Here is a 105,897-nt window from a genome sequence, read left to right on the forward strand (position 1 = left end):
GCAACTAACCCCGCTTCCCCTCCCAACAAACGGCTCCACGTGGTCGATAGGTATTTAACATTTACTCACCTGTATGTTATCCTTCAGGAAACATATAAAAGCCTCACAAACATCTGGTACAAAGAGAGATATCGTGCTTTTTGAAACTTTAAACAACTGATGCTTGTATAAGAGTCGCCAGTTGCCAAAAAATCGCAAAGTTATAGCTAACCTTTCACGCACTGGAATTGCTTTCCTGTAGTTAGTATCCTTTTTGCTAATTATGTGTCCAATACCAACAATTAAACATTCAAAATCGTTGCTTGACATTGTTAAAAAGTTTTCTATACTGCCATCGCATCTCAATTCTCCCGTTAAAGGATCTGTATCATCTCTATTTAAGTCATTCAATAGATCGCTGCCACTATACCTTGGTCTTGCCTGCAATGAAGGTCGAACCCAGAATCTTCTCCGTCTTCTCAATTTACCTAGAACAACACACGCTGCCACAGCAAGTACAACCTCTTCCGCACTCGACATTCTATATACTTTCTAATTTTTTGGTTGCAAGTTGCAGTACAAATTAAGCAAACTGTGTTCATGGTTGCAAATATAAATTGCAAACTTCCATCGGCAACTAGCATCGGCAATCGGAGTTGGCAATTTTTGGGTGCCAATTCCGGTGTAAACGCGGCTTTAGCATGGACGTTCCTCTTGGTCTAAAGAAGAACTATATTGTTCAAAATTAAAGGTAAAAAATTCCAAGGTTTTACATTGTTGATTGGTAATTCTCGTTGGTCAACCATGATTTCGACGAGGATAAATCAATTTGTAAACAAGCTGATAACATTCGTATGACATTTTATTATGTTGAAATTAATTTGTAGGATTGGTTGGTAAGGATATCATTACTTTCTAGGGTCCTTCGATACTCAGTTGTGTCGGTTTGTTGTTTTATTATTGTTTTCAATGTTCTGCCCCTCCCTATCTGCGTAGATGACCCTCCAACCCATAATAATTGAGTTTTAATATTCGAATTACCTTGATAGAAAATATTTTATCAAGTTATGTCCTTGTGTATAAGGTTTATATAACAAAGTTTAAGTCAGAATTATTTTTATTCTAAGTTGTGTTGAAATTTAGAGGAAATATGAAACTTTTGATCAAGAGGAATTTTATGTCACAGCTAAACATTCTATCTCCGGAGATGCAATGGATTCCCCAAAAGATGTAAGGATTCAGCCAGACTTATCGGTTTTTTTTAATTACTCAGTTTTTAATTAATAATACGCAACAAACCGGTACATAATCATATCTAACAAAACTACTTCTATAAATCTGAAGGTTAACGTGTAGTCATTTAATGCTTTATTTTTTATCATACACTGTTATCATTCAAAAGCAACTTTGTAATATTAAATTATTATTCCATTCTGGCAACACAACAATAAATTACAAAGATGTCAAAAAAATAAGTTACTAAAAGATGTTTAAATTACACAGCAATGTAAGTTTGAAAACCTCTTACATTAAGGCGTAGATTTTAAACTTAAAATGAGACAACCAATTTCAGTTTTTGAAAGAAATCTGAGTTTACAGTATATTAATAAATTTAAGAGTACTAAAATAAACTTTCCCTCTGTTTGAAACTTTTATTTAGCAATAAAGTAATCTTGAAATTAAAATTAACTTCTAAAATAATTTAAAAAAACTCTCTATAAACACTAAACAAATCAAACGCCACATTACAAATGTAAAAACAATCCAAATAATAAATAAGCAGGGATCACAATTGATTCACAATATGATTCTTTTAAAATTCAATATGTAATTAGCCTATAAATCAATTTAAATTGCTATAGTAGTTTTATACTAAATTAAAATTTATACTGATATCCTGAAACAAAATAAAGATCTTAGACTAAAATAGATCGTAGCGTTATGAATGTTGTAAACAAATCTTCCTCATTTATAATTTTTACTTATATTTGAGCAAATGAGCTTTCAATCCTGGTTTAATGTAACCACTTTGCACAAAATACTTCTGAAATTAAACTGAATCTTTAGCTGTTATGTCAAATTTTTGAGAACCCACAACCCTTTCTAATGCCAATCACCTATCTAATATAAGTGGTTCTTAAAAAATAGTTCTGAGTGCACAGACTTAGGACATGTTGTTTTTTACTTGTATTTACTGTTTTTCGCTGGCATTGCAGATTCTGGTACTATGATTATGTTTAACTGGAAACTATAATTTACAATTCTTAAATAACAAAGCGAATGTTTAATAATTAAAATTCTTTTTCATTATGAAGTGTTACAACATTTTAATAATTACATCATTATGAGTAGTATAGTTGACAAAATACATGTAGAAACAGTTTTTAATTTACATTTTATGTTTCTTTATACTGTATCTACTTTTTTATTATTTCCAATTTAAAAATTTCCAACTACGAGTATGTTATTGTCATTGCTTGGTTGGCTTACATGGCTTATATTTTCTTAGAATACTTATTCAACTTATAGGGGGTTTTTGTACATAGTTTTTTTTGTTCAATTTGGATGTAATACAGAAACATATATACTTGTGTTATCTGTCTTCATGAATTATGTATGCCTGTCAATTTTTGTAACAGCATAGTTTACAACTGGTCAAATAAAAGCGAAATAACATTTAAAAACATAACAATTATTTTTAACGCTTTTGCTTGACTTACTTGCAATAACCCTAAAAACTCTTGCTTTTCATTTTGAACTCGGGAGTAATTCATTAACAATCTTTCTTCCTGAAAGCCCTTTTAGGAAATAAAGTATTACTAAACTGAAAAATAAACCAAACTAAATGTAGCTTCAGCGTGTAATTCCATGTGCAAAACACACTTAACTAAGTTTAACTTTAAATTTATGTTGGTGTGCGGTTTGTGTTTAAATTGTTTGAAACAAACTCTGATAAAAAAACTTGCATAACACATTTTTAATGGAGTATCCATTTTAAAATATCCAAGTGAAGTCAGTTCACATGATTTTAAAATTCAGTGTTCTTGTAAATAAAAACTAATTTTACAAAAGAGGTTGGCTATCAGACGACCCCGGGAACAATGCTGGGTCTCGGGTTTCGCCAGACACGGAGCCCAAGGGTCGAGCGAGCATGACGCGACTCGCCAGGTCGAGTTACCAGCTGATATAAGCTCTCAGCCGGCAGGTAGCGACACTCCACCATGGCCATGTTCAGTGCTCAGACAGTCAAGCGACAGAAGACATCCGCCTCCACTCTAAGAGATGCCTCCGCCCGAACCAATGTCACGGAGACCAACGAGTTCTTTCCAGGTTTGTGATAATAAATATTTACGCTTCTATTATATCTGTAATGTATCAGCAATTACATAAAGTTGACGCAACTACATGTAGTTCAATCTATAAGAGGGTCGGTCCCGAGACTATGAGATGTGTCTGGACCGTCTTGTTAAATTCCAAGAACTAAATGGAATTAATGGAAACTACAAGACATAGGACGTCATAACATAAACAAGAAGGAATTCTAGTATTGGAACTAGTGTCCATAACACTAATCCCTGTTTATGTCATCCGACTTTCAAGTGTGGGAGAAAGGAACGAGTTACCCTGACTCCGCGCAGCTCCTGAAGCTCTGTTTGTTATTTTATTACATTTATTCAAGTAATAGGTAGATGTCTTGCATCTCTAGTTGTAATTTCTCTAGAAGCCAATGAGTTAGGTGTAGACATACTACTCGTTAACTTCGCGCTCTTGACTAGATACCAAAGTTACGACAAGAACGTGACGTTATCCTCAACTGTGTACTACTGACACAAATTTAAGTTTCGCCGATGTACAAACATTGGAACCACTTACCAGTCAATGGCGCAGACAGACATACGCGGCGTCCTTCAATGTCAATCCTCAATCTAAGATTCCTCCAAGTCGTCAAAATCAGCGGGCTTAGTTTTGAAACTATATACTCTTGACTATTTTCTTTTTGGTATCGGATCATTAATTTATACCACCTTCCACAGGATCTGGCACTAAAAATGCATAGCATTTAACTTAATAAGCTATAATTTGTGCCGGTACAAATTTATTTTTTATCAAAGTTAATTATTTAGCCTCATACGCCTTTAATGTAAAATTACTCACCTCTTGAACATAAGGATGTCTTAGCTATATGTCTTATTTATTAGTATTATTGTTTGTTTTTTACGTAGGGGGAGTGCATTTACGCACAGAGTGTGGGACTCGCCCCGTCCAAACAACTGCCCATTTCCTTAGTAATTCGTAATGTCGGAAAAAGGGAAGAGACCCAGCCAAATAAATTTGTTTGGGTTCATCTAATTCACAGATCATTGATTAATTTGCATTTTATTGTTGTAATGTACTCCTACTCCTTATTATCACGTTTGTGATAAAAGCTAAGTTTGGACGATTATGACAAGATAGAAGCTAGTTTCTTAAAAAAAATAACATTCTTTGCTCAACGGATATTAAAACACTAAGAGCTAATAATGTGTCTCATGAGAGGCTCCTGGAATGGGATGACTCTTATAACTAACAATTTTAGAAAATAGTAAATAAGCTGGGTGCAAATATTGTCATACAGTTATAATTCACAGGTCTTTTTCAAGAGGTGTCAAAGACGTAATAAAAAAGATCTTAATAACTCACCAGGTTTTCAATGTACGAGTAATAACCGTTTCTATACTTCAAAATACGGACGATCGAACGGGCTTCCCATTAGTACGGGTCCAGGCGGAGGGGCTATCACTCTTGTATTGTATTCATACAAAAATTAACTTAAATGTATCAACTACACGTTAAGTATGAGTAAATTTCTTTTCAAGGAATTAATTTTTGTTGTATCTGAATTCAACATTTCCTGTCAGTAATAATAATGGTAAACTATAGGTAAACCGCTAACAAAAAAACCTTGGTTGATTTGAGTTCATGCAGGGTGGGGTAAATATCCCTCCGCCGCCCCTCCAACCATCCCCACCACTGCTCGGCCCTCACTCTATATTTCAATCTAATAAAATCAGCTGACTAATCCAGCTCAGTCGGTATCGACGAGCTTCCTCCAGTTTGTTTTCAATGGGGTGATCGTGACAGGCGGAGAGAAAGAGTGGGGGCAGAGCCGAGCAGTACCGATAAATCCCGAACATTCCTGACAAACCCTGTACATGCGGCTGATAGCGACCCTCAGTTTCGGAACGGTTCTGATTTCTATTATCTTACGAATTAATGAGTCGTTTTATATCCGAAATTAATGAGTCGTTTTATATCCGAATTAATGAGTCGTTTTATATCCGAATTAATGAGTCGTTTTATATCCCGAACATATCTGCAAAACATAGAAATTATATCGAATTAAATTATATTAATATTGAACTTTCTTATAACTCCAAAGATACTTTACAAAATGTGAGATGGTGCACAACGAATAAAATGTCATAATCTAGAATAGAATAGAAAAATTATTTATTTTCTTGAAAATATGTAACAATAGTAAAAATTATATAAACATCATTATACCTTTAAGCACAAACACAAACATTGCTCCTTAGTTGTAGACACAATTTACATGAGAATAAAAATAAAACAATGTTACTTTTTTATTAAAGAAATATGAACATGTCTTTTTTTATTTTAATACAGCTAGGGTACATCAATAAACAAAATTCAAGAAAACAAAATAGGACCTCAAAAGGCAAGGAACTGCCTGTGTAGAGGCTCCAACTTTCTTAGAAAAACAAAAGAAAACAACACTCAAGCAAATGAAATTAACAAATAAATTCAAATACGATAAATCTACCCATTTAAACTAAGCTTTAAATAAAACAAATTTGAATAAAAAACACATTATATAATTTTTCAAAGTCTAAAGCTAATTCAGTATACATAAAATGCCATAAATATAAATTATAACCATATCCAGTTATCTTTTTGTGATATTGGAATATATTCAAATTAATAGGACAAAAGCAACATATTATAATGTGGAGTCCTTAATTTGTAGTAAATAAATTAATAATTACTTAACCAAAAACATAATTATAGAAATATGACAAAATCAATGACAACTACCTGACTTAAATACCTAACATAGGCACGTGACATAATTAATAAATACAAATTATCCTAATTATATTATATTACTGTACAGATTTATGATACAATTATACAAATTTATACAATTTATTGAAGTCTGCCATTGTTACTCAGAAGGCTTAAAGTCCAGGCAAATCTCCAACTTTTTCTCCTCTGTGAGGCTTCTCTGCGAGGATTTTTTTTTCTTCTTCGTGGAAACATAACTCCTTTGTTTGGTAATATTGCTATTACCTGGTTGCCTGTTACACTCTTCTTCCTAAAACATAAATTCGAATAAATTTGACAGAATTTTCCGTGGCATAGTTTTGAGCTACTATTACTTGTTTTAAATTTAATTCAATTTAAATTTTACTACTAAACAATAAATAGTGGGTTTAATTAAAACTGGTCATAAAGTGATTGGACCTTACCCTTAACTGGTATCTGCGCAGTAGTGGCCATTGCCTCTAGTGTAGTTAACATTTGTGTAAAATGTTTATCAATATATTCTTTTTGGTCTGAAGTAGTTGTTTTTCTTGTCATATATTGCATCAGGATGTCATTTTTGTCGTATATTCTCTTTGTGCGGGCCTCGTCATTAGGAGTGTTTTGATTTTGTCACATGAAATTTCCTTTAATACTTTCCTCTTTTAAATTTGTATTATCATCGATGTCTATTTTCAATTCCCCAGTCTCATACATTTCCAAAGGTGAGTCAATCGGTTTTGCTACAGAGTGAGCGAGCCACCAAATGGATATGCTTGCACATGTTTGTTTTTTATACTATTGTCCATACACGAGCATATGTATTCATGAAAACAGGAATTACAATGTAGGTCACAAAAGTACACAACAGTTTGCATTCTTTAACTTTTTTTCACTGAATAAAATTCTTGTGCTTTAGAAGATAACACTTGCCAATTCATTTTCCAATGCAATGATGTTAAAGTCGGCAATCCCATAACTTTCTTTATGCGTCTACGTAGAATTTTTAGTTTTGTAACTACTTACCTTTTTCAATTTTATTAGGCTGTCAAAAAGTTTGTCCCTAATCAGGTTTAGTAAAGCAAATAAGGTTTTATCCAGTCTTTGCACTTTTTTTTTCCTTCCAAATAAAAATATTTCAACACTTTATTGAAGCTCTCTATAGACATATTTGTGTTTATGCCAGCATTCATGCGGTAACAATACGCCCAAAGCTTAAAACGGTGGGTTTTTTTACGTAATAATCTTTGAAATAGTTGCCGAAGACAGAAGTATCTTGTTCACTATCAAACTTTTTTAAGGCTCCTTCCAGTAGGTATGAAAAGTATTTATGTCCCTTTCTTGTAGCAAAGTTTGCAAAATTTTAAAAGTAGCATCTTTCTTTTCTTTTAACTGTATTTTGTTTAAATTCTTTTTCCACGCTCTTAGTACATGCCATGTACAAAATAATCTTACTTGCGCTGGACCCATGACCTTTTCCCAGGCATTTGTAAAAGGTTTCTTCCATGTCAGACATAAAAAACATTTGTCTGTACAACACCTACAACATCTTTTATTTTTAAAAAAAATAAAGACATTATGTTGTCATCCTCCCCCTATTACTAAACATAAAAGCAGTTGGGAACCCTTCTCGGCTGACATCCAACGTTAAAATAGTATAGAGCTGAAAATTCAGCTTATTGATACCGTGTGTACCGTCTATACATATGGGTCCTCTTTCCCATATTTATTAAGCAATACCTTTTGGCCTTCTGACATATAAATCAGAACAAAATCGTCTTTTTTTTTAATTCGGGATAGTCATTCAATGTTTCTCCTTGTGGTTTATAAAATACACAAGCTGTATCTTTTGAGTCCTTCAGTTGACGATACCAGCATTCAACACTTACTGGGTCAAAGGGGTGTTTCTGCGCCTCAGACGTTAGATTAAATTCCCTTTCAATATTGGCGATGTCCTTTCTTGTTATTAGATGCAATCTTTGCATTTACATTTAATGAGAAACACTTCAAATTATTTAGTTTAAATATATATATATATATATATATATAAATATATATATATATATATATATATATATATGATAAACTAGTGATAAGTCAAGCCAGCGTTTTCTACGCCAGGTGCAGGGTTGCAGTATTGGTTGACTCATATCTCCTTTCTGTGGCATGTCCTTTGATATCTTATCGTATTTTCTTTTGAGAACTTTAGTATTTGAAACACTTTGTTAAGTATTCATATTTTAATAACCTCAAATTATTACGATCAAGTTTTAACTTATAGCAATAGCAATATATTTCTCTGTCTGTTTGTTGGATATATAGAGAATGAGAAATAAGCTATAGACTTGAAAATTGTGCATGCAACTTCGACCAAGCCTGATAAGTGTCATTTTGTGTTGTCTGGCGTACGCGATTATAATGCTGATCTGATCTATAGTACATGGAAATTATCGAATAATTTCTAACTAATAGTAATGTAACCTACAAATTATATTTATTTGATTAAGGCAGTTGGAAAATGCAATGAACCAAATATAATGTTACGAAACAATTTTATTGGTTTACATTTTAATACGAAAGATGCAATTAAAAAACTCAACATAATTGTTGATTTTGTGTTTGGAGACCCTGAAGATAAATTCTTTAACTACTATGCTAAGTAGGGCTCTTTTTAATCCTCCTGGATGTTTAATCCACCCTCGAATGTTTTATAGCTACGCCACTGAATGTAACGAAGTTACTTTGTTACATTAGACTTCCTTACGTCTTTTTTGGTATTTCGATACTCCGTTGTATTGGTTTATTTGTATGTAGACAAGAGTAATTGCCTGCCATTAATTACGTTGTAAAAATCACGGTTCAATGAAATAAATTTAATTGCGCTGCATCCTGAAGCATCCAGCTTTGAAAATGTAATATATATATTACATTTAATACATATACATACATATACATATTACACCACCAGGCTCTATTAAATTCAGAGGAGTACAGAGCGAGAACGCGCGGACTGCTTATTCCACTATTCTAATACGCGGGCTATCTCTAGTTGGCAGGAGGGGCCCCTCCATCCCCACTTTTTCTCTCCGCCTGTCACGATCACCCTATTGAAAACAAACTGGAGGAGCTCGTGTCGGTATCGTTCACTGCTGCGACCCCGTTCAGTTTGAACCGGTCAGTACAGAGTTACTAAGCCTTCCCGCTAGAGCGTGTTTTAAACCGGTCATCGTGTTGACTGAACGAATGAACGACTGGATGTAATGACCAAGTGAACGAGAGGATCTGCTTGCAAAAATGTGTTCGGATAGAGGATGGAACAACATATTTTACAGTGAATGAATAGATATATAACAATAAAAAGTATTGTTTCATGAATCTAGTAAATGTAAATATATATTATTAATAGAAATGATTAACAAAAATTAACTGTATGTTACTATATGCATTACTAAATCATTTTAAAACGTTAATACTTAAGAACAATGGACTTGGTTGATTAATATGCCTTTATTTATCATAAGATTATTTCACTACAAATGTTTCAATAAATTACTAAACATCAAACAGAACATCAGCATTGTTTGAAAATAATTATTTTTTATAAATAATAACACATTTCAAACATTTAATCGATTAAGTTACCACCACTTTTCATAATACCCAGGCTGAGTCATTAAAATAATATTACGCACCTACTACACAGAACGCCTCCTCTCAGATCGACCCTGCACATCGCACCTATATCGACCACCATGTGTTACCACATGATACCTTTTAAATGCTAATTGGCAATCAATTTTTAACAGCACTAATGTTAAATGTTTTTTACATTACAACTTCAGAATATTATTACAATTTCAACAGACAATCGAATAAATTAAAACGAGGTCAAAAAAAGCTAAAAACCATGGATTACTTCAGATTTAGTCCATGCTTTAAGACAAAGAGATAAATTACGTAAATTAGTGAAAAAGCAACCATTTAATGTGGAGCTTATAACCCGCTATGTCAATTGCAGGAACATTTTAAGCAGAAATTTAAAGCAACTAAAAAATATTATTTTTGTGATAAAATTCGACCAAGCTAACGGGAATTTAAATATGTTTTAGGGGTTTTAACTAAATTGTGTGGTAGAGGGGTTTAACAAAGTTTCTTCCTTAAATAAATATTTGCCAAATACCAGATTATTCAATGACAAAATTAAGCTTGAAGTAGCTAACGAATTTTAATAAATTCTTTACTAATGTGGTCAGAACTTGGCGAACTCTAATGGCTCAAATATAACAATTTTTTCGAAGACAGATCTTATAGGCTTCATTCGACCTTTAACTTACGCACTGTTACAACAGGTTATACGTTACGTATCCAGTTTGAGAAGAAATTTCGCTCTTGGGCACGATTCAATACCTGCAAGAATATAAAAAAATTACATCATAAATGTGAATGTGTCAAAACACATTCATTTTTTTTGACAAATAAAAATCCGCAAGTACATTTTTTGCCTTCAGACAATTTACGAGAAGTACTCACAGATAAGGAAATTAAAGTAGTCTATTTTGCTTTCGTTCAATCCCAAACTTTCATTTGGTATTATAGTCCATGGTGCTGCTTTCAAAATTATTCTTGAGCCATTAATTTTTTAACAAAAAACAATATTAAAAATAATGTTCTTTAAGAGTACAACATATTCTTTAGAATTAATTTTCTTCGAGAAGAACTAAGGGCTATAAGAAATTTGTTAATCGAAACCATTCTTACTTACTTATACATTAATTTTCATACTCTTTTAGCGTTGAGAACTTATACTCATAATACACGGTACTCGCAACAAGTCGTCATTACAGTTTCTATATAAAAAAAACATTCAACGTAACAAAATTTTGTATTATATTTCTCAAGTTTTGTACCGTAACGTGTGTTTGAGTTTTCAAACTTCGCTTCTGTGTAGCAATTACCTAATTTTTTACTGGTTTTAAAAAACGCGTGAAGGATGGGTTACTATCGTTAGATGGCGAAGAAGTATAAGGACTTATAGTCCCTTGTTAATCGCTGAACTTCTAACCCTTCCTTCGTTATTTATTGTTATTCGTCTGTCCTTCACTATAATTACCATAACTAATGCTTCATACGACAGTGCAGCAAAACTAGATTTATACTCGGTTACGTATGTCTGAGCGAGCACTGCCCCCAAAAACACACGAGTTGTGTCTTCACGGTCGCAGTCACGATGTGGCGGGCCGACACATTTGCTCTTGTAAAGAGCGGCAGTGAATGTAGGCACTGCTTCAGGGAGATTCAATGTGACTCATCAATTGCCTGCGTGGTCACTGTTGTCATTGCCATCCAGCCGGATTAAAAAATAAATTCTAAAACCATTTATAATATCAAAAATGACTAAACTACTATTTTTTTACCTTATAAAATTATTTGTTCTATTATTAGATTTGAGTTTCCAATATTTCACGACCAGAGCCTACGCTACGCACAGGTCCTAGGCCCATGTAGGCTCATCCCGGTTATACTACTCTTCTTATTTCAAATTTTAATTGAATTAAATAGAATTAATGCAAGGTTTATTATAATAAGAAAATAATTAACTACGTATAAGTACCGTAATGTTACACTCTGATAAATGATTTAAGACATTGTATATATTTGCTTACGTTTTGTTGCAAAACGTGTATATGTGTTTTATTGTACTATTTTTAAGAAAAATAAACCATTTTCATTTCACCTGATTTGGGAAAAAAGTATAAAATTTATTCAGTTGCCAGGCCAAATTGAACAAAACTTTCAAAGTGAACGGGACTTTTGAAATACTCCGATCCGATCACTCGTTCACCTGATTGACTCGTTCGAATTGAACGGTCCAAGTAAGTAACTGCAGTATAAACAATATGGCGCGAGCAAGACAAGATTTAAACAGCTGACAAGAAGATGCTCCGCCCACTCACCACTCCCCTCCGCCGGAGGGGGGCCCCTCCTGCGCTGTGCTGCTCAAATATTTGCTTCTGCGCAGGTTTTCTTTATTAGCGGTTCACCTATAACACTTTTTGTAGGTGGCTCCCTCTGAAATTAGGGCTGTATTGGCCCTTACTTCCTATACTCATAAGAAAGGTAAAATGTATAACATTAAACTTTTTTTATATTTTATAAAAATTTATATTTTCTCCTGATAGGACGTAAATACGTAGAATAATACATAAACATATGTATACCACAATACAATGAACGGAAATAGCAGAAGTCAACGCAACTTTGATAAATCCAAGCAGCTCAGAAAACTTCCGGACCAACTACGAAAGGAATTTCCCCTCATGCTGTACATAGTCATTGTTTCACGAATATGTTAGAGGAAACCCGAGTGTCAAGACTAGTTTACATTGTGAACATTCCTTCTGAAAATAATTACAGGACATGTGTATAGGCTAATCGGCCTATATGAAATAAGTTTTTCATGTTTTACGAATCAAAATATTAGGCCTATTTGCGTTTCTCTCCGTGGAAGACAGAAAAATGCATTCAACAAAACAAGCGGACGAATAAATTCTTTTCCTGCTAGTTGTTTTAGAACTTTGTTCGTTTTTCACTCACAATCAATGACTTCTTTTGTTTTAGACCCGTGTCAAGATATTTACTAACTTCCTTACTAAAATTTATTTAACCAGGATTTGGTGTAAATACATTTTGAGTGTGTCGAGAAAACCCTCACATTTTATGCTTAGCTTAGAAACCGTCAAGTTTATACTCGATGAATATAAGATGCTACTCTTTTCTTCCATGAAGTACCTGACTTCCAAGTACTTGTAGTTTCACATGTTGAAAAATTATACAATGTTGTTAATTTTTGTTCTTAACATTTCTTGACAACAGTTTTATCTGTGAGTACGCTTTGTCATATTTATCTTATAATGGGTGGTCTGACGCCATAAACGGAGAATTTCAATGATTTCGTATTTTACTTTCTTAAGAAAATGTATTTAGTATTAATTTGGTTTCATATTGGCGATATAACCTTCTATGTAACGCTCTAAACGAAGTAATTTAAATATATAGACTCAATTCTACTATTAACTTTACTTCCTTATAATTATTTAATTGTACACAATTCGTTAAAGGTTTAGCTCTATGGTTGTTCACTAAACACCTTTCTGTCAGGACTCGCTAAGGTGGAGTATAAGCCTGATGGGAGTATTGATGACACCCTCAGTTATCGGTACTTCAACAGCTCCGAGCGTATCCACGGAAGGCCCATGGAGGACTGGTTGAGACCCTCCATCTCCTTCTGGCAAGCATTCCACTTCACGGGCTCCCAGGGTCAAGGTTTGTCAAATCTGATTAGATCATTGCTTCAACTACTAGTAATAAAGCAGTCATAACACCTTGCCCCTTGGCCAATATTATAAGCACGTTATACTGTACTATCTCATTACTTAAAACTATTTCATTACAAAGTTTAACAACGCTTAGTAGCACCAGTAGATGGATAGATTTTATGTACTAAAGGTCTAGTTCTTTAAGGAATTCTTTGGTTGTATTGTGACATTTGTGAACAAGTTTTCTAACAACCACTTATTACTGTGCACTAATCGTTTTAATCCACAACCCTGATCTTTTTTTGTCTCTTTAGACTGACAAAACGCCTTGTTGCATACAGTAGGCCTACAATTTCTTTACAATTGATTCGAGGGAAGGTCGTAACCCCGTTAGGAACATTTTCTATACAAACATTTGCATTATCAAAATGCAGCTATTTACCAGCTGTTATGTTTTACATAAGAAATAAGTTGATTCTTTTTAACTGATAACTAACTATACTTTTCATTTAATACATATGTGTAGAAAACACACATATATTGTTTAACTATAAGAAGAAGTACAAATTCCAACACAATTGCACTAATAAGTTTTGGAAAAAATGTTCCTTAAAGTTTAAAATATGCAACTACGATACAAATGTAAAAATATACAAATCAACATATTGAACGTTTTTTATTTTTACAATATTTTAGTTTTAAGCGTCTATTTTTTAATGACCGGTGAACAAATAGATCATTATCAAAACTTAACCATATTAGAAAGATAGCATATTACTTTCAAAATATTAGTCCATTTGCTCAAATAGAAGGATATAGTTTATAGGTTTTATAGGCCTACAATGCAACTTTTCATTTGCATTTAAATATGCGTCTACAAATCAGTTGTACAAAATTATCTGCAGACTATTCACTCTTACAGGCATGTCAGACCCATAACATGTAGGCCTCGAAATTCTTTATCTAGCCTCCTTTACCTAAGCTTCTCTTGTCTCATTGCTTGTCTTACATACGGTTCAAGACAACTTTCGATTCTGAAGAAAATTAATTGTGAAGAGTGCTTTGCAGATCTAATCTGAAACGTATTTTAAATGTAAACGACACTCCGTAAAAATATAAATTATACATAGTTTGATTGGGAAAGAAGTATAGTTTAGAAAAAAATAAAAATGTAAAACTCATTTCCCCCTTGCATTCTTTCCAGTTAAATTGAATGCAGTGAAGCCACTGTAAAATCAGTAAAACTCACTGTAAAATGCAGGTTATGGTTGTGTTTGAGTGCAAGTTATGTATATGTCTTCAAACTTTGTTTTTAGGTATAGGGTGGAACGAACCAAACTTCACGCGCTCCTGGGAAGATGGAACACACTCGCTCGACAGCTACAAGAGGAGACTAAGAGCTGCATTTGAATTTTACAACAAATTGGGTATGTCTAATTCAAAATACTTTATTGTTGATAATATGAAACAACTTTCAGCTGTTTTTTTCTAACACCAAATTGAAATAATTCTGAAAATTTTACAAAAAATTTTATATTCTATAAAGTATAAAATTTTTATCGTCTCTTTTTAGGAGACCAATAACGAACTGTGATAAGTCTAAATTTTAATCATATTATCGCATATATAATACAAACACAAGTAATTGTCATGATTTTCCATCTGTTTTTATTTGTCAGGTATTGTGAAGAGATAAACCCGTATTCATATTTTGCAATTCCAAATCATAAACTTCCTTCAAAACAAATGAATACATACAATTCAATTTAAATATAAGAAAACAAGGTTTCTACATCATTCCGATGTTGCCATTCATACATACAGTAAGCTATGAAGATCTTATATACAGGAACTTGATAGCTCATCTTGATAGCTTAATTCGAAACCAGTTAAGAACAATTCTCAAATTATTTTGAAAATTACACGTCATGGAAGGCTGTGGGGGATGCAATATACCTGTATCATTATCGGTATTTAATAACGTGTAATTATAACTTACAAATATTACAAGTCTATATAAGTGTCTTTGTAGGTTCGGTATGACACTTTAGGTTAGACTCATGTCTACCCTGTGACGTATTAGATAATGTGAAATTAATAAATATAATTTATGATTCCTACTACATCGCAACAGTGCAAGTTATTATTTCTTCTCTGTAAACATCATAAATAGGAAATTTAAGGTTAAAACATTGCTTAAATATTTGTGTTCATAGGTAGCCGTAATATTTGGTTAAAATACTATTGATTTAGGAATGAAGTATTTAAATCAGATAGCATTAAGTTTGACAACATCCTTAAGTAAGTTGTAGCACTTCAAGCTTCAAAACCCTAGGTCAAGATTTTAGTAAATATCCTGATTTCAATACATCAAATTTCAATGCCAGTGACAGCAATAAAGTTTCTAAATCATCCCGATGTTGCCATTCAGATATCATGCGACTGTTTCCTTTCTGGGTATCTCCAAAACACCGTCTAGCTTTTAGTTTCCATCCTAGTGACATCATCAAGCTCGAAGAGAAGATTTAAATCACTGTTTTATGCAAAGAACAAATGCAAGGTCTACTTTATACGGTACCTGAAGGCCAGGATGAAAATATACTCCTTCGTTGAAAAAATATCGGGAGATTTCGAAGTTTTTTTCGAATTTTACCATTCCAATCGGAAGCCGATGGCCGATTAGCGTGAGACGTCGTATTTTGAATCTGAGTTAAACACACACACACACACACACACACACACACACACACACACACACACACACACACACACACACACAAATCCTGTTTGAGACCGTTGCGCCTTTTATCAGTTCCATCGACTTGTAGCCTACTACTGTATATTGGCTTCACCTCTTATATTGTTTGTAAAGATCCTCGCACAGGCCAGTGTCCCATGAAGATGGGCAGAATAAGGCTCAAAAGGAGATCGGTCTCCTTAAAAATCGATTAAAAAGTGTTCCTCAAGCTCCTCTCAATCGGGTCAGCAGTGAATTTAACAAACAGACTATAAGCCAATTGAATCATCATACCCACTGCAACCAGTGATTGAAGTTCACTTTTGGTTGTGACTCCAAAAATATATAGTGGTGTGCGTCTATGTCTTGACTATAAATGTGGAGTCTAAGAACAAATCATACAGGCTTATCATCCAACTTATAAAATTCATGACGTGCTCGATATCTTTCGTGGCTTCGACAACTGTGTAAGTTACAAGGTATATTTATACCTACTTTTTGATGATGAAGCATGATCCAAACGATACAGAATACATAAAATCTTTATTCACAGTCTTGGAGATCGGAATGGTGTCAATACAATTAAATTACAAAAGTCTTCAGTTTAGGTTAAAATTTTGCCAGTCCATGTACTCTTTGACACTATAAAACGGCATCTTCGAGAACCAGCTAACTAGTTTCTTCTTCAGAGTCATTGGGTTGTCATCCTTCAGTTCTCGTGGCAGATTGTTGAAAAATCTCGCCCCGGCGTATGATGGCTTACGTTCATACAGAATCAGGCGATGAGCAAGAAGGTTATAGTTTAAACCCATTTCTGGTTTCATATTGGTGGACTTGCTCATTGCGTTTCAAAGCTTTGGTAGAGGCCAGAACAATGGATTCGACAATGTAGAGACTAATAACCGTTTAACAGATTATGTGCTCTGAATACTTCTTTACAGCCTATCACGCCATCCCACACCAAACATGATCTTCATAAGCTTTCTTCTGTATTATTATCAATACTCGCTCCAGATGAGTGTGGGCAGCAGACCCCAAACAGCAACTCCATATCTCAGATGACTTTCAAATAGGGCGTGATAAGCCACCAGTACAGCGTCTTGAGTGCTAGTAGACTTGACTCTTCTCAATGTAAAAAGAGAACTGCTAAGCTTTCGACAGAGATGGTCTAAATGGTCTTGCCAGGAGAGACGATCATCCAGCACAACTCCAAGATGTTTTGTGTTATTCACAGCAAGCAGATCTGGAAGTGGAGCAATTTCATCCTTTATGCTTCCAAAGGTAAGCTGCTTAGTTTTTTGACTCATTAAAAATTAAGTCGTTGCTGCTGCAGTAATCTTCTCAAGAGATTCCGCTGAGCTTCCAGATGTCAAGAGAACAGAGTCGTCTGCGTACATGACTGTGTAGCAATGGTTGTTGAGAAATCCTGGAAGGTCCGTTAGTAAAGAGGATGAAAAGAACGGTCCAAGGACCGATCCCTGGGGCACACCCCGTGACATCGGGAGAAGACCGGATCTGATTTTCGACTTGCAATTATTCCGCACATCGTCCAGCTCCACCAACTGCTCTCTAACCTTGAAGATAGTTGGAAATCCATCTCAGCGCAGTGTTCTTGAAGCCCAATAAAACTAAGCTTCTCCAGAATCAGATCATGGCCAAGGCAGTCGAATGCCTTGGTCATGTCAAGAAAGATGCCAGTGACCGTATCCCTATCTTCAATTTTATCGATGATATGCTCAACCATGTCCGTCAGTGCAGTTAAAGTCGACCTCCTCCTTAAAAATCCATGTTGTCGATCGGTTTGAAGGTGATTTCGAGACATGTGATCAAACATTCGCCTGAGGACTATCTTCTCAATAACTTTTGAGAAAGATTGAGATTAGGGATATAGGCCTGAAATTGCCGACATCTTCTTTAGGACCCTTTTTATGCAGAGGAACCGCTCTGGAAACTTTCAACTTGCTTGGAAATTCACCGAGCTTGAAGGATAAGTTTTGTGATATGGACTAACGGAGCTACTAGCTCGTCACTGCAGTTTTTTCAATATTTGTGAGGAGATCTCATCAAGCCCAGCAGATCTTTTTGGTTTTAGCTGTCGAATAATCTCACTCATCTCTTCTACATTAGTTGGGGATAAAACGGTCAGTGGAAACTCTACATCAGGGGGTTGTACATGCACTTTGTATAGATGTCCTGTTTGCTTTTCATTCAATGTTTTTGTCAGCTAGTAGAAAAATACTCATTGAAATGATTTGCAAGCGCTTCGGATTCTGTAAACAATTGTACCATCAATTCTGAGCCTTTGTGTTTTGTGTCCTGAATCTTTCTAGTCCTTTCTAAATTTATAGATTTCCAAATCGCTTGACTTTTATTTTCTGCTTCTTTGAATGAGCTTAGCATTTGCATCTTTTCTGAGTTGTTTCAGCTTCATATCGTAAAGCTTTTTTAGATCGGACGTATGGCGTTTGTCAGCCTGACTTCCACTGAGAACATAGGCTTCCTGAGCATCAAGAAATTGGGTCTTCAAAACGTCTTGTTTTCTTTATCGTAAGAATGAAATTTTCGTTTGCCATTTCTATCACGTGATTTCTTGAGAGGGCACGTGGCGTCAAGAGCCGTTGCAATTATGCCAATAAAGCTGTTGTATGAGCTTTCTAGATCGCATGCTTCATATACTGTGTCCCATGCTACACAACTCAGGTGTGCTTTCAAATTGGACAAGTTCTCAGTGTTGAGGTGGCGCCGAACCGAAGAAGTTGGATTGACAGTGGCGACTTTGAAATTGACCTCTGAAAGCTGGCCTGTATGGTCAGAAATTCCTGTTTTCAGCACCTGAAACATTGATATCAGGAATAAGTCGTAAGTATTGAACACACTGTATCGATGGAAGTGGATGAGGTTGCCGTTATCCTTGTGGGTGGTAGTAAGATCTTGCATGTCATATTCTGCCAGCAGTTCGTTGAACTCCGATTTTTGCCTTGAAGATTTCAGGCCATCAATGTTAATGTCTCCGACTAACATTACCGGTGAGTTTTTCACAGACAATGATTCCAGGGCACTAGATAGAACCTCAAAGGCCTCGGAGGTTTTCTCCAAACTATTACTCGGAGGTAGGTAGGTGCCAAGGATATGTAAATGTTCTTTTCTACTAGACCAGGAAATCTTAACTGCTGCAATTTCACAGACAAGAGGCACACTCAATGAATCAACATTCAAATTCTCTACCTCAATGTCTAGACCGTTTGCATAAAATATTGCAACAACCGCCTTTCAAGTTGTGTTCTCTACTAAAAGAAGCTGCTAAAGTGTAGTTCAGGAGACAGGTTTTTGCCAACTTTTCCATTGACTGCCCATGCTCAGTTATAACCAAAATAGCTGGCTGTAATGAACTAAGAAGATGATTGAGTTGGTCAACTTTGTTTATTGATTCGGTCGACATTCTGATGAAATATTGTTAGACTTTGCTGAGCTTTAGTTTGGAATTGATGAATAATCTGCTTCTTTGAGGGATTTTCCACAGGGCTTTCGCTGTTGAAGTGTTGCATAAAAAATGGGGATTTGGATTCTGTGTTGGTGAGCCGTCTTCATCCGCATCCACAGTCGGGTTGCCAGGAGATAAGCTTCGGTTAGTTCGATTTGCCGGATTACAGACTCTATAATTTTTTGAATATTTTGCTTCAAAAAACTCTTCTATTGTTTCATCGGGTTTCAATGGTTGCGCACCAACTGGTGGAGTCGATTGAGGTTTCCAACAGGTTTGATCTAGAGAAGAAAAACCAGGCTTGGTGTGAATTCAACCAATTTTTCTGGTACAGGGGCGACACATGTCTTCATAGTAGCAGAGATGGATTTTTCTTCTTCAAGATCTCTAACTCTTAAATCAAGCCTTTCTATTGTTCGTTTGAGTGCATTGAATCCACAGGAGAAAAGGCCATCACTTATATCATTGCTTGATTGTTTTATTATTTCACATTGAGATTGGACTGAACATTTTACTGGGTCATTTTCAACATATTCAGACTTTTTCTTGGAAAATTTCTAGTTTTAAGGCATCTATATTTTTCCTCTAAACTTGAAGATGGTCAAAGACTGCTCATTATCATAGTCCACATACATTTCTTGTTCTTTTTTCCGTAGGCTGATTTCTTTTTGTAACTGGCGGTCCTTTTCACTTATTAGTTGATGTAGCTCTTCATGGGCCTTGTTAAGACGTTCGTTTTCTTCCACTACACTTTCCAGTTTAGCTTCCAAACTTAGAATAGTTGCAGACAATTTTCCATTTTCCTTTTTTAATTCAGAGTTTTCGTGTAAGAGGGCAGTGCCTAGTTCAGCTGCGATTTTCAAAGAGTTCTCATCGTCGTTATTTATACAATCTAAGTTTTTTTAGATCGGACTCAATAATGTCATCTAGTGTTCTATTAAGATTATGCTGTGTGTTTGGACTTGGGAAGCTTCCTAGTTTTTTTTTTGGTAATTTGGTGATTGTAGTAGTGTCCGGCGGTACAGTGTGGGCACAACCAAACTGAATATCCATTTAAACCATTGCACAAATTTTCGTAATGATCATCCATCATGCCCATACACAAAACATGATACCAGGTGAAGCATTGACCCTCGCACAACACTGCGTCTTCTGTGTCTTGGACCACATTATCACATAAGGGACATACAGAATTTTCAATTTTTGCGTTAACGTCGTTTTCACGCGTCATACTTTCTTCTTGTACTGTAGCGTCTTGCTCAGATTCGTTAATACCTGGCGTTCTTCGATATGAGTAATAATGTTTCTTGTACATAGTACTAGTAAGTGCAATGGACACAGATTAAGAAGGCTGTGACTAAGGAAGAAACTGGCGTGGAGTGTTTTACTGGGATTACTCTTTGTAGCAGACGATGATTGCTGTTATTTAGAAATTGAGGTTAGCCATGAGGTGACTTTTTAGATGATAAATGTTATTGGAATGATAAAGTTCACTATGATATTATGTTAAATCATTAAAAACTGATGACTTCACGAAAGTCCTTGAATTAGATAAAACACTTTTGGAAAAATAATTATAGCTGAGATTAAGTAAAAACTGAGCAGCAAAACATCGTCAAAACATTTCAAACTTATTTTTTTTTTTCCTCCAAGATCTCATCTCACCGTGGAATACACGTATCAGATACCCCAGTTTTGAAATCAAGACGAAACATGAAGATTCAAGATAAATACGAAGATGCAAAGAAATACTTTTATAAACCTTGGGTTTCCAAACATAAATACATCATAGTTCAGCAGTAGAGGAATATCCTACCAATCTTCAAGCATGCCTTCATAATCTATACAACTTTGGCCTGCACATGAATCAGCAGAGGTGTTAATTCCTCCAAAAGACGATCATATACCTGGACCAGGCTGTAGAATTCGACAAAATAATCACAATTTTAAGCGAAATTTAAACTATTAAGGAATCCTCCGCGTTTGAAATGTTTTTTAGGTTTTTTCTTATAATATTATTTTTTCTTATCTGATGTATCCCAATTTATATGTATGTAACTCTCACATCCTTCTATGGCACTCGTTGCATGAAATTAACATAGAACTCTGTCTTGACTGGGTACTCGATCCTACAGATCACATATTATCATTGGTCCTTACCACAGGTGCATCACCTGTGGCTTAGCTAATGTCCTCAGCCACAAAATCCAGGGGGAAGAGAGATCCATCGCTTACACTTCACACTTGCTCAGACACAGAGCCTGTAGTCAATTATGCCAGTAGTACTGAGAATTATTATTGATATCTCTCATTTTTTTATTAATATTTATTTAGGACTACATTCCAATCTGAGACAGACAATCATCCAGTGCATTGTATATTTAGTTACAATAAGACTATTTGACAGTGATATTTGCATGCCTGTTTTTTTATACTTCCGAAGAGAGGTGTAGAAAATTCTTGACCGTTTGTCACGAGCTGCTCTCCAAAATATTGACCTTACCGATGAAGAAAACAGGTTAGATGAAGGAAAAAGCAGAGTTCAATCAAATTTGTTCTATAAAAAGTTTTTTCAAATTTTAATCCATAAAATCGCAGATATGTGAAGCGGGAAGATTTAGAGACCCCAAGGAATTTACATGACCTTCTAAGCAACTAGTTAGATTCTGAGTTCAAATTGGTTGAAAAAGTATTGTTCCGAGGAGTTCACAGTTATATTCCTTATAGTCTTTGATTCAGGATTATAGACGATCTGCACGAAACGTACCTGAGCAGGAAAAACTTGAAACTGCTTGTTCGCCGTTATTGGTCAAACATCGACAAGAACGTGGAATATCTCGTGAAACACTGTTCATGTGACCCACCGAAAGCTGCAGTTCACGAGACACTTCTCAATACAACATTCCATATTATATCTCACCAGCTAAGTCAGTTTCAGTTCATTCTTAGTCAACATAACTACGGCTACCAATAGAATATGTCATACCTGGGTTGTCCCCATGATGGTCATGAATGTTTTAATTTCTCTGATTGTAGGGTTATTACAAATAAAAACTACGTTTTATAATCAATTGAATTTTTTTTAATGCAGGAGTGAAATATTGGACGGTCTGGGATCGGGACTTGGCCCCAGAAGGTGACACTCTGGAAGAGACCAATCATAATTTGGACGAGAGCGTGGAGTTTGTAAACGAGTTGCAGCATCGACATGGAATCAAACCTTTGTGGTTTGCAGCTAATCTCCATTACAACTCAAGGTACTGTACATGACGCATCTCTACACTATAATTTGGCGCCTATACATTTTAAATTCAATATAAAATTGTATTAATTGAAAATGACTTTAGATTAGTAGAAAGGAATTACTGTACAATAAATAAGTTTTAGTTTATTAGGGCCTATACGTAACTGTAACCAAGCCGTAGTATGTGCAAAAGGTAATTTGTTCAGTTGCTACAGCCTTGACACATTTACCACATCTAGCAACATGTAATATTTGTTCCTAGACACGAAACGAGTTTAGCGATGACAGTTTTGGAAGTGACAATTGCGCGATGAACACTAAGGCTATTACAAACTAATGACACTTGCAAATTAAACTTAAATTGGTTTGAAAACATTTAGCCTTATATAGTACTTAATTACTATACCATATTTAACATAATAGTCCTTTACGTCCAAAAAAGAATCACAACACACTGTTGCAGGTACAATAACGGTGCGCTGACAAGCTCTGAAGCGCAGGTGATCAGTTACGCTGGCGCGCAGATAAAGAAGGCACTGGAAGTGGCTCATAAGCTTGGCGCTGAGAGCTTCCTTTTCCGTGGCGTCAAAGAGGGCTACAGCTCAACGTTGAATACCGACCACACACGGCAGTTGCGCAACTACGCACGTCTTCTCAAAATGGCTGCTGGTACTGTATCATATGTTCTTTCACAATTATATTTGGTTGCAGTTGCACATTTGCATTTACTTTAAAACGTTCATATCTTATGATTTAAATTATATCAACAAAATACAAGGTTTTGTTGAGTATTAGACCTTAAATTACGTTTAGAGCAAGACTGTACAGAAACAGATTCACAGTTAAGGAATTAGGTAACAAAAAAGGTAACCTTCTAGTTACCTCCATCACTTGATGTTGGTGTGACTCCAACCCGGAACTGCATATGCGAACATTGCATTTTACTGTAACCAAACGATTTAATCACAGAATATAAATCATTCTGTTTGAAAGTTAGAAATATTCTTCATCCAAGATTACTTTTGCTATGGGAAATGTGTTGTAATTCTTTTCCATACATCTGGGTTGTTTTTCTTTAACTCTAGTTTCTTGTAAGATTTCAATTCAACCATATAATCCTTTTGGTTTCTCAGCACCCGGAAACAAATTTTGAAGTCACAAAACACAGTTTTTTGTAAATTGTTATGCAAAATATCACTCCTGATACTTCAAAGCTTCACAACATCTGAATGATAGTTTTAGTTCATTGATGTACATGCATGTTTTAACAGTCTCGTAATTTATGGTATTACAGTGAAACAAATTTCCAAATTCGAGGTGTAGCTGGAGGTTGAATACTTTTTGGAGAAACTGTATCATGTTTTGTTTTTGCCTTTGAAAATTTTATTTTCACTGAAGGGGTTTCATTTACAGAAACTGCAGTAATTTTTTGAAACTATTATTACAACTTGCGTGAAAAAATTAAAAGTTCACTAAAATACGTAAGGGACAAAAATACTCATAAGACAGTCATATAATTTAATGAAAACATCAATAGGAATTCTCTTTAAATAAATTTCAAGTAAAACTTTCCAGTATGAAATAGGCTTTTGTTATTATTTTCAATTTATTAGTTAGTTTATTTTATTAATTACTTTTTTGTTACCTTAAAATAACCAATATATAATAAGATTACAAAAACTCTTCTTGAAAATATACAGCTTTGAAGTAATACTCAACTTGTTACTTTTCAGACTACAAAGAGAGACTAGGCTATCGGGGCCAGTTGTTGTTTGAGCCGAACTACGAAGACTTCTACACCAACTATCCGGCTGGCCAGGCCCACTACTACGGTGACCAAAAAACATACTACCACTACGACTATGACACCACCAGTGCCATCTGCTTCCTCAAGCAGTACGGACTTGACCGCCAATTCAAAATAAGCTCCAAGCCAGGCCACCAGCTCATCTTGGCTTCTGCGTGAGTTGGAGTAGTTTCATATATGAACGGGAAATATTTTGTGAAGTTCTCTTTCTCAATTATTGAACTAACTATCTGAATTGATCTTTAGACCATGATCTATTATTTTGTCCCTTAATTTTTAATGAACACTGGTTCCTGAATATGAGAAAATTTGAGGATAGTCTCACTTGATGACTAGAAGCATCAGCTCATTCTTTATGTCACAAGTTATAATAAAACTTATAAAAGACATTAAGAAGCTCACTACACGATGAAGACATTTACTTTGTCCTAAATTAGAGTTTAAGAACAATGTTAATGGACTAAATGTTTCTTCAGTTGGTCATATTAAGTTTAAAAAATTAATTGGTTTAATTTTGTAATTAAAAGGCTTAAACATTTTGTTTATTGTGATAGGATAAAGTGGTATCTGCCCTTCAAAATTAACAGAGCCCATAACAAAAATAATAATTTGATGTTTATAAGATTTAAAATAATTTAGTTTGCTATGTTATATCCAAGGAAACATTATATTTGTTATTAATATTTGGAGATGTTCCTTAGGTTGAAGAAGCAAACCAAAGGCCCCCTGCCCACCAACATAAATATAAAACTATAAATTCACATTGATATCTTACCTAAGTAATCTGTATCTATTGTTTAAAATATCATTTTCACACCTATATGCTCATCATCAATCGTAAGAATGTTGAGTGTTTTGGCATCAATATTTAGAAAATTATTTCTTACAAATATTTCTTGGTAAAATTTACTCTAACTGCATATTTTAAAATTACTCTAAATAATAAATAACTACTTCTGAAATAAGATAACAATAATAACAAAATCAATTAATCTAAGGTTATAATGAATAAAACACAGTTATGGAGAAGAAAAGCTACTAAAAGGTAAATTCTTGAAACACCAAGACACATGAACTGTGTAGGATTGTTTATAGAATGATTTCTTTACCATTTTCTTTAATGATAAAATTATAATTTCTTGATTTAATAACATTTTAACAATCAATTAACTAAGGAACATATTGTTATTACAATTCCATATTATAATACAAGTAATTGTAGACTGTAGCTGTATTATTATAATGTTCCTGCTTCAGAAAAGAAACTATAGTGTCCTGTCCCTCAGCCTATAACTGTGGTGTCCAGGACAGCCGTCCCATTCACTCCCCTCACCATTTGAATGGCCCTGCTAATATCAAGGATATATGAAATATTTAACTATATTAAAACATTATTTTCTGTTGTAACTCTATATTCAATGGTTATTTATTATAGTACTCTGAAACTACTGTTCTCTTGTGTATTATCTTTTGTGAAAATAAAAGGAGTTTCATAAACAATAAATACTTCTAAATACTGCATTAAACCGTATTAGAAAATACCGTATAATATACATAATTTTTTATATATATATTTGTATGTACAAAATAAAAGTTTAATGTGATCTGAATTAGATATGATTTCAATAATTACAAATATCTAAAAAAAAATACTTACAATTTTCATATCTTTTGATTTGTTTATGTAAACTTATATTGAAAATGAATTATTTAAACCGTGTCTTGACCAAAACTATTAAAGTAATTGACAGTCAGATTAAAGAGATTTTAATTTATAAATATTTGGTTTACAAACATCCTTGTAAACTTTTACTGTAAAAAATAACAGTAATATAATAATTAACTGTTATATACAAAACATACAATTAACAATGGCTACAACATTGCTTTTTCAGATATGGTATGCTTGGGTCTGTTGATGCAACATCCATCACTTCTCCTCCTCCACTGTCAGAGACCACTGAGCTCATCAAAGCTGTCATTGAGAACGTAAGTATTGAACAACCACAGATCAATAGATGTTCAACAGATCAGTTGATAGGTTGATCAATTCGTCAGGAAATATCTGTACAACCTATAACTGTTTTATAGGGAGGCTTACAACCAGGAGGAATCAACATTGGTGTGAAACTGAGGCCAGACTCACTAGACCTGAAGGACTTGGCCGTGTCCTATGTAGCTACTATTGATGCATTCGGCAAGGCCTTGCGGATTGCTACAAAGATCATTGCAGATGGGGTTTTCATCAAAAACTTACAGGTAAGAGTAGAATTGCTAGATTTACTTGGGGAATCGTCTGTTTTTAGTAACTTATTAGTCTGTAATTTTAACAATGTATATTATAATAAGAACATAATTCTAACTATATGATGAAATTATGAAAAAATTTCTTTAAATAAAGATTTTAAACATTATTTTCTAAGAGTCTTGATAACCCATATTATCCTACTGAGATATATATATATACCAGTAGGATATATACAAAATAATTGAATCGTATAAAAGTGAGGGCTCTGTGGTGTAATAGTAGCACATTCACCCGGCAAGTGAGAGATCCGGGTTCGAGTCCCGGCGGAGCAAGTACTTTTTGCGATTCAATGTTTATAGAAATTATATCTAAATCTTTAATAATAAATAGGAAGATATAAAATAATTTCTATATTTTGGCTTAAACCATCTTCAGGAAATTAAAAATTATAAATAGGGCTATAAGAACAAAATAAACATCAACACAGAAAACATACATCATGTGTTCTAAGTTTTTTGTACATTGAAGGGATCTTGGAATCTATACAAGTTACAGCAGAGATAAAGTTGTGCGTAATAACAAGACCAAACAAATTAATGTGTTCAAGTTGATTATTGGTTGCGTTGTTCACTAAAACAACGGTTTTTCATCAAAAATTTCAAACTACCACAGCTCTCTTATTAGCAGCTATATTGAAACGTTTTTGCAGGAAATTTCTTCTATTTTTTTAAATATTATAATGAAAATTTTTCAAGACAAGCAGGATTTTCAAGTCCATTTAATCTTTGTTGTATCTCTAATAGTTTCCAAGATAACTTCAGTGTGCACACATTTGGAACACTCTGTGTATCATGGTACCTATCGTGTGTTAAATGGACTTCAGTATTCCAAGTTACAATATTACCTGGGAGGATGTGAGTTAAAAGAAATTTTCCTCACTTTAAATCTGTTTATGTTATGTTTCTATTTTGAAACTATGGTTTTAACTTTTTGAGGTAGTACTCTATTACACTCTACTTAGTGACAAAAATACAAGAAATCTTTTTATATGTATTAAAATTGTGTTCCTTAGTGTCTTGTTTCATATTTAATGATTAAAGCAATGTAAAAAACAAGAAATATATCTCTGCTAATGCAAAAAAATACTGATATACTGTTTCTTAAAATTAGATAAATGGCAGTAAATATATTACTGTACATTTGATAAAATTGATATGCGTAAAATCATATAAAAACAATGACACCGATCACAAAAAAAAATACTTTCCTACTTTACTTTTTTGTAACATATAAAATACAATTTTATGAGTTATACTGGTTTACGCAATTAATTGTTAATACTTTTGTGTTAATTGTGTGCTGTAATGTTTTCACTTATTTCTCTGTGGTTGTATTGGGCTATTTGTGGTGTAAACATTTTTGAACTAAATACATACTTGACAGGAGATACTTTCAAGATCTTGTGGCAACTACAACTACAACTTTAATAAATTACTACAGCAGTTGAAACATTGCTAGGAGTTTTAACACTCTAGCTTAGTAAATTACTTACTTATAATTAAATTTACTATTTAACCATGAGACAATATGTCATTATTATTGATCTTCAATAATATTTCATTCATTGATAAAAGAATTTATATCAAATATATTTGTCATCTATTCAGTACATTACCAACCACAATTGTAAATATTATGTAAGAATATGTTTGAAAAATAAGCAAGTTTTTCAATTTTTCAAAGTATTGTTGCAATAGTCATTGCCATTAAGGAAAGGAGTGCAATAAATATAAAAAATGTGTCTCTCTTAAGTACAAATTTACAATAAAAACATAATTTTCTAAAATTATTTCATTTGCTGTATCAAACTAGTAATTAATTTTAAAATATGGCTTATTATATATATATATATATATATATATATATATATATATATATATATAATAAGCCATATTTGAAAATTAATTACTAGTTTTATTAATTACTATATATATATAGCTTATTTCACTTTTAATACTTTCACACTAAAGTTTCCCAATGTGGCAGCAACGCTACCTGAGCTTCCATTCCGGTTTCGGCAGCCGATTCATGAACGGGGAGGCCAGCTTGGAGGAGTGTGAGGAACACACTCGAAAGCAGAACGGAGACGCCAGTTACGCTTCTGGCCGCTCGGAGCACTGGCAGGCTCTGTTCCACCGTTACACTCAGAACTGAACAACCAGTCAGTCTTTTACACTCTCTCCGAAATAAGATTGACCTTCTTCTCCTCTTCTTCACTTTGAAATTTAACATTGCAAGATTGTAGGCTCAGAAATTTAGGAGTTTTAGTTGTGTTGGGTTTATAAGTATCAAATTTTGTTGTGGTTTGTTGTTGTTGGTGATGGATAGTTGGAAAAGACAATGGTGTTGTTAAAATGACAATATCCTCACAACAATTCTATTATACTATCCATTATCCTGTCTAAACCTCTCCTATGTCATAGGAACTCAAGATATACTAGAAAAGATTTAATTAATAATTAAAAGATATACTAGAGCTTTAATTTTCAGGGATTAGAAATAGAATATTATTACTATTAAGTTTTGATTCTAACATAAAAGTTAGGGCTGCTGGTGTGGAATGTGGCGGTCATACCATTCTCATTTGTTATTTAATCCGCTGTGATAGTATTCACATAATTTTGTTTGTTTTAAAACTCCTTTAAAAGAGCTAAGGTAACAGAGGAGTTACACAATACCACTTTACATAATTAAAAATTATCACCTGAAGCAGGTAAAATTAGATATGGTCTTAGAAACATATTTACACACCCCACCAGTAGCTCTATAATGACTAGTAATAGAATATTTAACTATATCTTTTTAATTTTGTCTTTTTTTATCAAAAGAAAACCATTCACTTTAAAAAAACTTTGTTCCAATAGAAAAAAACATTGATTTTTGTTTAAAGTTGTTTGGTTTGTTCCATTTATTTTTAGTTTCTTAAAATATGAGATACAAAATAACAGAAAAGTTGTATCTTTATTAATCATGATATTAACATTATATTTTAATATTATTAGTATTTATTTTCCTGTTTTTTATTTACTATCTACATTAATAAAAATCATAAAATTGTATTATATGTAACTTGTAATTACTAAGTACTACAATACTCATAAATTATTGAGATTAAATTAAATTTTATTTTATTTATTTTATTTTATTTATACTCATGAATTAAATGATTTGAGATACTAAGGAAATTTGAAATTTCCTTAGTCGTGTTACGAGAAATATATTTTATTTAATTAATTAAATAATTAAACATATTTAACAATGTGATTTGCAAATAATTAATTATCACTTCTTAACTATGGTAAATAAAATATGAATTTGATTTGTTTAGTTTAATAAGTTTTTATGTGTTGTTAGTTTTTAAGAACTTAGATTTTCTCGACATTAATTTTTGATCTCAAATAAAGTGTGTTTAGTTTGTCTATTCATGTTTCATAGAGGCCGCCAAGCACAATTTAAATTTATTTTAGTCTTTGTGTTGATTAGTTAACCACTGGACTAGTCATATTAATGTAAATCTGGAAGTGTGGATTCTTTGTGCCATGTTTTAATAGTTAGGCTAGAATATCTTCCAAAGATTAGATTTTTAAGAAGTCATATAGTTATTATTTCTACCAGATTATAATGCCATGAGCAGTGTTTAATATCTGAAACAAAATTAAATTCACAGCAACATTTGACTTTTCTAGGTGTTTTGATCTTATAAAAAGTACCCAAGCTGTGATTTGGCCATCTAATAATAATTAATGATTAAATACGAGAGGCTATATAGTGTTGTAATCAAGAGATTATATTTCACGTACTTAGTTGTAACACTATTTTCTTGTACATTGTTGTCTTCACATTTTGAGAAATATGAAAATTTCTCAAAATTGTATTCAAACAAATATAATGAATACATTATAATAAAATTAAGTTAATACAATATATCAAAGTTTCCATAATGAAAAGAATATTAAATTATGCAAATAAATATTGATTAAGTGTTAAATGATATATGAATTAACTTATTATAATTTTTGAATAATTTAATTAGTGTAGTATTTTAAATCTGTATTAAATTTTGATGAAAAGTTTTAACTAGTACCTTAATTATATTATTACAAATTTTAAATGATATTTAAATTGCTTTAGTAAAAACTGAAGTAATTTGTGCCTTATCTATGAATACAAGTAATTATTCTCAAAAGATCAACTGAAAGGATCATATCTGACATTTTCTTGAATGATTAAATGTAATATTTGTATTTACTTTAAATAAATACTGTTTAAATATTACTTAACAATATTTTATTCAACAGTTGCATAGAACACTTTTATGTCTTATGTCTAGTAATTAAATTGTATCGACTAATATTTATATAAATTATATTTTTAATTATTTAATTACCAATAGCTGGATTATGTGTGATCTCCAGTTTATACAATTTCTTGTGTATTTTAACTGAATATTATGCCACTTCACTAAACTGTCTAGTTTTCTACATCAGAGAACTAAAATTAATTTTAGTGAATTGCTGTTCCCGATGTCTGGGTATTTTTCTCTATTGTTTAAAAATGTATTATTAACTAAATTTATTTTTCCTTAAGTTTTTTTATTAAATAATAATAAAATGTTGTATGTGTGTCTTCTTATTTTAAGTTGTTATTATTCCCTAAAACATATAATTTTAACACCTTCACTGCAGCTCTATACTAAATGATCTTGACTTCTCGTATCAACTATATAATGCAATGAATTACTGATCTCAGTGTTATTTTCATGGGTAGAAAACCACAGGTATGGATTGGTCCCAGAAATACACATTAGGGACAAAATGAAAAACCCGATATTATTTGTTACTCTGTGTATATATTTATTTACTTATTTAATTTCAATAAACATTGAAACACAAAAAGTACTTGCTCCGCCGGGAGTCGAACCCGGATCTCTCACTTGCCGGGGTGAATGTGCTACCATTACACCACAAAGCGCTCACTTTTTCCGATTCAATTATTTTGTATTTGGCCATATCTGTCACATATGCGTTTAAATAAGCAAACTAACATATGATCGGAAGACCAAATACCTGTCAAACGACTTTTATTTACATTAAATTGTATAAATGGCAATAGCCTTATACAATGTTTATTGACATTTTATATATATATATATATATATATATATATATATATATATATATTAATCTGTATAAATGGCAAGAGCCTTATTTAATTTCAATAAACATTGAATCACAAAAAGTAGTTGCTCCGCCGGGAGTCGAACCCGGATCTCTCACTTGCCGGGTGAATGTGCTACCATTACACCACAGAGCGCTTACTTTTCCCGATTCAATTATTTTGTATTTAGCCATACCTGTCACATATGCGTTTAAATAATATATATATATATTATTGAGTGGGCATCTGTGATTGAAATATCAATATTCTATATACTTCTACATTACTTTAAATATGGAAGCTTGTATGACTGTATAATAATTCTTAGTATTTGAGAGTATCAGATATCATTTCTAAAAGCACCAACTCTTACACTACACAAATACACTTACAGTATCATACTCACCTAGGTCAGTACATCATAATTAAATTTGGCAAATATTTCCACAGAATATTTTTATTCTCAACAATAAGGTTATTTCCCTTCCACAATGAATACCATCCTTCCAAAACGTAATAAGAATATCAAACTATTTCATTCACTTATATCAGAGTATATAATTGTTTAACTAATTGCAAAACTAAAAATAATTAACGTGGTAAACATCACACAGTTTAATCTTTAACAACCATAACTCACTGAACTATTTTAACATCAAATTCATGCTTCCTCAGACTGCAGATTCAGTGTAAATCTAATGACGATCTTTTCGGAAAGTTATAGAGTGGAATAGTGTATATCTGCAACAGATCAATCATTACCGATGTCAGTAACATGAAAACTTTAACTTAATTTATACCTACCATACAGATTATTGTATACGTGTGTAAAACATAAATAACAATTTTATTAAAAACCCGAATGTCTGAGAAAGAGCTTCCTATGTTTGAAAAACATCATTTTACAAAACAAAAAATATGTTAGAAACAAATGTATCTTATGAAATATTAAACTAAAATTTTTACGCATTTTCAACGATGGGTAGTATAGATAAATAAAATATTTTTAACAGTTATGCCATTGTTCAACCCCTATTATGGAGGTCTTTTTGAGAGAAGAATGGTGAAAAATTGAGGTCTTGTTGAATTCATCCAACATCATGTTCAACTGGAATTCGAATTTTTCCTTTATCCAAATGGTACTCATTTTGGACTGGTCAGAAATGAGTTTTCTTTCTGTTGTCTCATCAATAACTTTAATTTAAAGTATTACTCAATGGATTATTCCATTTAAAATTTGGGATACCTCCAACTTGTCTTTTAGGGAGGGAAAAAGGTAATTGTGTAATCTACTGAAATGTCCTTAACACCAAAAATTGTTGCAGAAAGATTAATCTGGATTCTTGTAGCTACATGACGAGGCCAGATCTATCTACCCACTTTTCTTGGCAACGAGCATCCAAACACAATTACTATGCAGGGTCGGAGCTCCGTTTTGCTAGGACATACTAGTTCTTTCTTCTCAATGTTATCTAACTGAGGAGTACAATAACACTTTAACAATTACAATTTATCTGTAAATTGTATCACCTGTTTTTGTTTCTCAGCAAAAATAAACAGTCCAAAAAATTTTTGTTAGACATTAATATTTATTTAATGTAAATCTTGCTGATACTCAATGGTTTCTTGGGCTAAGCTTCTACAATTGTGAATTAACATTGGAAGTTGATCATGGTTAAATAAGAGTTTTTGAAAAAACCCCTTTGTCGTCATAAACTAAACACCAGGAAATTGACAACTAGTTGATATCTCCTTTAGCATTAAGTTTTATTTCATCCACAATTTAATTTTGTACACATGCAACTTCAGCATTTTATATAGGTCATAAACCGTTCTTTTAATAAACACAATTGTAGACTAAATAAAGTTGAGATTACTTAAACAGTCAGGAACAGAACTGTTGGCCTAAATATTAATTAGTGATTTGAAATAGGTTTTTTTAGTTACAATTACAAAATGTTTTTAGTTCAGGTGAATCTTTACCCAACTCACAATCGTTGTTCAGTTAACTCTAACTGAAAGTGACTGTAATTGTCTTTTTTGTGCCCACAATTAACAACTTTCATTATTTTCCAAATATATTTAAATAAAGCAAATATTTTTTTTTAATGTGTCAAGTTTAATTTTTTATGTTGATTATCTAAAAAAGAAATAAAGATAAAAATCTTTGGTTTATGCCAAATTCTTTGGTATTTCAGCTTCTTTCTCAGAATGTACTGCAAATGTGTGTTGCCCATTGTACATTTCTAATTGGGTGCACCTATCTACAGTTCGAGGACTTTACCGGCACATGTAACCTTGAGTGTGTGGTAATGGGCGGGAGGGGTGGCGGGATAGCATTATGCGCTGCGTCCTGAAACACATTTCCTATGACTCATCGGCGACAGCCTCCTTTCTCGAAATCGTACTGATGCAATAAACTCATCGCAGTCGCTAAAAATCAGTCTGTTTTGTGATGATGCTGAGTGTGGTGGTTGCTGGAGCTTTGTTTTTACTGATCAGCTAAAGTCAAAATTCAAAGGTAGAATAATTTTCGAAATAGTGAGTAATGTTTATAAATTTATGACGGAAGAGACGATCAAACTGTTAATATTCTGTTGTCGAAGGCTTGTCAAAGAACTGCTCCAGCAATTGGTGTATCAGTTGTGGCTCAAATAAACGGTGAGCTTAAAAATGTAAGGTTAGTAATCAGTGCAAGGCAAGTTTTACTACAAAAATAGCCGACGACGTAGAACAGTTACTTATTTAGATGACTCGATAAGTGTGTAGTGAGATGACTTGTGTACAATTTCACATTATAAAACATTGGATATCGGCTGAAAAACTATTGAGGGAGGCGCTAAGGGTTAAAATACACTTCCAGGGCTGTGAGAATAGTTTGAGGTGGATATTAAAGGACCTGAGGTTTATTTGGCAAAGGACAGCAAACAAGAGAAAATTCTTAATAGAAATCCAAGAGAAAAGGATAGCATATTTCAGAGCATTACAATATTACGGGGAGCAAGGACGCCCAATTATTTATTTAGATGAGTCTTATATACCATTGTCTTACTTATCTAACCAAACTTGGTCTGATGGCTCAAATAGAGGGATACATGTTCAATTAAAAAGATTATTGCGCCTTCATTTCAGTGGCTAGCACGTAAACACAACCCGCTACACAGATAGCGTTTATTTGTTGAAAGGGTAGTATTTGGGTTCCGTGAGTGCAGCAAAATTCCTCCATCTGTACGCACGAGTATTATACTGCTCAGGACAGTCAAACCATGCCCCTTCAATGACAATATAGCAGGGCTCTAGTACACACAAGTATTATACTACTCAGGAGGGTCAAACCATGCCTTTTCAATGATAATACAGCAGGGCTCTAGTATATGCAAGTACTCGTATTATACTACCCAGGAGGGTCAAACCATGCCCCTTCAATGAACAGACCATGCCCCCTCAATGACAATATAGCAGAGCTCTAGTATATACAAGTATTATACTACTCAGGAGGGTCAAACCATGCCCCCTCAATGACAATATAGCAGGGCTCTAGTACACACAAGTATTATACTACTCAGGAGGATCAAACCATGCCTTTTCAATGATAATATAGCAGGGCTCTAGTACATACAAGTATTATACTACTCAGGAGGATCAAACCATGCCCCTTCAATGAACAGACCATGCCCCCTCAATGACAATATAGCAGGGCTCTAGTACATACAAGTATTATACTACTCAGGAGGATCAAACCATGCCCCTTCAATGAACAGACCATGCTCCCTCAATGACAATATAGCAGGGCTCTAGTACATACAAGTATTATACTACTCAGGAGGATCAAACCATGCCCCTTCAACGAACAGACCATGCCCCCTCAATGACAATATAGCAGGGCTCTAGTACATACAAGCATTATACTACTCAGGAGGATCAAACCATGCCCCTTCAATGAACAGACCATACCCCCTCAATGACAATATAGCAGGGCTCTAGTACATACAAGTATTATACTACTCAGGAGGATCAAACCATGCCCCTTCAATGAACAGACCATGCCCCCTCAATGACAATATAGCAGGGCTCTAGTACAGATAGCCGCTTGGTGAATGGCGTGCGGCTGACGCATGCGCAGAGAAGCCTATCCCCCTCTTCGCCCGGCCACGTGGTGCAGTACAGTCACAGGTCGCATTCGTTTCGTTCAGTCTGTCTTCTGCTGCGGTGTTCTGTTTAGTAGTGTCTGACAATTGTGATTGTTTTGTTTATGTGCGACAGTACGTTGTATTATTTTAGCAATTAGTGATGGCTGATCAAGGCAACGAACTATTTAGTTCAAAATTAGTGAATAAGGTTAAAAAGAGCCAAACTCGAGAAATAGTATCTAATGTAGCAAAATTTATGAAAGCCGAAGCCGATGCTGACCGGTTTTTTATTGACATTAAGAAAGTTAATGCGGGAGTAAGTGCTGCCACTGGAGTTTCAGAAAGGACAGTGACAAGGATTAAAAGCAAGAGGAAAAAACTATCTGACACATCTTTCGAAACGCCAAATCAAAAAAGAATCTTACCTAAAAGAGTGACGGGGTTAGACGACTTTAATTTGGGCGTTGTCAGGCGTATTGTGGATAATTTTTACCTCACTGAAAAACAACTTCCTACTCTAAAAAGTATACAAGAAAAAATGCGATCAGACATGAATTTTATAGGATCCAAAAGCAGTGTAAGCCGCATCTTGCGACGAATGGGCTACAAGTGGAGGACAACCAAAACAAACAAAAAGATATTAATGGAGACTCAAGATATTTCCTACAAAAGATTTGTGTTTTTGAAAAAGATTTCTCAATACAGAGCTGAGGAACGTGCAATTATTTATACAGATGAATCATATATTGATTCAACACACGTCTCCAAAAAAGGCTGGTCGGATGATTCCACAACGGGTTTAGCTGTCCCGTTAAGCAAAGGAAACCGCCTGATATTTTTACATGCCGGGGGTGAGATGGGTTTTATAAAAAGACTGCTTAGTTATGTGGCAGGCAAATCACAAAAAAGGAGACTACCATGATAATATGAATCGTGAAAGTTGACAACGCTTCCTATCACAACGTGGAAATTGATAAAAAGTCCTACTTCAAATTCAAGGAAATGTGATATGCAAGCATGGTTACTTGAAAAAAATATTCCATATTCACACACTATGTTAAAGGTAGAACTTTATGAGATTATAAAAGCTAACAAACCAGCCTACAAAAGATATGTTATTGATGAGCTTTTAGGTGAAAAAGGACATGTAGTCCTTAGATTACCTCCTTATCACCCAGAACTAAATGCCATCAAACTTATCTGGGCTGAAGTAAAAAATTGGGTTGGTGCTCACAGTGTACGTTTTAAAATGGATGAAGTCATAAAATTGGTAAATGATAAGTTTGAGTCTATAATGGTTGATACATGGAAAAAAATATGTGAACATGTAAAGCAAAAGGAATTAGAATTTACAGGGAATCAAGGACCAATTGAAAATGTTATTGAATCTTTCGTTATCAATCTTGGTGAGGATTCAAGTGAAGAAGACGACTTCCTGGAATCTGAGGACAGCAATGCCGCAGACGGAAATCTGTCCGGAATCGAAGAGCTGGGCGATTAAATTACATGGTATGATTTTATTATTGTATTGTATCACATAAATAACTGTGAATGTAAGCGATTAAGTAAAATGCTTAATTTACACTTTTATAAGTTTTTGTTTGATGTTTTATTGTTTTTGAATATCGCATTTAATTAGTAAGAATGTGCTGTAAAATACATGGTTAAAACTTTAAAACATTATAAGGGTTTGCTAATGAAAACCAGTAGGCTAAAAAAAACCCTTTTATGTAATTGGAACTATTTCTAGAATTATGGCTGTAAAAACCCGTATCTAATAGTATGTGGAATAAAAAACATTAAACGTCAAATTATATTAAATTATTGCTGTTGTCAGAATTCATGCGTAAGCTTGACTATAAGGAGTTTGGAACGGGCACAGAACAGAGTGGACTGTACGTCTTACCGCGACGGCACGGGAGGGGAAATGTAGGGGGAGAAGTCTGAGTCTCTCGCTCGCTTCCCTCCCTATGCGCCAAGCACGGTGCTACGGTCTGTACATACAAGTATTATACTACTCAGGAGGGTCAAACCATGCCATTTCAATGACAATATAGCAGGGCTCTAGTACATACAAATATTATACTACTCAGGAGGGTCAAACCATGCCCCTTCGATGACAATATAGCAGAGCTCTAGTACACAAAAGTATTATTACTGCTGATGAATTGGTACTAAATATTAATAAAACAGTTACAACCTTTTTTTGGCTTGAAAGAAAAACTGAAACAACTAATGAAAAATCCAAAATTCTTGGGCTTAACTCTCAACTCAACACTCTGTTCGCATCAGCATATAATCAGTCTCAAAACTAAACTCAATCGAAGCATTTATGCTTTATAACGCATAAAATTTGTGGGGAATTGGAGCAGGACGGAATATAGAAAGTGATATGGAATTTTTTTTTAAATAATGAAGAAACAAGATTAGACAAGTATAAACAGATTTATTTATCATAGGTAGACATAGCCTAGTTACACACAGAACTCTTCTATATGCTCAAAGTTTTTTACACATGCCATTAATTTACACAACCACTTGGATACCAGTGCACGAGACCAATTAAATTACACTCACATAACAGAAAAAAAGCAAGATAAGGACATGTAATTGACTTGATTTAACTTACAACCAATTTTAAACTTCATACATTCCAACAGTAAGTTTAATAGATAATCAATGTCATTACTAACATTCTAGTACAAATTAGGAACAAAGTTAAGAATAGTATATTCTACAAGTGGAAATCACAGTTCTTAGGTTGACGTTTTTAAAATGAGATCCAATTTTATAAAGCAAATTAAAATATAATTTATTTGATTATCTATAAATAATTTTTAAGCATCGTCTTTGAAGAAATAAATAGTGTCAGAGCTAGAAAATCTTTCCATAAGTTTGTGTACAAATATATTAATACATCACAATTATTACTCATAGCTTTCCTCTGGTCATACACATTACTCTGCATGATTAATTGATATTGTTCTTGTAAATTATAGACAATGTATAGGGGTGGCCAGTGACTTTTGGATGACCCTGTATAGAGACCATATTAAAACAAATTCTTTAATGCCTGCTGTAACCATGGAACAGCCTAGTGTTTTATGAAAAATGACCAGCAGTTGGAGGGTTAAAATTTATGTACAGTTACAATGAATAGCAAAATGAGCAAATTAATAACACTAAAGAACAGAGAACAAAAGGTACTTAAGAGACTCAAACACATTGAAAATATTCATTGCCCGCAATGGATACATCAGTATGACCAGAAAAATGCTACGTAATAAATATAAATTAACTTAATCAATGTAGCACCAACAATGAAAACAAGGGATGACCTTATGTTGGTTGGAATCAACAAGTAGCCTGGGCTGTTTGTTGTAGTTCTCACAATTTACTATTAACACAATCACATCACACAAAATTTTTACAAGCAATAGTATATGTGAATAATTAACATGTACTATATCCGTCACTTAAAAGAAAATTGTATGGTTACAACAAATAGCCTGTAAGTCTAAAATATCTAATATAATTATAAATTAAACAAACTATTGTACACATGTATATAGTAACAAAAATTAACTTCTTAATTACCACAGACTGGTATTATTTATTGACTATTAAATAAAGAAATTCATCTTTGGCTTTTAATTCAAACAATACACTAAAGAAATAATTGTATAAAGCACTTAAATTAGTATTATTAATAGGTTTTAAAACCATTTGATTATATCGCAGATTACTCAGTTGCAGCAAACAAGTGACTCATAGATTTGCCATAATTAAGGCAATCAATTTGATCTAACACATACAAAATAAAATGCTAGTTTTGTAAAAGTAAAAATATTATGTGTGAAGTCTACAATGAATGACGAAATTATTAACACAGACATCACTGTTAGCTTGAATATAAATATATTTTGCAGGATATTACCAGCATCCAACCTCTAACAATTTCCTATGGGTTTGAGAGTAAGGAAATTCCTTTTGTAAACAAAAAAATAATTAACATTTCTGTATAATCTTCTGGGTTTACTGGTCAACTTTAATATAGATAAATAATTTGTCATTCAAAATTCCTTAAATTATGGCACAACTTTACCAAAAGAATCATATACCTAACTGTTAAGAAAAAGATTTTCAACCCAGTTAAAAATCTTTGTAGGCAGAATTCACGTCGGCCTATATTATAGTCACTCTTTTAATGGAATTTTGGGGAGATTTTTGGCATTTTCAGTGATCATGTCCCATAAATCAAAACCTGTGTGTGTATATATGAAAGTGTTCATGCAGTATAATATGAGCTTAAGAGCCAAAACTGCTATAAAGTTTAACAGGATCAAATAAAACTTAGTACAGGGATATTTGAAAATACCTTGAATGAGTTTGTTAGTGTCTCCACCAATAAAATAAAATGTTCAAGATGGCAGCGATTGAAAATTTGCAATCTTAACTGTTTTTCAACATAGATCCAAATTACACATTTAATACTAAACAACTTCTACTCTTGTACATTTTTGATATCTCTTAAGGTTGTATGATGGTGACCATTGAAGTTTGAAAAAGGAATGTTATATCTCAGTTATTAATCACCATACGGCAAAACATGTGTTTTAGAATGCTTATGCCATTTACTACAATATTGTTCTTACATGTTTTTGATATCTTGTAAAGTTTCAAGGTAGTAGCTCTAAAATAATGATAGGTATACAACAACATATATATGAAATTTTAGTGCATTTGTTCGCAGTGAATAATTATAAGTAAATAAATTTTCAAACATAATTTCTGATGGTAAAAAACACCAATTTCACATTTTTAGAAACATCATTCTATGCTTTCAACTATTATATCTTTAAAGATTTGAAGATGGTGGAATTGTTAAATTTTACAAGGTATCACTTTTGTACTAATTAATCTCCTTACTAATGATAAGTCTTTTGTTTGATAATCTTTGATGACAGCTGCTCATGAAATCTAACTTTCTTTCGTTTGCACCAGAAAAAATTATATGAACAAAAATGAATTTTCAAATTTCAACCACAAATAGTCCCTTGCAATTCAATATCTATCTTGTATTTCAGTTTCTTAGTTAATAAAATAGATCCTGAAAATGTGTAAAATTGTTAAGTACTTGCAAATGTACAAAAACCTTATCATATTAAGTATAAAAATGTAAAAAAATTAATGGTAAAATTATACACCAAAACAAATTTTATAACTCAAAGCACAAACTAATAAGTACAGCGGTTCGATTATCCAAGGCCATTGGGCCTCAGGCAGTTTAAATATGTGTAAGTTATATATTGTAAATTATTTATAAATATTGATCCTGTAGCAGTGCAGTATAAACTTTAATATATAAAAGTAGTTCTTAAAACTGAAATACATTGCATATGCTAAAAACTAACCAGCTCTTTATAATATTTTAGAGAAAACTACATTTTCAATTAATAATTATTGATATAATGAACCTTATGAAAGGCTAGGGTCTATGAATACTCATACATTAATTTCATTATGTTAAGTTCATTGTGTGTCAACAGATATGCACAAAAAAAACACTGATAAAAACGAAATGATGACAATTAATTAATTCATTTTATAACAAACAAATTGAAATAATATTATGCCGTATACAATAAACTTAAACATACACAAATAAATACATCATAATAAATGTTACTATAATTACAGCATAACTGTATAATACTGAAACATTGTGACTTAGCGAAATATCCTTAACACTGGCCAATTCATAAATAAGTAGTTAGTTATCTTTGGTTTCTGAACTACAAAATAGAAATACTGCATTTTTAAAATAAATAAGTGTTTTCATTCCAAGAACTAAATACATGCTTTCTTGAGGATTTTCAACAAAACTTTTATAGTTATAATATTATTTAATAAATTATTACAATACAATCATTTTAAGTTATCATTTAAATAAGTACTTAGTATAGATAACAACTAACAATAGAGTAATTAAACAATTTTAGAAACAATTGCATTTTTTAATATTGTACATGCATGTTATATGGAACAGCAGATATCCAGATGTAATAATAATAAATAAGTGTGGCAGAGATTTTAAACAAATTTATTTCAATTTAATCAATTATTTATAAGGTTCAAAAGGTAGTTAAATCTCTTAATCAACATATATTTCACTAAAAACTTTTTTAGTGATATTAAATGCAAAAAACTCTCATTAACCAAAGAGTTAGAGGTTTTTAAGTGTTAAGTGTAAAACATTTTTTTAGTAACACATTCCAAAGAATTGTTTAGTAAATAACATTTAATGACATGATAGTTATTAAGAATGGAAAAAGGCTGATATTTGTAAACCACAGGGAATGTCTACAATTTTTACCAAAAAGATAAAATAAATGGATTGTATACTATAATCTGTAATAAATTGAATTCCAAACAAATTCTGATAGATTCACACGTTGTTGAATAAAGAATAGAAAAAGATGATAAATAAATAAAAAGCACTTAAAACATTAAATAAATACCACCACAACACAAGCTAATATCACTAATGTGGTTAAGGAATAAAAATACTAAGTCTTATTGACTAATTGGGCAACTGCCCTAAATACTATGATTTATAGTATTTATTGATTATAAATTCATTATGAATGACCACACAAAAATACTACGTATCAACCAAATAGTACCTCTTACATTATTGTTTTTAAATACTTAAGGAAAACTGTCAAGTGCTAACATAATATGACTCGTGAATGTTTGTTTAAAAATCATTGGCAAGAAACTTTATAGAATTTAAATAAAGTCAAGTATCTTTAATGTTTAGTGTTTCATGGCTATTTTTTGGAATTTATTACATAAATGAGAATGTTAAATAGGATACAGTACTGAAAAAATCAATGCAGTACAGTACTTCATAATCTGCCTTTGCTTCAAATATACAAACATTATATGTAGCTATCATAAAATTTAGAACATTAGTTTTTTTATATACTGATAAGAATAAAGAAACTATACGTAAGGTTAATGCACTGTATATTGATTAAAAAAACATAATAACTCTTCAAGATTTATGCTACAAAAACTAGTTTTCTGTTGTATAAAATTTAAATAATTATAAAACCAGACATTTCTTAAAAAATACTTGTCTTCAAAATAGTATATTTCTAGCAAGACGATGTCTTTATTCATTACAGGACCTGATATGCTATAGTCTGAGGAAAAAATGGTTATCAGATAATAATCTAAAGCTATTTTGTTACAGGCATACAATAATTAACATTACCAACATTACAACATTTAAACTTCTCAAATAAGTCTGATTTACTAATAAACTGTAAATATTTTAAACAAATTCCTAGTTCCATACAAGGGAAAATATCTGTTAAATAATTAGGTATGAGCTAAAATTTCTTTTTTTTCTACTTACGGCCAAAACATTAGAATACAAACAATTAATATGATTTTAGTTTTCACCAAACACATACACAATATTAGTAAAATTATAATGATATTTTGGATTATTCATTGAATTTATTACTTTCTTTGAAATTTTAATATATACTTAATAATAAGGGAAAAACAACATAGTATCCTTTTATTTTAATGTAGAAACTAAAATTAATGAATTATTATCTATACAAATATAGGTAACTTACTTTGTATGATCAATTTGTTTATAGGCTTTAAAATCAGAATATAGTTTTTCGTAAACTTGATGTGACATTCAATACATCAATACAGTAAGTAAATATAAAGCATCAAACATTGAGTATTTATACCGTTTTTTTATATTTTATATAATATAATATCTATTTTTAACAGATTTATATACCATTTTTAAATTATATAAAAATTGAAGGAAAATATTTTTCTTTGTGATCTAGAATTAATCTAAAACAATAAAACATACAAATCATTAAATTGTTAATATGACCAAAAAATAAACCTGTAAAATTTAAAAGTTACATAATGACTATGTGCATTTAAATTTTAGGTTCCAATGCATTGAAAGATTGTTTTTTAATAGACCTGTTGCTTAAAATAATACCAATACTAAACTGATCCAGTACATAACATTTGTTGTAATATTATAAAAGAATTGAGGTAACCAACACAATGCCTGAAAAATATTTAAAAAATAAAAATCTTTTAAGTTGATTTAATTTAACACAATAAAGCTTTTATATTTTTACATTGTGTTTTTAATTGGTCTGAGTTTAGAAGTTATAAAATTGTACATTATGTTTGATAAAATAATTAAAACAAATATACAGTTATTTTTTAAAGATAATTAAATATGTCCAACTTCAAGGCGCAGAAACCTAGAAATAAAAATAAGTATAATTCTTTAAAACTAGTTAACACTACTATAACAATGTACACCTTTTATTTGCAAGTAAATTTTCAATCTTAAACAACATGTTGATTCAACCAGGAAAGTATAGTTGTAGGGGAAAATTTAACTATTAATTCTGAATTTAATTTTTCTTAGTATAGTTTTATTTTGTCTCCTTTTAACTAACGGGTTATAATTTTAATTATTATGAAACCCTTTTAATTACAGCAAAAAGTATTTGGCTACTCCAACGCTTGCTCTAAAATATCAGCCATTGTTGAAAAAGTACTCTAACTTCTCATTAGGATCAACAATACACTTGAATTTTGGATTTAACTTGTATTCAAGTACATGATTTTTCTCAGTGACTTTTTCCCTTTGGACTACATGAAACGCCTTTATTTCACTGAATAATTGAAGCACGAATGAGATTCACTGAGCAGAACAGGTACTGGTGACGGTAACTGGTATGTTTCAACTCAGAAGCATCTAACTACCGCTAGCCTAGGATTACGCTCAAACCTCTCCTGAGGGCTCAGTCCCAAAGTAGCGATCACCAAAGTTTCCGATACCAGGGATAACATAGAACTTCTCGTTGATATCAGGATCCACGGCTGATGTCACAATTTTCACCTGAGGAAAGGCGTAGGCGATGGTGTGTACTCCTGCAACAATTAAGGTAGTTGTTACATATCTGTGAAGGAATAATAAATAATGTTCATTATTTATATTGTATATATGAACATTATGTGCTATTGTTAAGCACATAATGTTATTAAGCCTGAGACTGGTAATCATAAAATTGAAACATTGTACATTCATTCTCTGCAGGTGTCTCTTGGTCCCAGGAAATTTAGGATCCTCATCGCTTACTTCTGAAGACGCAGAATTCTTTGTAGGTTCCCTTGAGATTTTCCTCTCCAGACAGCTATACCATATCATATTTGCGTTTCAAATAGGGCAAAGCACGTTGATTTTGTTGTTGCAGTGTTGCTGATGGCTTTCATTCGTTTTAAGATGTAAAGGCTTGTATTAAATTTCTTACACAGGATGTCAACATGATATTTCTATGATGTTTTTAATCTGTAATTTTTTAAATTTATGCATACACAGTCAATGGAAGTGCTCGACTGGGGAGTTACCATGTGAGAGGAAGGATCAGACTGGACAGGTTGTATCTCATTAATATTTCATTTACTATCAACTTTTTAATGTGAATTTTGATAACATTATTTGTTATTTTTTAATATAATAGCCATAAGATTAAATCGTGAATTATTTTAAGGGTTCACTCAGCCACTACCATTCGTCCATCCATTTAAATACAACTAACGGTACCCCCAGGTAAGCCCATTTTCCATGATCCAATTTTTTCTTCAAATTTCATGAGTGTGTTCGTATGGCTAATAGTAACTATATCATATACATTTTACTCCCAGACTGCCCATCCTGAGACGGGTACCATGAGCCCCCTTTTATAAAAGTTGCCCACTATCAACCATTTTAATTTTTAACCATACCAAATCTTCTTACATGATCTGAGGATGGGTGAAAGTACCAATCAGAAATGTCCCTGGCCAGAAGTGTAGGCTTTTGTGGTACCTTTGGAGCCACCGGCACTTCCAACAAAGTAAAGAAAAACATCACTCAAGACAGTACCAAAATTCAAGCTTAGATCGATCAGACACACAGATGTGTATTAATTATACCTTTAAATGATACCTACCATAGTTCTACAATCAAAAATTAGGATGTAAAATTTGTTTAAGTTTAATGTTGTTCTTAAGGGAAGTTAAATTAAGACGGCCACCAGTATAGCCAGCTCATAATGTGGCTGCAATGATTGAATACTTGGAAGAAACCTTGATTTTTAATTTTAGGCATGATGGAAACATTTCTTAGTAAGTCTGTGTTAGGATTTAATTTGATTTTTAACTACTGTATGTTAACTCTATTTTATGCAGATTCATTTACTTCAATGTAAAACTGCTTTTGTTTAATCCATTTAGAATATTGAATCCCTCATTTTACTAAATTATTATTTTATATAAAATGTAAAAGAAAATTTGTAACGACAGTGTCTTCATTTCCTAGTTTAAAATATTCAAACTTTATAAATTTATTATAAAAAAAGTATCCACTAATGAATGAGTTAAATAGAAATACAAGAGTTAATTTAAATGTACATGAATTTAGATGTAAGCTTCACCTTTTGTGTCAATCCCTCAAGCTTAGATTTATAAATTTTCCTCAACCTCCATATCATAACCAGTCCTTTGTTCACGCTCTGCAGTTCTGTGTTGGTTCATGCCGCATCGGGTTGCATCCTTTGTTTGTGCTGTACCATGACCCAAATGTTCATTGTATCCCACTACTATTATCGTTTTGCTACTAGACTAAATGTTCCGGTATCTACATTTTAATCCAGTTACAGAGTGATCACACACATCAAAAGGTAATTGTGTAGTAAAAAGAAAAAAGTAATCAAGTGAACCAAAATTTATTTTACAAATTGTAATTATTATTAGTATACACAAATTACTTAAATTTTTACAACAAATGCTCAAAATGGCGAACTTGTTCAGTAATGAATGCATGCGTAAACTCGTTTTATCATGTTTGATGACATTTTTTCAGCACGTTTACAGTGATGTTGATTTTAAGGTAACCCAACAGGAAAAAATCTGGAGACATTAAATCAGGGGATTTTGGGAGCCATAATATTTTAAAATAAACACGCTTGTCAAAAAACTCACTTAAGAATTGCATTTTATCATTAGATGTGTGACATGTGGCATTGTCCTGCTGCAACCAACAATCACGTTCATAATTTTCAAGCAGCGAAATAAACTGTATACTGATGTTTTGATACACAACACTGTCTACAGTATCTTCGTAAAAATTAGGGCCCACTATTCGAAGACGTGATATGGTACACCACACTCCAATTTTCTGACACTGCAAGGGAGTTTTGTGGAAGACATGAGGATTTTTGGTTGACCAAATTCTTGTGTTTTGGCTATTGACATACTGACAGCTACTGAAATGAAATCAAGCCTCATCAATGAAGAAAACACATTATATTAGTATTGATCAATATCTGAAATCATCTACAGTACAGTAGGCGCTTTTCTCAATCCGGCTCTTTCAGTTCTTGAACACAATGTACATGATATGCACAAAATTTAAACCCTTCCCATGCCGTAGACTTTGACCAAACTGCCAAATACAGTTATATCCAATATTATAGAATATGTTTCTTGGAAAGTTTTTTTGGTTCACAATGCCTGGTTCACACTCTGTGCTTATCGCGGTTGCCAAGGAAGTATTTATAAACGACCGTCACTCTGCAGCAGGGAGAGGGAGCGCCCATTGTCTAACTTCGACCACCTGCTCATCAGTTTTGTGTCTCCCACAGACCCATAACCAAACACACTCGTGACGTGTATTACTACTTTCTCGGTTGTCACCAGTGCGCGTCAACTACGTATATCGTCATTATTCTTCTGAAATATTTATCTTGTTTGATCTTATAATGTATTTAAACCTTTCAGTTTAGTTACATTTTACAATGAAATTTTAATTTATTTGAAATAAACAGTTTTGTAAATAGTTCTTTTTTATTTTTATCAATAAATATGCCAATTTTAAGTAAAATGCCCTGTTTGATACTTACTTTTGCTTTTACCATTCATAATTTAGTTAAAATAAAAATTAGCTTTGAACTAAAAGAAAAAAATGTTTCATTGTCTTGGCCTTATAGTTAATATATTTATTAGTGGTGTGTGAAGGGTTAATTTTTTAATCACTTTCTGAGCACTACCAATTAAAATCTGAGTGTCTCCTCAAACGTTTTGAAGGCGAGTGTAGCATCACTAACCTCATCCATTCAGTGTCTGTGAAATTTGTGCAAGTACTGCGAAATCACATAATACACGTGCGAGAGCCATTGTGAAGAATTGGAAACTTCACCATAACAATGCGGTTTACCATGTTGTGAATGTTGTACGATAGCTGCTCACGAAATTCGCCATGGAACGTTGCCTCACACCTCATAAATCATTTTCCATATTTTAATCTGTAAAACTATAAACTACTAACTGACCTGATTCAGCCATTAAGAGAGAGACAATAAGAATGTTCTCCTCAGGCACCTCATGGTCCAGCAAAACTCTGATAGCCATCATGGCTGCTGCTCCTGTTGCCACAGTAGCATCCATCAGGATCACCTTGTAGTCCTTGATGTCCTTCGGCAGTCTCAGATAGTATAGCTATAACAACACATTTCATAGCTTACATATCACATATTCTCCTCCAGGCACCTCATGGTCCAGCAAAACTCTGATAGCCATCATGGCTGCTGCTCCTGTTGCCACAGTAGCGTCCATCAGGATCACCTTGTAGTCCTTGATGTCCTTCGGCAGTCTCAGATAGTACAGCTATAACAACACATTTCATAGCTTACATATCACATATTCTCCTCCAGGCACCTCATGGTCCAGCAAAACTCTGATAGCCATCATGGCTGCTGCTCCTGTTGCCACAGTAGCATCCATCAGGATCACCTTGTAGTCCTTGATGTCCTTCGGCAGTCTCAGATAGTACAGCTATAACAACACATTTCATAGCTTACATATCACATATTCTCCTCCAGGCACCTCATGGTCCAGCAAAACTCTGATAGCCATCATGGCTGCTGCTCCTGTTGCCACAGTAGCGTCCATCAGGATCACCTTGTAGTCCTTGATGTCCTTCGAAAGTCTCAGATAGTACAGCTACAACATCACAGTTCATAGCTTGCATATCACATATTCTCCTCAGGCACCTCATGGTCCAGCAAAACTCTGATAAGCCATCATGGTTGCTGCTCCTGTTGCCATAGTAGCGTCCATCAGGATCACCTTGTAGTCCTTGATGTCCTTCGGCAGTCACAGGTAGTATAGCTATATCACTGTGCTTTGCTTACAAATCCCATTTTATAAGATGGTATTGAAAACCCCTTTTATAGTCTAAATGCATTTTTTAAGTGATGTTAATATTAAATAAACATGATTTATTACTTTAAAGACTGAATATTTAAAACTAAAACAACAACAAATATTATGTTTATTTTTAAAGTACTGAATTGAAAAAGTAAAAAAGAATGTTCTTAGCTTTATTATTTCAAAGATGATTTCATGTTCAATACAAAGGCTGTCCAGAAGTAACATACGTTTTGACATAATGTCACAATGGGTGGGACTACCACCACCATCTTGGTGTCAGAGTGTTCCTAGATGCTTGATACAGTAAAGTGTTAAAATGAGCACTGCAAATTGAAAAAATCAACAACTACAACGAAATTTTTGGGGAAATGTTCTGAGAGTTCCACATTTGTGAAAAAGATGATGTTCATGTACTATTTTGTTGATGTTTGTCACCGATTCATCACTTACAAGACGGCTTGCCACTACGATGCTCATCGTGAACACGGGTTTGTCCATTTTTTAAATTTATGCACCAATGCCTCACTCAACTTAAACTCATTATTCTTTATCCATACACATCATAAATCTGGTGATAAATTTCAATTAGTTTGTGATTTTTCACCACCAAAAACCTTACTACAGATAGCACTTCACAACTAGCAGGATTTTCAATTGCAGCGCTCTTTTCAACACTCCAATGCATACAAAGTACGATAGGCATGATGCACACTCTACCACGGCTTTTTGCATGCTGTATGTAGGAACACTCTGACGACAAGATTGCGGCGCTAGTCCTGCCCTTTGCCACACCATGCCAAAACGTCTCTTACTTTCTGGACAGTCCTCAATTTGGTCTTATTGAGAGCCACATCAGTTCTTGATCTTGACTACTTCCTACTTAACAGCATTAAAAAGCAACATTGAATGTCAAGACTTACTTCAACAACACTATTATTGTAACAAGACAACTTTTATCTATAATTAAATACAGCATAATTTTTTGGAGAAATACAAATAAAATCAATTCTATATGTATACCACAGAACAAGATAATCGTTTTTTCGTTTAAATTAAACTACAGGACATCAAGTACAGCATATTTAATCAAATATAAAATTCTAACAGTTGCATCACTTTTTATTCTCGAAATTACAAAATTTGTTTAAAATATCCTATCTTTTTTGCCAAGGCCAAAATAAATTACTTTAAACACGAGAAAAGAAATGCAGTATAATTTCCGAATTCATAGATTAACTCATTCCAAAAATTTCCTTATTACATGGGATTGCGTTTATGGTTACCTAACAACCTAAAGGTTGAGAACTGTTTTTAAAGATTCTGTAGACAGGTTGAAAATATATTATTAACCAAAGTTTTAGATAAAGTGGATGATTTTAAACTTAAATTATTTTAACAGGGAAGTGGAATCAATTCACTTATAATTGTAAATAAACAATCTTAAATTTTATCTATAATTATTTACATGTTAATTTTAGGCTGATGGCTTAAAATAATAATAATGATTGTGACTAGTAAAATTGCTAGATTCAATTGAAAGGTATGTTCAGCTTTGTGCTTATTTTAGTGTGTATGACCTTGATTTTTAAATATCTATATGACGTGTTACATGTTGCAAGAGCAATCCACTAATGATTGTAACTTTTTATGACAAATAAACTCAATGAAACTGAATTACCTCTGGCTCTCCAGTTTGCTGGTTAGTCTGTATCAGTATCTTGCCGATACGAATGTCCTTGCATACATCCCGGACAGCCTGCTCCATTGTCTCTCCGGCTCTCAAGATGCTGACTCCACAGATCTTGTCACTGGCACAACGCTTTCCCTGGTACAGCACATTCTGGGGCGTCTCTACCGTCATCTCCTGCAAATAAAACTGTATCTGTCAACTGCATAATGCATCAGGTTATATCATATAGCACACTGTATCTGTTGTAGTGCATGCTATATCATATAGAATACTGTGTCTGTCAACTTGTATAGTGCATGCTACATCATATAAGTCACACAACACAGTAAACTGCAGCGATGAATGCAGACATCTCCAGCTTGATACAAATAATGTAAAATGAAAACAGTTTAATAGGTACTTTGGGATTATACCGACCACACCCAGACATGAATCGTTATTTCACATTTCGTTTCTACTGATTACTAGATTAGCGTAGAACAATATTTCGTCAATATAAAACAGGAATTGTCTTATCGCAAACACCTCCCCATCCTCAGACAGAGGTCAAAGTCGAGCGTCTAGTAGATAACGTGATTGCAGAGTCTCGCCGCCCGTTCAGCTGGTGCATCGCTTTGTTGTACTTCCGTGTTTTACCTCTACATTTCTCCAAACACAAAAATTCAACAAAAACAAACATTTACCAAACTAAACTTTTTATTAAAAAAACACTCAAAACTTGTTTTTATTCTTGATCACATTCCGCCACCCAAAATGCGAGTGCCTCCGGCCATCAGCGCGGGCTTCGACAGCACCTTCGGTGCTGCCCCGCGCTGATGTCGACGAAAGAAAAACATCCCTCGAGATAGTACCTATCAGTAAAATATCAAATTCTAGAGGGGCTAATCAGAAATATAAATTGAATTGTAATGGAAAGGCAATGATGTACCGTGCAAATCACGTGATGCCGCGCGGCCTGCCGTAATCAGGATTCTCGAGAAAGATAAGATAACAGCGACAACAATACCGATCACAATACCTGGAAATGCTTGTAAGTTTGTAATTTTGTAATTGAAGAGTTGTTTTTTTTTTCGTTCTATCATGTTTGTTTCTATAAATTTCTATTTTTGTGTTCTTCATACTGGTGTGGTCGGTATAATCCCAAAGTACCGTTTAATATTAGCTAATTTGAAGTGATACGGAATTGACTACAGACATGATACAATTTGTTGTGAATTTAACATTCTACGTGATAATGGTTAATGGCAAAGCCAAATATTAAAAATTATGCAACATCCTATCAAATTCATTTGTAAATTTTACACTATGACTCAGGAAACTAATTTATCTTCAGAGATTTCTAATATAAAAAATTTATTCATTTTAATTTATATTGTTGTACTGCTAGCAAATCTAGTGAGTGCTACATGAGAAGAATCAGCTTCTTCAAACAATAGGTAGAGATTTAATTTTCTTTTCAATTTTTTAGTAATATATATTACAGTCTCCTCATTTTACTAAAATGCGACCACATAAGCACTTGAAATGTTTTAACATTCGTTTGACCAATATTGACCAAATCACCTTGAATGGCAGCAAGGACAGAGCATATTCGATGACTAGCCGGATCAGTCTCTTGCTGTAGAAGATGAACTCATCACGCGAAGTGTCCTTGTTGCGGATGAACGTGTGCAAGCCCTTGATCTGTGGAGTGTCGGGCAGCAGGAAGATAGAGCTGGGCAGAGGCTGGCCAGTATTACAGTGTGCCAACTCCTCTCTCACCTTGAACCCTCTCTAAAACAACAGTTTCCATAGAATGAGTGTGTATTCACAAACATTAAAATTATAACATAGTTGTCAATTTGAGAAATTCCCTGCTACGTCCAATACTGCTACACCAAACTTTATGGTTGTCTCATTTTTTGATGCCACAGAAGATCCATTTCATTTTGGATCAATGTGCAAGACTTTCTTTATATCTATTCTTAAATTATAAATTACAAAACTTCTGGAAAAACAACAGATACACATAATTTCAAACTATTCCAAAAGATAGATAATAACTTAAGAGTTTCAAAGACAATAATATTAATCCACACCAAAGGTATATCATATCAACTGCAGTTATTGAATGTTGATAAAATCCACTATCCTATCACCAGACTTCAGGAATAGAACAAATTAATGTAAAGAAATTAATCAAAAAGATATCAACAATAACTGAACACTCAACTACAACAATAAGATGCAAACAAATCTAAAGAACCAAAGTGTTAACTGTATTAAGAGAATAATTTTAATAGAGGAGTTTTTAAGTCATAGAAATAAAAAGAATCCCAAAACGCACAAACTTCAATATAGTCCTCAACATTAGAACTGTTGGGTATCAACTGTTACTAAAATATGTTACAATGGGCAAGTGTTAAAAAGAGAGCAAAAGCCACCAGACAATGAGAATCTTCCAGGAAGTACACCTACTCCTAAGCCGATGAAGAGCTAGGCTATTACTTGACACTCATAAAAATGAAAATGAAATCGTTCACTGAACTAGGCATCTAAGGTATAATCACTCAACAGATGACTAGTGCAATCTCATCAAAGCATCAGCCTAGTGTATCTAGTATTCAGTATATTTTTAAATTATGAAGAATATGAAGTTTAACTTATCGTGGCTGTCTAAATTTGAATCTTATACACATACATTTAGTTTGAATAATTTTAGAACAAAAAAACTTGCTATTAATAAGTTAAGTTGAAATTTAAAATACAAAAGTAATGATGTTTTATTTCAATGTTGAACTAGGCAAATATTGTACATTCCCCATGGATCTGAGGAAGAAAAGTGGAATAAGTGTAATGTTTTTATATGCACTTCAAAATCATCATAATTATAGCACAATGAAAACATAATTATTATACATAGAACACTATGTCTTTCTTTGCTATGCAATTATCAAAAGCTACACTTTTACAATTATAAAAGTCTTAATACAAGTATAATAAAAATCATCACATGACATTTAAACAAACTACTGTTAGTTGTAATCAAATTAAAACACATTTCTATTATTATCATACACAACTCAACTTAATATTATTGACAATCAATAGCAATAAATCAATCAATATATGTATAAGCAAAACAAATGAACAATATAATCAATAATAATTCATAATATGTATTAATTAAAATATACCATTTCATTGTTTCAATTTTCAAAATATAACCTATAAGATACTTGTACAGTTTTTTTACAACATATGAATATTATAATTAGTAAGTGCTGCTATAAAACAATATAAATAGCAAAATATTGTCAAGGCAACATTTACAAATAGTGCAAATTACATAATGTTGATAAGAAAAAATTACAACACTCACAACATCACAACTTTTTATAACCAACATGTCATGCCTTCACAGTAAGGTCAGAGGAGTTATTTTTAAAACAGGCGGGATCCACTGCTTGTAAAAGTGCCAGTACAATCTTATATAACAACATTCAAATAAATTTAGCCATAACTGATTGTTTATAAGTAAAACAGTAACGTTGTCTTGGTCCATAGATTAAAGTGTAAAGATCCATAAGAAAATGTAATAAGTTCTTCCATGCTGTGACAACCTTACAGTTCTTAGGAATAGACTTATCTGTGATATGATAAACTTGAATATGTTACACAATTAGTTGTGAATGACTTTGCATTGGTTTTGGTTGCAGTTAAAAAAAGATATCCAAAATGTCAAAAATCTACATTGGTAAGTAAAACAAGTATCTTCCAAACCACAGTAACCGTTAGTTATAATATTTTTAAATAATTCCTAAATTCTTGTTTTGGATTTGTTATAATTTATTTCTAAACAACCATTAAATTATTATGTTGTAAAAATACTTAATTAGTATCTTTGAACAGGTTAGAAATAGGAACATACAAGTGCATGGGAAAAAAAATTATCATAAATAACAAATATGGAATAACTAATTTATTTTAAATCTAATTAACCCTTTGTGCGCCGCCGCTCCCGCACGCTGTCGTTCGCTAGACCGCCAGACGTTTGAGCACCGCACGGATCCAATACCGCCACGGCAAAATCACCCGTTTTTGCATGGTCACATATTAAATTACATAACTTTAGTAAATTTTGAGCTAGCCTTTTAGTTTTGGTTTTGTTTTTGAGGGGAAGAGATGTACTTTCAGTTGATGTAATAAATTACAGTTTTATTATTTTTTTTACATTTGTTTAGTAGTATGTATGCCTGTCGTAATTAAAAAAATAAAAAATAAAAAATCTTGAGTTTGAGGTCCAAAAACACACTGAATAAGTAACTTGGGCTCAAATAACGTTTTTTAACCTAAAAGTACGTATTGTTTTGAGCATATACTAAAAGTTTCAAATATATTCCACAGAAATTGCATAAAATAATGTAATTTAAGTAAAATTCAAAAAATTTCAAAAATTCCGCTGTAGGATGAAGATACACTTGTTACTATAGAAACAAGTAAATATCAATATTTTATAGTTGAAATGAAGCAGAGCAATACAATTCAAAGTTGATATAAATATATTTAAATATATTTTATATATATTATGTTAAACTATAAGGACAAAGACGTAAAGTTCACAGAGCCACTATAGTGGCCCGCGGCGCTCAAGGTACCGCATACGGCGAGCCACTATAGTGGCCCGCGGCGCTCAAGGTACTGCATACAGCGAGCCACTATAGTGGCCCGCGGCGCTCAAGGTACCGCATACAGCGAGCCACTATAGTGGCTCACGGCGGTCAAAGGGTTAAACAACATTTAGTTTGTAGTTTACAAACAAGTAAATAAATTATTCCCATACATATAAATGTAGCATTTTATATGTATTTTAATGACACTGTTTATGCAATCAAAGCATATAAATGATCAGTAATTTATTATTTTGTTGTTATCATTTTATAACTATTAAATAAATAAATGTGCCTTTATTTATACAGTGTATTTAAAAGTTTTTATTGCTTTTCAAATCAACTGCTGTCCAGTAAATTACAAATAAATGCATACAGATAAAATCAAACTAAATGTAAAAGGTTAAGAAATTTTTATTACTATGAGAAAAAACAAATTATAAATTACATTATGCTTAAAACGTTTAATTTCTTGTGAGAATATCTCTGAATTTATGTTTAAAGTTCTCGAACGAAACTACGATTCTAATTTGCAAGGGGATTATTGAACAATTTTGGACCAAAGCACGAAAAGCCCTTTCTCCTGATCTCAACCTTCACTTTGGAAAAACGAAGCTTACGGTTCTGCCAGGTGATATGTTCAGAGACCTCCTCTGGTATAAGAGCCTGTTATAAAACATTAATTGACAATGATAGTTATATGCGATTTTTAACATAGCTAAATTATTTATAGTTTGACAGCAAGAAGTGGTAATAACAATAATAAGTGTTAATAACAGCAATAGTAAGAATAATAAAAGTAGAAGCGCTTTAGAGTTTTCAATATATCTAAAACCCAATATGTAATGTAGAGAAATATTAATGCATTTTCCTAAGTTACAATTCAACTCAATAAGTCTTTTGTTACAATTCTGTGCCTTATTTCCTTCTTCCAAAACAAGCGTATTTTGAAAGCATTATGTTTGAGTTAGTGACTAATTCTTTGAAATCAATTGCACTCATTAGAAAAATCTCTAATGATTCACTAAAACTAGAAAATGCAACATGAAATCTATCAAGAACCAGTATGCACTGTTACACTAACCAGGGACAGTTGCGTGTGTACGTGGTGTACAATCAGTTCTATAGCCACAGTGTTGTCTCCTCCACGCGGCACTATGATGTCTGCATGTACCATGGATGGTGCAATGTAGTGGTAGAACGCCGGCTTCACCATAGTGCAATACTGCTTGAGAACACCATCTAGGTCACGCCCACGCTCACAGATGTCCCGCTTCAGCCTGCGCGCCAGCCGCACATCAGCATCCGTGTCCACAAATATCTTCATGTCCAGCATCTGCCGACAAGCGTGGATGTCAGGTATCATGAAAACATATACAGGATTGCCTCATTCTGTCCACCCAAAATCTAGAATACATTTTAGGAACTTGTACAATACCTACGATTTATACTTTTATATATATACTCTCAAAAGAATTTTTTTTTTTATTTGAAACTTGTTATCAGATACGGTATTTGGTTAAGTGGCTATTAGGACTTGTACTTAAAAACATACTCTCTACATTTAAGAAAGCATAAACACTCACCACTTAAAATTTATGTCATTATTTTATTTCATAACCGATTTCAACAAACTTGGTATTGTTAGTATTGTCATTAAATTTGCAATAAATAGTTATTCCTGCAATTTTTACGTGGGATTAACAGATTTGGGATATCAAAGTTTGAAAACTGTTAATGCCGCCATTTTGACATGGAAAATGATAATAGGTATTTAGTTTTTTAATTTTCCCTTCAATTAGCTTAACATAACTGCCAAGTTTCATATGATATGAGCACAAACACATATGAGCAGACACCAAACAAACCAAGATAGGGCAAATGTTCATTTAAACATTTTTGCTTGTTTTTTTTATGTCTACTTTCATATCCTGAAGTACCTCTCGTGAAACACCTTGTATAGAGTGTTCCACGAGTAATCCGACAAACCTGACAGGTGGTTTCCTCTCATCAAAATAATGTACATAATAATGTAAATAATAAACATGTCCAGAAACACTTTTGGACAAAAGAAGGCTTGCAAAAGATTTCGCCCAATTTTCTAGGAAAGGACGGAAATAAAGCAAAACTGATGATTTTACAGTGCAAAAATAGTTAAATTTATTCAATTCTATGTATTGAAAAATTGAATAAAATACGTTCCAGACCTGTTAGACCACCCATTTCCGAGATATCAGACAAAACATGCAAAATTCGGTCTCCAAAAACATGCTTTGTTTAGAATTGAAGTAGATTAACTTCATTAAATGGGTCAGAAACACACAAACTTCTTAACCAAAACTGTTAGAGAATTTAATTCTGAAGAAAGTTATGTAAAATAGACTAATAATAAACAAACACAAAGTTAAAAAATAAATGCTTAATTAAATCAACACACACAAAAATAAGACAGAAAATGCAATATCTGTTTATTAAATAAATGTTCTTCGTAAAAACAAAACATTTAATCATATTTTTTTTCAGTCAAGTAAATAGTTATAAAACATTTACCATATGAAACATTGTAGGTTGAGAAACAAGATTTTTTATTCAGGTAGAGACATTGATTTTTTATTCGAATCCATTCATTTTCAATCTCCTAAATAATGGTTTGAATGTATTTTAGATGGTTCATTGCTTTTTCATTATTTAATTTTTTATGCTCAACACACAATATGTAGGAGTTGAGAAGCATTCTATCCATAATGTTCAAGGTAACCTTCTTCCAATATTTCAGAGCTTTCTTTTTATCAAGGTAGGTGTACATCATATCTGATGTATCAAACCCTTTCATGTGTTAATTATATAACATCTGACGTTCAAATCAATTGTGGTTCTTGTTGATTTCTCTTCTTTCTGGGCATTTCAGAAGTTGTTGCCTTTGAAGAAGTTGACAATAGCAAAACCTGTTTTTTTCTTTGAGATTTCTTGTCTTGGTGACCACAAGTAAAAACTGCCCTTTCTTCACAAATTGGTGACACCTTCTGCAAATCTTGTCTTGCTGAAGTGTTTTGGCAGACCTTTCCAATTAGACCATACAGTTCCAGTGAAATAAGTCTCAACATTGTATAAGTAGTCTGCTAAAGACTGAACAAAGTTAGGTTTGTAGAGGGACATGTTGACCAGTAGCTGAAAATTGCTGGCAATCGTATAATAACCATGTTCAAAATTAATTGTAACAATGAATGTCTTCATTTAATCGACAGTGACAGGTAGGTATTCGTTTATTGTGGAATGATCTGTGTATGTACCTTTTAAAATACACTGGTCAGCATACCTGTTAGTTTCTCTAAACAAGCTTGTAAACAATAAGTTTGTATAGAATAAACAGACAGGGGATTTGTCATATGATTAGGCCTTGTGAGTTCCCTGTAAGTATAAGAGCCAAGAGGAAAGTCGTAATCAGGATCCACTTCTTCCCATTTAGATGGTTGATGTTCTTCTTTAGTGGGATTATTCTAAACATGAGATTCATAAATATCCTCTAGGATTGACTCTTCTTCCAACTCCTCATCTGTGGCTAATACACTGCTACTCAGTAGTCTGAGATATTTAGGCCTAGTGTGACCACTATTTCCTGATTGTGGTCTTTTTTAGCTATAACAGTAGATATAGTTATGCCTACCTCTGGCTGTCAGAAATGTTTTCATAAGACCTACTCAATTGTAAATGAAAGGCTACAAATATAAATAATGTCAATATTGTCACTCACTTTCTATTACACTGAAAACGTTTTTCACTTGGACACAACTCAATCATTACATTACTTTTATAAAACTAATACGGTAATAACCTTGTACTACAAAAATATTATAAAAACACAGAACGTTAAAATTAGGGATGCACTTTCCATACCCTCAAAATTCGAAATGCTAAGGTACTCACAGGACTAGATTATACCATTGTAATGTGATTCAGTAATCATCAATTGCTTTGTTTTGCCTGTGAATAAATTAATCAAACTACCACGACCTTGTTTACATTTGCCTAATAATTGTAATTTCCAGCCATCTTTGAATGGCTGCCATTTCTGGCTCGGTTATCCATTTGGGGTCAGATTTGCAGCATTGTACTCTACTAATAAAGATCTTTAATTTGGTATGCATACCGAACTATGCTTACATTTAAAATTTTCTTCTAACTCCTTGTGGGCCGTATCCCTGAAAAAGTAGTGGGTTATTGGATATCTGTTTAATTAGTTGTTGTGATTTACCACGTTTTGTATCTCTATCTTAATTAATTTCAAAAATATTTAACTGTCCCGGGACTTTTGGACACCTTGTATTTCTTATTTTTATCCGATTGAAAATGTCATAACTTTTGCGTTGACAGTATTTTGTAGGCTAGTGTTAATTTCTCTATTGTGTTGATTGAAATAAAGCTAATAATATTGTACTAATTCTGAATTTTGATACATTGTAATTTTTAACCAGTTAGACCAAAACTATTGAGTTTGTTACTAGTATTTACTTCTTACACTTAGACAGAATATACAAATTCCATAAACTTACCTTTAGAACTTCACTATTGTAAAATGAAAGAATGCCTTCAAATATTATCACATTGGCTCCGTACATAGTTTTCTGTAACACAAATTCAAATTTGTGACAATAATCATTTGGTATTTATATTTGAAATTTGATATAAGCTTTTTTTAAATAATACTAATAAAATATGTAACACATAATTCATGAAATGTTAATAGGAATTATTAATACTACTATAGTAAACCTTGTAAAAGCATTTCAAAGAGTCTGTCTCTAAATTGCTCTTACATTTTATCATTCAAATAAACTAATGTAATTTTAGTCCTGACAAACTAATGTAATTTGAGTTTCTTATGTTTCTAATAACTGCAAGGCTCATTTATCTTCCACAGGGTGACCACTCAAAACTTTTTTTAACATTTGCGGTTTTTTCCCACTAAAAAATTTCCAATTATCTAGTCCATTTTCAAACCATATATATATATATATATATAAACAACTTTAATACAGTTTTAACACTTATGTGGTTTTTTAACACTTGTCATAATTTTTTTTATGTACAACTACACAAAATACAAAATAAAAATTATCAATCATCATTTTACCACCAAGCTCCATTCATATAAAACCAGCAGGCATTGGCAAATGAGGCGTCCGTCATCAACAAAGTTCATGGGACCTCCAGGGATATCCCGGAGATTTGCATGCCAGGTAATAAACTCCTGGACAAAGGACAAGCATCAAAGTAGATGGGCCACCATGCCGGAGCATAGGATGAACAAGCTTGTTTTGCTTTCTCCTTCCAGAGAGGTTGCCCTAGAGGCATTACAGCTGGAGCGAGGTGTTTAGTGATGGATAACAGGGCTTGTACGGGGCACTATCATCTGAGAAAGCTCATTCACAGGATGGGTGTCTTCGACAGAGACCATGTATGTAGGATGTGAGGGCAGCACGAGGAGAAGGTTGAACGCATAGTTTTTTGAGCTGGTGGGGGAGAGAGAGCACAGGCCTTCCTATCACTGGTCAAAGGGCAGGTGATACCTCACAGTGAGCTCATTGGTAAGAAAGTTACAGCAGTCCGGTTACTTTCTTGAACAAATTGGAATGTACTGAACTTCTCTTGTTATTCGATGTTATTGGCTGGTAAAGAGTCAGTAAAAATGCATTTCTGAGAACTAGGAATTTTAACGGTATTTGATAGGTATATTTTAGAAACAGTTAAATATTGTAAACAAATTAATATTCCCACTATATCACAAAGTCACACATATAATACAAGGCATCATTTTATTAGTGATAGACATAATTTGGAACTCTGTAAAAAAAAAACAACTTTTGCAGGACTAAAATTTATGCAGTACTTACCTCAAAACATTACCAATGAACAGAATATGACAATATTTATCAGAAAACTAAAGACATTTCTTACCACCATATTTTGCTACTCTTTAGAAGAGTTTTATAATCATAGAAATAGTTAGTATTTGGGTCAACAAATTTATAAAATATCTACTGAAAAAGTGTATGTTAGTTAATCTTGATTAGGTCTAAGTTAGTTATCAAGGGTGATTGGCGTACTTTTATATCAATATTTTCATTGGCACAATAATGTAAGTATTTATAATATTTACATAATAATTTGACACTATTCTGTACAACATATGTATACAAATGAATAAAGAATATTTTGAATTTGAAGATTTAGCTTCGACACATCACTAGTTGTAATTTTGTGACATCGAGATTTTCCAAACATATTTAATGCACTTCTGTTGGTATCAGAATCTAATGAAAAGAGCCATGCTTTTAGGTATAAGAATTGATCCATCCCTAGTAAAATTTCCAGGGACATTACAAAAATTCACACTTAATCATGCTTTTCCAAGTTTTCATCATCAGTGGCAGCCTTGGTTAGAGACCCACAAAAGTATTGTTGCTCTGAGTATATCACACTGCCGACCAATATATGAAGAATACATCATAAGTTATCTTTGGCCGACAACTCAAAATGAAGTAAGAACAACCATAATGCAAATCAAATCGAAAAATGCAACTGGCTTTGATGATATTTCTACAAAACTGATAAAAACCTGCATTGAGCCACTAATATGCTCACTAACAGATATAATCAATAAATCATTTGCACAAGGTATTTTTCCATCAAAATTAAAATCAGCAAAAGTCTATCCAAAGTTCAAAAAAGGAGACCAAACTCAACACAGTAACTATCGGCCAATCTCCTTGCTCCCAGTAGTATCCAAAATTATTGAGAAAATTGTAATATTGCGTCTTCTAGACCATCTCAATAAAAACAACCTGCTACCAAGCAATCAACATGGTTTTGTTGAGGGTAAATCTACGACAACAGCAGCCCTGGCAAGCATTGCTGAATATCTAATGTCAACTTTAGACGTAGGAGATACAACAACTGCAATATTCCAGGACTTCACTATGGCTTTTGATTGTTTGAGTCATGACTTGCTCCTCAAAAAACTAGAAGACCAAGGGATCAGAGGAACTTCAGCAGATTGGTTCAGGAGTTACTTAACAGGCAGAACTCAGGCAGTCGAAATACAAAATTCAAATAATGGAGTAACAAAAAGAACTGTCTCCAAAGCATTGCCATTTGACAGAGTCGTCCCACAAGGATCAGTACTGGGCCCTATTCTCTATATCATCTTTGTCAGTGGTTTCCCTGAATATATCACAAACTACTGCTCTATGCTAATGTACGCTGATGATACAGTCCTCCTACTAAAAAATACACACCCATCACAATTGGAAATAGAGTCCTATATAGCAATAAATCTGGTAATAGAGTATTGTCAAGCAAATGAACTAGTACTAAACCATACCAAGACCCAGCAACTGGTATTAGGAAGAAGAAAAGATAAAGTACTGGAACTGTCGGAGGCCGAAAGGGTGGATAGTGTGAATTACCTTGGAGTAGTCATAGATGAAACTCTCCTGGAACGACCAGGTTGACCAACTATGTGGAAAACTTGGCTCAGCATTATATGTACTAAGAAGACTAAAACAAATTGCCAGTGCAGAAGTTGTAAGATGTGCTTACTTTGCTCTTTGCTCTGTTTGAAAGCCACCTCAAATACGGGATAAATGTATGGGGAAGCTCCTTCAAAATTAACATGCAAAGGGTACTCGTGCTACAGAAAAAAGCAGTCCGTATACTAACAGGATTAGGACCCCAGGAATCCTGTAGAGATGTCTTTAAACAGGAAAAATTACTGACTGCAGTAGCTCTGTACATCTTAGAAGCAGTTATTTATGCCAGTCAACAAAACCTGACAAGAGGAGCTGATGTACATTCCTACAACACAAGAGCGGCACAAAATTATACACTTCCCACCCATTGACTGACCCTGTTTGAAAAACAACCCACATATACCGGAACAAAATTTCTAAATATCCTACCACAAGAGGTCAAAAACACCACAAGACAACAGCAGCTCAGAAGAAAACTGACTACCTGGCTTCTTCACCGCCCTTACTACTCAATTGAGGAATTCCTGGACTGGAGGAGAAATGATGAATCAACACCTTTTCAACTAACCTAAATTAATACAAATTTACATTATTTGTATACCTATGTAATGACACCATTCTAATCTCAAAGATTATGAATAAAGCATATTGTCTACTTTGGAAGTTACTGAAGTGCGTTTAACTCACGATAAGTTGACACCGTTACCAAACAGTAACTTGCACAGTTGCACCAGAATACGAGCATAATTAACAATCAATTAATAGCTATTAAATTTTTTGTGTTTGCCTTAAGGTAACATATGAATAAAATCACTCCATCACAAAATTACAACTACAACGTAAATAAATACATGAGAGGTTTTGGTTCAAGTCACAACGTGTCCATTAGATTCTAGTCATGGACTATGAAACAAAATGACAAAAGACTCTTCATACATGTAACAATATTGGACAATTTGGTTGAATAGTTCAAATTGTCTGACTGATTGTCATGTGTGCGGAGAAGTCGGTCAGACGAATAGTCGATCATAGACCTTATAGGATGTCTACCAGCCATCATCCAACCAATGCCACTCTGAATATGAAACTGACGTATGGGGAATTAAGCCAGCCGTCTACAGGGAGACTCTCAGCTTATTCCCGGTTTTCCTGGTCAGGTGACCACCCAGATATATTTACACTGAAAACTTCCAATAACATTCTAAAACTGTGACCCTCAACTTTCAGGAATTTTGCTACAAAGTAAGTTTTGAAACATAATCTGCCCTCAAAAGTGTTCAAAAGCCAACAATTCACAATTTATGAATGTTCCTACACAATATAACTTACCGTCCTGTGTTCTCTACTGTGAGTGACAAAGTTGTAAATCGGCACATCGACTTTTTTCCCCTTTTTGAGACGATGTAGAGTTGGAATTAGCAACTCAAAATCAAACGAGTCCGGGTGATCAAAGTTGTACTCGTTCCGGATTGACTGCTCGTGCTGCTTCTCGTTCAGTACCTAATAAAAAAATCATTTTTTTTAATCCTTCAACTGGGATTTTTTTTGTTTAATCTAGCATGTTTTAAGATATTATAAAATATTTTGTAAGCATTTTTTCAAAAGAGTTCTGGTCAATAATTCACAAGTTAAATTATTTTGTTGAATATTTTTTGTGAAAGCCAATAAAGGTTTTTTTTAATCCTTTAACTGGGATTTTTTTGGTTTATCTAGCATGTTTTAAGACATTATAAAATATTTTGTAAGCATTTTTTCAAAAGAGTTCTGGTCAATAATTCACAACTTAAATTATTTTGTTGAATATTTTTTGTGAAAGCCAGTAAAGGTTAGTGTTTTAAAACTTGAAAATTGATTCATAGTGAATAATATAACATGATACAGCATGTAAATCACAAGTTTTTAAATTAAATCTCAAAATCTATGCCAATTTATGTATGTTACTGAATGGAAAATACTAATGCTCCGATAGTACTAACATCACACTCTCCCTCTCTCGTGGAACCACTTTCCACATTACTTCAAGAGGATCCTCATGGGAACCCTACTAAAATTCATCCATCCAACTAAGCAACACAATATTACATGATCTCTAATTTATTCTTGGTTTTCTGTACCCCTTTTAGATAAGACAATGATCCAAGCCTGCTGGTCTGAGACGATCATCATGGCAACAGAATCTGGTAACACTTATCTAAGATCTATCTCAAGCTTTCTTCTGTCACCATCCTTAACTTTTGCAGGAGAAGATATGGTTTGTGTCAACATGCAACAAGTCCCTATGGAAACTTTGGATTTCCAAGCTTGCAATATTGAACAAATAAGTTGAGATATTGCCATGGTTGGTAAAGAACTAGTCAGGTGAAAATTAAAATTACATGATCTCATTTCACCCATTCTTACATGTATGAATGATCAACCTGGCTGTATACCAAACTCGTGTCTTGTCGCCATTACTATTACCAGTACTCCATAGTCCATGATGCTAACTTGGGCTTCAGATCAAGTGAAGCTTCCTATTTCACCTCGTAACCATCTAAAGTGAAAAGATCGATGGAAATAAGTCCCCTACAAACAGGTTTTGTAGCCGAGGAACAAAGCAGAAGGTTCAGATGGTCAGGGCACATCTTGAAGAAAGAGGATAGCACCATACAAAGATTATTAGAGAACAGCCCAGAAGTTAGGAGACCCTTTGGACGAGCATAAACTAACGTGATAGAACCAGGTGAACAGGGATTTGAGAAGACTGGGAAGAAGGAAAGAGGATGCAAGATGCGTCCTCAAGATGTACATTCAAGAGACATCTACAGTCAATGTGTTGGCAAGGCAAAGTACCACCTGGAGTACTAATGACAAAAACAGTGAGTAAGTAGTATTTATATTAACCCAGTTGATGAATCATAAACCTTATAAATCTTGATTGCAAATCTGGCTCTCTAAGAAGGGTTTAATTGGATATACATTAGCCTACCTCTGAAAGGCCAATACGCTTTCATAAATGCACATGGACTGTCCTGGTGTAAATATTCGTTTGAATGATTACTAAAACAAATCTACTATAGGCCTAACTTTTCACAGTATGCCATTTGGATCATTATTTGAATAAAAGTACAGGTTTTTACTGATAACAAAAAATCTGTTATGAGCCACACTTTCTCTATATATTTAGAGTGAACAATGCTTCTTGTGGACCAATAATCTGATAATATTGGCTTTGGATTTTGTGACATCAATATTATAAGAGGAAAAAAGTTTTCATCTCAACCACAGAGATAGGAACATAAGTCACATCATGGTTATCACCAGCAGTTATGCCTATGCACAAATTCTCATTATATAGCTTTCATTGGTAACATGTGTCTTAAAAAGTATTGTCCAGAAATTTATACAGAACATCTAATTCTGTGGAATAAGTATTTAGTTGCCTTGCAACAATTGGATTTATACCAGATCTATCTATAAATATAAAATTACGTGGTTCATTTGTTTGCCTTCTCCACTCCCACATTTGGAAGTTAGGCCTTGCCACATCATTTTCTCTAGTTTATCACAACTTTCACTACTACTTTCATTGAAAATATCATCATCAAAGTCACCATCACTCACTTCATTTTCACTATCACAGAATATGTTCTCCACAAAGTTACTAAAACTCTCAGAAGACAGAACGACATTTCAGAGGGCAACTCATCAACAGATAATGCAGTCATTGAAGCATTATTGCTCCGAATTTTTTTACTGTGAACCGAATTGCATACAATTTTGGAATTAGGTTCATCTTACCCTTAACTTCAAAAGTGAAAATGATTTGAACTCCGCCTATTATTTTTAAGGGGTGTAAACAATCCCTTAATGGAAAAATTGACATTGAGCCATTTTATCACTAGAAAACATGTCTAATAGTAAGTGGTGAAATTGTAAAGTGTTTTCTAACACAATTACCTCATATTAAAATCATTTTTCAAAATAACCTCGGATATCAATAGAAGGCTTAATTTTAAGCAAAAAATCATCCATAAAGCTTTCGAAAAATCCAATACTTTTCAAGTTATTGGCCATTGAAAATTCACAATTTTTTCACGTTTTTCATCAGTTTTTTGCAAATATCTCCAAAAATATACGTTTTATCGGAAATTTTATAAAGAACAAAATTGTAGCAGGTAAAAAAATGAACAATTAGGTTTTTTATAAAGTATTCTAAGTTCAATATTAAGCTATATATTAAATATCAAAGCCGTTTATTATTTTGTCTGAAATTTAATCGATGCTAATAAAAAAGGGTTTTGTAGTGCTTGAAATAAGCTTTAAAATGAGCACTATTAAAAGTCTTTTGCGCGTAAAATAAGTGAGCTGTATTGCAAATAAGATGAGCATCTAATGTTTTTTTCTTTTAAATCAATGGGTTTTGTAAGTGCCATTTCCACCAAAATTAAAATTAATCGTATTCCGCCTAGAATCAACTTTATTATGAAGAGTTTGATAGATTGTATCAGTTTGGCTGCTTCAGGACACATATTTTTCCAAAAAGTCATGAAATTTCAAATTTTTAAAAAACCACCTTTTTTCATAATATCTCAAAAATGACGACAGATACGTATAAAAGTGTAGGGATGAAAAATTTAGGTATTTTTCTGACAAGCAATTTGGGCTTTTTGTTTTTTTCTGTCAAACAAAAATTGACGGAGATATGATTGTTTAAAGAGCGCGTGGCAGCGCAATCACAGCCTCTCTTAAGCCCTTTAACCGTTCACCGTTTGATAAAAAGGTTTTTTACTATATATTGCAATGAAGGATGTTGCAGCTCTTTTAAATACCTTTACAATGGTTTTTTATAAATTGTGATAGCATGAAAATTGAAGGAGTTATGGTCCAAAAACTTATCATATTTTTTTTCTACTTAGTAACTGAAAATTTCGGAGTGTGAATATTTGGAGCAATGTGAAAGTACGCAGTATAATAGAGACCCAAAACTATTGTAATGTGTATATATACATATTATTTTTAAATATGTAATCATATATATTTACTGTTTTAATTTAGGGGTAGTTTTAAGGGTAGAAAAGCTTAAGAATATGATAATCATTTTCGAGAGTGTGGAATAATATTTAAATCCTAATTTTTTATCAAGGGGTAGTTTTCAAGGGTTGAAAGGGGGTTAAAAATTTGATAATTATTATAGAGAATATAAAATATTACTTACTCTAAACTTACATCTTTTTATGTCATACCAAAGTATTTTTTTGTGATTTTTTCAATTTAGGGGTTGTTTGCAAGGGTTATAAGATTTTCAAGGGGTTGAAAATGATTTTAATATGAGGTAATTGTGTTAGAAAACACTTTACAATTTCACCACTTACTATTAGACATGTTTTCTAGCGATAAAATGGCTCAATGTCAATTTTTCCATTAAGGGGTTCCTTAGGGTTCCTTAAGTTTTTCCTTAAAAATAATAGGCGGAGTTCAGATCATTTTCACTTTTGAAGTTAAGGGTAAGATGAGCCTAATTCCAAAATTTCATGCTAATCGGTTCACAGTAAAAAATTCTGAGGTAAGACCGTATTTTTCACTTCAATGACTGCACTAAGATGGAATTGTAAACAACAATCGATAGAACATGTTATGTTTCAAAAGACTAACCATCAATATAATAGTATAGACAAATATCAAAATAATGGATATCAGGAATATTTCTTTACGATAAAATTAACTTAGAGCGATGGACAGCGCTCGTCATCGGTAACTACGCAAATTGACACTTTCACTAAATTACACACTACACAATTTTACAACCTATAAAACGTCAAATGTTTTAAAATGAAATGGATTTTTACTATGTTATTATAATTCGGGTCACACACCTTGTAAAATGAGTCCATGCTGAGTAGAGTGACCCAAGGTACATTTAGTGATTCTATTATTTTAGTAGCAACTGTAGTCTTCCCAGAGGCACTTCCACCACAAATTCCTGTCAAGCGAAAAAAAAAAACGTTTATTTTAAACATTTTAGTTTTCAATATAAAAATGTAACAATTTGATGGTTCTATAATTAATATTAACTGAATGAATACATGCACACTAAGTAACATGGTAACTAATTGCATTTAAAAGAAGTAGCTTTGAACAAGGTTTTCTTTAGAATAACAAACTCCACATTGTGAGTACCAATTATTCCCCAGAAAGTATTTACTGACCAAACCACAGCATTTGTTAATTTTGTCCTGTAGAGCTATAATTGCACAGATTTCAAACAACTGTTACTAAAAATGAATACTACAATAGAATTAACACTGTACAAACACTGCACTTGTTCTATTTTCAGAAGATGAATAAAGTACTAAAATTAATTCCATTTCCTTCTATGAACATATAAAACATAATACTAAGACATTGGTGTAGATAGTATTCAAAACTGTGAAACACTCTTGTTTATCAGCCAGCCCTTCACGTTTCCATAATATCACTAGATCCGACCCGTCTTATTTAATTGTATATTGCTGTCTAACGATCTATAACGGGTACATGTGTTTTAATGATCTAGTCTGAAAATATATATATATATATATATATATATTTTAGTTGTAATGCTGATATTGTATGAATCCTTAGAAGTCTTCCATCATAAATTAAATAAGGTTTACATTTTTCCATTACAAGTTTACAATTTATTTTAAACGTCTTTGTTTAATCAATTTACTTTTATACACCACTTCTGCGTTATGAACCATATATTAACTGGTGAAACTCACCAAAAAGATGTCAAACTACATGGTATTTTCCTTTTGCCTGTTGTCGTTTTTAATATACATTATTTAAATTTTTGAGGGACATAAAACTTGAACTTTACATCAGAATTTAATACAGTTTTCCTTCACCCAAATCTCATACAATAGATTTAAATGTATTATGATTTTCAGCTTTTTAATAGAAATGTCAACGCATTGACCAAATGAATTTAAACTTTTGTGTACCAGATTTATGTGAAAACTAAATTATAAAAATCATACCTAATTTTATTTCTAAATTAATTTGAATTAAGTATTAGCTGGTTATTATTTTTGCCATATTTTCAGTTAGTAAGGTGTAACCTATTCACCTATAACGAAGGGCTCGACTTGCTGACCAGCACTGTTGTACCATGGAGGTCGCCCTGCTGTATATATTGTGCGGGTCAGCCCGCGTATCACAGACTCTGACGAGGTCTTCTTGGACTGCGTCATGGATGTCGTGCGCTGGCGGCGTGACCTCGGTGACTTCTGTGACCCTGCCAACCATCAATATATGCACTCTGGGACACATCTCTAATCCATCATCTGAACTTAATCCTAATCTTTGAAAATCACTTAAACTATAATACAGCTAACTTATCATCAAAATGGTATCAGACTTTGACTTCAGGTTAGAAAAAACCCAATTTAAAATTTTGTCTTGACTGGAATACTATTCACAATGGATGGCTGGCACTTATTGTTCATCTTGTTTTATATCTTCTCCTACCCTTATTCTGTTCTGTTAACCAGCTTCTGGATTTTCAACATTTTTTTATATTTCTAATAATAATGTTTTAAATATCAACGACTTTGTGTAAGATCTTTTACTTGTTATCAAGACCAGTCACAAGGAAGGGGGAGCATGAAATAATAATTTTATAACTTGGTGAATTCAGACTTTTTAATGTTTCTTGTTGGGGTTGGGAAGAAGTTTTTTTCTAATCCTATAGATCACCTGGGAATACAGTAGACCAATGCAATTCCCTAAACAAACATATGTAATACATGTTATAAACTTCCTGCCCTAACAAATTAGTTTCATTTATGCGATCTCAAAAGGGTAAGTTAATTTTTAAAGTGATGTTTTGGAACTTTACTCCCTTGTACACATTTTTTATTTATTATTTTGATAATGATTGATTGTTTTTACAATCACTTTATTTTTACTATATAAATTGTATATTTGATTACGGCAACAAATAAGTCAAATTTGGTTGTGGTAATACACTGGGGTTTCAACATTCCTCTCCGCAAATCATTAAAAACTTCAAAACGTTAAAAAATATTTTATTTTTTATATATAAGAGTCATCCGAAATTATAAATTAAATGTTCAGAGACAATTTTGTGCAATGTCGTTTTACTTACTGTTAGAAAATCCAATGCTAATGATGAAATGGTAAATCGCTGATCTTCACGAATCTTTTCATCAAAGACATTGACCACATCTTTTGTTATCACTTAAATTGTTGGCCATATTGCAGTTCATCATGGAAATTTTCCTGTCTATCTTAGAAAGCTCTCACCCATTTCCGCACTCAGCTGTCACTCATCACATTAGGGCTGTACACTTCACTTATCTGTCTATGGATATCCGCTGTTTGTATTACAGGCAAGAGGGCAATTCTATTATTTGGTCAACCATTTTAAGGCCATTAAAAAAGAGATAAAATTGCTTCTTGTTGTATTTCCAACTGATTTTAAGTAATAGATCCTATCAATTTACAAAGTTTACAGTAGCCTGTGCTAACATTGGACACAAAGAGGAGAGGTGAGGTAGAATTTTTCAGTACAAGCATGTGGAGTATTTCTGAAAAGATTTGAGAAAACACATTGTATTGAAAAGTATTTTTGTTTAATATTTATATTTGGTAAAAACATTGTTTTTTTTTACTTTTCAGTCTTTAACCCTTTTACTGCCGACGTCCGACATATCGGACGTCGGCATTTTTGCCGAAAACGCCAACGTCCGATATGTCGGACGTCTGTTTTTTTTATTGTTACTGGCTACTGTTATGTTCAAATGCCGAAATATTCGGTATTTTGGTTGTTTAGGAGGAAAGGATAATGAAAAAAGCCATTTGAAGAACTTTGGATTTCTATTTTCGTCGTCTTTGACTAGAATTGACGAACTACCTAGACAGCTGTCAAAACCAGATGATCGGGTTAGATTACTGAAATTTTCGTTCATTGTTGTTGTTTACAATGTTATCGAAAGTTTTTTGAAGTGTTACTTTTGTTGATCAAGGATAAAATGAGTAAAAGAGTTACATCTAACTCTCCTGTGAGTGAGGGAACAATAATTAACAGTCTAATCGATGGTGGTGTACAAGTGCAAGACGAAACTGAGTGACAATTTCCTTCAGAATTTGTCAGATTCAGATGCCGAGAACGATTCTGATATTAGTGTTAGGGCTATTGATGACAATCAAAGTGATGTGGATGACACTGATGACGATCCTGACTTTATCTTACCATCAGATAATGAGGAGTTATTAGATAGTGAGGGGGATGTGGCACAGATAAGTTTACCTTCAACTTCCACTGGTAGGCCTAGAGGAGGCCTACCAGTTTTGGGAAAATCCTCATAGTGCAGCTATGTTTCAAGGTAGCACCTTCAAATTTGGTATATGTTCTAAGCAATTGCTCTAGTTTATAATGATATCATGCTCAAAATTTTAGTATAATTTTAAAAATAAATTATCAGATGCCAAACACAATTTTTATTTTTTTATTTATTTTTTATTTACATAATTTTTAAAATTAAATAACGAGTTTGTTTCAAATTAAAATTTCTTTTTATTATTTAAAAAACAGCATTTAAATACGAGTAAATAAAGTAAAAATTCATGCAAATCTAATGAAAAATAAAAAAGATACAGCATTTTTTTGTAAATGAATGCACAACAGCGATTTTCCCCCTTGGCAATTTTGACTGGTACGATAAAAAAATGGCCGGCAGTAAAAGGGTTAACAAGGCTTTGGTTTTGTTTTAAATAGCTAAATAAAATAATAATGTGATTTTTATTTCATATTCCTATCAATAATAAATACTTATTCCCATACAAAGGTCTAAGTTAAAAATAAATTTTCCAGTCTTTTACTTTTCCTTCATAATAATAATAGAGTCTTGTACTGATCCTCAATAGCAATGTAGTACAAACAGTTGTAATTTTCTTGACTATTCATTGAGAAAGTAAATAAATACTACTGTAAGAAATGTTTATGAAGTCCATATCCATCAACTCAACATTACAAAATCAACATTGATATTTATCTACTCATCGTCCTTCCACTAACTCCGAGACAACATTAGTCTAAATGTGGGTAACGCTGCATATAACCACACAGACTCACCACCGAGACAATGCAGCTTCTTTTCTTTGATCTCAGTGTGTGGGTGACTCAAAGTGTATGAAGAATAGATATTAATAAAACTACTTCAAGTGTCTCACACTACAACAAACAACAATAGGAGAGAATGTTTTAAGTTTTAATCTTTTCTCTCCACACAGCAGAGAGACTTGTCTAGGTTGAGAACTAAATCAGGGATGAGTATATTATTTGTGAGGAGAAGAATTCTCACTTACAACAACAAATTATAACAAATTAAACCAAAAGTAAATGGTCAGTTATATCAAATTAACTTTATAAGGACTCAATTCTGTACCAAACACAAATTTTAGGAGTGTACAGTGTTTTTCATCTATTGCTTACCAGTTTTACTAATTTTTTAAGTTTCTAAATTATGTCAAATTTGCTATAATTGATACACTGCAAGGTTGAGCTATCATACTACAACCACTAAATAGGTGAATGGGTTATTTTGAAATCTAATTTTCTAAATTATAACTTCAACAGAGTGCACTACTAATCACACATACAATAGAAATACTAATCAAATCAACTCAAGTGGGATTTTGACTACTCTAAGATTTCAATATTAGTAAAACTCCAAACATGCTTTGGAAACAAACCAACCTTTTGGGCTATGGCAGACTGGAAAAGGACCTGGAAATAGAATCATTTTATCATGATTTTCTGTCTTTTAGTTGAATTTATTGTTTTAAGTTTATATTAAATAATAATAACTAACTCAAAACTATAACAGAGTACTTTAACATGTCTTCGTAGTCCATAAATAAAATAAACCTGAGTAAAAAAAAAACCAAAAGTACAAACAATGTTCATCTCAAATTTACATGAAAAATAAAACTGTCAATATTGATTAGACATAACTGGATGGGAAATATACTATCAAGAATTTCATCATTTTAATTTTTTCATTGAAAATTTAATTCATTATAATTAAAGAGAAGGAAATAAACAGATAGTCGGTTCAGTGTCAGCTGATTCGAGTAAACCAACAGGTAGTGTGTAATATGGCAATATTGTGTTGGAATACTGTAGAATAGAGTATAATTATTTATTGTTATTAGACACATTTACGTGTAATAGAAATGGCCATGGAAATGTACATAAATACATTGTATATCCATAACTTAGGAGATATAGACCTATTCTATAGTATTTATGCCCTTCTCTAATAAAGAGTATTTAAACATAGCATTAAAATCAGCATCAAAGCACTCTTTAACAGAATAAAGAGAATGTTTAACAAAGCTGCACATCAAAACATCTTTAAACTTTGACATAAGTTCAATCTTTCTTATCTACAGGCGAAGCTTGTAAACCTGCATTAAATACAGCAGTTAAACCTGCTACACATAATTATGTTTTAAGCTGAAGATATTTTAGACATTCATTTGAGAGTAAAAGAATAATTAAAACAGATGTAATTAATAATAATATCTTACTTTCCTTAGAAACACTGTTAAAATAGTAATAAAAATTGGATTTTCAATCTCTTTTAGTGAATTCTTATTGGAAACTATGATTTCGGCTAATGTATTAAACGGAGTTTTGTTTGCAAATTATTTTTAATAAATTTTAAATAATAATGCTTTTAAGTCATATTTTAATGCAGATTAACTTATTTAATACCAGTAAATTCATGGTATGAGGCCTTGAAAACAATAATAAAACTAAGAAAAAATGGTAATAAGATAAGGTTTTTTTAATTCTGTTGATGACTGTTTGGCCTCCGATATTAGTATAAGTTCTAAATTTAGTGCGCTTAAGTGTTTATTAACCTTAATGTTTTAGGGTTTATTACTTAATATTTGTAATGGTTTTTATTTCATATACATACATTTGACCAACATTATTTTAAACACTTATTTTATTCTACAATAATGATATGTTATCTATTATTTTAAATTTTTATTTTAAACTTGTAACACTTGTTAAATTAATGAAAGTTTAAGTATATTTTTACATTAGCTGTTGAGGATTCGTTTTTTATTATAATGTTCCTTTCATATTTCACTATGCCTTACTTTTAATTTGTATAATGATAAAATACTAATATACTATATCAACATAACAATCAGCAATAATAACATATTCATTTTATGCTTTAATAAAATTGATCAAGAAAATTCCTTGAATTAAAAGCACTTGTTTTTTAATAGTTTAATTTATTACGAACATAAAGGTAACATATTCATTAGGGTTAATATTTGAATTGATGGTTTAATAACATAACACTTAACCTAGAGTCTAGTTATTGGCCATAAGTAGGGTTAAACAACAATACAATGTGTGAATCGTAATATAGTTAGAATTCTCAGAATATTTAGATCAGGACACAGAAAACCCCTTAAAATACGCCAATACAGCCTTGACGCTTGTAATAGACTGATTCTTTTCAGTCTTTAATTGCTGAAATTTGTCTTCTCCACAGAGTAGCTGTCAACAATGCATTCATAATGTATAAATGGATTTAGTAATAACTCATATACAATGAATTAAAGTTTGAGTGGTTAGAAAGTTTAATCACATTTTTTTCCAGTTCAGTCATTTTTTACCCTTTCCAAATTGAAACATCACAAACAGTTAAATACACAGTTAACTTAATTGATATGCTGTGTAACAGCGATAAAACTTGCATCACTGAATTTATTACTACCACGTTTATCAGATGTGTTTGACTCACCAGTTGAGGGGGGCCGGGGAGACTGCGGAGGAGGTGGGGGGGACACGGGAGCTGTGTAGAAGTCTCCACTGCGCTCCTCCTCATCCTCTGCACCTCCCTGGAAAAAGACTTGGTCCTCCACATCTCTTTCACAGCCGTCACTGCAACATACCATTAACGTTTAAAGCTACACTATATATATATATATTTTTTTTTTTAAATAAGTGATACTAATATATATTAGATACTACTATTTAGCCTACTGTTCCAATAAAATTCACTACATATTGTGAATTCAAATCGGTTTTAAAAATGTCTAAACACCCTTGTGCTATATGCAAAATTGGTGTTAACATCAAGCTATTTACTGCTCTGGATCCTGCAATATGTGGCACCATTCCAAACGTCTAAACCACCCTAACAAAAGTTTTTACAAACATACTCATGTGGGAATGTCAACCTGGGTATGTGATAAATGCACCAAAACCTAGAAACTACTATAATAAACATAGAAGATCTTAAAAGCAAAATACACAAGATCTCACAAACTGATTGCCCGGATCATGAAACTTCTCTAACTCTAGCTCCAGAAGTTGGAAATGCACTTTTAGGTGACAATAAACTTCTAAAGGAAAAACTTCATCATTAAACAATTTAAAACTCTGAGTACCACCTTGAATTAGAAGACAAACTGATACCAACAGAAGAACTTCAACTTGAAATTGGTCAACAACTTCAAGAAGTTGACTCATCATAAATACAGTCAAAAATATTTTAAAATAATCCTGAGATATTGTCTGTCCATGCACCAACAAACAAATTTAAATCATACAAAGTACTTCTGGAATGAGGAAGGTGAGCTACTGTGGAGAACATTTCTACAAGGTAATAAGAGGTATCTGTGAACTGGGTTGGTGGAAAAAAAGGTAGGAGTAGCAAAAAAAAAAAAAAATGAATTATGACATAAAACTTAAAACACTTTGGAAAGTCTCAAATGCTACTTTTATTGATCAGGCTGACAATAAATCAAAAGTATTTTATGGCAGGTGATAAATTAAGAAAGAAGAAAACAGGTGTAAAAAAATTAAATGATATTTCAAGTGAATAGAAGAATCTGAAAGAGCATTGAATGATAATAACAAACTAAGTAGCATTGGCTAAAATATTTATATCCGACAACTATAGCAAATAGAGGAACTCTCCCTGAATTCTGCTACTACTAAAGATACTTCTTTAGTACTCTAAAAGTTATAAATTCTTTTAAAAAAACTTATGTCTGGAATTGACTGGAATTGATTAAATTTTAGCCAAACCAACAAAGAGCTGCAAAAAAGAGATAGTCATACTATTAACATACATAATTAACAAATCATTTCAACAAGATATTTTCTATCAAAACTAAAAACTGCTAAAGTCGACCTAAAATTTAAAAATGGATCTACTGCAAAATCAAATCAAGCAGCTAGCACCAAATTTCTCCTCTACCTACATTTTCAAAAATAAAGGAAAGATATACTTAAATAGATTGCTCTAACACCTGGAACAAAACAATATGTTAACTGAAAACGAACATGGTTTTTTGAAAGGCAGGTCGACAACTACAGTTCTTATACAACTAATTGGAAATACAAGTCAAGCTTAAAAAAGGCTGTATAGTGACAAGCTTATACCTAGATCTTAGTAAGGCTTTCAATGGCTTTAATCATGACTGCCTACTGGTTAACACTTTAGAAATCACTGGAACAGCATCATTCTGGTTCAACAGCTATCTAAATATCAGATAGCAGTTGGTGGAAGTTCAATGTCTCTCTCGACATTCTGAGGAAAGCACAATCAACTCTAACACCAGTACAGAGGGTGTGCCCTAAGGATCAGTGTTAGGCCCTGTCCTATTTCTGTTACAAACAAATGATCTAACAAACCAACTTATATCTACCATGTACTATCATGTTTGCAGGTGACACTGTCATAACAGTACCAGAAAATCAAATTAGCAGATTTGCATCAAAGTCTTTATTGTCCTTAATATGGCTAATCAATACTGCTACTCAAATGACCTTGTGCTGAATGAGGGGAAATCTCTGCAGATTGTTTATACTCCCAGGAAAAAGGAAATTGGGACTGGACTGCCTAATCTGAAGAAAGAAGAAAACACCATTACCTTGGAGTTGTGACAAATGAAAACCTTACATGGCGCCCTCATATTGACCAGCTAAGTAAAAAACTCAGCTCAGGAGTCTGTGTCATCAGACAAATTAAACAAACAAGTGGAAGTAAAGCAGCAAAACTTGTGTATTTTGCACTTTTTGAATCCCATTTGATATGGGTTGACAATATGGGGTGGAACAACTAGCCTAAACCTGGAAAGATTTCTTATCCAACAGAAAAGAGCGACTACGTGCCTTGCAGTTAACTGAACTATCAAGACAGTTGTCGAAAACCTTAAATAACTAAAAATACATTATATATATATATATATATAATTTAAGTTATTATGAAAAAAAAGCCCAACTATAAAAAGAGCTTTATTTTATAACAATATGCCAGACCACCTCAAGAAAGAAAATGCACAGTGCTTAAGTAGAAAACTGACAACATGGCTGAAAGATCTTTCTATGCGGGGAAAGATTAACCGAAAAGTATTCGCAAACACTGACTATTAAACTTTTTCTGTAACATAAACACATATTTTGACTTATACTCTGTTCTCCGTGAATATGTAAAGAATCTGAATTGTCTTAATGTGACGGTGTGACCTTGATCTTCAACTTCAACCAAGGTCTGTGATAAGTAAAGTAAATACAAACGTGATGTCCTGGTTACAATATATGCCATAGTTAGAAATTAAAAAGAACAGATAATCATTAGACACAAAAAAAGATTCGATAATGGACATGCTAATAATATTGTATGGATTAATTCATGTTTAAGTACCGTAGATTATGAATTGCAATAATTCAGCAAACCAGCAGTCAAAAAAACAAATTCATACATAAAAAACATGAATTAAAAAAATTTTATTCCCTATATTTGGCATATTTTTTAGTATGAGAAACGTTGTTGATCTGAATGAGGAAAAAAATCAATAATATGTTTTAGACGTATTATTTACAATAAACTATTAGAAAGATATACATGAAATGTCATATTGTAATAGAAATAACTTCAAACAACATTTAAACTGCTGTCTCCTCTCTTCATCAAGTGACAAACCCTAAAAACGTCAGGTAAATCATGCAGGAAGGCTAAAATCAAGAAACATGATGCTGAATATGCTAACATTAAGCTGACACAACAGAGGAATAGTGCGTTAATCCCATATCCAAATAAATACAAACAAAATACCAATAAAATCACTAAAACCATATTTAATAAGAAAGTAAATAAATTGATATTATTGTCACTTAAACAGACTAAAGGTCAACAGCACTCACATACCTGCACATGATAACCACTGACCAAACCCCAAAGTGAATACTACTCGTAGACTCCAAACACTGCTGTGCAAAACAGTGACTCACTGATTCACCCAACGGCTGATTGTACTAATCAACAACTTGCTAATGAACTGTTGCGTGTCAAGGTTAAGCCTGTTATCTTATCAGTGGCTCTGTGCTCAATCAAAATTTTAACTGATGAATATACCCGCCCCCATCAACCACCACCCACCACGCCTTAAATTATAACAGGTAGGTACATCATTACATCACTTATTCCAAAAAAATTATAATATATCTTTAACTATTTCATTTCTTTTTAGCAGTCTCAATAAAAGCCAAACTATAATACTGAACTTACACAGTCTCTCCATACCTACAGTTATAATATTTATGTACTGTTAAAAAACAGTATACCCTTCATTCATTTCTTTTCATAGGATTAATATACTTTTTAATGTCCACTATCAGAACAATTTATTTTTATCTCATTATTACTAAACTAAGCTGAAGCTGTATTGTAATATAATGAATTATACAAAAATGTAAAATATTAGTGTAAATAGACATGCATTTATATTTTACATAAATTTAGTATTAGTTGTATTACTTCATGTTTATTTACTGTCAATAATATGAAAAGTATCATAAAATAATCATCTACATTTTATTTAAGACTAACTTGAAATTAATGGCTAACAATTATTAATATAACAATAATGCTCTTGAATCACAAATTAAATACCACAATGCTTTAATATAAAGATATTTACACTTCCATTTTGAAGTGACAATTCAAATTTATGTGATATTTAAATTATTCTGTACCTAGTTGCATGTAACTATTGAACTGATTGAGTTTGATCTAACTTAAAAGTACAAAAGGTTACTGATAATACATTTTATTCGACTAATATAATGTTAATGTGTGTAAATTTATATAAATAAAAAATGTTATATTTTCTTTGAAATGTTTACAGATAAGTTTTTGTAAAAGCAGATCAACTTCTCAATAGTAATGATATTGTTTCTTTGAGTTTGAGGTAAAATACTTTAACTTCTTTTTGTGCATATTTTAATGGAGATTTATAAAGAAATGTGCATACAACACACTTACATCTAATGGTCCCAGAGGTAGATTATAAGTGTTACACAGTTTTGTCCATAAATAACTATAAACTATAGTACTGCTTGATCAATTGGAATATAACTGTAGACCAGAACTAATAATAGTTCCTGTACACAATACAAATGTTGGAAAATGTTGACATGTTTGACATTACATAATAAATTCCTAATGAAAATTAATCTTCATTGAATGTTTTCATTCCATATTAAATATATACATGTACATTCCATTTAAATGTATAATAACTCATCAAATTATTTTGTTAAACCCCAAATAAAAAAGCTAATAAGCCAATAAAAAAAATAAATTATGCCTCCTTGAAAATATACTTAATTTTGGATATATATTAAATTCCGTTAGTATTTACTTAGTACTAAACAATACTTATAAGAACATATACCATTATATCAGATCAGATTTATGGTGAACGCTTAACTTAAATTAACAACTGAATGTATATTAACCTAATATTATTGGAAAATCAAATATAAATTAGTTGTCATATATAGTAAAAGATTAAATTACCACAGGGTTAAAGATTAAAAAGCTGTAAAATGAGTTCAAAACTCTAAAAATAACTGAAGGTGATGATTGTAACTCTGACAATAGATTATAACAACAACAACAACAAAGTATGAATCATCCACAGAGTATCAACAAGCAATTATGTCCTGACAGCAACAGAACGGTCTGGATGTACTGAGATTTATTTGCATACTTTTAAGACTTATTTCTCAATTTAAGTTGTTTCGAGCTTACAAAACTGATTGTGTGATGGTTAAATATAAAACACTTAACAAGCTTAAGCACACATTAAGAATGTAATCTAGAAATTATATCCTAATCTTAAATCTATTGTTGTTTAATGGATTGATCAAACAATCACTATAATTCTAAGAACTTTGTCGAGTGTTTGAATAAAATCATTCAAAAGAGGCCTTTGCTTGATAAGTCTTATCAGCTAATGTGCTCTTATCTATACTTTTCTGTGATCTGTAAAATTTATTGAAATGATGCCTAACCACAAAACTTCACTAGCTTTCTTTCAAATATCTACCAGCCACTATCTTAATACGTGTCATCAGTGACATAACTTATCAAAGTGATGTCTGCTGTTGCTTCTAAAGTAATATTTGAAAAATAAAAAATATTTTATATTATTATTAAAAACCAGTGATTTAGGATTTTTGAGACTGTTTCGGACACAATTTCTCTAACTACTTTTAAAAATCACTAAAAATAAATTACTTACAAACATATACGTCAAGAATTAACACTGTTAAACAATACTGGACACCAAGTAGAATTTACACATTTTTTGTAACGATCACTGTGTTTATTGCATGTTAAAAATGATGTTTAACATGCCTAAAAGCATAGTTAATGACAGGTTTTCTTTTTATTTCAATTTTCTTTAGTTCTTAAAAACGAACTAGGCTATTTGTATTTATTAAATGTAATATACAAAGCAGTGTAACATTTAGTTACTTTTACTATTTTAAAGGATAAACGTGTCCAACAGCTTGTGAAACAAATAACGCATGTTCATTGCCACTGTACTTGCAGGGTCCATTACTCAAATAATTTGTAACAATTCATTTAGAAGAATATTTTTATTCAATACATTTAAAAAAGCTTGAAATAATTAATTGTAAATAACTATATTTAGAATGTTTTAAATGCAATAGTTTAGGTATTTCTAAAATCGCTAATTTTGTTCTCTGATTCAATGGTGGTGGTGGCCGCTTACTATACTGCAGCCATTTCTGAGATTAAAAATTTATTCAATAATCAGACAGTAATATACAGTTTCGACAATTCAAATTTTATAGACAGATCAATTTACAATATTCACATAAGTATTTCAAAAACATAAGATATCACCTCCAAAACCCATAACTTACATAAATTAAAAAAATCATGAATGTTTGAATTACGTTGTTTGACTACCTAATATACCTAATATTCACAAGTTTCTGTGTGTCCAGCAGTGGCATTGAATTGTTAGGCAAGTACCACTACAAGAAATCAAAAATCATCTTTTTGTTTCAGCAATTCAAATCATTGTAGATTTAATATTGTTTATATAATCTATTTGTAAACACTTAAAAATAATTAATTTTAATGCGGTAAAAAGGCTTCATGCATCATTAAGTTGGCAAAGTTATTTAGTTATGAACCAATCATTATGAAAAAAATCACTGTTTTGTTGGGAATCTGCTGAAACAAAAGTGCAGTGGGATTGGAGACAAAGCTCACCATTATTGTATTTTGTATTTTTAATCTTCTATATATAATTTATTTCTTTGCCGAAGCAGCCATTAATATGTTTTCCCTAATGCAAATGTCCCCTGACTTTCCATAACTATACATGTAGGCCTATAAATTTTGTAAGTAATACAACTTAACTCTTAACATTTATTATATGTCTTGTCCTTATACACTGTACTTATAAATAAGATTAGTAAGATAAAAAAGCAAATAATTTATAAATGTTGTAAGTTACTTGGTTAAAAGTCAATTATTTCAAATTGAGAAATAACTTGAATTTGTACACATTAGCATTTTTGTTTTTATAATGTTTTAATCTTTTCAATATTTGCATGAACTTGATCTTATCTCAAATCTTATATAACATAAATAAAATAATTAATTGATTTTGTATGTGGTTTCTACTTTGTTGGGACTAGTAAAAAATTGGTTTTCCACTGCATTATGTATTTTATTTGTTCATGTTAAATCAATCATTTAAATGGTAAAAAAATAAAATTCAAAAAATTTCTATAATAAATAAATTTTGACTGCAGTATTATAAAAGGCTAACACAAAAATTGTATCAGCAAACCAAATTATCTATTATAAATACCTGAAATATGGAATAGGAAAACCATTCGGTACTTTGGGATTATACCGACCACACCCAGACATGAATCGTTATTTCACATTTCGTTTCTACTGATTACTAGATTAGCGTAGAACAATATTTCGTCAATATAAAACAGGAATTGTCTTATCGCAAACCCCTCCCCATCCTCAGACAGAGGTCAAAGTCGAGCGTCTAGTAGATAACGTGATTGCAGAGTTTCGCCGCCCGTTCAGCTGGTGCATCGCTTTGTTGTACTTCCGTGTTTTTACCTCTACATTTCTCCAAACACAAAAATTCAACAAAAACAAACATTTACCAAACTAAACTCTTTATTAAAAAAACACTAAAAACTTGTTTTTATTCTTGATCACATTCCGCCACCCAAAATGCGAGTGCCTCCGGCCATCATCGGTGCTGCCCCGCGCTGATGTCGACGAAAGAAAAACATCCCTCGAGATAGTACCTATCAGTAAAATATCAAATTCTAGAGGGGCTAATCAGAAATATAAATTGAATTGTAATGGAAAGGCAATTATGTACCGTGCAAATCACGTGATGCCGCGCGGCCTACCGTAATCAGGATTCTCGAGAAAGATAAGATAACAACGACAACAATACCGATCACAATACCTGGAAATGCTTGTAAGTTTGTAATTTTGTAATTGAAGAGTTGTTTTTTTCGTTCTATCATGTTTGTTTCTATAAATTTCTATTTTTGTGTTCTTCATACTAGTGTGGTCGGTATAATCCCAAAGTAACAAACATTCTAATTACAGTTATTCATATAATCCATTATTAAGTTACAAGATTGTTTTATGTATTAAATTAATATACTGTTTAAAATGAATTAAAACAAGGTAAAATCGTTTGTGTGGTATTTGAGTAATAACCACAAATACAATCGCAATGAACATGTGTTATTTTTATCTGAACTAGCTGTCAGATATGTTTATGCTTCAAAATAGTAGTAAATAGGCTAAATTAAGTTTAACACTGCTTTATTTGTTACATTTAATTAATATGTATAGATTAGTTTCATCATTAAGTTGAGATAGAGTATAATAACTCACCCGGTTTAGTATAAGCTTTTATCGCTTAGTATAATCATCAATACTTCATATATCAAACTATACGGCTATCAATAACAACTAAATAAAGGTTAAATAGGTAAGTTGGAAACTAAAAGGTTAATTTAATATACAAAATTATATAATCTCATAAATAATAAAAGAAACATAACCACCAAACAATTAGAACAGGTTATAGGACAAATAATCGTTTAAATAAGAACAAAACAAAAATTGTGAAACTAAAAATAAGACAGATGATTATTTTCAAAGGGATTTTGTTTGGTTTTCTAAATTTAACTATAAATTTTATTTAGCTGAAGTCACTTTTAAAACAAAATAATATGTTTATAATCTGAATAAGTGTTTACAGTTGGTATGTAAGTTACAGATGATATTTTTCAAATTAATTAATCAGTATCAGTTTCAATAATATTGATGGATGTAATTAAGTAATATCATTAATATTGATATAGAAACCAGTTTCACTTATCGTATTCTACCCTTAAACTGGGTCCACTTATTGAACTTTACCCTTATACTGGGTCCACTTATCATACTCTACCCTAAAGACTGTTACTTTGAGATATAAAAACATAGATATTATAGCTTAGATATGTTTTTATAAAGTATATCATTATTTACTTCATATTTGGTAATTTCTATAATAGTATAATTTGAAATAACAATAGTGTAATTCGGTAAGACTTTTGGTTTTTCATTGTTAGGTAGTTTAGATACAAATGTAGTTTGAGTAATCAGAAATGTCAATGGTTCGACTGCTGTGGTGGTCACCTATTGCACTGCAGACTAAAATGACAAATTACCATTTTCCAGGCTATGTTAATGTAGAAAGTAACAAAACTAGATATATAATCGTACTAGATAGCTTGGTGTTATTGTAGCAGTTGTGCTTAGACCAACATTTTATAATGCACCTGGCAAACTCAATTACTTTTATGTGCAAGCCCCCTAAGCACAGGGACCAGTGCGGTTACATCTACATAGGACCAATCTTGCATAAACAATATGATTGGTACCTTTGGTCAATAATTTCAATAATTCTGTGCAAGTTATTCTAGAATGCCACGATTTCATGTGAGCCACTAACATAATATGTGTACTTGTTACTTTAACCATTGTTTGCCAAACTTACTTATTTCAAATTAATAACCTACATTTGGGCCTATTCAAACATAAATATTACTTTTTGCTAATGTAACATAACCTATAGATAGTGATCCCTGTATGCTTGAATTACTTTCCCTTGGCATTATAGTAATTCAACTATTATTTAATAATGGGGATGTGAAGGCTTATTAAATTATCCACTTATTTTCTTAACAAAATTTGATAGATTACAGTATATTACGTCAAAAGCATGTGACTTCTAATGGAATCATTTGAAAACAGAATGATGGTTGAATTCTGGTCAGTAAGAAAACTTATTTTATCCAAATTTTTGTCATATTAAAACTAGTATTTCTAGTAAGTCATTATTATATCATGAAAACTTACCAATCTGAACTTCCTGAACTTGGAGGATCAAACTGAAGCAGACTGCCTGCCATGATTAATATTCACATATGGTTGAAAATAATGAAAATGAAAAATTAATAACATTTGATTTTCCAGGAAGTGGAGATTGACCCTGCCTTCTCTATTAAATTAATAGAATAACAAAGAATGTTACAAGTATAAAGATCTCGGTACTATAATAGTATTTAAAATATCAATTCAATCCAATCAGATGGTTTTAAAATGTATTTAACACTTCACATTCAAATTGTTATTGTCACTGTTCTACAATATAGTTGCAATACACATCGTCGAATCAAAATTGGGTAGGTACTGTGTAGTACCCTGGATTATGAAACCTCAGAAGATTCCATAATCTAAGGTAATACCATTACATAAGTGTTTAACTATATCTTTAGATTTTGAAAATCCTAGTAAAAATAGTGAGGGCCGAGGACTTCCTGGAATTACGAGGACATGGGGGTGAACCCTCAGAGGGAGATAGAAGTGTTGTAGCTTTCCTTTCAAAATAGACAAACAGACAATCAGGATCCAAGCAAAATACATAAATTATGAAGTAGTATTAAACACCTAAATAATTCGTTACTACAAATAGTTTCTTAATACTTATTAATCTGTAGGAAAGATTTAACAGGTCCTTTGTACAATCGCATCGGTGTCTGTGGTGTGCTCTTTAGTCAGATTTATCCCCCAAATCAAGGTATTGTTCCGTCACTTGTACTATAAATACTGGAACATCAATACTGTACAGAGGAAAAGTATGTGTCCACAAATATTAAAGCACTATATATCGCATAGAAATACATTGAGGCTATAGACCGGGCTGACTCGGTTACAGTTCGAGGACTTTAGCTGGGCGCGTTTCCTTGAGTGTGTGGTGATAGGTGGGAGGGGTGGCGGGATATCGTTGTGCGCATTTCCTCTGACTCATGGGTAAAACCCTCCTTTCAGAAATCGTATTGGCCCAAATAACTAATCACACTCGCTAAAATCAATCTGTTTTGTGATAGTTCTGAGTGTGGTGGTAGCTTGTGCTTCACTTTTACTGATAATATCTATTGAGTTAAAGCCGAAAGTTAGAGGTAGAACTATTCATAGTCAGGCTCGCGAAATTGTGAGTAATGTTTATACATTTGTGAAGGGAGAGGCAGAACTCCTGTAACAACTGGAATGTCAGAGGGAGTTGTGACTCAAATAAACAGTGAGCTTAAAAAGTTGAAGGTTGTGAGAAAAGTTTAAGGTGGGTTACTTAAAAAATTAAAGGACCTGGGATTTACTTGGAGAAGGACAGAAACAGTAGGAAATTATTAATTGAAAAGCCAGAAATCCGAGAGAAAAGGATAACATATTTGAGAGCGTTGAAAAATTGGAAAAAGCAAGGACGTCCAATAATTTATTTAGATGAATCTTATATACTCACGTATCCAACCAAACTTGGTCGGATGGCTCAAACGAAGGGTTACACGTGACTATTTCCAAGGGCGAGAGACTAATAATTATCCATGCGAATGGAGAGAAAGGGTTCGTGCTCAATGCTTTTACCTGTTGGAAAGCAAGCAACCATAGTGGAGACTACCACGACAACGTGAATGGGGACATATTTATGAAGTGGATAAAGCAAAAAGGAACCAAATTCAATACTGCTAGTCGATAACGCACCTAACACAACATACAAATTGAAAATGCTCCTACTTCAAAAAGTAGGAAGCAAGATACGAAGGTGTGGCTTTCAAGAAACGGAATACCATTCTGCAACGATATGTTTTTACCTGCACTCTACAAACCTGTGCAGCTATATAAACCAAGGCATGTCCGGTACGCCTTGGGCGAAACTGTTCAAGTAGAGGGTCATGACATCTTACGACTTCCGCCCTACCACCCAGACCTCAATCCCATTGAGTTGATTTGGGCTGAAGCCAAAAGTTATGTGGCTATGAGAAATACATCTTTTACTATGTCTCAAGCTAAAGCTGTATGCGAAGACAAGATACCAAGTATGGGCGCAGAAGAGTGGTCAGTAAAGTGCAAGCACGTAGAGAAAATCGAAAAGGACTATGCAGCCGCAGAAGCCCAGATTGACAATATTATAATATCCCTTATTATATATCAGTTGGATCGGATACAGACAGCAGTGACAGTGACCCAGAAGAGGAGGACAATTTGAGTGAGATTGAAGAACTCCAATGAAAAAACAATCATAGTAAGTAACATTGTTATTAGAAAATTATATTTATTCTTATATTGTCAATATAACCGGCAAATCGAAATCGTGAGTTTAAAGTCGATAAAGAGATTGTTGCGCCTTCATCTCAGCGGCTAGCACGTAAACGCAACCCGCCACACAGATAGCGTGTATTTTGTTGATGAAGCAAATCATCATCATCTCGTGCATTTCTCTAAGTGGCTAGATCTCTCCCGTCCCTCACCCGGGCTATGTAGAAGGAATGGGAGTTGTATTGCTTATAGTGACAGTCATATCTTGTACGTCTAAATTGGATTTCCTAATAATGCTTTAATTGGAAGCTACTACTATTGGAGGGGGTTAAATAATAAATTCTTTGTTTGGAGTTTGTGTCTGACGATAGAAGGATTCTAAAGGAAACAGGATTTTCCGGACATTTGTCATCATTTACTGAATATTTTGTATCACTGAACGATGCAAAATGTCCGGAAAATCCTGTTTACTTCACAAATAACAAATATTGTATAAACAATAGAGTCTGTGCGCACACAACTTCAAACCGATGATACTAGGATAACAGAATTTCGGACATTTGCGATCGTTATGGTTACAAATATAACAAAACTTTTCGAGGAATGGAATCTATCCTCTTCGTCATTTGGGAAGGTATTAGTACATACAAAATTTATTTATGAACTAATATTTTCCCCACTTGACGAAGAGGATAGATTCCATCCTCGAATCGTTATGTTATATTTTTTGTAAGCATAACGTCTGAAATCCTGTTACCCTGTCAAACCTTCCATCGTCAATAACAAACGTTAAACAAGGGACGATGATGTTTCTTAAAGCCCAGACCGTAACAGGTTTGCTTCAAGTTACAAAGTACAGATGTTAGGTCAGACATTCTCCATATTATGTCGAACCTAGTTGGTCGCGCTAATACAGTGCGTATGGTACGCGGTTTGCGGGGACGTTAATACGGAGGTTCGGACAGTTCGGAGCGGGATGGTTCACACAATTTATCAAACCCCATCCCGGTCTGCCATCCGACCAAATGAGATAGTGTATGGGGGCTTAAGTGCCTTATTATGCGCGGCTATTCCAGTAGCTCATACACGCCATAGTTTCATATGGAGCTTATTTAATAGAGCCACAGAGTGGACAGGCATGACGTGACTGACAAGCCATTTCAGACACGCACCCTCCTACCATTGGCTTGTGTGAGCGTCTGTCGCACCGACAGTGGATCATTGTATAATAAGAAGCTTATTACTCACAGATCCCACTCCTTGATGGCACTGTGTCATTTATGTTTTGTGAGTGTTCTGAGACAACAGTTTTTTTTTTTCAGTGATAATGTTAAAAAAATTATTATTAATTATAAATTAATTACACGTGGATGGGTAATCAATTTATACTGAGTTGTTGATTTTATTTCACAAATTGGAGGAGAGTCAACAATGTGGTGCTCTTTTATACCAGAACACGTTAACAGTAGAGAAATTTAAAAACTAATGGTGAGAGTTTTATTCCAAAGCTTATTAGAGAAGAATCATTGTATAAGGAACATTTTTCCATAGACTATTAAATATAATTAGTCACTCTTTATTACGTTTATATAGTTACGAGTAGTTTACTTACGCTGATTTTTTCACTGCCAAATTTTAGTACACAAACAATATTATAAAAAGTAACATTTTAGCATCGTTAGTAAGTAAATAAAATAAAATTTAGTTGATGATTAGACTTAAATATGCTTTTATGAACAAGGAGCTGATAAACAACTAGAATAGTAATCAGGTAATTTTAATGCATAACTGTTAACAATATTCAACTAATCCTTTAGTGTCGTGCTAACCAGTTTTTAATGGTATTTTCCAACAATAAAAAATCTGTTATCTGTGGTGATAGATTAACCAACATGTTGACTTTGACTATGTTTAACTGTCGTTATGGTAACTGTAACAAGGATCACATCAACTCGGTCTCAGTGAAATTGGACTGTATAAGTAATAGCTTAGCTCTATATTATTAAATAAAGTATGGTTTTTAGTAAGTATGTCTTTATATTTTATAGTTGTAGTTATATAAATAAAACAGAATTTTTACTAGGAATTAACTGAATTTTATCTTAGCAATCCTTATACAATTCAGAGGCTGCTGTATATGCCTAGATATAAAAATAGTGAATGAAGCATCTAATATTTATTATATAATCTAATGTGTTTAGTATGAAAGATTATTTTTTATTTCGTAGTTTGTATAAAGTTTGCAATGTATACATTTTGTACACTTCTGTTGAGTTATTTGGAGATATTAACTTTTTTGTCAACTACTTGTCTGAATGTAACGCAGATAAAATGTAAAATATCTTATGTATGATCCAAATTTTATACTTTAAGAATTAAAATAAATATTCTATAAAAATTATTTGGTTGAATTTATGTTGTAGTAGCTTGAGTTATTCATTTTGTAAGCTAAAAATAATGTTGATAATTCAGAGCTTTAATTAATTTAATTTACTTTTAGTAGGGATATATTTAACATACCATTTTAAATGAGGAATACTGTAACCATCTCAAATACCAAATAAACATAATTAATCCATATTTTTATTGAATATACAGACTAATCTCAACCATCAACAACAATTATAGTGGTATAATTAATGTAAATTTTACAGTAATGTTTTCATCAAGAAAAATAAATACCTAAATATTTGTTATTTTTTTCAGGTAATAGAAATTGTTTTCATAAAATTTAGTTTGTTTACCATACTATATATTTTGTTATGTTCTTCATAAAAATTTAATTTAATGTTATTATTTTTCAATGGCCCTTCTGTTTATACACTGAAAATTGACAGTTGACTGGATAAAATCCATGTTTGTAGCAGCCATGAAACTAATTTTATTATAAACAAATATATGGTAGGGGGCCTACCTTAACTTGTTAAAAGTCCAAAATTTGTTTTATGTAGAATTAAAACTACACGTTTCGAGACGAAAGTCCCATCATCAGGTGTATAAAAACGTGAAAATCAGTGGAATTCTAAAAAGACACTTAAAGTAAAATTTAAGAAGTTCACACAGTTTCAATAAATAAGACATAGACTTACCGCAGATGCACATCCACAGACCTGAACTAACTGACGAGTGTCTGTGCTCCTGTCTTCTCAAAATCAGATACATTTTTTAGGGTTTCTTTATAAGTTAGTAGTATTTACATAAATAATAATAAATATTTTTAAATTTAAATTTGTCATACTTATTACACAAGTTTAGATTGATTACCTATAGATCTCTTTCTAACAGAACTGCAGCCTAACCAAACACTGAAATTAATAGTATACCAGAATGAAATCTTTTGTACAATAGCGTTACATTTGGAAGAATCAGAGGAAGCTGTGTGAATATAGATTACAGTATTGAATTTAATGTAACGTCATATTTAGTAACAAACCACGCTTCATTGTACATCTGCATCTGATATTTGTCAAACCTTTATGTACTTCAAATTGATTTTTTTTGTAAGAAGAATATTATAATGATTTAATCCATATATTATTATGTTATGTTGTCTGATGATTTTTTTTATAATATGGTAAGAAAATATATGATTAAAACAATTTTTGCCACATTTCATTCTCACCAGTCTCCCCCCCCCACCATTGTGTATTTTTTGTTTAATTAGTAACATTAGTCAATAAATATTATTTTCTAAAAGTTCAATTATATTTCTAGAAATGCATATCAGCCGTTACTCCAATAGCACAATTTGGAATGTCCAATTTTGTAAAAGGCCTACTAATGATTGTTTCTGAAATACAAAATCTATGCAGAATGTAATTTTGCCTTAAATACTTCTCCATATGGTTTAGTTATTAGGCTCATTGTTTTCTTTAAAAAATTGGTGATATCAGGTATATCAATATCTAGTCCTTTATAAAGCGTCCTCAAAATTCATAAAATTTTAATTTATTTGTTAAAATATAGGAATAGAAATGTCTTAAAAATGTAGAGACTAATACGTTAGAATTAAAATTTGTTGAGGTTTGACCATTTTTGTAACTAGATTTGATGAATTATGGTGACAAAATCAGTACTGCCATTTATTTAAATATTATGACAGGTATCATCAGGATAATTCTTAATTTCATGTCACTTTTACCTATTCTGAAATAACATTTCAGTAACAGAAGAGTTAGTGCGAAAAAGAAGTGAACACAATGACCGTGTCATATCAACCCTTGAAGAGCTTTCCTTGCATCAAGAAGACATAGAAAAAATTGAGCACCTTCAAAACTGGTGTAGAGATTTGAAAATACTCCTCCTGCAGTCTAACCTTATAGCAAAAATCGGTAAGTTGAGTTGAAGTTATAATACATGAGTCAATAAAAGAGGAAAAGGTATATATTAATTAGGGATTTATTTTAACTCTTTTTAAATTCAATGATTTTTATTAATATTTGATTATTATACAGTATTGTTGACTTTGTAATGTATAAACTCTCACATTTCTGGTTGTTTAATCATGCACATACACGTTACCAAGGGGGACAGTCAGAAGACCAAAAAGAAAACCAGCTTTCCTTAAAACATACTCTGAATTTAAAATTTAAGATATTAAAATTTATGAACCTTGAGATTTTAGCAAAAAGGTAGAACAAGAGACATTTGGAATTAAAGTAATTGAGTTCAAATATATTCATGATTTCCTAATTAAACTGAGTTTTTAAGATTGGTCTTACTTTGGATTCAGACTAATTATTTTGGTTTTAGTTTTTCAGCATTATGTCAAGTAATTATAATTGTTCAAAAATTTGGAAATGAAAATTTTAATACATTTCAAATGGTTTACGAAAAGGATGCTTTTAACATATCTAATGTTCACTTTGTTATTGTTATTTTAAGATGAGAGTTAGTTGAAATTTTATTTTGCTATTTTTATATAAGCAGTATTGTTATAAATATTTTGTGAAAAAGTCCTGTTCTTATATAATGTTCTTATAGACAAATTGTATTAGTCTAAAAGCTTTGGTCCAAAATAAATATTGGTACACTTTTTCAACATTAATCTTGTTAAAGTTTGCTAGTTATTTCATAAGCATGATAAATTTTAGACAAATTTCTCAGCTACTGAACTCAGTTTTATAGTCAAGCTTATTGTTATGTTATTTATTCATTTTGGAAATCGTGAGCCCAAATATTAGGTAAACTATTTCGAACATACCTGTGCTCTAATACTGCTATAAATCTAAAACATTGCACAAATTATCGCTCAATGATGCGAAACATAGCATACTCAAAAACCGTTGCTTCAGATTTGGATATTTGTAAATTTTTTAGACAATTATTGATGGGGTAAAAATTTTAGTACGATTGTGTTGTCTGTATTATTTGATTGCAGAGAATCTTAACAAGATGAAATATCTAGAATACTTGAATCTCGCTCTCAACAATATTGAGTTGATAGAGAATTTGGAGGGATGTGAATCTCTGCAGAAACTTGATTTGACTCTGAACTTCATCGGGGACTTGCAATCTGTGGAGCGGCTGAAAGCAAATAGTCATCTGGAAGAGTTGTACGTAAATGAACCAATTAGATCTGTTATTAAATCATCTAATTAAAAGAAATAAATTAGTAAAATAGGTGTATTGCCTCCTATATTGAGAATTTTTCAGCAAAAAGTAAGACTCCCTTATAAAAACAGTGTTAGTATTTTAAAAGCACAAATTGTAATGTAAACATCAAATGAATACAAAATTAGTGTTTATAATATGAAATTTTGAACATTATGACACAGTGAATACAGTATAAGTCTGTTTAAAAAAATCTGATTTCATGGACCTAAATGTTCATTGTGTGACACATTTGAAATTTACCAGTCAGGTTATTTTTAGGATTACGCAGCCTATTTGACAACTATCATCTGTTTTATGGTTCAAAGTGCATTGAAATAGATGTTCTGTTAAAGTTGACTCTCCATGGAGAAAGACTTAAATATTTCAAGATTTTAAATGTCTTAACAATGTTCTGACAATGTGCACCAAAAAAAAGATAGTCATTGACTATTTTCTTAGAAAACTGCTGTAAGGCAATTATGGTATAACTTTCATTTATCAATTTGTCCAAGGTACTTGTCAGGCAACCCATGCACGGACTATGAGGGGTACAGAGAGTATGTTATTGCCACACTTCCTCAGCTAAAGAGCCTGGATGGAGTGGATATACAGCGCTCTGACCGTATCAAAGCACTGCAGGCTTATGGATCCAAGGCATCTGTCGTTGCTGATCAGCTCAATTACAGAAGTTTGTTGTTGTAGTCTCATAAAAATGTTTACTCTTTTGTTAAAATTAAAACTGTAATTTTTTATGGAAACATTTTTGGGTTAATAATAACTGATTACCTTTAAAGTTATTCTTTATTAATAGCTGTATTTAGAACGACCAAATTTGATTGCTTCTCAATTTTCTCTAATTTCTTTTACAATTTCACAGTTGTAGATAAATGAATCAAAACTATTTCTCAAGTAACTAAATTCTCAAAATGAAAAAAAATATCCACACCAGACTTGACATGGCTTTAATGTCAATCAAGAACATATAGATTAGTAAATATTTCTTGCTAGCCATTAAAACAGTCTGATGGCCAGTTACAGTTTTAATCTCTAGTTAAAAATATAAAAACCAAATATATCTTAAAGAATTAACTGGTTTCCTCTTTTTCAATACTTTTTAGACACTAAAACATTGACTTGTATGGAAGAGAACTCTACATAAAATATGATAATTTCAATAAAATATAGTTAACTTTAAGATAATATTTCTAAAGTTATTATTTAAAATTAAAATTAAGAGAACAAAGTTTCAAACTGTTGCTTTAAAATCATTATATTATAAATAAAAATGTTCTCTTTTCTTATTTTTTAAACTTGAAAAAGTTGCTATGTAAAAGTAAATTGGCTGAAAACTGCATACAAATGTATCATGCTACTATCTTTACTTTTAGAACAAAGAGAGAGAAACAAAAGCAAGCTGCTGCACAGAAAATTCATAATGCGCCTACATCATCAACTGGAGAAGATGATTCTAGGTATGTAGTGCTCATTAATTTATAAACAATAAATTATTATTGATGTTCTCTGATGTACAAGAATCTAATTTATATATTTTTAGATATCCATAAAAAAGGTAATATGTGGTACCACTAACAAGTTTTGTGGTATCTCCCTAAACATCTAAGGTCTTAAACCTCTCTTTGTAAACTATTCCAAAAATAATGTAATGTTTTATTTTATTTTTAACTAGCTGTTACACAACTTTGAAATTTTCAAAATTGAAGTTCTTATACTGATAAAAGTGTAGACCTATGAATTTTCCAAATGTAAGTAAGCATTTGAATGAAAAATACCTCTATTAAGGTATATATTAAGCATGTATCAGGTATATGTTATTGCAATGTTTATGGTAACCAGGATCAGAGTTTAACCTGAGTCTGTACCATGTTTTACACATGTAGGAACATTTCTTATCATATGCCTTCTGTAGGTCTATAAACGCTACCATTGTATCTTTTCCGTATTCCCACCTCTTTTCTAACACTTGTCTCATCACAAAAATAGCATCCACCGTTGACCTACCTTTCCTAAAACCACATTGCTCCTCTCTTCCTGTTTCTTCCAGTACTGGTCTAATTTTCTGCAACAGTATTTTTTCATAAATTTTTTGTGTATGGCACAACAAAGTTATTCCCCTGTAATTCTCGCATTTTTGCTTATTGCCCTTCTTAAAAATCGGCACTATTATTCCCATTTTCCAGTCTTCTGGTATCTTCTTTTCCTTCCAAATCACTCTCATCACTCTGTACAACCATTGAATTCCCAATGGGCCCGCCGCCTTTATCATCTCAGCCGTCAGCTCGTCTATTCCCGCAGATTTCCCCTCTTTCATCTCTTTAACCGCTTTTTCCAATTCGCACATACTAAAATCCTCTTCATCTTCTGTCTCCTCTGTCATATCTCTTCTTTCCTCTTCATTTTCTGTTCCTTCCAGTAGTTCCTTAAAATACTCTTTCCACGTCTTCAAAACCTCTTTCTCCTCCCATTTGATTTCCCCTGAAACATCCACCACCTTAGTCAACATTTCTTTAGGTTTCGTCTTGTTCCTTATCACCCCATACAAAATCTTCTTATTTCCTTTGAAGTTTGATTTCAGTTTTTCTTCAAAATCCTTCCATGTCCTCTCCTTTGCCTCCTTCATCATCTTTGCTGATGCCCTTGCAAGTCTCTTCCATTTATCCCTCTTTTCATTTGACCTATCCTTAAACCATTCTCGCCAAGCTCTATTTTTGTTTTTAACTGCTTCAGCAATTCTTTCATTCCACCAAGGGGTCTCTTTATCCCTTCTTTTACCTGAAGTTCGTCCACATGTTTCTTCTGCAGCTTTGACTATAGCATTCTTGAAATTTGTCCATTCCTCCTCTCCTGTTTTGACCTCCCCCTTGGGTATCGTTCCTCTAATGTTATTTACAAACTCCTCTCTAACTTTCGTATCTTTTAACTTCCATGTCTTGATTCTTGTTAGTCTTTTGCATGTATCCTTTCCAAACCTCATTCTTTGAAAATCAGCTACCACCAACCTGTGATCTCCTCCCATACTTTCACTGGGTATAACTTTTACATCTGCCATGTATGGCTGCAGGCATTTCCTCACTAATATATAATCTATTAAACTTGGCTGTTCACCATTCCAATTGTATCTTGTGTATTTGTGGCTATCCCTTTTCTTGTTCCAGGTGTTCCCTATCACTATATCATTCCTTAAACAAAAATCCAGTAAATTTTCTCCTTCTAAATTCCTTGTTCCTACTCCATAACATCCCATTACCTCTTCATATCCTTGTCTAAACTTACCCACTTGTGCGTTAAAATCCCCAATTATTATTGTTCTCTCTTCTTTTACTTGTCTTTCCAGATCCTCTTCAAACTCTCTCTTCTCATCGTCCGTGCATCCTGTTTGTGGTGCGTATACCTGTATTATGTCCATTATCTCCCCCTCCATTCTGACCGTAACCTTAATAATTCTTTCACTTACCACATCCACTTTCATCACTCTGCTTGTCATCTTTTTGTCCATGACTATAGCTACTCCATTTCTTCTTCCAATTTCTCCTCCAGACCACCAAATCCTGTATCCCTGTCCCACTTCTCTACTTCCACTACCTTTCCACTTTGTTTCACTGATTCCCATTATGTTTATTCTTCTTCTCTTCATCATCTCTACTACCTCTTCTAACTTGTTCCTAAGCGTCACAACATTTATTGTACCAAATCTTAACCTTAAACAATTGCCGGGTCGTTGCCGTAAATTTCCATCCTTTCCGAGGCTGTTCTTATTTTTGAAAGCAAGTTTTATCCACTACCGGCTTGCTAAACCTGACGTAGCTTCACCAGAGCCCCGTTAGCCGTCTCTTTGAGCCGTTGCCCGTCCCTCACGACGAGGACGAGGGGTTGGACTTAGAGGGACTGAGAGGTACTGAGAGAAAGGATATGGGAGAGTATGAGAAAGAGAGGATTGCGTGAGGGAATAGTAGAAAGAATAAAGAACCTGTACGGCATATGTAAAAACAGGGTAAGAATTGAAGAAAAATATACAGATACTTTTAAAACAGAGAGAGGAGTAAGGCAGGGAAGCATATTGTCACCTTTCCTTTTCAATATTATAATGGATGAAATTATTCTAGAAGTACAAGGAAACAGAGGAGCAGAAGAACTTAAGACAATAGCATATGCGGATGACATAATGATATGGGAAAATAGGGAAGAAGAGTTAGAACGAGAGTTAAACAAATGGGCAAAAGTGGCGAAGAAATATGGTTTAGAGATGAACATACAAAAATGTAAAGTAATGAAAGTAGAGAGAAGGGATGGAAATAACAAAGACGTGTTAGTTGAAGGAAAAAGACTTGAAAAGGTGAAGGAATTCTGTTATTTAGGAAGTATCATAACAGATAGGGGCACAATAAGAGAAGAGATAGGAAACAGAATATGGAAGAGTGGAAAGTTTTTCAATATGGTAAAGAAGATTGTGTGGAGTTGGAACATTGGGAAAGAATCAAAAGTATTGATGTATAAATCTTATTTCCAACCAATTTTATTATATGGAGCAGAGACGTGGACGTGGACTAAAAATGATTTAAGCAGATTGCAAGCTGCAGAAATGAGATTTTTAAGAGGGATAGAGAAGACTACAAGAAGAGATAGAATAAGGAACGAAATAACTAGAGAAAGATTGAAGGTAGTTTCACTGCAAGAGACAATGGAAGGAAGAAGAATACAGTGGATGGGGCATGTGAAGAGGATGGGAGATAATAGAATGCCTAGAATAGCACTGGAGAAGGAGGAAGGAGGAAGAATACCAAGAGGAAGACCGAGAGGAAGATGGGAGGACCAAGTGTGGAAAGACATAGAGAGAAGGGGACTACAGAAAATACAGGTGGATGAAGAGGAGACCTGGAACGATAGACTAAAGTGGAGGAGGCTGTGTACGACGACCCGTGAGAACGGAAACGTCTGACGATGATGATGATGATGATGATGATGAGGAACATTTCTAGTTCAAATTAATTATACAGTATTTCCGATGCCATAGCAGGCTTTGCCTTGTTGCCTCGATCAGAAAAATAGAAATACAAAAGTCTCACACAACTACCCTTGCCATATACTTTCATTCTAAGAAATTTCTGGTGCCATAGTTGAGTTTGTCTTGTAGTCCTGATGAAGAAAATACAATATAGGCGTACATACATAGAACTGAGAAGCCTACTTCAGCCAAAATGTGTCTACTTCTGGTCACTAACATTGCCATAGCTGAGTTTGTCTTACTGCCCTGATAAAGAAAAAAGATATACGGCTACCCCGTCAAAAAGCATCGACTTCCGGTCTAAGATATTTTTAATGCCATAGTAAAGTTTATCTGGTTGTCTCAATGAAAGAAAAATATATACATACATAGGACTGAGAAGCTTATATCTATCAAAAGGTGTCTACTCCTGGCCATTTAGATTAAATTATGGTGCCACAGTTGAGCTTGCTTTATTACCCCAATAATAAAACTATATACGTATGTAGATCTCTAAAATTTACTTAGATCAAAAAGATTTTGTAATTTGCTTTCAGTCTAAGATATTTATAGTGCCATAGTTGAGTTTGCCTTGTTGTTCCATGAAGAAAATATACATACATATGGAAGACTGAAAAGACTATTACGGTCTAGGGGAAAACCCCTATCTACTTCCGGCACAGGGGGAATCCTTATTAAGGTCATGAAACATTAAAAAAAAAACACGTTTATAAAGTTTTGTAGAAGTCTTGTTGTGGGCTTCAGTCTGTGAGAGAATGTATCGTTTATGTGTTCATTTCTCTGTTTTTCCTTAAGCCACTGTTAAACTGCCATATCACTGTTATTGGCATATCACAATGCCAAGGAAGCTCACCAGTTTCGAGTACTTCAAGTGAAAACATTTATAGCTTTCTTCATTGAGGTTTGGTTTTATAACAATGTTTAAATAGTATTCACAAAGTATTAGATGTTTTTAATTCATCACTGGCGCAATCTGGAATAAAAGTTAGATATTAACTTTGTCTTTGCTATCTGAACCACTGTTGATCAAGCACTGTTCTAAAATTTAAATTGTAAACAAATGTTTTTGCCTCTTTAACAAACTTTAACTGAGAATGTCAACAGCTGTTTAGTGCCAGTTAAATTTGGATCATAAAATATAACCATTTGGATCATATATTACCATTTTTTCCGAATTAAAGAATATTCCATATAACTTTTCAGACCTTTCTCTTCATAGAAACCTTCAGATTTCAACAAATATTATAAAAGAATTAGCTGAATTGGTTTAGCTGTTCTTCAGATTAGTACTAAGCAAAACATTTTACGATACATTTTTATACATAAGATATGAATTTCTAAGGTAAATAGTAAAAAGTCTTTGAATATAAAATATACTAAAAATGGAATTTGATTACGAAACACTATCATTAGTTAAGGAAAGAAGATGGTTTTCATTCATCATACTCATTAGATAGAGTACAAGATGGTAGCTTTGTAAATTGCTGACTGTGATGGATAAACCATGAAGCATAGCTCAAACACATTTTTATTGTGTAATGCTAGTTTTAGACATCTTCAATTTGCGATCCATACAAAGGAACCATCTCTGTACTAAAATGCTTGACAACAACTTGCATTGTACAGGAAAGGCATTTCCCTGTACTTCGGCAGTTCTTTTCAACATTACACTATCTTACGGTTGTGAGCCACAACTGTAATCTACTCCCTCAGCAAAACTGAAGAGGCAAACTGAAGCCTAAATATTAGATAATGCAGGACTTAAGTTAGAATGACAAAGGTTGTTGTAATTTTTCTGGTACATACTTTTGAAATGGTTTCATTTTTCATATTATTTTTCATAACATTTTCTACAATATAGCATTATTTAATAATAATAACTGGGTATAACATTATAAAGATTAAATTGTATTTTTTTTATTGTTAGTTTACTGTAAAAACAAAAAATTATTTTACCTCAGGATAAAACATTTTTAGTTTGTGGAAAATAAGGGAAAGAAATACAATTACACAACAAAATCACCAGTCTGATGAAATGTAGAAAGCTGATGCGACAGCTGCTCAGTGTGAAAATGATGTAGATGACTTATACTACAACATGACCACATAAATATTTTTAGAAATATCATAGGACTTACACTGGCATAGACAATCATGATTTACGATATTTCGTGACTCACAAACATTAAAACAAAAATCAGACTTGTCTTTCTGCAGGACTAGTACAGGATATTTATAGCCCGTTGACATCCTATTCTTGGACAACAATCTTTGCTTGCTATATAATGGCCACTGGCCTGTGCTGTTGAAAAATGCTATGGTCACAAATAGCATTTGTACCTGGGCTGTCTATAACTCAGATCCGAAGTCTGATGTCTTAGATTGTTCGGCCATTGGCTCTTCAATATCATTAAGTACGTAGATGATAAATTGTGATCCTAAAGGGTTGATTACTTTAATCTTCAATGTCTTAGAACTATACATTTATGGATTGAGGTTCTGGAAATTAAAGCCATCTCCTGATCAGGAATTTTCGGTAAATTCAGGTAACTTATCTAGTTTGGCTCCAAGTTTTAAAAGTGTTGTAAATAAATGTTTGAACTTTGGAATAATGTGCTTCTTATCAATCACCTGACGAGTGGAGTATGAAATCTTATTGGTCCATGGTTAATGAATTCTTTGAAGAAGAATAAAATTAGAGTTGTGTTTGTAATAAAGATATATTTGTCTTTGTCTCGTAAAAATCTATTTCAACGATATGTGTAGCTTTACAAAGACTAATACATTCTATGTTATTGCCTATTGTGGTAAGATTATTTCCCCAAATCTATAAGGAAAATTATTGTAAAGTTAGGTAATTTATCTTAAAAACTTTCATCTTCATGAATTATTCCCAAATATTAAATAAAATGATACCTCCTAATTTTAAAAATTATCATTGCTTCATATTCTTGTCACTACTAAAATAGTAAAAATATCTGTATTTCATTCATCAATGCACATCAATCTTCTAAGACTAAATTGATGATTGTACAATGTGTCACTTATTCTAGAGAAATATTACTATGTGTTACAGTTTATTTAAATCATGCTAGAAGAAGTGAATGATGAATAGACATGATACCATTTAAACAAAATAGGTTTTGGTATGGAATATAAAACACTGAAATTCAATGTTAATGTTATTTATGGCAATGAATTAGAAGTGTTTAATTCATATGCTCATCAAACTGTGATATATAGAATACTTTTGTCTTTCACAGAAGTATGGCATTTGACTTTGCAAAGATTTTTTCCAGCTACTGGAGTGAAGTCAGCTACCACACACCCGAGACCAGGATAGAACTGGCCAATCGGTCTAGGCGAAGTAAAGGCAAAGGTTGTGAGGAGGAGAAAAAACCAACTAAACGGCAAGTTATCCTGTTCAAAGAAGACGGCAGACCCAACAATGTCAACGAAGCCAAAATTCCCTTCTCTTTTGAAGAAGATGATGAGAGAAATTGTTTCGTCCTGACTCTTGGAATTTACAAGTAACTCCAAAATTTTCTCGAATATTAAATTCCATTTTTATTGAGTTAACTTTAGTGAGACCAGATAAGTTCTATGTTGTATAGAAATAATATAATAAATTGTTAAATAAAGTAATAAAATATGTTTATATGCAAGCAATTACAGGATTTGGGAATTTGGTAGACGTAAATGTAACAATATGGCGGAGTATATTGTTTCCAAGGTCAGAGAAAAAAAAATTATCACAAATTCTACCAAAATATTTCATTAATACTGTAATATTACTATCTTCCAAAGTGTAATGTAAGACTCTGGATGATTTTGAAATTTCAAAACCATGTACTTTGTTATTTTAATTATATTTTTAGACATGTAAAAACATGTGAATGACTAAGTGGAAGGAACCCAAAGATGCCTGTAGTGGCTATCAAGGAAATGTGCAGCCAGATAAGGCTTTACTGATAGCCATTTCCTACACAAGCTACAAAATGAGAAAGTACAACAGAAATAAACTGTTTAGCTAGGCAGTTGAATTTCATATGTAATACTATTATGTATACTCCCAAAATATTAAGATATCATTATCTTACAAGTTTACAATTTTTGTCAGCTCTAGAAAATAATGAATTATAACTGCAATACCTGTTCTGAAAATTAACATTAAATATACTTATAAATGTATCCACATTGATTAACAATTGTAGTAGGAATAGCATTAACTAAATTAAAATTAAGAGTGAAAATATAAATTTTGAAATGAAAGTTTAATCCTAATAATAATAATATCTTTCAAAAAAATTTAAATTTTTTATTTTTATGTACAAACTTGCTCCCTTTTTGCTTGAACACGAGTTTAGATAATTTTTACTTCAGCAGTTGTATTTTCTTTTCATAACTTGAGAGCACACATATTTTGTAATGAATATTATTCAAGACAGTACCTAGTATGTTTTCAGCTAAAAATATTAATAAGATACTTTGGAAGATTTACAACATCTCTGTTGCTAGACACTTGGACTCTGCCCTGTTGGATGTTGATGTACAGCCAACCTATGTGACCGTGAGGATCAAAGGGAAGGTGTTCCAGATTACACTGAGCGAGGAGGTTGTCACCACCCAGTCCTCTGCCCAGAGGTCCCAGACTACTGGTCACCTAGTCGTCACAATGCCGAAGGTCGTCACTTTAATTGAATTTTAAAAGTTTTCATATTTAGTTATACCTTGATCAATAAATTCTACAGGGGCTTTAGAACTAGTGATGGAGATTTTAGGAGTTTTTCATTGAGTATTTTTCTTGTGTACCATATTCAATGCATAAGATGCCATGTGTTCCTAGCACATGAACAGACGAGCTGGACAATGGTGTTTCATACTTTGAGTACTTTACAACTTTCAGCAATTCTTGTCAATAAGTTCACCAAGATAACATTATTTTCAGAATTGTATTGAACTCAACATTTTTAACAGCTCCTTTTGCACATTGTAACTGAATGCCACCTGTAGCCGCTCTAATGTTATGGAGCCGTATACATCCATGTAGGTATTCATTTTATATAAGTTCAAAAGAACTCTTATTCATTGTTTTATTTTATTGTCCCTCCCTTGAATAACATTGTTTCATAATTTCTATTTTTGTGGTCAGTTTTTCCTTAGTTGTATTGGAAAACCATAATGTTTTTGTTTATTTATTCATTATAGATCATATCTCTTCTGTTGGCTTCATTAAAATATTTAAGAGATTGATTCAAATGCACTATCACTGATTCAAAATTTTAAATTCTTTACATAACAAAAAAAAATACTATTTCTTAAAACAAGTATAACATATCTGGATGCATAGATAACAATGACTACAAAAAAAATTGGCGTGCATTTGTGATAAAAATAACATAATGCACTGACAAAAAAATTAAAATATAAGTTTTTTTTTATTACTTTTAAATAACTGTATAGTTAGTTGTTATTAATTTACAGCTGATTTACACATATAATTGTAAAAAGTTGCAATGCCACCTATTATACATTCTATATAATTTGTTAAAAATCTGTCTGAAGTTTAGTTTTTAAATTTGACAACAAAGAACGATTCTTTGTGATAATTTTGGTATAGCGCAAATGAAGGTTTTGTTACATTTTATATTTCAAAATAATTCTTAAAGTCCATATAATTGGACAGTGGGATTTTAAGCAGATATACACGTCAGTAATACACACATTGGGATTGAAAGGGTTATTTTGGTAATATGAACATATCGCATCAAACGTTTTGGCTCTTTTGAACCTTGGGAGTAGCACAGTAATAACTATACTTACTTAAGTTCCATGGAGCCTATATAATTGTATGAAATTTATTTTATTTATGGAAAACTTGTATTGCTAACAGCACTGGCTGTTCATTCATACAGTTGCTTTCTATGGATAATTCCTTCACACTATTATAGAGTATGCAGGTTTTTCCACATGGAAAGACAAATCGTTATTGAAAATATTCCTGGCTTATTGGAAGTAAGATGGGCTCCATCAATTGTAACTTGCTATGACAAATGAATATTTTTTTCAGGTGAAAGGTGAAGTGAAAGTGAAACTACCACAGTCACACTTTCTTTATGACAAAGATGAAAAAGTTTCGAAAAATGCTGTATCCAAGTATGTATTCTTCTAATTTTAGTTGTAGTTTTACAATCATATTTTATCAAACAATTCATTGGACACAAACAGTCAATTACTTCATTAAAAAACTTTTACAGAAGACAATACCTGGAAATAGGAAGAGAGGAATACGAAATGGACTTTAGCAGAATTGTGGAGAACAATCGGTCAAAGCACACAAATGTGGAAAAGAAACAGCCAGTGAGAGAGAAAAAACCGCCAGAAGATTTCCAGGATGATCCAACAGTACCTCCACTGGAATGAGACATCTAAACATTCAATTCTATGTAAAATGAACATTGTTTAGTCTGTTTCCATCATTACAATTACACTGAATCACGTCTCTGGCCATATTTTTATCTAGTAATTGCCATGTTCATAAACCTAGAGTTCCTAAGACAATTTTAAACATTGTTCAGAGGAAAAAATACATAAAATGTTATATCATTCATGAGCAGCAGGAATTTCTTATTTTAACCAAGCCAAGTTAGGGTAAGAAGCCGTCTCTAAAACAACCTGGGGACCAATGGCTAAAAGGTAACTTCCGAACCACCAGCAAAGATCGGGCAGGTGGGCTGCTAGCAAAAACAAGATAGCTAAGTGCTCACAAATCCAAGAAGCAACTATGCTCGACATTGCT

At 32.5% G+C, this 105,897-nt stretch overlaps 3 protein-coding genes across 7 annotated transcripts; 2 read left to right on the forward strand and 1 right to left on the reverse strand.

The window, feature by feature from the left end:
* Nucleotides 1-3,166: 3,166 nt before the first annotated feature.
* LOC124353866 (xylose isomerase-like) lies at nucleotides 3,167-31,574 on the forward strand. The gene is made up of 9 exons (XM_046803897.1): nucleotides 3,167-3,309; nucleotides 13,222-13,386; nucleotides 14,696-14,806; nucleotides 22,689-22,854; nucleotides 23,305-23,510; nucleotides 24,575-24,803; nucleotides 26,544-26,637; nucleotides 26,740-26,907; nucleotides 28,943-31,574. The coding sequence occupies exons 1-9, from the start codon at nucleotides 3,201-3,203 to the stop codon at nucleotides 29,108-29,110; spliced, it is 1,416 nt and encodes a 471-aa protein (XP_046659853.1). The 5' UTR covers nucleotides 3,167-3,200; the 3' UTR covers nucleotides 29,111-31,574.
* A 980-nt stretch (nucleotides 31,575-32,554) lies between these two features.
* Nucleotides 32,555-86,362, reverse strand: LOC124353867 (uridine-cytidine kinase-like 1). Of its 5 annotated transcripts, XM_046803899.1 has the most exons (14): nucleotides 86,249-86,362; nucleotides 76,253-76,392; nucleotides 74,176-74,205; nucleotides 70,522-70,689; nucleotides 69,287-69,393; nucleotides 64,761-64,931; nucleotides 60,453-60,524; nucleotides 56,987-57,238; nucleotides 52,817-53,026; nucleotides 51,242-51,427; nucleotides 49,069-49,185; nucleotides 48,684-48,732; nucleotides 45,101-45,243; nucleotides 32,555-32,854 (listed from the first exon to the last, which is right to left on the reverse strand). In XM_046803899.1, exons 1-14 carry the CDS (start codon nucleotides 86,299-86,301, stop codon nucleotides 32,798-32,800), a joined length of 1,755 nt encoding a protein of 584 aa, XP_046659855.1. In that variant the 5' UTR covers nucleotides 86,302-86,362; the 3' UTR covers nucleotides 32,555-32,797. The 5 variants fall into 5 exon arrangements, with proteins under 5 accessions (XP_046659855.1, XP_046659854.1, XP_046659857.1 ...); XM_046803898.1 differs by lacking the exon at nucleotides 49,069-49,185 and having other exon boundaries at nucleotides 48,684-48,849; XM_046803901.1 differs by lacking the exons at nucleotides 49,069-49,185; nucleotides 86,249-86,362 and adding an exon at nucleotides 79,670-79,791 and having other exon boundaries at nucleotides 48,684-48,849.
* A 7,515-nt stretch (nucleotides 86,363-93,877) lies between these two features.
* On the forward strand, nucleotides 93,878-105,610 carry LOC124355610 (dynein axonemal assembly factor 11). The gene is made up of 8 exons (XM_046806772.1): nucleotides 93,878-94,038; nucleotides 94,591-94,700; nucleotides 94,754-94,766; nucleotides 95,467-95,550; nucleotides 102,398-102,628; nucleotides 103,617-103,782; nucleotides 105,169-105,254; nucleotides 105,356-105,610. Exons 1-8 carry the CDS (start codon nucleotides 93,878-93,880, stop codon nucleotides 105,519-105,521), a joined length of 1,017 nt encoding a protein of 338 aa, XP_046662728.1. The 3' UTR covers nucleotides 105,522-105,610.
* Nucleotides 105,611-105,897: the final 287 nt, after the last annotated feature.

This window comes from Homalodisca vitripennis, chromosome 2 (genome assembly GCF_021130785.1).
Source record: "Homalodisca vitripennis isolate AUS2020 chromosome 2, UT_GWSS_2.1, whole genome shotgun sequence".
In the NCBI taxonomy this organism is placed as follows: Eukaryota; Metazoa; Arthropoda; class Insecta; order Hemiptera; family Cicadellidae; genus Homalodisca; species Homalodisca vitripennis.

Coding starts and splice junctions, on each gene's coding strand:
- LOC124353867 (XM_046803898.1), bottom strand. CDS start 86,301: ATGGCAGGCAGTCTGCTTCAGTTTGATCCTCCAAGTTCAGGAAGTTCA. Junction 53,027..56,986: donor TACACACGCAACTGTCCCTG/GTTAGTGTAACA, acceptor CTGTTGTTTTAG/AGAGGGTTCAAGGTGAGAGA. Junction 45,244..48,683: donor TCTCTTAATGGCTGAATCAG/GTCAGTTAGTAG, acceptor TAATTGTTGCAG/GAGTACACACCATCGCCTAC.
- LOC124355610 (XM_046806772.1), top strand. CDS start 93,878: ATGAAATATCTAGAATACTTGAATCTCGCTCTCAACAATATTGAGTTG. Junction 95,551..102,397: donor ACTGGAGAAGATGATTCTAG/GTATGTAGTGCT, acceptor GATTTTTTCCAG/CTACTGGAGTGAAGTCAGCT. Junction 103,783..105,168: donor TAGTCGTCACAATGCCGAAG/GTCGTCACTTTA, acceptor TATTTTTTTCAG/GTGAAAGGTGAAGTGAAAGT.
- LOC124353866 (XM_046803897.1), top strand. CDS start 3,201: ATGGCCATGTTCAGTGCTCAGACAGTCAAGCGACAGAAGACATCCGCC. Junction 3,310..13,221: donor GACCAACGAGTTCTTTCCAG/GTTTGTGATAAT, acceptor CCTTTCTGTCAG/GACTCGCTAAGGTGGAGTAT. Junction 24,804..26,543: donor CAGCTCATCTTGGCTTCTGC/GTGAGTTGGAGT, acceptor TTGCTTTTTCAG/ATATGGTATGCTTGGGTCTG.